This window comes from Sylvia atricapilla, chromosome 1 (genome assembly GCF_009819655.1).
Source record: "Sylvia atricapilla isolate bSylAtr1 chromosome 1, bSylAtr1.pri, whole genome shotgun sequence".
Taxonomy (NCBI): domain Eukaryota; kingdom Metazoa; phylum Chordata; class Aves; order Passeriformes; family Sylviidae; genus Sylvia; species Sylvia atricapilla.
The window spans coordinates 148,238,215-148,382,393 of record NC_089140.1 but is presented as its reverse complement, the minus strand read 5'-3'; the positions used below and the strand labels follow the sequence as shown (position 1 = coordinate 148,382,393).

The 144,179-nt window shown below is 43.7% G+C and overlaps 1 protein-coding gene across 1 annotated transcript; it reads left to right on the top strand.

Annotated features, from left to right (window-relative positions):
* The first annotated feature begins 28,580 nt into the window (after positions 1-28,580).
* KCNK9 (potassium two pore domain channel subfamily K member 9) lies at positions 28,581-120,166 on the top strand. The gene is made up of 2 exons (XM_066336583.1): positions 28,581-29,163; positions 117,737-120,166. Exons 1-2 carry the CDS (start codon positions 28,581-28,583, stop codon positions 118,576-118,578), a joined length of 1,425 nt encoding a protein of 474 aa, XP_066192680.1. The 3' UTR covers positions 118,579-120,166.
* Positions 120,167-144,179: the final 24,013 nt, after the last annotated feature.

The window sequence follows — 144,179 nt, the reverse complement described above, 5'->3', positions numbered from 1 at the left end:
GGGAAATCTCCTTAATGATTGGAATATTACTGCTCCTGAATGGGTGGAACTCAGTGGAATAAGAAAAGGGTGGAGAATTTAATTTTTCATAGACATAGAACTCTCTTAGGTTATCTTGTCCATCCTCTTGCATCAGCTCAGAGACAATTCTTTCTGTAAAGAACCCTATTATGTTGAATTATGAGGACTGTCAAGGTGATTTATAGGATAGATTTAGTTAGTGTGAACATTTTTGCTAGCCAACACAAAAACCGGAATGTTTTGGATGAGATTCTGACCTCCCTGACACAGATGTAAATAAAACCACCTGTAAAATCTTCAGCAGAATCTCTCATGCTCTATAGAACTAAATACACACTTACTCTTGAGATGCCTGGAGAGGCTACCTGGAACAGGGGCTAGACAGTGTTAAAGAATAAAGTAGGTATTTATTAAAAGGCCTTCAAAGGATGGACCTTGGGCAGTGCAAGAGCCTGGCTGAGGCTGCACCCAAGAGGGACAATGGGTCACGAGTTTTCACACTTGTATAAGTTTTGGTCCATTTACATTTTGGGATTAATTGTCCCGTTACAGCTTCAGGTTATGAAGTCCCATCCCCCCAGACTGCTCTCCTCAACTCTCTGTTGTTGATACTTTTTGGGCCTGAAGCTGCAATGGTGTCCTTGGTTCTGGGGCTGGAAAAGGATTGTTTTGTCTAACCACACTGTGAGGAGAACTTGCTACCACTTCATATGAAGTTCAGAGTTATATACTAATGCAGTGCAGAATCTGGAAAATATGAAAGCTAGAACTTAAGGCATCACTTCCAACTGGAATTTTACCGCAGGCTTTGCAATACTGGGATTTTAGCTACAGCTGAGACAATGGAGAGCCCAGTGGAGATTCTCTTTCCTCCAAGGAAATTCACCAGACCTGTGAAACCCAAGCTGTTGATTGGAATCCTACTTTTCCTCTTTCATGGCTGCTGCCTGGTGATTTAGTTCAGAGGTCGATCTGAATAAAAGGTTATCTGCTCTCCCAGCAGACTCACTGACTTCAGAAGGTACTATTGGAAAGTGAAAAGAGTAGCAGTTGACTCTTGCAGTAAGTATATAAACATGGAAGGCAAGATTCCAAGCCCAAAGTTATGAGCTTAAAATCCCATGTTCAACTCACACCAGAAACACACCTGTCTATCAATGGTTATTTTACAGCAATGTTTTCCAGGTTCTGCTCTGCTGCTGGAATCTGCACCAAAGTCCATCTGGGATCCAGATCTGTTTGTGATCTTCCTCCAAGGGCTTATCACATACTTTACATTGAATAGGCACAGACGCAGTGAAAGGAACCCAGACCTCCCCTTTCCTCATGAAATTAGAGCAGAGCAGTCCTTTTGTGCCTTTACACAGTGGGCCAATGAAGACTGTGCCCACTCTTCTTTTGACAGTAGCTGTGAAGACTTCTCCTGAAACTTGTAAACAGACATAACAGAAAGGGCAAGATACATCTTGCTTTGAGGAAAACGCTGATCCCAAAGCCTCTGTTAAAGAGTATGACATCTGTGAGAACCGCAGTATGCTCTAAGATGGAACCCCCACCCCGCCAGTCCAAGGCTTTTGGGTGATGGACTATGTTGCTTCTTCAGGGAGGGTTGAGGGGCTTCAAAACTTTCAGTTCTGAGAAGATAAAAGAACCCTCCAGCACCCTGTGCTGGGTGAAGAACCTATGAAAACAGGGAATCAGTGCTGGCTGCTGGATCTGGGTTTCTGCAAACCAGGCAGGTATTTTTTTCCTAAATCTTTCCACAAAACCCCTGAGATTCACAAGTGACCTTAGTCCAAAACTAACAGGGCAATCTACTCAGAGCACTGTTATTTTGTTAATTCAGCCTTGGAGAATCTTATCTCTAGGTAAGAAATAGCTGTAATATCCTTTTTTCATGTCAATGAGGTGCATATTCATCTGCACCATTTGCCTCTGCCAGTTGTTATTTCCAAACCTTGCTGAGGCACCAGAAATTGCTTATGCTGTTAAACACCAGCAATTTAAGATGCTAGCACTCCACTGGAATTTGAGATGTTAATTAAAAGGGTTTTTTTTGTAACCTCTAGGAGTTTTTTGATCTTTTTGCATCAATCTGGGCTTTACTTCTTAGAGTGTAAAGCTGAGGCTGGGTAAGGCAGAAATAGGCAGTGCAGTGTGGGATGGAAGCAGGATGGCTGTGCTACACACATCGCACTGTGGTGGGCGCAAATCAGCTCTCTTGTACCAACAGGTCCATTTTGACAGTGATTTTCAAAGAGGTGGACATGGAAAGTGGAAAAGAGAAGATGTGAAAATGTGGCAAACCTTTGATCCTCTTCTAGATTTTCCATTACAAAGGTACTTCTATTTTTATATCAGTCTATGAAACACATCCACACACAAATAGCATGTACACAGAGCCCTTCCCCATCTCCCCAAGGCAGAATACTGATAAATGCATTAAACTTTCTATTTCTGAGAGCTTGGCCTTGAGAGCTGTTGTGACCCACCCCTGAAGGCAAGGGCAAGCCAGGTTCTTGTTAATAGGTCCCTTGAGGTGGATTAGCGTGAAACAACACTGAATGATTGGTGCTTGTAAGTATATATATATATGTAGGGCTTATGTTAGAACAATTTGGTTGCAATGAAAATCAGTTATGTAGCCATTTTGGTTATTATTATCTCCAGTAGTATAGCAATATAAAAGCATAAAAATATCTCTTAAGAAAATGTATAAAGAAAAGAAAGAGAGTAGAAGGGTCTCACTACCCATGGACCTCACAACGAGATTTGGTTGTTGCAGTTTCAGCGCCTGTTGGTCAAAGTGATGGTCACAGTCTCAGTCTGCCAGGGATGGAGTAAACCTCCACTGAAACTCCAAGGGAACACTGAAATTCCATGGGAAATAAACATTCAGGTTCAGGCAGGAAAGCCCAGGTACCTCCCCTCAGGCGGGGAGTTTCAACTGGATGATGCAATGCTGTGGATCAGGGAACAATTTGTGGGTCTTTGATGGTCCATGACACCTCCCAAGGTGCACAGCTGCCTCTCAAGTGAGCAGAGCTTGAGTCAGTGGTGGCCTAAATTTGGTCAATGGTGGCACCATTTGAGCCAGTGGTGGCCCATCAGAAGGGAGGAAAATCTTCAGGCTACATGTGACTGTCCCAGGAAGTTTTCACAGCTGAGCCATTTGTGTAAGGACTTTGGCATGATAAAAACATCACCCTGCCTTGAAGGATCTGCCTCTTACCAACCTCTTCCCGTACCTTGTTCAACACCCAGCTGCAGCCTGAGGTGGGGCTGTGTCCTCCCCTCTGCACCTGGGTGGTTACTTTGCACATTATTAGCTACCCCCTAATTGTTTGAGCCATCAGCCTTCCAGTCTTTCTCCGGAGCCTCCAAAGCATTTAGGAGAGATTTTTGAGATTTAAATACTTTTTTTAAAGACTGCTCTTTCAGTAAAATGTGTTGTTCAGGGGGAGACAGTAAACTCAGCTGAAACCACAAGCAACTCTGATGTTTTTGGAAAAATAATTCTCTTTCTGATGAGTTACTGACTTTCTGGGACAGTGCCAACAAAAATGTATTTTATTTATTATTCTCATTTTCTTTCCGAGCTGGGGTTACTGTCAGTGTCTACTAGAGCTGCTAATAAGCCTCTGCAACATTTTTTTTCCTTCTGAGGCCTTGTTTGCAAGGCCTTTGAAAAGTGTGACATCACACTGGCTTTTCAACATATAAATGAAATGTTTTTTGCTGCCCTTTGATCTGCTATAGCTTCCAAATGTCTTTATTTTTTTATCAAATGGATGCCAGTGTTCAGCTACATGATTATCAGGTATTCATTTAACCTTTTTGACACACCAAAATGTCAGATGCTTCACAATGCCTTTTTGAATACAAAAGAAGTTTCTTCTGAATTCTGATGTGCTTTAACAACTCTGAGTTTCTGTTGTTTTAAGTACTATACATAGCTTTAAAATGAAGTCCTTCCCTGCTTAGTACCAGTCATAGAATCACATAATCATTGAATTTTTGGGGTTGGTAGAGACCTTAGTGATCACCCACTTCCTTCCCCCTTGCCATAGGGCACCTTCCACTATCCCGGGTTGCTCAGAGACCCATCCAACCTGGCCTTGAACACTTCCAGGGATGGGGCACCCACAACTTTTCTGGGCAACTTGTGCCAGTGCCTCACCATCCACTAGGTAAGGAATTTCTTCCTGAAATCTAATCTAAACCTACTGTCTTTCAGTTTAAAGCCATTTCCCCTTGTCCTGTTACTTCATGCCTTGGTAAAAAAGTTCCTCTCCATCTTTTCTGTTGGCTCTTTCCGTGTACTGGAAGCCTGAAATTTGGTCACCCTGAAGCCTTCTCTATTCCAGGCTGAACAATCCCAATTCTCTGAGTCTTTCCTCGTAGCAGAGCTGCTCCAACCCTCTGACCATCCTGGTGGCCTTCTCTGGGCAGCCTCCAACAGATCCATGTACTGACATGGGGCATGAACAGATCATGAACCTTGGGTTTCCATGGGGATAGGAAATAACCTGATCTGATGAACTAAATGCAGCAATTGTCCACGAGGTTGTTGTAATTTATCACCTTGTCCATCACTAAACCCTTTCTAAAAGTCTGCTCTTTCAGAGGCAAGGCCCCAACAGAAATAGAATCTCCAGTGCATGGTGATATTCTCACAGTCACATCAAGATCACATCCCACCAGCTCAGACCCTGGGTTAATGTCTGTTGAGAAAGAAATTCCACATCTGAAATACACAATAAGATTCTTCCTAAAAAAAAAAAGAAGAAGAACAAGTCTGATGTCTCTGTGCTCTGATGTACTGTGCTGAGGGAGCAGGACCAAAAGGGAATTGAATACACAGGGATACACAAAATAGCAGTTTCTGTAAGAAATGTGTCATGTGGCACATTTTACTGCAAACAAAAAATGAATCTCCAGCAAATAACTACTGAGACAATTCTGTAGAGGAAAAATGGTGTCCTTTCATTTTAATTTTTTCAGTCAAGAGTGGCAATCTTTCCAAAAAAGTACTTCTTATTTCAAAGAGGAGGGAGAAATTCCATGTGGCATTTGCTGGCTGGAAATTATGATAGTTGGTTACAGTAGTCCCCTCTCAACTTGAAACTCCTGGGCAAGATCCTGGTTTCAGTAGAACATATGGGGATGGGATTTTACACCAAGTGATGCCTTGTACATCTAGATATATAGAAAATATATGCACACTTATCTAACTGTATTTTAGATCAAACCAAAATTTGAAACACAGTTAATTTGGTTTTTATGACTCAGTGCAGGGAGAAGTCCAGAATCAGCTGCAAGAGGCAAGAACAACCAGTATTTGATGGAAAGTTGTCTGCTATCATCCCAGAAGGATAAAGATAGAAGTTGCTGAAATGCTGAAGTTGAGTCAGAAAGGCCAGAGGATACCATCCACAGGACTTGCTTCTGAACCTTGATAACAGGCTCACAGCAGGACTCCAAGAAGAGCTGTTGTAGAGGAGGACCAATGTGGGCTGGCTTTTGGAAAAAAAATGGGCTGAGATCAGCTGCACCTCTGCTTTTAGTGTCAAAGCAAACCTCAGTCTGGGACTGTGGCAGGACATATTATCATGCATCAGCATATTTCAAGTCATGGAAATAGCTGTAGGCTTGAAGGAGGGTGAAAAAATGTACTATAAATGTAGTCTGTGTCTATGTGTGTATATATATATACACATCAAATTTGGTTTGTATTGACTATATAGTGTTTCAAACACCTGAACATGAAATGAATGTATGAAGGATTTGGACTTCTCCCACCTGTCTTATAGGAGAGTACATGGTGCTCCAGTGAAAAGAGAATTAGATAGGGGGTAAATTCAGCAAAGGATTCTGAATTCTCTGACAAGCTTTGTTGAGACAAGCTGACCTGTGGAAACACCTTGGACAAGGTGAGTGCAAGTCTGTGCCCATCCTCTTTGCAATCAATAAAAAATGGACAGAGCAGCATGCTCAGTGAATGTAGTGAACTCCACTGTGACCAAAACCTTGAGGTCAGAGCTAGGAGGCTCAGAAGGGATTTATGGTGCATGGCCTTAAGGATGAGCAAAGGACACACTACTCACTCCAAAAGAGGATTAGAACCTTCTTGTGGATTTTACTTCTCCAGCAGGACATTGCCATTGGTGAAGCCTCTGACTAAGAAGCAGTACTTGAGAGATAGCAAATTTTCAGTGATTACCATGGGAACCACAAATGATTTCATAAGGGTGGAGAAATTATAAAAAGTTCTAATTGAGAGAGAGGATGAGGCTTAAAACTGTTTCTATGGAAACCAGAGGTGGCATCCAAAAAAAATGTGTGTACTAATCTGATAGTCTGATTGGCAGGTAATTGGTGCAGTGCTGGAGTGGGGAAGCCTTGGGATGTGAGACGAAGTGTCCATCACACAAGCAGATAAAACACACAGCCTTCTGAAGAAGGGCTGGAGCTTCAAACTCCTTCCCTCCCAGTAGAATACACTCATCACTCAATGGTGATTCATTTTCATTCTTGTGTCTGTCCTGACTGTATTATTATTTTTTAATTACAGTACGAAAAACTTCAAGAGAGCTGATGGATGGAGCTGCTCCCTCAGCTCACCCAAAGAGCAGAAGTCATGAAGGTGCATTTATGGACAGCAGACATGACCTCCAGTCTGCTTCTCTTCTCAGGCAGAAGACAGAAGTGAACACAGACTTCCAGCATTCAGTAAGCTCCCTGAATACCCTGGATGAGATACTTGCCTGTGTTTTCCAGGACTTCAGTTTTTTCTCTCTGGCTAATATCCAGCTAAGCTCATTTCACAGAGTTCAGAATTTCTGAAATACTTTTACTTGTCAGATCCCAATGGAAATTCCAAGGACACCAAGTCTGATATCACCTGTGAAGGAACTTACAGGCATATATTAAACCAGATAACAAATATTAATATCTACCAGAACTATTTGCTTTTACGGGAGTGGAAAGCTCTTGTCAAGAGTTTTGTGGAAGACATAGGATGAGCAAATCCAATCTTTGCTCTTTTCCACAGGGCTACAGCCCAAGTACATTATGGTATCTTTCAGCCTGATGCCTGAAGAAGGAAAATATTACTGTTGTCAATAAATTAGATAAATAACAGGCCTTTGGCCAGCTCCAAGTTGCTGAAGTCCTCAGCAAATTCTTTGCCAGCTCGGTGGTTTGGCAGACATAGATTTTTTCTACAGTATTCTCTGAGCTCACCAAATTCATTTCTCTATTCATCATATGCAGACAGAAAACTCCACATTTAGAAATATTTTGTGGATTTGAGGTGTTTTGAAGGAAGAAAAGACTTTCTGTTGAATGATCTAGAAGGCCAATCTGCAATCTCTGTTAACTGGCAGTGCAGTTCATGGCTCCCCAGTGTTATCCATAATCATGATTCAAATGAAGTATTGAAATATTACTAGAAGAAAAATGCTGGAGCCATCTGCAGAATGGCCACACTTCCCATGGTCAGTGACAAACTTGTATCCATAAGGGCTGCCATGTCATAACCTCTGTACACTCCAGCATAAACTGGATTTGAAGAACAGTACACAAAAATAATCAAGGAGATCAGGGATAATTCTAGTTCCACTTTTGATCTGCCAGTTTAGATGAATTCTGGGTCAAGCAATATTCTGTTTTGTATATGGGACTAAGGTTAGGTGAGTCTTATACATAACACACTTCTGCAAAACTTTGAAATGTCTAGCTGGATAATAAGCTTAAGATGTAACCTTTCAAGGATTTTGTCTTTATAGTGTGATAAAAAAAATGTTTACCATAGACTGAAGTACTCAGAATGCTATGAAGAGATGGCTGACATGCATTTAAAGAAGGCCCAAAATTAACCACAGTAATAATGGTCATGTAACTGAAGGTGGTCACCTTGCTTTCTGGTTCAGTGAATCCATCACTGCTGATACTATACTTTCTTTTTAACAATATTTCAAAAAAACAGGGCAGTGAACTAAACAGTCCAGCTGAAGAAAATAACAGAAAATGTAGCTCAGTTCAAGAGTATCCAGAGCTCCATTCTGCTAACTCAGCCTGGGTAGCCTTACTGTTGGTTTTTGTCTTCTCAGAACTTCTACATTTTCAAATTTTCACATATGTTTTCATTCCCACTGCTGCCATTGGGCAGGAAACAGAGAAACAAACTTGACCCTGTTATACTTCTAGTTGGTTACTTGCACATCTGCTTTTCCTCTGTTTCTTTCATGGATAGTGTTGGTCTGTGCTCTCTGTGTTATGTACCATGCAAAATTCTGGCAACTGAATCATTAATCCATATTTCATTGATTTAATTTAGTTTCATGTCAGGTCTTGCAAGTGTACTTCTCAGAAATGCATGTGCATGGTGTGCAATAGCCTGATTTATACATATGTTCAGTAGAAAGAAATAATGAACATTTCTCTGTGTGTTTTGCAGATGACACTTCATCCTTTCCATTATAACATGCTGGTAAATTTTAAGGCCCTCTGGAAACTCTTTCCTATGCAAAGAAAATATTCCACTAACTACAAATATATCAGAGTTCTGTAGATGCAAAAAGGCAGTAATCCTTCAGCATTGTGGACAGAAGACAGAATTTACCACTTTCAGTAGCTAAAGAGGACTTGCAGGAAAGCTGGAGAGGAATTTTTGGCAAGGGCTTGCAGTGATAGGACCAGGGGAAATAGCTTTATACTAAAGGAGGGGAGGTTTAGATTAGGAAGAAATTTTTCCCTGTGAGGGTGGGGAGGCCCTGGCACAAGTTGCCCAGAGGAGCTGTGGCTGCCCCATCCCTGGAAGTGTCCAAGGCCAGGTTGAGTGGGATTCTGAGAAACCTGGGATAGTGGAAGGTGTCTCTGCCCATGGCAAGGGCATTGGAAGGGTCTTTAACATCCTTTCTAACCCAAACCATTCAATGATTCTATGATTATGGGGGATCAACATGCAGGAAAAACAACTGGGTCAGGATTACAGTAACTAAGTGCAGGAAAGTTTGCAGGGCTTAGACAAAAAGAGATACAGAAATGTTTGAGCATGTGCAGAGCACTTGGTTATCTCACTCAGAATCAATGTTTTGAGAGTGAAGAATACTTTGCAGAAAAACTTAACTGTGCTGCTCCATAGGGATCAAAAATAAAAATCAGGTGTTGGAAAAAGGAGTTGACATCATAAAAGAGAATTTCGTTTTACCTGTGTGACCCCACATTACTCACATCCTGATGACCCTATTGGAGCTGTGTTCCATCTACCTCAAAAAGGTGCAATAGGACTGAATTTCATGGAAAGGGTGACACAGCAAGGGATAACTGTGTGAGGGATGATTAAAAGTCTAAGAACCTTCTCCCTCAAAAGTGAATAGCAGAGGAGGAATTTTAAAGAGGCCTTTTAAAACCTGAGTGGTATGGAGAAAATTATAGTTTACTTCATGTTCTTTTTCAATACCAGAACTAGAGGATAATAATAAAACTACCAGGCTACAGGTTCAGAGCCAACAAGAGGATACTGTCCCTTGTGTAATGTATAATTAGGCTGTGAAATTTCTTCCCATGGGATGCTGTTATAAATTTATGTGGGTTCAAGGAGTGATTAGGCAGATTCATAGAAGAAAACGTGCTAAAGACTATTAAATGCATACACACAATCCCTGTCTGAGGAATTCCTGGATGAAAAGTCACAGAAGATGGGTAAATGTCAGCACATGCTGACTCAGTTCTTTCTTTTTCTTCAGAATCTTCCTCTGGCCAATGTCTGGGATGGCATAATGTGCAGAAGAAAATTTGAGTCTCATCTGAAAAAGCTGCTGCCTCCTGAAAAAACCAGTCTTGTGCAGGGATCTAGCAGAGAGAGACAGGCTGAACATGGAATGTGGAGCAGAAGGTGCTAACAGGGGATAACAATGGTCCACTGATGAGAAATGCAGTTCTGGAGTACCAGATCAGCTCTCAGAGCACTGTTCACTTCTGCTTGAGATGGAAATCATAAAAACTGCAGTGCAAGCCCTTCAGAATTCTTGGCAGAATTGTGAACACACAGTCCAATAGATTAATGCTTTGCTACGAATGTTGGAGCTCAGCTAAAGGCATATTCAAAGACACTGATGTTCAGATTGTGAGTAGTCTCATCCCTGTTCAATAATATCATGAAGCTCAGGAATAACCAGGATCCTGTAAGGAAATTCTGTTGAAAGGAGTTCACATCCAGATATTTGTCTGATTCATACATCCAATGAAGAAATTTCATTAAGTGTCTTCTTTTTTAACTGTGTTTTCAGGTCTCCTGTAAATCACAGTGCACCATTTGCTTCCCAGAGTAAAACTTCATGGGTTTTGCCAGCGTTAGAATCATAGAACCAAATTCTGGGGGAGGGCAGAGTGAGGCAAAGTCCTCATGTAAACATGGCTCAGATAGAACAGGTGCTTTTAAAATGCAAATCCAAACTTGTTTATAGTTTTGGTCTGAACTTAATTGTTATTTAGGCCTTAATGACCTAATGATGCCTTTATAACTATTTGTGCAGACTTAAGCTAAAAGCAAAGAATTTAGCTTTCTACTGAAAAAAAAAAAAAAAAGGCAAACATAAGTGTCCACCATCAAAGCAAGAATAAGTCAAACTTTAAATTAAACCATGACAATTCTATTTGCCAACATCATGATGACATGCCAACAGTTACTTGAGAATGAAGTCAAAGTGCATGTTCTTGAAGATTGCTTACAGTGATCTGCTTGCAGAGTTTGCAAATGCAATGATTTCTTCGTTTATTGAGTGACAGCTAACATAGTAGCCTGGCTAGTATACATCAGCCTTCCTTCCTCCAAGCTCTGAGGTAGGGCAACATTAATGGAGGATACAGTACAGGCAATTTTGGGAGACTAAATTGTCATCAATAATTTCTCTGATAAATGCTACTTTTCTCTCTTTTTTTTTTTTTTTTTTTTTTTTTTCCTTTCTACACAATTCATCCATTAATAGGTTATGGCTGCAATTATGTGCTGAAGCTGAACAATTTCTGCCACTGTGTCTATCATGAACTCTTTTCTATGAATGTGTGATTGACTAAGGTCATGCAGCTTTGCCTACACACATATGTTATGTGCATTGTTTCTTTTCCACCATTGGTTGGCAGGAAATCTAAGAGTAAAGTCTTCTGGAAAAACAGCTCTGAAACCAAATTCCGAGTCTGTCTGCTGATTGATTCAATTATATTTTGTTGTCTAAGCATTTTGAAGTGCTTTACATGCTGCCTTCCAAAAGACATAATTCACAAGGAACCTGGTAACTCTTCATCTCAAAGGCTGAAGAAAATCATGAACTCAAGTATAGAAGCCTTCAGATCCATCTTCCATGGCATTTCAAATTAACAGTATTGCTCTTTGCCTAAACACTCTGGACAATACATTTTTCTTATAAATATATATTTAGAATCAGGGATTACTGGAGATTAGGGAGTACCTCTGGAGGCGTCTAGTTCAACCTCCAGTTCTACGCAAGGCTCATTTCATATCTGGGTCAGTTTGCTTGAGGGTTCCCTCCAACAGAGTTTAAGATATCTAAGAATGAAGAAATCACAGCTTGCCTGGACAACCTGTCCCAGTGCTTAGCTGGAACATGGTGAAAAATGCTTCCTTGCAAATAGCAGAATTTTTCTTTACTGCAACCTGTGTCTGATGGTTCTTATCTTTTCACTCTGCACCCCTGAAAAGAATTTGTCTCTATCATTTCTATAAGCACACACCAGGAGTTAAAGAAGTCTTTGGCCTCAATAAGGGCAAATATGAAACATTGCAAGCAGTACCTGTCTGGATAAAATTATGTCAGAATGAGAGCTACTTATAAAATTAATCACTGGGATATTATCCTAGCTTCCAATGGCAGAATTCATCAGCACAGATGTCATTGTGATAGGACACATGAAAACATAAAAGTGAAGAGAGTAAACAGACATACTTAATGCATCGTATAGTTTCCACGTCTCTAAAGCCTCTTGTTGCAGCAAAATTCCTCTCTCCAAAATACCCTCACCCCAATGCCACTACTCTGTGTGCATGCAATCCTCACTGAATCTGTCTCAAATATCCTTGACTTTCTGCAATTTCCAACACTTCCATGGCATTAAAAGATTCCCATTCAGACCATCACAGACAAAGAAGCAAAACCCCACCCCTGTCCCACTGAAACTGCAGTGCCTTTGTTCTGTGGGAAGCAAACCTTCTCCACAGGCCATAGCACAGGCCATGTGATAGCAGGATAATTTCAGAATGGTTTACAGTAGTCCCTGCAATGCTTGTAATTGCCAAGGAGGATTTTTTCAGATGAGATTAGCATAGACTTTGGGGATATACAGTTGCAGAGTTATGAGCTTTAATAGTGCCAGTGGTGCAGAGCACTCTGCCTGCTGGCTGATGCTGGAGCCCTGAGGGACGGGGTTTGCTAATGCTGCTATAGGGCACTGGGGTGGTAGTTTTCCACCTTCCTGGAGGCAGCTGAACACCAAGTCCAAGGGCCTTCTCAGCCCTCTGTCCCAACTCCCCTTTCCCACACTGGGAACAGCAAGACCTCAGTATGGTCCTTAATATTCAGACTTGCCGGTGTAAAATTAGTTTTAGCCTTTATGGGGCAGGCTCAGAAAAGGATGCTGAGTGCCTCAGAAAGCACACTCAGTTCAGTTATTGCTATCAGGACTGAGATGCTGATTTCTGAAAAAACAAGAATACACCAGTATCAAGTGATTCATTTCTGCACAGGCACAGATTCAAAAACCCTGTTAAATACCAAAGCCCTTGTTCTTCTGTGTGTGCTACCCAGCCCTTCAAGGAAATTTTTGGCATGTGTGTCACTAATCAGACCCTTTCTCATTAGAGTACAGCTGTTTTAGCATCTTTCTGTAACCCTCATGGATCTCTCCAAGGCACTGAGTCAATAAGTAGTTTTAAATCAACTGCTCTATCCAGATCATGCATTAGGGGTCTGTATGGGTCTCACAGGCAAAAGGAGGTCACAGGCAGAGCAGTCCTGGCTGCTGGGACTCATGGACAGTGGGATTTCCTTTACTGACCTTATATCTCTTTAAACCAACACTGTGAGGAGACAAAGGGCCACCACATGGACCAGGAAGGCATGAAGGTGGGTTCAAGCAAAGTTGGTTCCTACCAGCTGCTGTGACGAATTCAGGCATCTAGAACAGGAGCTGAGACAAACTGTGTGATGTTGCTGAATGGAGGCACTGAAATACCTGACCCCAGACACTAAACTGCAGCAACCAGTGTAAAGCACTCTTTGCTGGTTTAGTGGTGACAAATTATTTCGGTTAGGTTCAGAGTTAACTGGTATCTATTCCAGCTGGCATATGTTAAGTGCTAGGCTCCTTCATTGCACTGTATGCTGATGTTAAATTATACTAAAAGAGGGGCTCTGTTAGCAGCCTGGCCATTGACTTTAATGAAATAGCTAATTTCGTCATTTTAATTATGAGTTGAGGCGAAGCAAGAGCATAAATGTTAAAATATCATTTCATGCCAGTAGAGAGAAAAGTTGACATTTACCTTAACTAAGGACTAGATTGCTGAGAATGAAGGAGAGAGATAATGAGCACATGCAAAGGAAAATAGGAATGAAAAGGTGAGACAATCTGAAAGCTGACAAGACACTAGAAGGACATGACCTGGAGCTAGAGAGGGCTGGAAAAACCTTCAGGCTGGGAGAACATGAGAAATTTGGTGAAAAGGCTCCATCTGCTTCTTTAGTCAGGAAGAATCTCAGTGCTGAAAAATGGAGCCTCTGTTTCCTGCAGTTCTGAAACAAAGCAGTGGATATCATACAGACAACAATCTCTTCTGAATGGAATTATTTCTGCATTTGTAAAACGAAATTTGATCAAATTCCTACAGGAAAAGAAGCAGGCACACAGATTGTCTTTTTTTTTTCTTTTTGTTTTTGGTTTTTGGTTTTTGTTTGTTTGTTTAAATAAATAAAGCCATACTCTCACTGTGACAGGCTAACAGCTACAACAGCTTCCAACAATGTTAGCACAAGACAGGTTTCTAAGAGAGAAAGGAAAATGTGATTACACAACCCCTTCAATACCAGAAGCAGGGCAGAATTACCAAAGCACTGCAATTGCAAACCACCGTGGCACCAAAGCACCTCCTCCTCCACAGGCTGGGTTCTTTGTCTGATTTAGCCCTTTATGAAGTGTGTGGACTTTACACGAATCATCTAAATTCCCTAAGTGAACTTGTGACATGGAAATTTTAACACTGGTCTCACTGAGGGCCAAAATTTTGGTGCCCACACTTGGCAGGGGTGTCACTCACTCCCTGTTTGGTGCTCATTTGAACTTGGATGGACATGGGGCTGTGAGGAGCCTGGCTATGTTTGAAGGCAGATGAACTTCTGCTTTATATATCTTATGGTAGAGCCAGATTTTTTCCAATTTTTTTTTCTTTTAAGCCATTTCTTCGTCTTTATCAAGAAGTAAATTGGCTGTAGTGAGCTGTGTCACCTCTAACCAAAAGCTGAGAGGTGAAAGTCACCAAAAGAGCTGGGGCCTGGTGCTGCCATTCCCTATCCAGACCTAACATGGGTCTGGGAAAGTTTCTGTTAACCAGCCCTCTCACCAGAGGATCCTAGATGGCAACTGGTGGAAATTCAGATGGGAGGAAGGTTTCTTCATCAGAAATTTCTCATGAGAATATGTTTCCTTACTAAAGAAATTCCCTGTTTCTAATAAATTTATTAGCGCTATTGCAAAAAGAGAATACTTGCCTCGCATTAAAAATTTTTGTTCTTCCCAATCCAGCAGAGAGAAATTCCCCAAGATCTTACAGTCTAGAGGACTGCTTTGATCTTCCATTAAAGGTATATAATATCTGACAATTTCAGTGGTTTATCGTCTGCGTAATTGGATGCAGTGAATGGATTGGGTCAAATTCCCAGCAGGTGTAAATGACATTGTTGGTAGCTTTGAAGCTGCATTTTCTCCAGTTTCTGTCAGCTAAAGACTCTGGTTTGGCTTTGAGTTTATCATGTAGTGGTTTGAAATCTTGTTTGTGTGGGCCTGACTGGGGAACAGTCTCAGGGAAATCTGGTCCCCATAAGTGCTGGACAGGTACTTGAGGGAGCAGATTTGGCCTTTGTGTCTGCTTTGCTTTTGATTGAGGTTTCTGATCTGCACAGGTTTCCTGTGGGCACCCAGTCAATGCTGTAATTTCTCTAAAATGCAGTTTCCTGTCTGTAAGATAAGGGTAGTAATTCAGCACTGAATTTCTCCTCACTCAAGTGATGCAAGGAGAAATCCATTAATGCAAGACATTTGGGCAATAGGGTGATGGTGACTATGAGCATCATAAATACCTGGATTTAGTCCTGCAAAGATGCACTCATATTTATATGGAGATAAAAGCCATGCTTTTCTATCTGTTACTGAACCATTTGACATTCTGTGTTGAAAAAGCACAAGACAGGGAAATAAATATTTTAATTGCAGCTCCACAGAAAAATCATGTGGAAATAAAGAATGGAAAATTGAAAAGTGCTGTTTTAACTTCTGTTGTCATTTGTTCTGCCAAGCTATGTGAAGGTTTTGAAAAATAAAAGTGATATTTTGTGGCTCCTGCTCTCCCTCTGTAATCATCCCCTCTCTCTTCTCTAAAGCATCCTGACAGTGTGTCAGTTAATCGTGATCTTACATAGAATAAAATTCTCCCTCTCTCCTCAGATCCCCTAGATTCAGCTCCAGGTCAGGCCTGGAGCTCCGACCCTGTTCCTTAACTGCAGAAGTTGTGCTAGGAAGGATTTAATGACATATACATAATGGATGCTTTGGGCTAGATCCTAAATGTCTTTTTGTTCATTCTCAGTCTCTGCTCATGCAAACTTCCAGTGAAACCAGTCATTTTCACCAAACCCAGGCTTTGGTTTTCTGGACTTCAAGACACACAGAGGATCAAGCCCTGAGTAAGGCTGTAAGGTTCTTCCCATAAGTGAAGAAGCTGTAGCCCAGAGGAGTGCAAAGAGCTGTCCCATGCTACACCACCACCTTGCACAGGAGCACGGACCTCTGCTGGCTCCCCACAGAGGTCATCCTGAGCTGCTGTCTTGTGTCATGACAGAAGGGATTTTTCCTGAGCATTTGTGAGAGCCGGTGGCATCAGGGGCCAGCAGGCAAACTGAACCCAGGGAAGTGAGAGGCATGGAAAGAGGCGCAGAGTCAGGCAAGGAAGAGCAAGACAGAGTACGAGGGCCAGGAAGAGCAAGATAAACAGAGTACAGAGTAACTGCGAGGTGGGAGTAGAAGTTGAATGATGGCGGAGGATGTGATAACAGATGAGGCTGCTATAAGAAGCCTCAACTATTAGTAGTGTATCAGTCTTCTGATTTACTTAGCAGCGTGCTGGAAAGTGCAATGCATTCAATCTCGTGTAGCTTGGTGAGGGACAGAGCTGTGTACATTTGAAACGCAGAAGGTGCCACGATCTGGAGGGTACCTCAGCCCCTGTTTTATCTTGCACACCTGACACTTGCTGCAGCAGGAAGTGGAGCGCAGTTTATTTCACAATATATGAAAAACATTCAATCATGTGCCCTGCTGTTCATAGAGTTGCTAAGAGGATGAGATTGATAGTAAGTGGTCTCATGAAGCTATCAAGCAGCTTCATATTCAGAGCTCAGATTTCTGCCTTTTCAGTTTGCTCAAAAAAGGCCTTTGCAAGACTTTCCAATCTGCCCAATGGGTCTTTTCAATCTGCCAAAAATTATTTAACCTTGCCAAGGCATGATCTTCAGAGAAAACCAAAAAGTCCCGAGCCCCTCCTTCCCCATCTCCTTTTTCTGACTCAGCAGGCCAGAAATATCATTTGCCATCGTCTCATGGACTTTTGACCTGCAACTCTTGTGGGTTATTTAATGTGACTTTAGAGCAGGTTGAGCGAGGAAGAGCCCAGCAGTGCCCTGAGCACACACAGGAGAACCAGGGCCAGCACCAGTCACGCTGCTTGGCCACCACTAACCACAAGCTTTTCACTGGCCAAGTAACATTGCCCCGGGGTGTGGGGAGGTGTGAACAGTCACTGTCTAGCTAAACTGGCACCAAGTCCTGAAAGCAGTGTGGTAATCCAGCAGAAGCTGCGTGCTGCAGTCAGACAGCTTGCTTTGCTGGTGGGGAAAAGCTACTAAGCTTATGCAAAGCTCTGCTTTGCAGGCAGGCGTCTGCAGACACTTGCAAAGATGCTTTTCCACTATAGTTTAGCAGTACAGAAATGAATCCACTGCAGACATAAAATTAATTTCAGGGAACGTCTATTTAAACAGCAAAATTCCCTCTTAAACTGTATTTTAAGGAGACTATCTGGGAGGTGTTTTAGGGTTAATGCCCCTCAGATATTGGTGCATACAAGGGTTCATCAGCTGCACTAAGGAAGACTGGGAACAGAAAACTGAAGAGCTGGTTGAGACCTGGCTCATTCTTTTTTTTCTTCTCACATATCTTCTATTGACATGCAAGCACAGGCAAAAGTCTCTGCAGAGTGATGTCCATGCAAGAAAAAAGCCTTAGCAAGAGATGTGCTCAGAAATCTTCAAGGCACACAGTTCAGATCAGAGTTCAGGTCTGAGGGTCCCCTTTATTATGCCAGTATCATGGCAGTGACAACTTCACTGGACATAATGTGCTTTTCCCAAAAATCCCCTGGGTTTGGAACATTGCATGACAGACTGCCTGTCCCCCTGAGGAAAATAAAATGCGGGTGCTATCTGTTCCCTCCTCTACTTTGTTGCCTTCAAGAAAAAATGCCAAGAGGATTCATCCAGAGTCTCCAGACAGCTGGAAAAGCTGCAGACACAGCTGAAGTGGACATTGATAAACATTTTCTGAGTTCTGACCACAATTTTTTTTCTGCCCAGTGTCAAATGACTGATTGCACCATCTCCCTCCTAGCCCCACAGCTTCAGCATCCAATTTCTCTGTTCACTTCCTTCCTCGGTCTTCTACATCTTCTTTCCAGTCTGCTTTTTCCCCCATCTAGGTTAGATCCCCTACATGATGACCTTTGCTGTCATCCTCTTCACTCTCTTTGTGCATTCTCCCCTTATCAGTGATCTTTTTTGTCTTGCACATCTACAGTGTGAGCCAAAAGTGGCAGCCTTCCATTTTCTTGGCTGGTCCTTCAGGATGGACTTACAGAGCCTGCTTGGCAGCTGAACATCTCTAAACCTTCTAGTAAGCACAGTTTTTAAAATTCTACTTCAGTGACTTAAATGCCTTACACAGACTCACAGAGTCACAGAATGGGTCAGACTGGAAGGAACCACAGTGGGGTCACCACTCCCAACCTCCCTGCTGAGACAAGGCCACCCCAGAGCACAGGCACAGGATTGTGTCCAGACAGTGCTGGAATATCCTCTGAGAGAGAGACACCACACCCTCTCTGATCTCTGTTCAGTGCTTGGTCACTGCACAGGGAAGAAATTATTCCTTGTGTCCAGGTGGACCTTCCTGGGCATCAGTTCCTGCCTGTTCCTCTTGTCCCATTGCTGGGCCCCTGGAGCAGAGCGTGGTCCCTGCTCTGAGCCCTCCCTGCAGACACTGACAGGGATGAGGTCCCCTCTCAGTTGTATCTTCTCAAGGCTGAACAGCCCCAGCTCCCTCAGCCTTTCCTCATAGGAGAGATGCTCCAGTCCTTTAATCACATTTTGTTGTCCTCCAGCAGCTCCAGGTCTCTCTTGGCCTGAGTAGCCCAAACTGGACACTCTGAATGGGTCTCACCAGGGCTGAGCGGAGGGTCAGGATCACCTCCCTTGACCTGCTGGCAAATGCTGTTCCTGAGGCACCCCAGGACACCAAGGGCCCTCCTGGGCACAAGGGCCCTGCTGGCTCAGGGGCAGCCTGTTGTCCACCAGGGCCCCCAGGCCCTTCTCTGCAGAGTGCCTTTCCATCAGATCAGCCCTGAGCCTGTGCTGGGGCCTGGATTATTCCTCCCCAGCTGCAAGATCCATTTACCTCTGCTGAATTTCAGACAGCTCTTCCCTGCCCATGTCTCCCACCTGATGAAGTCCTTCTGCAGGGCTGCACAGCTCTCTGGGGCATTGGCCACTGCCCCCCAGCTTTCTGTCACCAGCAAACTTGCTGAGGAGGCATCTGCCCCTTGTCCAAGTAATTTAGGATTAAGTTAAAAAAATACCAAGCCCAGTATTGAACCCTGGGGGTACTGTGGATTGTCAAGAAAAAAAACATGGGTCTCAGGATGATGAGATGTGACACCATGAAGATATAAAGGCAGCAGTACCATGATAAGTTGTCAACTTCGGTAGCCAAGAGACATAAAACCACAGAAATTCTTGCTGTGTTGTGAGCAGCCACAAGGAAGAAATGCTGTCCCAAAGCACTGCTCTGTAATAATCAGGATATAGCAATCTGCATTTGGTTCATGCTCTGCCACTAATTCATTTGTTGGGCTTGTAACCATATAACAATGCTGTGCTTCAGAACAACCATCTGCAAACTGAGTGGAGTGCTTACTGAATCACAGGCATGTTGTGAGGCTTCATCAATCAATTGTGGTTTTAAAAGGAATCTCAACTCCTGGCCCAAAAGTGTAAATCATCATAATTTATATCCTTGTTAGAATTTTTTTATACAGGACTTCTTTTTTTTCCCATTCTTTTCTCATAACAAATGTACACCAGGTCAATTCTCAGTGGGTTATTCCTGACTTAAATGTGTGTAAGAGAGCTGAGAAGCAAATCTCTCATCTTCAGACAGAGGAAGGCTCTCAATGCAGCCACTTACACACCCTCGAAAATGGAAGCTGTTTAAGAGCTTTGTTTGACTTCAACAGCAGGAAAATGTGCACCTTACTTTGCTCAGCATCAATCCTTTTTAAAGCATATTGTGTGTTTACAAGCTATCTTGAGCACTGACATTGATTTTAGATCTGGGCAGTTATTAAAGGTTCACTTTCCTTCCCTCCTCCAGTTTCAAACTAAGTGATAATGTGAGGTGGTGGGAAATCGTCTCCATGAGCTGGTACTTCCTTTGCCCTGACTCTCAGTTTCTCAGGAAAGGTTTCCACTGCAGTAGATATCCTGCCTGATCTCTACCAGGAACACTATAATCTTCCTTTCAAAGAAACAGTTCGGCTGTGTGTGTATATACAGGTTGGAATTTATTTTGGAAAATATCTGTAAGAGACCCTGGCACAGCTAAATGTAATCAAATTAGCTGAGGTTTAAGCTGCTGCTATGGTCTTCCATTTCAACACAGTGAGATACAGTAACAACAATGTTTAGCACCAACTTTTTAATTGCTAGTCAGTCCCACCACTGTTTGGATTTGTAGAGATAAAGCTGACACTCCCAGCATGTCTGTGGAGGTGAGGGAAGAAGCTTTTCTTCCACTTGCTCTACAACAGATTGGCTTGGTTAGCCTTAAGGTATTCTAGGTAGAGTTCAAAGTAGCACCCACAGCTGGAGTATTCAGGGATTATGTTGGAATATTCAGGCCATGGACCACTGAGGCAGCTTGGCAAGAGCTGCAAGGGGAGGCAGTGGGGACACCCCACCAGGTGCCATTGAGGTTTGTGTCACATCCAGGCTGAGGCTGCAGCTGGGTACCCCACCTTCCACAGGCTTTCTCTGCAGCTTTGGTGAAACTCTCAGCTCCCTACTGGAAAAATGGTCTATGAAGGGGAAAATGTTTGTTGGGAAAAGTGTTTCCATTATTGGGAGGCCAGAAAAAATATCTTAGAACAAAATTCACTGTGAAAACCATGGAGTATGTGGAGTTTGAGTGTGTATTCATGTGTCCTAAAATAGAAAAAAAAAAAATAGGAGGTGTGGAAGACCTCACTCAATTTCTTCCAAATAAAAAGGATGAGTATACATTGACCATTTATTCCAAGGAGATAAAAGCTGGATCCTACTGCTCAAGCAATGAAAAGAGAGAAATAAGATGAACCAGAACATTTCATTCACATTTCATTCAGCATTATTCTAAATATTCTAAGAAATTTTTTTTCTGGACAGAATAGGACAATTCCACAGGAAATATTCATGACAGCTCCTATTTTGCCTTTACTGTGGCATTGCATTAGTAACAGTTGCAGCTTATTGCACTAGCCAGCAAGCCCCCTCAGCAACTGCTTTCCTTCTTCAGTGGTGATTTTAATGAAATGCACATTTTCCACCAATTCATTCAGAAACTGTTGCACCAAAATACAGTACCCATTGCTGCAGGAAGATGTCTCTCCCAGAGCTCTGCATCTTTGCAGCTCAGTTACCTGGGGTGATGATGGTGAGGGCTGTACCTGTTCAGGGATCTTCCTTTCCACATTGCCAGAGTTTTCCTCAAAGACTTATTCTTAATCAGGGGCAGGTTTGGTATGGGAATTATTCCTTTAAAACATGCATTAAATACCACATTGAGGCATCAGCTGCAGTAAATGCAAAAGCGACAGTCACACTGTGAGCATTTGGTAATCTACAAATAGACCTGGAAGTCACAGTGGCTCAGGAAGCAGACGGAGTCGATTCAGAAACAAATGCATCCTTATCCAACACCTTTGCTGCATTAATGTCTCCAAGCAGCTCACTCCTCTATAGTGTGCCTGCAAGACATGCATACATTACCATCAGTGACTGATGCTGTCCCCGTGGCTGCTCATGTTTAATGAAAGCTTTGTGCCTATATATAAATTCTGTGCTTGAGTGAAATATCTTCCAAATCCCTCACAGCAGTTCTGGAAGAGACCTTTGGCTTGTACGCTGAGAAGTGAACTCACCCTTTCTGCCACGCACAGGCTCTGCAGAATAAAAATGATACATGAGGATAAAAATAGAACAGAAGAGACTATTTAGGTTGGACCAGATGCTCACATTCCTGCCACCTAGGTGGATTTAATATTAGTGAATTCCCTGTGAAAAGAAACGAGTGTGGGAAAAATACAAAGCGTAGGTCTGTCCTGTTCTTTTTTTTTTCCTCTCACGTGTGAAGTTGCTTCACACAAGCACCCTTTCCCTAAGTCAATGAGACTCTTTGTGCATGTTTTCTGTCACTGCTGATTACTTTCAAGAGGACTGTCATGTTGCAGGCACAGGGGGGATGGAGGCAAGAATTAAAGCACCAGTTCCCCTGTTCTACCTGTTTCTGCACAAACACTTCCTGACAGAAGGAAAGCTGTTGGATCGTGTGAGTCCTGCCCGAGTGTATCCAACAGAGGTTGCACTCCTTTGAACATCAATGGGGAGAAGGTACAAAGGATAAAATGAGAGCTGCACAGGGAAGGTTCCCTCCTCCATCATTTTCCCGAGCTACTGCTCTAAGGACACAGGTGCATTCACCCAGTAACCCGAGCTCAGCTTCCTCTTGCACTCAGTCGACTGAGCCCATGGCCCACAAACACTTGAGTGACTGTGCAAATGCGCACAGCTGGCAGAAGCAAAGGACATGAAGAGAGCCTGTGAAACTAACAGGAAGTCTGACTCCTTACAATCCAGTCACTAATACCCGTCACCATAATCTCTGTATTTCTGATAACAGCCTGATCCAAAGGCCACCAGAACTGATAGATATGGCTCTGACAGGCTTTGAATCAGGCATTGCATTTTTAACTGAGCCACTTCCCAGTTCTTAAAATTGCAATGTTTACTTCACTGCTGCATTGCAAAGGACAGACTTCATTCATGGTCAGATCATTTAATGAATGAATTTTGTAGATTGCATGGAGGAATTTTTATGGAGGACCCTCTGGTGATTCCTAATGACTAAAATTGCAGTGTCTTTCTTATGCATTGCCAGTCTCACTAGGTTTTGGAATTGCTACAGATTTGCAGCCCTCCTCTCATGGGAACAGCATGGCAACAACTACTCCTTGTGTGTGACCACCTTCCATGAACTGTCACTTAAAAGAACATCCACACCAAAATTCAACACAGTGACTCTTTTATAGTAGTAGTTCAAGGAAATCCCCCAAAGGGCCAGAGACATTTCATAGGGCAAAGTGAGCCAAGGCTACACCTCTGCCTTGCTCACCTGTACACATGGGCTCTCTTCCTCTTACCTTACCCTCTACCCTCTTCCTTAGTAGAGATGGGAGAACCACATGGAGATGTTATTTTATGGCCCTGCACTGGGAAGAGTGGCTAAAAAAAGGGCTACCTTCTTGAACTTCAAAGTCTTTACCATGCCCTGATGACATGGAGAAATTGCAGTGAGTTCTCTGCTCCAGCCCAGGGCCTGGGGATCACTGAAGGAAGCTTGGTTAAAACAGAGGAAGGTGTGTGCTTTTCCTGCTCTGAATAACAGATCCATTGATCCATTCATCTTCATGACGGATGAGAATTTTTCACAGAATCATAGAATCATGGAATCACAGAATCATAGAATGGTTTGGGTAGGAAAGTGACCTTGAAGGTCATCTCATTCCAATGCTTTTGACATAGGCAGGGACATCTTCAATGAGACCAGGTTGCTCAGAGCTCCATCCAATCTGCCCTTAGCTTGAGTTTTTGCTGAGGAGGCAAAAAATTTCAGCTGGGTTCAGGAAGAGGGAGGACAAGTGTTTGGGAGAAAGATCTGTCATGAGTCACTGGATGGAGCAACTAATGGTGAGCTCAGAAATCCACTGATTTAAGATAAACTGAGATTGGGAGGGTATTTAAGAGGAAGAAAAAGATCAGCACATACTTGTTCCATTTGCCTTTCTCCCTTGTGCCTGTACAGCCTCTGTGGATGAGGGGCTTCTGAGCTCAATGAACCTTGGCCTGAAACAGAACTACTGTTCTGGTCATCTTTATGCCACCATTTTCAGAGAAAGAAAATGGTTTCTTAATAATCCTGTGTTGAAAAATAAACCGGTTAGGTCTTTCTAGTACTGATCATATTTTCAGTTATTTTTCCTGTTTTGGGGGCTTTTTTCCTTTTCTGGTTTGTTGTGACTCCTGTGGTTCACCTAGGAGATGGCTCATGGATTGGCAGCTCTCAGCCCCTTCTTGCATAGAGAGACATTAGATTTCTCTCAAGGAGAACATCTCTCAGATGCAGAGGATGGACTAGAGAACAACTCACAATCCAGGTGCCTTGCTGCTGGCTCTTGCCTTTGTTGCAGAATGAACTCAGGGTAAAAGAGGAGAGCTGCTGTGACACTACAGCACCCACATGCTCTTACCTAAAACGTGGGAAATTGGCTATTTGTGGACACAGTGCAACTTTGGGTTAGCAGAGCTCTCAGTTACCAGGGCACCCACTGCACACCTCAGAACACATTCCAGCCTGTGTTCTCTCACACAAGTTAGACTTAACCCAAGAGGAGCTAAGTTATGTGTTGTCCCTTTGAGTTAACTTTCCTTCTGGTGACTAAACGTGGTTTGGTCCCTTGGTAGCTCCACCTGTAGCAGAATAAAATACTTTCTTTTTTAAAATCTTACAGAGGAAATTATTGTCCAGGAATTTTTAGTCACTTCTGTCTATATTAAGGAAAAGCTCTTCACTCACCACTTACCCCTCCAATCCTTTCCTGACAGAGATATTTTCTTGATTCTTCATCTTTAGTTTTCTTTCCTTTTAGTCATGCTGTACACCCCAGGTCCAAATCCTGCACTCAGTTTGCAAATAAACATTCTATTCCTGGGTGTGTCTCTGCCTCTCACTTGTCTGAAGCCTGCCACTTCAGCAGAGCCTGTAAGCTGAGCCTTAGACCATCCTGCCCAACATCAGTCCTTCTGCCTTGGAGTTTGCCTGACAGCTCTGTTGTAGATGGAAGGATTGAAGGACACTCTCCTTTGCAAGTTATTTTCTCTGTGGCTCAAATATTTATGTGGTGTTGAGTCTGGATGAGCAAAGACTGGTCCTCAGAGTGGTGGGTACTTGCTTGGTAAGAGTGTCAGCAAAAAAGAAGAAAACCACAAATTCTTATGGAAGTAAATAGATGTTTAAAAAAAATGACTGTTACTTTTCTCTAAGCAGTGCTGAAACGTTTGTGAATACACACAACAGCATGTATTTTCTGTTCCAAAACCCCAGTGAAATGTTAATATTCAGATATTTTTTCAGAAAGCACCACACCAATCAGCATCTCATCACTGTCGCCTGACCAAAGGAAGGCTCTAAGCTCATGGCTGTACCTGTAACCCCTACAATGTCACACTGTCCTGTGTCCTAAGTCCCACAGAGCCCCCACCCCTTCCCAGCTGCCCACAGGCCCCACTTTGGCCTCATGTTAACCATCACTTTCAGCTAAAGGTTAACTACTCCAGGGGACATTTCCATCCAAGCTGTTGCCTGCAGGTTGCAGTCCCTGCCTGATTTCTATTTTTAGACCATCTCCCTCCTTGCTATTGATCCCAGTCACCCTCTGTTAATTAGATACACACAACACACACAGCATTTGCAACTCATTTATCAATTCTGTTCAGCACCTCCCTCCCCTGAGATGTAATTTGGAGCCTTCCTTGAATCATGCTATTGATCTTTCCCAGCAACTTTGCTATAGGATTCTCTGCGTTGCAAACTATTTATAGATTCCTCTTCTCCTGCTCTCCCTTGAGGAATCAGAAATGGGCAAAGGTAATCAGACTTCTATATTTAAGGAGTTGATCGAAACCAGATATTTCCTCTTTCCTTCACCTTTCCCCTCCTTCCCTCTGTTGCTGATCTGTACACACTTTTAGCAGGTGAGACCTTGCTCCATGTGGTGCTGTAACAATTCTGGTAATTCTCAGGTGATATGATTCAGAATTTGCCCTGGGTGAACACTTGTTTGCTGAATTGATGAAACAAATTCTTCCTCCTCCCTGCATCCAGGGGTTTCCCAAAGGGCCTTGTGACCAGTTTCATCCACTCAGCTTGGGGTGCACCTTTCAGAGGTTTTCAGTCTTGGAGATTGACTTCTGATCTGATCCACCTACAAGGCACTGGGTTCCCTTTGTCCCCTCATGTCTCAGGAAGGGTATCCAAAGGCCTTAGACAATGTATAGCTAGGAGTGAGACAGACAGAGTTGCTTTTATGGATGGAGAATTACAGTAAGGAGCACTGCAGTCCTAGGATCTGAGAAACACCTAAACAAAGGGAATGTAACCTGAGGCTCGCAGGGAACAGGACCAGCTCAGCCTTCACTAAGGCTGAACATCCCAGCTCTAACGCAGGAGGATGCCTACAATTATGGTCAAGGCAACACCAGGAGGGACAGCCTTGTCTCTGGAGTACATAAAAGCAGCCTCAGGCTCCTGTGGTAACACCTGCTGCTGGAAACCTGATGGTGAATGAGAGGCGAGGTGTAGCTAGAAGACCTAGGGATTACACCTCCATAGAGTGTAGGGTCAGGAGCGGAGCCGTGGGGATGGGGATGAACCCTGTGGAGCTGGGCTGGCTCCTCTGAACCATTGGGAACATTTACTGTGTGTATGTAGGTTGTATGTAATGAGCATAGAATCACATAATGGTTTCAGTTGGAAGAAACATTATGGATCATCCAATTCCACCCCCGTGACAGAGGTCTGAGTGCTTGCCCCTGCTTAGGGGATATGCTGAGGCTGGGGAAGGGGCTGAGCTGTGTGGGGGGCCGTGGTGTGGGCACGTTTTGGAGCGTGTGATGCTGTGGCTCATTTCGCTGGGGACCTGAGGGAATTTGGATGTGTGGGGCTGTGGTGTGTGGGGCTGTGGTGTGTCGAGGTCAGTGTGTGTGGGGGACTGCAACGTGTGTGTGGATCTCTGCGTGCAGGGAGTGTCAGCCCAAGATGTGCAGGTGTGGTGGGTGGTTGCAGCGTGTGAGACTGTGGACTGAGATGCTCGGGGTGTGTAGGGCTGTGCAGGTGTGTGCACGGGGGCCATGGCGTGTGACGCTCGGGGTGTGTAGGGCTGTGTGTGCACCTGTTCGGTGGTGTGCGACGCGGGGTGTGCAGGGCGACGGTGCGTGAAGCTCGGGGTGTGCAGGGCTCTACCTCTGTGTGTCGGCCGTACGTGGCGGTCTGTGGAGGGGCGGCGGTGCGCGGAGCTGCGGTAGAGCCCAGAGCGGGGCCGCGGAGCCGCGGAGCGGCTGTCCCCCCGGGGCGGCGGAGGTGACAAACCTGTCCCGGCCGCTACGCGCGGCTCGCCGGAGGGTGGGAAGGGCTCCGGGCTGTCCCTGCGGGGACGGCACAAACCCGCCCCGCCGCCGCCCGGCCCCGCTCGGCGGCCGGGGCGTGGCCGAGCCCGGGGAGAGGGGCGGGAGCCGCAGCCGCGCCGGGGGAGCTCCGCGGCCGCTCCCTGCCGGGGCGGCGCCGAGGGGGTTAAGGCGCTCCCCGCGGCGGGCCGGGGCGGGCTCCGCATCCCGCCTCCCGCATCCCGCCTCCCGCATCCCGCCTCCCGCGCCGGAGCGGGCACGGGCACACGCACACACACACACACACACGCACACACACACACGCCCGCACACACACCCTCTCTCACACACACGCGCAGGCGATGGCTGCGGGGCGCGGGCTCGCTTCTCCCCGAGATGATGTCAAGAGCCCGGGAGAAGGAGGAGGAGGACGGTTGCTCTTTTTCTTAACGGCTTTGTTCTAAAACCATCCTAAATAAAGCAGCCCCCGCCCCGACCGCCGGGGCAGCAGCCGTGAAAGTACCCTTTCATTTTCCCCTCCTTTTTGCCTCTTTATTTTTTTTTTCCTTTTTTTTTTTTTTTTTTTTTTTGGTCTTATTTTTCTTCTCGCCTCCGTCTTTGTGTCCGCCTGGGGCCGAGCTGCCCTCACGCACTCCCCGGGGAAGCCGCCGGCGATCCTCCGCTCCTCCCGGCAGCCCGCGGCCGGAGCCAGCGCCCGCCGCCGTCCCGCCCCGCCGCTGCCCCGGGCAGGTGCTCGGTCCGCGGCGCGCCGCCGCCTCCCCGCCCGCCGGCCGGGGCGGCTCCGCGCCGCTCCTCCCGCTCGCGGGGCGCCGGCTCCCCGCCGCCGGGGCCGCGCCGCCCGCCCGGCGCCCCCGCCTCCCGCCGGAGCGGCGGCGCGGCCCGGCGCGCCCGGGGATGCTGCCCCCGGCCCCGCGCCCGCCGCCTGACACCGCCGCCGCCGCCCTCGCCGCGCCGGACGCCGCTCCGCTGCCCACGCCGCGGCCACCTGCAGCAGCAGCAGCAGCAGCAGAGGCAGCAGAGGCGGCAGCTGCCCGGCTCCCCGCCGCCCTCCGCGCACCGCGGCGGAAGGAATAGAGCGCCCAGCCCGTCCCGACCCTCCCGGCCGGCGCTCCCGCAGGCAGCTGGGGCCGGGGCGGGTCGGGTCCCCGACGGCCGGAGCCCGGGAGCCCTCCGCCCCTCTCCCCGCTCCTCCTCCGCGGATGGGCGCGCTGCCGCCGCCCGGCTGCCCCCGGCCCCGCCGCTCCGCCTGAAGAAACTTGGGACGGCGGCGGCCTCCGCCTCCCCGCCGCGCCCCGCCCGGGCTGCGGGCGACCCTTCCCCGCGCCGCCGCGCCAACTTCGCGGGGGGACCCGCCCGCCGCAGGACTCCGTGCCGGGGCCGCCGGCCCCTCGGCGGGGAACCCCTGCCCCTGGCCTCGGTGCTGGGGAGGAGCGGGGGGTGCCCTGGATGGCCCTGCGCACTGGGACGGCTTGGTTTGGGCAGGTCCTGCGCAGAGTTTCCCGGCTTCAAGGCACCTGGTCCAGGCGCTCCAGCAGCCTCCTGTGCCTCTCTTCTTCCCAGGAGCCCGAGCAGGCGGGCGGGGAGCGACCGCCGCCGCAGCACAAGCTGCCCCGGAGCGGCGGCAGCGGCGGCGGGCGCCGCCGGCCCCCCCGGCAGCTGCTCCCCTGCTGTAGCTGCTGCGGCCTGTCGGAACCCCGGGCGGCCAGGGGGGGACATGGTCCCCTCACTCGCCCCTTGCTGGCGGCCATGAAGAGGCAGAACGTGCGGACCCTGTCCCTCATCATCTGCACGTTCACCTACCTGCTGGTCGGGGCCGCCGTCTTTGATGCCCTGGAGTCCGACAACGAGATGCGGGAGGAGGAGAAACTCAAAGCCGAGGAGATCCGGCTCAAAGGAAAGTACAACATCACCAGCGAGGACTACCGGCAGCTGGAGTTGGTGATCATGCAGTCCGAGCCGCACCGCGCCGGAGTCCAGTGGAAATTCGCCGGCTCCTTCTACTTTGCCATCACGGTCATCACGACCATCGGTGAGTGACTCCCTTCGGGGAGGCCCTGTGGGGCCAGGGCTGGGGCTGGGGCAAAAACTTCCCGGGCTGGAAAAACAGGGAGAGAGGCATGGAGGCTGTGGCATGCAAAGGTGTCTGTGCTGGATGAGTCTTTTTGCTTCCCTCCCATGTTACGTAATTTAATGCTCTTCTTGGGCACTTGTTGGACTTGACAGTGTCCCGCACCTCTTCTCCTGGAGATGGATCCCCTGTCTCTTGTGTGGGACTGGAGAAGAGTGAGGCTGCTCTGGCTAGCGTCATTGGCACTGGCCAGGTGGCTATCATGGTCCTGTGGCTTGGATGCAGAGGAAGAGGGGGGAAGAAGGAAGAGGCAGAGTGGTACTCCTGGGATTCCCCTCAGGAAGAAGGCCCTGTTGTCACACTCTTTCTTCCACCTGAAGAGACATGGGGAAAACTTAGACTAAAAGCAGCTGGAGGAGAATGAAAATGATGAGGGCATGGTAACTGGATCAGCTGGGAAAGCCCTTAATGTAGCCAGGCATAGATAGACCTGCTTTTGCAAACTTTGTTTTGGTATTGGCAAGGGTTGTGGTGGTGGTTCCCACAGCTATGGTCAAACCCTGGGCACTGACAATGTGTTCCTGGAGTTTTTATTGCAACTGGAGCGTCTGATGTGACAACAGGTCAGAGTCTGCATTTTCCCTTTGCGGGCACATGGTCTGATAGGCAAAATGATGCCTGCTGTCACATCCGTGCTGCCCAGCTTGCCAGATGTGCCAGTTCCCAGGCCAGTCAAGGGACAGGCAGTGGACACAGGCACAGTCTGTCATTTTGTACTTCCCTGATTCCCACCGCTAAAGCCGAGCATTTGTCACAAAGTTTGCTTCTCTGCCATAAAAATAAATACCATGGTGATTAGAGGTTGTGGAGTGCACACGGAACTGTGCTACAACTCTGGCTTTGGCTGGATGAACAGGTTTGCTCATGCCAATTTAGTGTTCTTTGAGGTGGGTTTACTAAGGCAGTTGCTAACATTTTTCTTCCAGAACTTCTAATATCTGTGAAGGTCTGAAAAGACCCCTCTAACTCAGTGGCTATTTGATAGTGCATTGTATGTAACAGGACATGGCTCTCTTATTAATACAGAAAGACTTGGTCTTTCTGCCATGCCATGTAGGGATTGTTACAAGAAACTGCCACCTGAAGATACTGAATTTTCAGCTGAATATGCTGTCCACTGCCCTTTGAAAAGTGTCTGCTTATGTTTGTATTTGACTATATTCTACCTAGGGCAGTAAAAAATTTCCTTTGAAAGACCATCTGAGAATATAAAGCCTATTTTCCCTTACAAAGATAAGATTTTTAAGGGTTAATTTTATCTACCTTTCTGTTATTAGATATATTAATGAAGATGCATATATTAACAGGTTATAGAACATAAAGTAGAATGCAACTTTGGCTGATGGTTTGTATTTCCCGCTGTTCGTTACAATGTCAGAACTCTCTTTCCTCCTTTGACCACTGAGTCTCTCTTCTTCAGCTTGTCTCTTGCCACTTATTTGTGCTAAGTGAATACCACTGTGTCGTGCTCCTCTGTGTTACAACAAGCCTTCCACACACGCGCCTGTGTACTCATGGTGCCCTGTAGTTCTGCCTGGGAGCTGCCTGCAATACTTGCTGCATTCTTAAGCAGCGTTGGTGACAGGTAGAAGGGGCTGTTTGTACAGTAGTTTGCTGTTTTGATGGTATTTTACCCATGAACAAGTACAACTCACATAGAAAGTTGTAGCATTTTCTCCTTCAGAGGGCTGGGATTTGTTTGGGAAGCTGAGTACCTCAGCACACAGCGGATAGAATGCATTTCTGTAGGCAGAGGTGCTTTGGGATGTATGAATTGTTTAAATTTAAAAATGTGTATAGCAACAGGGAACCACTGGGAGGAAGAGTGATAATAAAAATGATGCAGAAAGTTACAGACATTCTATAACATTGTTCATTTGGGAAGCTGTGCTCTGGGAGGATATCTGATCTGTCTTTCAAAAGTTTATAAATAGTTGCTCTCTGCATCTTGCCAAATGCACTTCTATTTTTTGTACCATCTCCTCAGTACTAAAGTGGTTTCATGATGCTATCTGATCTAGTGCTAGTCTGTAAAAGTTAAGCATGGAAGATTTTTCTTTAATTTCTTATTTATCATAAACTAATTTGTCTAGCAGATAGGAAAACCCCTCTCTACTTTCTTTAAGTTCTTCAAAAAATAGGAGTTCTTATCTATGTTTCTTGTGCAGAGAAGTGATCTAAAATGTTCATATTAATCCTTTGTGCTGGCTAATTATTTTCAAATCCGTGTGTATGCTCTCATATACATCTTTCTCCCTCTAAAACCTTCTGGACAGACTTCCAGAAGCACATACAGTGGAGTGTGCATTGGTGAACTTGCTGTACTCAGTAGGTACTCCTGCAAAAGTGTGTCTTAAATATCACCAGAGGCTGACCTTTAAAAGAGAATGAACAAAGACCTTGACTAATCTGGAAGGGTACCTCTATCTCCACAAAACTTCCCTTCAGACAAAACAGTGATAGGAATTGGCGGACCTCAAAGCTGAGCAATATGCATATAGTTGCAGACTAATTTATGTCTAACTTAATTGTACTCTGTGATGTTGCCGTGCTAGCAACATGTCTGGAGCGATTACCTCTTTGCTGTGCTGATTTCAACTACTGTGGCTTTAATTTAATCGAAGGCATTTATGGTTGGCCATGGCCCATCAGTAGCTGGGAAGAGGCTGGTGCTTCTCTTCCATTGCCAGGGGGCAGGTCAAAAAGTGTCCCCAGACCATGGAACAGGTGCCCCATTGCCCCTGAGACATAGGGCTGAAGGGACAGTCCTGGCAGCTCTGGTGCTGAAGGGACAACAACTCTGGCTATGCCCCCAGTCCACCGTGTTGAAGGGACATCTCTGGCAGTGTCCCCAGTCTGTGGTGCTGAAAGGACCCCCACGGCAGTGTCCATGGTACTCAAGGTCTAAGTCCGGCAGTGTCCCCTCTCCGTGGTGCTGGAGGGACAGCTCCGGCGGTGTCCCCAGTCCATGGTGCTGCAGGGACAGCTCCGGCGGTGTCCCCAGTCCATGGTGCTGCAGGGACAGCTCCGGCGGTGTCCCCACTCCATGGTGCTGCAGGGACAGCTCCGGCGGTGTCCCCAGTCCATAGTACTGCAGGGACAGCTCCGGCGGTGTCCCCACTCCATGGTGCTGCAGGGACAGCTCCGGCGGTGTCCCCGGTCCGAGGTGCTGGAGGGACAGCTCCGGCGGTGTCCCCACTCCATAGTACTGCAGGGACAGCTCCGGCTGTGTCCCCAGTCCGTGGTGCTGGAGGGACAGCTCCGGCGGTGTCCCCAGCCCGAGGTGCTGGAGGGACAGCTCCGGCGGTGTCCCCACTCTGAGGTGCTGGAGGGACAGCTCCGGCGGTGTCCCCGGTCCGTGGTACTGCGGGGACAGCCCCGGCGGTGTCCCCGGTCCGAGATGCTGGAGGGACAGCTCCGGCGGTGTCCCCGGTCCGTGGTGCTGCAGTGACAGCCCCGGCGGTGTCCCCGGTCCGTGGTGCTGGAGGGACAGCTCCGGCGGTGTCCCCGGTCCGAGATGCTGGAGGGACAGCCCCGCAGAATCCTCGGGCTGGGTTCGGCTCCCGTCCGCCGCCGCAGCTCCGGACTCCCCTCCTCGGGCAAGCTCTGCAGCTTGTTTCTTCCTGTGGAAATGCCTAATTAGTAAAGACCTGTTTGGAAGGGACCATGAAAACCTGAAACTCTCCTGTATGAGGCGAAGTGCTGAGATTTGGTCAAGTCTCTCATTTCTTCTAATCTGTGGTATTTGGCTTTTACTGTTGGGTGGTTGGGGCGGTGTTGCTCACTTGTCAAGCTGAGTACTAAACAAAGAAAGTGAGGGCTAATAAAGTATATGGAAACAGTTTTGTTTTTTTTAACCTGGGGCAAAACATATTTTTCTACTCCCCAGATGCAATGTTCTTGTTCTTCTTGTTCTTTCTTTCCTTTTTTTTTTTTTTTTTTTTTTTTTTTTTTTTTTTTATTTAACTGGTACAACAGTGGAAAGGTTGACAACAGCAGGTGCTACAACACTCGATGAGTCTGCTCTTAAAAATCAATTAACAGAAAATCCTCTCTCCCTCTCCTTCTTCCCCCCAGCTTCTACAAAGTTTTGGTTATGTTTGAATGGTGTAAAAGTTTTTAAGTGATCAAATAGAGCTAATAAGCTTTTCTTTGCTCTCACCAGGTGCTGCGTTCATTTCAGGATTGTTCTTGTTTCAGAGTAAGCTAGTATGAATTCCTCTCCATTTCCACTTACACAGTCAAAATGATGAAAAAGTGATTTTATGAAGTTCTTCATCCAGTTATTTGTCTTTTACAAGATACACTGTAGAATATGCCACACAGTTCATCTAAAGGCGTGATACTATGAATGAAAACACCACCTTCCAAAACCAAAGAGTTATTTCTAGGATTCCTAGCAAGTTTAAATGCCCTTTTCTACAGGTCTATAAGAGTCATTAAACTGCTTCTGTGTAAGCAGGTGTCAACACTGTCAAAATGTGTTACTGGTATGGATATCGCTTTATCGTTTAGGCCTTAAAGGGTGATAGTCATACTTGATTTAACACCACCAAACTCTAGTAAACACTGAATATTTCTGGAGGCTTGTGCAGAATGTAAAGAACTGAAAGCTATTTGTGTCACTCTAAAATGAACTGAAACACAAACAGATTGAAAATTGTTATTTATTTATTTTTTCCTGAGAAGTGACTGTAAGGGGAGCAAAATTAAGGCAGTTTGTGCTGTGAATGATGAATTTCTTTTTCTAGCTTTTAGGCCTTTTTTCCCAGTTTTGAACCTACTATAAGCAGTGAGTGAACTATTCAGACAAAATACTTTTTTAAAGAATGTCATGCAATACCTGTAATGGTGAATGGAACATCCACCTATTGACAGCTGGTTGGCTGCTGAGTAGCCAAACACTCAGGAACTGTCTGCATCCAGATGAGGACATTTCATACTTCTGGCAGATGGTGTCCTGACAGGGAGTTTGAACCTGCATTAATGAACTAAGCAAACACATGCTTAAATCCATTTTGGGATATTGGTTGAGTCTCCATGTTCTTTCTCTGCATCATTTTGCCCTTCTGTAAAATGTGTGTAAAAACACCAACTTGGTAGTACAGTGATGTCTCTAATTTGGGTTGGAAAAAGATCTAAGTGTTCTCATAAGTGAATTATTTTGTCTGTTGCTCCTCCTTTAAGATTAGCCTCTGGTGTTTTGAATCTGCTCTTGGTTTTTGATGGATGGTAATATTTAGAGCCAGCCCATTGAAAAGGTTTGAGTAGGGAATCATGGCAGATGGACAACTGCAATGGAAAGAAAGAAAGGAAAGGAAGAAAACAAGATGCATAAGGGAAGAGATTCAGAATAAAGACACAAATGTTTTGGTCAATTAACTACTGCATTCATGACTTGCCAGGACCATGAAGGTCATATATTGTTAAAAAACCCAAACAAGCACTTTGTAGATTAAGCCAATCAAATATTAATAAACTCAGGTAAAAGCAGAGAGCAAGATTTTCTGGTGAGACAAATGCTTGCAGATACACTGAAGTAACAAATCTCTTCATTCATGCCACCTGAAGCTTTAGTGGAAAATACTGGATGATAAGGATCTGAATATCTACAGGTGGTATCTCCCAAGCAAGAAGGGGGTCTCCTACAGTGAGCCTCGTGAAGATGGACTGTGTGTAGGATTTTTCTGCCATGCAAAACTAGAATAGTCTGCAAGATTGTTTCACACTATATTCTTTGATGAAAATTGGAAAAAAAATATTCCAGAATAGTGTTCTGCCAACAGAGGAGACTTTGAGGCTACTTTGCTCACATTTGTGGAAAAATTTCCTGAATTCTTGAAAACTGTTTTTGCAATGATAGATTCCTGCTAGAGGCACTTAAGCAGAAGCTTTTTAAAAATCACTGATAAACAAGTAAAAATTTCAGCTCAGAACGATGGTGAGCTGCAACTTCCTACAGTATGTCTTATTGGCAGGGAAAATGTAATAGTAGGAGTTGGAAAACAGTTTTGGGGAAATACTGAGAGACCTCTGGCCACTGAGCTAGGTGGAGGTGTCTGCGGATTTCCTTACTGTGACAACACTGGAGAAATTAGTGTCTTGTAGTTTTTTAGGATTTGATGCTCTTTCACTTGCTCGTAACTCTACATAACTTCTTTCTTTAACTGAAGCAAGTGAAATTTAGATTAACCATGAAGAAAACTCTTCCCTGCCATCAGGTTGGTTGTGTGAAGGTAGAGACTGCCTAAGGAGACTGCTTTTAAAAGAGATTAGACAAAAATCTCCCAGGAATGAGTAAGTTGCAGCTGCTTTTGCCTTTGGGAAGGAAGATGGACTGGCTGACCTCTTGAAGTCTTTATCAGCTGTATTTTCTATGATTTTCTGAATCTTCTTTTTTCAACTCCCTTTTTTCTTGAGACCTAGTAGTTCTTGGGTTAACTTGTTTTGCTTGAGAAAAAAACCGTCAAAATATTTGAAATTCTATTTTCTCCACTTTATGGTCTTTGCTTATCGATAATTCTTCTATCTTGTAAACATATTTATGTACCTTTGAAAGTGCCAGAATAGAAATATCTGCGTTTACCGACAGTCAGGGTTAGAAGCTGTAGGTGGTGGTGAGTGTTTTGGGAAAGAAGTTACCTGAAGGAGAAAATGATCCTGCTGATATGAGGATGGCAATCAGAAACTCACAGGCCAGAACTGGGAGTGAAAAAAGATGTTTTTGACTAAGAATAAGGAAAGAAATTTAGCTGTTGGCAAGCGGCTTATGCCTGCTTCAAATAAAAAATAGTAAAAAACCTTTTGCTTTTTCTTGGGACAACTTCAAAACTGTGAGGCTTGACCAAAGGAAAACTGATTCGTGAAGAGCTTCCCTGTTGGACACCATGAGTTTTGGGACAGATGCTGCTGGTCTGGCATGAAGGACAGCTGGGAATGCTGTTGTGTTTCCTAGAATGCCATCTGAACTGAGGTGCTCAGTTTCTTCAGTGTTGGAGCATATTCCCCCATCAATGCTGAAATCCATTCTCATGGCTTTGAGCTGGAGTTGCACAGCACTTTATATTCAGAATCCTGTACTGACATTAGGTGATTCATCTTCACAACACCTCTGTGTAAAAATTATCCTCAATTTATAGACAAGAAGAGAAAATGACTTTCTGAAGATTCAGGTCGGGAGCTATTTCTAATTGCCAAACTGCTCACTTATTTCTCTTTCTGACGACATGAGTTTACAGCCAGATTGAACAGTGGGGATGAACCAAAGGCAGAGATCCATAAGAAGTTCAAGGTGATACTGGGAAACTCCTGCAGCCTAGGGGTCTTCTGACATGCAGTAATAGCACAACCTGGAGCTTTATTTCATGACGGTTCATATGCTATTCTGGCTAATTATCTCTGTTATCACTGTGTCTTCTGTCAGAGGCCCTTTGGGTTGTCAGGTATCCACTTGCTATGGATTTTACTGAAGATCCTTAGCTGGATATAGTTAGAGGCCACATGAAATATCCCCTTCCCCCCTAACAGATGCCAGCAAGGACACTTATTGGTCATGCAGAACTAATGAGTCCTTGATGCCTGTAAATTGAACTATGAGGTTACTGTGGACTTGCAACAGATGTTTTCTGTGTGTAGCAAGTCTATTCTCCTCTTTTTGCATAATTTTGGTCTACTTCAGAAATTTCACATGCAATTTGCTGCAATGCAAAATAGTTATAATTCATTATTTTCTCAGGATTATAGTCTGTGGAATCTACTGATTTTAGGTAGATTAGCACATTACCTATACCCCCCAGGTGTCTGTGACTTGATTAGCTACAACCAAAATTGATATTGCTGGTGTTGTAGGTAGAGAACTTCCTTTGATTAAAGTGAATGTGTCAATGGACACTTGCTCTATAAAGGAATGTCTTGCAAAAAAAAAAAAACCAGACCCCCCCTCCAAAAAATAAACCCTCCAAACCTATAAATAAAGGCCTGATTCAAAGTTTGTGAAAAGTAACAAATAATATTTTGAGTCACAGTAGTTTAGTATCAGGTCATTATTTGACAAAAATTCTACAAATCAAGGAGCTATATTCTATAGCAAACCAACTAGTGGGAAATACCTTTAAAAGCAGTTTCAGATTTATTTATTTTTAATAAAGAAGCTGAGTTTGACATCTGCAGTGATTTGTATCTTTTTAATTGAAAGTGAAAAGCTAAACTACATGCCTACTGCATACCTCAAACTTGAGCAAAGAGAAATCTTGAGGACGAATGTTGATATTTTTATTCTATCTTTTATGGTGGTGTGTGGTTCTTTTATTGCTGTTTGTTGGTATTCTTTACTTTCATGAATTCCAGACAGTTAATAACTTCTTCTGATCTTTCATCTTCTGATCCACTGAGATTCTTCTTTTTCCCTTAAGTGTAATGTGCACTTACTTATTTTCTGTTTCAGGGGAAGAATCCTTGAAGTTTCTCAGCACTTTTTTTCTTTTTAAGGAGTTCAGTGACTTTTTTTTAATAATACCTGGCCAATTTCCACATGAGGCTTAGGCAGTTATCAGTTGGTTGAAGGGTTCAATAACCTCTTAAACTGCTTTCGTTATGGGAGTGATTAGGGCATGCCAGTGAAGGGAATCTCTCTATTAAGGGCTCATGTATTTGTTACTTATTAGGATGATTAGGAGGGAGCAGAGTGCTTTGTCCTTTCAATTCCCCGCACCAGCAGGAAAAAAGAGCTTCATGAAAAGCAGGCAAGTAGTGGGGTTAAAAAGTGTCTGATGGGAAGCTGATTGTCTCCTTGCTCTGCCAACAGAGAAGAGGACCTTCCTTCTCAGGCAGAAAAATTTCACAGAGAGCTTGAGGGCACAGATTGATGAATGAAACCTGCTGCAGCTCTCTCTAATTGTGTAGTGCAGGAGATTAGCTCTAAGGAAATGCTCATAGACTCCTAATTCAGGGATATTCTTGACATACTGAAGGGAAGGTAGAAATAAGAGATCCACTCCCAAGACAATTGGCAATGTCAGCAATTTTAGATGTGTGCTACCATTAGCTCATTACAAGAGTGTTTTGGGTGGAAATAGAATGTTTTATTTTTTCCCCTCTTTCCCTTTGATGTCCTCTGGAGAAGATGTCCTCCTCCTGTGTTTAAACCAACACAGGCTATGGGAACCGTGTCAGAAATTACATGTTGTAACAAACCTAAACCATTCAAGTTTTGATTTGTCACTCTGCTGCATTTCACACCCATATGGAACTTCTCAGGAGAAGACACAGTAGGAAAAGGTGTCAAATATTCCTGTTTTGAAGATACATATCTCCATTACTTGAACTAATGAACAGTTGCTGTTATTGTTGGCAGTTTGAACTGTTATTCTGAAACAAGGCTGACTTCACTCAGTGCAAATAGTGTTTGCAGCAGTAATAATTTCTAAAAATCTGCAGTTTGGTGCTTAATTTAACTTTGCTCTGGATACATATAAAATATTGTACTGCAATAAAATGGACTCCAGTACCAGGAAGGATTCCAGTACCCTGACCATAAGGCTCTGCATGCAGGCTGTGTCATGTAAGATACTGCATCGAGAATATTTTAAAACAGTTCATGAAATAAAGATGATTGAACTCTCCATTATAATCTTGGATCAGAAAAACTCCTCATACTTGCAGAGGTGACTTGAAGTCTCAGTGTTTACTCACATTTTTTCTGGCCTTTGGGGACTTCTTGGGCTCCCAGAGTAAACCATGAATTTTAGAAAAGTTCCTTACAGGATAAAGAATATTGCATTTTTTTGCTGAGAACTAGAAACAGTAGAAGGATGCTCTTTCAGCATTATTCAGGATCATCACATATACTAGACTTTCAGAAAAACTGGATTACTCCAGACTGCTAAAGAGGAAAAAAACCCCTGTATTTTAGGATGTAGTAGTCTGGAGACCAACATTTGGGAAGTGAGTCTCTTTCAACATTTAAGCTATCTACCCACCATAACTTTGACATGTCCTTGATAAAAGTTCCTGATCTACTGTTTGTTTGCTTCTGGACACCAAATATGTATTTTGTTTGTTTGTTATGTGGGGTTCTCCTCTCCTCTCCTCTCCTCTCCTCTCCTCTCCTCTCCTCTCCTCTCCTCTCCTCTCCTCTCCTCTCCTCTCCTCTCCTCTCCTCTCCTCTCCTCTCCTCTCCTCTCCTCTCCTCTCCTCTCCTCTCCTCTCCTCTCCTCTCCTCTCCTCTCTCCTCCCTCTCCTCTCCTCTCCTCTCCTCTCCTCTCCTCTCCTCTCCTCTCCTCTCCTCTCCTCTCCTCTCCTCTCCTCTCCTCTCCTCTCCTCTCCTCTCCTCTCCTCTCCTCTCCTCTCCTCTCCTCTCCTCTCCTCTCCTCTCCTCTCCTCTCCTCTCCTCTCCTCTCCTCTCCTCTCCTCTCCTCTCCTCTCCTCTCCTCTCCTCTCCTCTCCTCTCCTCTCCTCTCCTCTCCTCCTTTTTCTGGTTTAGTATCTTTTTTTCACTATTGCTTAGGTGTGTTAGAAATGACATGAGGCTGGTTCTAGGCAGATGATAGTTAAAACAGCAACACAAGTGCCATTGATTCCAGTGATTTAACCTGAACTCTTCAGTTGTCCTTTCAACCGATATCCTGAGAATTCAGTGATCTTCCCAACCTCTCTACTTGGGAGTTTCTGCCCTCTTTTGCTGTTCCATGTGGGAATGAAGATCCCAAGAAGAGGAAGGAGATGGTTGCTATTCAGTCTGTATTGACATCCTATTAGCTTTTTAGTTAATTTCTGGTATTTTCTCTCTGACAAACGAATAAATGATCATCAAGTCTTTTGGCAACAAAGGCTTAAGCTCTTAAAACACATCCTACCTAGTAGTAAAAGGTCTGTTATTTAAAGGGCACTTTTTGAAACAATTAGTACTTTAGTAGCAACGTGTTTGCCCTAATGAGTGCACTCTGGCAGTCAGGGGAAGAAGCATAAGCTGATACCTAGAGATGTAGGCTAACATAGGCAAATTAGCAATGCTACAATCCAGTTACTGAATGTACTGCACGTCCAAGAGGTTAGTTTTAATGAGTGAAAAGCACTAGGTATGATTCAGAATAGCTTAATTTTTGTTTTCTCCTCACATACCCACACCCTTTTATATATTCTTTCAGAAGGCCTCATACTACTCCTGTACCTGTGACACTTTATCTGTGTGTGTTGCATTCAGGCCTGGTTTGACTTGCTGAACTGGCATCAGAGACAATTTTTCAGAAAGTCACAGACTTGCTTCATTGCTATTGCTGTCTGATGTTTGAAATCAGTGTCCTTGTGATGTAGGTGTGCTGCGGGTATTTTGGTATAACATAGATCTCTTCTTAAAGGTTTCTGGAGGTTTTTCTTTTCCCAAGATGAATCACAGTAAAGGCTGGTGTTATTGAAGGGGAGGAGGCACGGGATGCAAGCTTGGCTCTGAGTCTCCAGCAATAGCTTTCCTGGTGAAAGCTGCTGGCTCTTGGGCATGTGTGGTCCTGATTTGGCTAACTAGAGGGAACCTGACTCCAGACTGGGTAATGAGGAGTTAAAAACTATTTCCATGGTCTCTTTGACAAGAATCCAGCCTGTGGAGCATTTCAAATCTGGTCAAAACTCCAGGTCTATTCCTGAAGACCTTGAGTGTGGCACAGTGAATAAGGAGAAATGTTAAACAGCAGCGAGGAAGCATTAGAGTGGCCGCAGAGAAAAAAGACCTTTCTAGCAGTTTCTTGTGAAACACAGAAGTGTGTTGGTGGGGAGTGCTGGGGGCTCTTTGCTCGGTCTTGCAGAACAGGATGGACAAGCATCTGTCAGGAATGACCCCTGCATTCTGTCCTGCCTTGAGGCCAGGTATGGGCTGGCCTTGTCCTGTATTTTTAATGGTTCCCTACACACACAGGCTGTTTGAAGTTTGCCTTGGATCTTGCTTGGGATCTATGTAAGTTTATCTTGTCCTTTTTTTCTGAAGGTTCGTGCTTCCCTGAGGGATTATCAGTGCATCCTACAATTCTGTCTCCAGCTGAATATTGGGATAAGAATCAAACCTCTTCTCTAAGCAGCAACAGTTCTGTGTTAGCAGTGTCACCAGCTTTTTATGGCTGCTGTTTGAACAGCCCTACCAGTGGCTGTTGCAGGGAAAAACAAACATGCTGCCTATCTTTACAAAAGGGACAGGAGAGAACACGGGCAGTTAATGCTCAGTCAACCTAAATTTGATCTTCAGAAAGATATTTGACCAAGCTGTTAATCAGTGTGAAGGTACCTAGGGGATAACAAGGGACAAGCTGGAACAACCCCAAATTTTTTTTTGAGTAACCGATGCTGGACTTCTCCAGGTTGTTTTTATTTCAGCAGATAGATGACGGAGGAGGAATCAGTTGGTTGTGACATTAATTCAATATGTGGCATGATAATAGCATAATTGTATTCCATAATAATATAATTCTCATAATTGCAGTGGAAAATCCTAGACTGGGTTGAACTGCAAGGTGGGTACAAAGTCTGGATGGACACACACTGTGGACCCGAGGCTGGACAGTGACTGGGCTTATCACATGTGTGAAAAACACATCCTCTGTGCAGGTGTAAATGGGACTGAAAATCCAAACCCACAGATCTGCTAAATCTACCACCAGATAGTTTCACAATAGCATAAAGAAATGCAGCAATATTTATCCCTGGTTTCCTGTCAGACTGAATGGACATAACACATGCAGTCATACAGGGGTCTGTCCTGTGGCTGGTACTATTCAAGTTTCCCATTAATGGCTTGTCTGGTAGAACAGAGAGTACACACATTAATTGTGAGGGGTGGCTAGCACTGCGAGGGCAGGAGCAGAATACAAAATGACTTTGTTAGAGTGGAGAAACGGTCTGGAATCAATATGATGCAATTCAATAAAGTCAAGTGCAGAGAATTACACTGGAGAAGACAATATCAAAGACACATATAAAAAATGATATAAACTGACTAGATGCAAGTATTACAACATCGTGCTGATAAAGTGGTCAGGCTTCAGCCTGGAAACTGAGTGCAGGTTTGGGCACACAGTGTTTTGAGGAAGGATGAGAAAAATCAAAATGCTGAAAGAAAAATTGACCTGTATTCAGTGTGAAGTGGACAGAGGTTGTTTGGTCTATGTGAAATACTAAAAGAAGGGGGAATAATAACAGCTTTGAACATGGGAAAGGTAGTTGTAAAGAGGACATTGATGAGTGTTTTCTGCATACATACCCAGATGTAGGTTGATCACCAGCTGCGAAAACAGCTGTAACATGATCTGTAAGGAACATCCAGAGTGCTAGTAGTGGGATATTTGTCTGAAGAGGTTAAACAATTGTCCAAAACACATAGGTTTGGGACACTTCAGCCTGCCTCAGTTCTGAATGGGCTCAGTTACCTTTTGATGCCCCTCCAGCCATGTATTCCAAGGAATGGGTGGCTGAGAGCTGCTCTACAGGAGCTGCCTGCTGAGTGGAATAACCCCTAAGTGATGGACTGAAGAATTGAGCATCTTGCAACAGGTCAAATGGTTTATTGAGGTTTTTCCCAACCCTCAGCTTCTGGGATTATGCACTCAGTGGATGTTTCTAAATGCTCTGCTGAATGTACAGCAACATTTGCTGTCTGACAGTGGACTTTGTGATGGTCAAGGCTGAATTTGGCTTTAAGAGAGCTGTTCTGCTAGGACAGGCATCAATATTCATCTTGCAGCCCCTGCTCACTTGGCATTTTTGGTTGCATATTCTGTCATGCTGAAACAAAGAGGTTCCTCCTCTTTCCCTAAATCCCATGCATACAAACCAGCAATTTCCATAGCACAGACAATCATCCAATCTGTTATCTTGGCAGACACCAATGCCTTTCTACATTGGAGGAAGGAAATCTATCCCATAATACACCTGTGCAATATATGGCAATGGCGATTTTGTTGCTAACCCCTGCAGCAATCAGTTTATGCCCTCAAGCATGAGATTTGATTATCCTTGTCATTATCTAAGCTACAAATGTTATTAGCAGCCATAAAATTGTCCATTAAAGTGAGAGGAATTACTTGCCTGCACCAGGGGGAGAACAGATAATTCACCACACAGATTTAAGCCCAAATGCACTATTTTTTCCAGAAGAACCCTCTAAGACTTTGTACAGTCTCCATTTTTGCATTTCAAAATCTGTTCCAACTCCATGGCCTTCAAATCTGGGTCTTTTACCATAAGAGTGGCATAGATACCCGCTGTTGAAATAACGTCAGAGATCATGACCACGTATTTTTTCCATGTTCCATAGGTTGAAATAAATGCACTTCCCTAATGCTGGAAGTGCACATGCCCAAACCTTTGTCGGGTTTCATATTTTCTAGATTTCAGGGTTGGTCTGAACTTCATTTACACAGAAGCAATTCTGCATGCCTTGGGCTGACTTGGCACTCATGTACTGACTGTGCAGCACTGGCTGGGTGTAGGATCAGTTGATTTGCTTCTAGCAAGGCCATTTCCATAGGTTTGCTTGATCCTGCAATACTACGTTTTTATGAGAGGAAGAAGTGATGTATCACGGGGGCCAAGAAAAGATGCTGTGTCTGAGTGGGTGAGATCCAGGGTAGTGTCTGAAAATTTTCTTTGTCTTTCCTGGGACTGGCTGATTCATCCCCTTCCCACCACCCTGCTAATTCCTGTTCATATATCAGTTCACCGTAAAGCTGCTTTTTTATTCCCATGTGGTATTGTGTTCCCACCCCCTTCAAACAACAGAGAGTGGGAAAGAACACCCACAGCTTTCCCAACAGACAAAAATGGTGGATCCTGACAGACTGGAACAGATTCTGATCACAGTAAATCCTGCAAAACTTGGTTGTTTTGGTGTATTTGTTGACTTTAAACTAAGATAAATGTGTGCAGACTGTGGTCTGGAGAGCCTGTATTTTGAAGGAAGCATCTCCTCCTACTCACCCAACAAATTAACACACACATGGTGTAGCATCGATATTAGCTCCTGTAGCAAATGGAAAATATGTCAGTAGCCCGAAAAGAATAAAAAATGTTCTCAAACAGGGCTTAAAAAGTAAACAAACATCATATAACCAAGAAAATCAATACAGTTCCATATTAGCCATTACAGATATCTCTGTCTTTGTCTACATCATACTGTGCAACATTTCAGTGCTGTGGAAAATGTAGAACCCAGGGGACCTAATTTCAGAACTTGGAGATGGTGTATTGAATGCAAGGCCTAGGATAGAAGGCCTGGAAGAGATTTATATTAAATAGCAGAAGAGATTTTCCCCTTGAACCCCCCAGAAGAGCATTAACTGAGTCAAAGAAATGTAAATATATTTACAAAACTAATATATATTAATTGGTGTTACAACATTAATAGAAAAAACTCCTTGAAAACTTTTTTTTTTTTTTTTTTTGTCATCTCCACTAACTAAAAGAAATCAATTTGTGAGAATTAATGTTAGATTCAGGATGTCCAAGAAGAGGGGACAGCCTTTCAGCTTTCTGCATTCTAGAAGCTTTTTCTTCCTTAGCTGCTCTTCTGCTTGGAGGGAATCTGAGAGAGAGAAATACCCTAATGCTTTCCAGCCTTTGCCTCATGGCCTTCCTTTACTCTTCATGTCTTCCAACACAATCAGTAGTATTCAAGCTAATCTTGTGGGCTTCCATATTGAATTCCTTCAAGCCAGGCTGCTCTTGGCTGCTGTAAGCATTTTCTCTTCTCCTGTTGCCTTGAGAATTTGGTACTCTTATTTATCCAGGAAGCAAGATCGAGTGTGCAGACTAAGCAGGTGGTTGATGCTCTTCCTAACCAGAGGAGCACATCCCAGTAGAAGCTGTGTGAGATTTAGCAGGAGGGAATGCTCCTGTGACCCAGTTTCATTCTTTGGTTACCTGTCTAATACACTTAATATTGAGGGAACATCCTATGTCTTTTGGATGGTGACTTTTGCTTCCATTCACAGTGCAGAGCTCTTTGCCAAGGAGAGAGTGGCAAGATTTCCTGCACAGGACATTGGTACAGGCTTTGAAGAAGAGGAAGAAGCTGGAAGCAACTATTAGGACAAAATGGACCATTGCTTGGAATCCTGCATTCAGGTGATTTCCTGAGGGAGAAATGTTTGGTTTTGGTGGTCTTTGGTCTTCTGGAGTTTTAGTGCCATGTATCAGCAAAGCTGTGCACTGAGTATCAGCAAAGCTGTGCATGCTCACTGAGTGTGCTGGAGAGTCACAGAAGCTGTGTCTCCCTGTGTTTGCTTTTCCATTAGAAAGATAATATTACTTGAAACATAGATTGATTGATTGACTGATTGATTGATGGGTAGATAATTTTTCTTTTAATGTGAAGTGCTCCAACCCTTTAACAAGTGTCCATTTGCCCTCTGGGAGGTCCACAGCCTTTCATACTGCAGGGGACACAGAAGGCTCTTGTCTCTCCTCTGCCTTCTATTCCACCTCCGTGCAGTGCTTGATGTTGATCTCACTGCTCAGAGTGCCTGCAGCATGCACGAGACCCAGGGGCCTGGGTTTCTTGTCTCTTTAATGGCATTCTGTGAGCTTGTGTTCAGAGAGGGAGGCAGAAAGATCAAAGGCTGTGCAAGTGCACTGTGCTTGATTTTGCTTACACCAATACAAATCGATTGACTTCACCGAGTTATGAGGGATTTACAGCTAGGGGAGAACAGATTCTGACCTAATGGCTCCAAAAGAGGCTTTTCTTGGATGAGCAATGTAATTAGAGCACTGGAACAGACAGATTTCGTGACTCATCTGTGGGTCTGCAGTCTTTTCTTTGCTTCTAGTAGGGTGTTCACGAATGTCACCACACTTTCATTTCACCCGTGGGCTGCTCTAATGAAGGACCAACCTTTGCTTGAACAGAGATCTCTGTTCAGCTGCAAAGCATCCTCCAATCTTCATGTCACTCTGATGACTTCAAGCTCAGGACCAGACACTGGGGTAGTGGAAAATTTCCACTCTCTTCCTTTGTTGTACTGAAGCAGAGGATTAAAATAACTAGAAAAAAAAAACCAAAAACAAAAAAAAAAACAAAAACAAAAAACAAAAACAAAACAAAAAGAAAAAAAAAAAAAAAAAAAAAAAAAAAAAAACAGGGGCCAAGGAGAATGGACTGATGACTGAGTCCACTTACCAATCTGAAATATGTGTCCTAGCAAGGGGCAAATCATGTGCCAAGATCAGCCTACTCTATACATCCAGCTGGACAACAGTACATGCATTTTGAAATCAGTAAATCTGCTTTTCACAGCTGAATGGAGGTCTGGGGGTGAAGTATTTTTGTTAGAAGATGCCTCTTCACTGAGACTGCAAGATATTCATTTGGGAAAATTTGTTGAGAATGTTTGGGGATAAGGAGATAGTCATGGCTGGTGTACAAGGGACTTGGCATGTATTTGGGAAGACTGGAGCTGAGCACAGTCACAAGGCTCAGGCCTCCAGGTGTCTGGGGGCTATGTTGGGCACAAGGGCTTGGCAGAGAGCTGACAGCACTCAGGATATGGAAGGGGTGTAGTTTTGGCTGCTGGTTCTCCTTTGGTCCCAGTGCAACAGGAATAGGAGTCAGGGGCCAGCTGTTTCAGTTTGGCTGGTGGCCGTGACCATGACAGCAATAATGGCAGGGTGTGTCAGGGCAGAAGCTGTCACCCTGCTGTGTGTGTGGTGCCACCTCTTTTTCACCCACCACCCATTTCAGCTGAGCTCAAGCTGTGACATCCCTTCAACACAGTAGTTTCAGGACAGGGTAGGGAAGCAGGGATGCAATGGCCTGGAGTTTAGCATGGGATAGGGGAGGTGAGACAGTGACACCAAATCTGGTGTCACTGATGGTTCCTTCAAAAAGGTTGGGGGCCACTGACATGGGGAACTCAGTGAAGATGCCCACCTTACGTGAAACCTTGTCCTTTGTGTCTGTCTGCTCTTTTCTGAAGCCTTCCAGGTGCCAGAGTGCACCTGCACTCCAAAATCACAGCCTACTGCAGCCATTCCTCTGCTAGATTTAGCCCTGTGAAGTGGGTTGCTGCTGGTGTGGTTCACATTCAGCACAGACTGTAAGACCCACCTGGGAAGAAGGTGAACTTCTGTGTGCTGAATCATGTACCTCACCACTTGGCAGTGACAATAGCACAGCTATATGTGCAATTGGATTTGATGTCAGTTTTCTTCTGATTTGCCACTCTTTGAAACTGAGAGCCAGTCATGATGATTGGTCCTGTCCTTGGATTCAAGCCCTGCTGCACTGGGCTCCGTACCAGCATGAAATTCAGAGTAATTTCAAAAAAGTGTCTAGAAGACCACAGAACTAAAGCTCCATTTTCAAAAGTAGCTTTTGCACTTAGGAGGCTGCTTTCCAAGCCAGGGAACCTCATACCTGCCAAATATGCGTTTAGAAAACAGGTTGGTTGGAATGTGAAGTCATTGAAGAACATGAGAAAAATATGTCTTTCAGGACAGTTTATACAAAAAGGAGTATAGGTGCCTGGTAACTCCAAATCCTTTGGTAATCCACTTCTTCAGCTATCTGTCACACAAACATTCCTTGGAAGATTTTTCTCTCCTGTTACACCTGAGGAAGTTAGTCACTATGTGGACTATAAATGAAAGCTACCATCTCTTGTACATGGACATTAAAGCTGCTCTTTCTTCCTGCTGACTCATGAGGTACTGACCCACATTGATTCTCACTTGATGAATGCCTGTAAAACACAGGAGTAAGTCTATGCTTCAGAGAAATTTCCTTTGCTTTGAGACAGGTCACAAATGAGTGTAACAAGTGGTAGGATGAAGGGAGAGGAAAATAATAACAGTCATATTCTGCTGTTTGCTCCTAGTTGCCACCATCCCTGATCAAATGAAGAATTTATCCCAAGAAAGATACTGGGCTTGTGGGTTAGTTCAGGGACATGTTTTGCATTCAACATGCTGTGAGGAAAAATGCCTGGAGATGTGTTTTGAAGAAGTGAAAGAATTGTAGTCACAGCTGGCACAAATGACATTGCAGATGGAGAAGTGGGTGATGAGAAAAGAGAACTGGGAAAGATGGGACAGGGTTATGTGGTCATGAAAAGCTTGAAGATGTGGGAAATGGAGAAGTTAGTAGAGAGGAAAGGGAAAAGTTCTTGAGGTTTTGTGCTGCTCAGAATAGAAGTCTTGGCCTTGGTTTGCTTTAAAGTTTTTTCTTTAAAAAGATATTCCCCCCCGAACAGAGTAGCCTGCAGCTATAAAACATGCCAGCTTATGCAGGTGCAGTATAAACACAACTTGATTAACCTTCCCTGGGATGCTGGTAGTAATTGGACTTGGCTGAGGGTTTTCTTTATGCTTGTATGATTGTAAGGATCTGGATGCAGGATGCACTGTCCTTTCTGAAAGAGTCTGAAGCTATGTATTTTATTCTTTAAGCCTCCAGAGATACACACGACCATGTGTCCCCATTTGCACTGCACAACTATCTGTATCATGGTCTCATACAACATAAGAGGTTCACACAGCTCACAGACTTCCAATACAGGCAGGATTGAAGAATCCCAGCACTGTTTTGCCTGAACCTACTGGCTTTATGTGCTCTTTGCACTGATTTTAGCATGAGCCTCATTAGTAGCACAGCTCTTTTTTAATGATTACTAACACTTTAGCGAACTTTGGGGTTAAAACTCTGATGGGAGAGTCATAAAACTCTTTGTGCTGTTCTGACCTGTAGAGGTATTTGGCTGTGGGAACAGTTATACCTCAGCAGGATTAGATAATGTAGAAATGCTAGAGCTGTGTCATTAAAGCTATCGATCAATAATCTGCAATCCTAATTTTCCAAGCTCAGAGGTTTCTTAATGACTTCACCTGAATTTGTGGACACCTTCCAGCTCTGGGTGTTTCGAAACAGATCTCTAAGGAGGGAAGCTGCTGCTGCAATATGTGGCAGACACGCTGATGCTTCTGTCTTCAGCCTGGGGCAGGGCCACGCAAACCATTCTGGAGCTGTTCTCTAGGTTAAACCACGCTTGGGGAGCACTAAAATGTTGTCACTGTTTCTTGTGTGACCGGAGAGAGCTGAATTACCTTGGGGAAGAAGGAACCGGCCAAATCCGCTCTCGTGGCTGCACCGCCCCGGAGAAGAATTTTGATTGTGAGCAGCACAACTCCAAAGTGCCTGTGATGTTCAGCTGCTGTCAGTGCAATGCTGAGGCAGACGTGCTGCTTCCTCCCAGGATTGTGTATTTTGAGCACGTTTCAGTAGTGCTCTAAGTTGACATTTTTTTTCTCTTCCTCTACAGTGCCAGTCATTGCCTTTTCTTCATTTTAGTGATTAATTGCTCTAAATACTCCTGCTCCTGGACTGCAGGAGTACAATTTCTGTGCTGTATTTCATCTGAACTTGCTATGCAAGTACAGGGGAACTTGGGGGAGTGCACACACCCACGTCTTGCTAGGTAGAGATGGTTGCCAAAAGGACACCAAGTAAAAGAACAGTTAGTTCTTAAACAAGGGTATAATCTAATAAGAGAAAAAAAAGAAAATTACATACTGGAATCTTTAGTGTCTTCCCCCTCCCCCCAGTTTCAAAATTTACAGCTAGTACAACCCCTGACTAGAGCAGTGATTTAAATATATATAGGCATCTGTGCTTCTAAGAAAAGGAAGTGTGTCTGTTTGGGGAGCTGTGTGGAATGAGTTGGTGGATCTCAGTCCAACTTCTGGCAGACAGGTTTTCACATCGCTCAAAGTCACCCTCTCACCCAGCCCCCCTCCAAGGCTCGTGCCAAGGGCTCTTTATCTATTCCTCCCGTGATCCCACCTTAGCATCTTCTGCAGAGATGGAGAGTCCCTCATGTTCCATTGTGTGTCTTCTGTCAGCCCTGCACATGGAGGGTAGGGTTGGCCATGTTCTTGATTCTCCCCAGTGTAGCTGCTCCTTTGCATCCCACTCCATGTGATCCCCATGTGTTAGACACTTTTAGCTATCCACATGACTGGTTTTGCCTGGCATTGGCATCATCTTTTCATCGTGCTGAAAAGAGGCCAGCTAGAAGGCACAGCAGTGTCTCCTGACAGGACCATGGCATGGCTGCACCTCTCCCGGGGCCTCTCTGCCAAATGTATCAGGACCTGGAGTTCATCTGGGGTGTTGCAGCACAGTGCTTCTCCACCTTTCTTATACCTGGCTCTGTTTTGTTACAGGCAAAAAGCTTCAGGGCTTGCAACAAATTTAGCAGCTCAAAAATAGATTGTTAATTTGTACTGCCTGGACTTTACAATTTCCTTTTCAGCTCCTGGGTGGAAAATCCATGGCTTGTTGCTGGCCCCTTTCACTTTTTTCTAGGATGTCCATTGCCAGGATCCTCAATCTGGTCCTGTTAATGTGCTGCCTTCCAAACCTCGCCGTGTGAGTTACTTACAAAGCCTTTGCTATGCCTGCATGTATTCAGCTACTTTAAGGATCCTCTTTGCCCCTTGAGAACACAACAGCCCTTTCTGATGGCAGCCACACTCTTCAGGCTGAGTGCTTTTACCTTGACTCAAAAACTTCAAGAGGAAATGTTAATTGCTTTAGTGATGTTATTGTTGACAAAGGTACACCAGGCTGACTAGCTTGGAAAGATGAGTCCTGTTGCTGATAAGGGAGAGAACAATCTCTCTGAGTCCCTGAGGAGTCTGCAGTGCCCAGGGCTAACTCAAAAGGGGAATGGAAATATCTCAGTGCTTGTCTTCCTTGTTGCTTTTGTCTGGAGATGGCAGAGCTGACTGGCATCTCAGGGCTGTGTTGCTTCTGCAGTGATTTGTCACAGGCTCTGGGCTGCCTCGGTGTGCTGCTGCCTGTGCTGCTTTTCCATGTTGTGGCACATGGCCAGCTGCAATGGAAATGTGAAGGAAAAGGGAAAAGAGACTCTTTAGGGAACACATTAGTTATGGGACTCATCGAGGAAACACACAAGGTGTGTGCTTGCTCTTCTCCTGGACTTGGAGATGCTGTGGGTGGAACAGTACAATTAAATTCAATATTCATTCAGCCCTGAGGGTTGAGTAGGTTTGGAACAACTCTCTGAGAGCTTGGGTCCAGAACTGGAGCATAATACCCCTGGAAAATGAGGGTGTCCCAACAAGTTCCCTTTCCCAGCTCCCATCTGCCATAAAGACAAATCAACATGTCCTTGCACTTGCTTGTTTGAGTTATAGGTGATGTGTCTCCTGTTTGGGGCTGGCTCTCTTTGGTGCTCAAGTTTACCTACACTCTTTGGGTGCCTTTGCTGTTTCATTTCTTTTTCCTTGAATTTTTGTGAATTTTTCAGCTCTTCCAGTCACAACAGCTGCAGTTTGGAATGTGTGCAGAGCCAAGCCAACACTCTTTTATCAACTCAACACCTAACACACATTAGGCCTGCCCAGGATCATAAATAGAAGTTACTTGGAGCAGGAGAAGGTGGGGAATGGGCACTTTCTCTGTTTGCTGTTAAAAGTGAGCCATTCTATCAGCAAGGATCCAAAAAGAGAGAGGAGAAGGGAGGGAGCAGGGATGCTATAGAATGGTGATCAGATGAGGAGGAAGTCTTTGATGTTTTTTGTTCCCTGAACTGATTCTCAGGTTCTCTTTAATTTGAATAAAATAATGTGACAGTCATGGCAACTATATCTTCCAAGCCCCTGAGGAAAGGTTTTGAGTTTTACTCTGACAAAAAGTATGTACCTTGCTATACTTGGTGCCCCAAGACCAGTCTGCTTCTACTCTTGATTTGACCATGTCTCAGTTTCCTACAAGTGATACAGTTATTAGTGCCTCCATCTTCCCCTGCATGTGCAGTCTGCCCTCAAAATGAATCCTTTCCTTGTCTTTTGCTGCATTTTTGGAGCACATAATATATAGATGCTTGGCTGGGGATTTAAAAGCCCAGCTCAAATCCAGTGAACTAATGTGTTATTTCAATTTCTCTATGCACCTGTTATTGTTCTCCAAATTCCTGGTTTTTTTCCTTTTTTTTTTTTTTTTTTTTTTTTTTTTTTTTTTTTTTTTGTACAGATTCATGCTCATTCTCCCCAAAGAGGTTTTAATGGGAAAGAGAGAATTAAGGCAGACAGCCTGTAAAAATCCAGGCACTTAAGAAAGAGCAGCAACCTAAATTATCATCTCAAGTTATTGCTCTACTGTGTTAGTGCTTACACTACAAAGTGCTTTGAGCTGTGAGGAAGCAGCTGGTCTGGAATAGCAGCTGATTGGTATCAGGTAGAACCAGAAATGCCCCATTATGTGCTAGGCAGTAATGGTGGTCTTCTGCATGAGAGCCTGGTGGAATCTTTCTTGCATCAGAGAAATGCCTGGTGTCTCATGTGGCCACAAACAGGCTGCAAGTGGCATTTGTTTTATAGTAGCTCTAGCTCATACAACTGAATAATCAAAAGGATAGCTTATTGTCAGTTATTCTTTATGCTGGCTTGTGGGTCAGGAATGAAACAGCATAAAAATCAGCCTACTTAACAAGGCACAAAGGAAAGAATCTGTAGTTTGTAGAGCAGGAGTTGTAGAGTGGTCTGAGCCAAAAAAAAAGTAGCCTTGTGGTCTGCAGGCTGTTTTTTCTTGCTGTAGCACTCACTAATTAGACTCATTCCCCATGCATATATATTTTTTTTTGTTTGTTTGTTTATAAACTATATCTCAAGCTAACTGCTCCCTTTCTAACCCTCCCAGCCCTCCACTGCCCCAGTCTGCCTTTTTGATCCTTAGCCTGTGTTGCATGAATTTCATAAAATTTTCACCTGGGCTCTGATGCTGAAGGGTTAATGCAGCACACAGTAGGTAAACAGTGGAGGCTATAAATAAATGCCAGTTAATGCTTGCCTGAACTATTCAGTAGCCTCTAAAATTGGCCACTAGCCTGAGACATTCATAATATTCCCAGAAAAACTTGGGCTTCAGGATTCACAGAAAACTGAGGGTATTTAATCCTAGCATAAGAGAATGCTTCTCCTACCGTGTGAAATGATTCCTGAGTAACGAAGACCATGGCAGAGCTTTAATAGGACTGTGGCAGGATGTGGCTCCTTGGGTTTAACAGCACAGTCGTGATGGTGTTTGCATGAGTGTCTCTTGGTTTTCATATCAGTCTCTTTTTCTGGCATGGCCCTTCTTTGTACCTGTCATTGCTCCAAGGAGAACAGGAGTGGAGGGACTAGTCTGGTAGTGAAGACAGACTTGGGTGAAATTCATGTTATCACTCTGCTAATGGCTCACTAAGATGCAAAGCGAGGACCAAGTTCAAAGGACAGGGAAGGAAATAGTGGTTTTGGAAGCTTGATGGTAGCTTGATGGTGGGATCAAGCCCTTTGTGAATGGAATTCAATCTAATGATGGTGCTTTTCAGCCTGACATTTCGTCCTGGTCCAAAGGAATGCTCTATGACAAAAGTGATGTGCTCTTAAGCAGGGGAGCAAGGACTGAACTCAGAGTTTAACTAAAATATACTGTGAAATGGCTGTATATTCAATATCTGTCCTTGTTGTTGCAAGGCAATCCAGCTGTGTGTCCTGTGTGTTTCCCTGCAGAAGCAGCAACTCATTCTAGAGCTGAAGTTAAGTACAATCCCAGTGCAGTCAATTTTGTTCCTAAAATTAGTGAAGGCTCCTTAATATGTGCCAGAAAATGCAGTGGGAATTCAGAAGTGCACCCTGAGTTCTGCATTCTTTGGTAAAATCTAAGCAGGTGAAGAGAAGGAGAAAAGAGTGAATGCCTTGTATAGCTCAAGTGATGGAAACAGGTCTGTCCTCACAAATTTGTTTTAGAAGTGTATAAGCAGGACAATGACTGCTCTTGGAAGACTTGTTACTGCTGGACAGCCCCAGAAAGTAATCTGAATATCTGTATCATTATTACATCTGCTCGAGGAAGTTACCTTTTATGACCACTTGTAATCCAGGGCAACTCTGAAAGGAGCCTAAGAAATTGTTTTAAAAGCTGTGGATCCAATGGCAGGAATCCTGAACACGGAGGGAGGCAGCTGGCAGGTGGGACCTGATGAGCAGATTAGGGCTCCCCCAGAACATCCCCACGGCTATTGAAGTAGGAACTTCATTACAAAAAACTCCAGGGAGCCAAGTACTCTGTTTCAGCCAGTGCGAAGTAATTTAATACATTTTCCAATATTCTGTGAGCAGGAATAATGTAACTGTAGTGCTTTTTCTTTTATCCCTGATATTCATCACAAAGATGAAAGCAATGATGTTGTGACTCAGCCAACTCGAACGAGCCTGACAGTTCATTTCTCTGATGGGTTGGGACCAGGTTATGATATGGAGTCATTTACTCTTAGTTGGCTTTCAAGCCATAAGGACTCTAGAAATGTCCCTGGTGAGGTAGGGATGAAGGCACTCAGCAAAAGCTGGTTCTTCTCTAACTGAACCACCCCCCCCAAAAAAAAAAAAAAATACATGAGAAGCTATGTCAGCTGGTGGATGGGGTCCGCCGCTTGGGACCCAGAGAGCCACAGCCACCCCAAAGGAAGTCTCGCTAGAAACAGCTCCTTGGGGGGTCAGGGCACTCCTCAGCTGGGTAGAGGGGCTTCTCAGCATCGGGCAGAGCAGTGATTTTTCAGCTCAGTGATTTCAGCTCTCAGTGATTTCAGCCCAGTGCTCTTAGCTCATGCCCTTGTGAGTTAGCCCCTCTTTTAGCCGGCCGTGGTGAGAGAGAGAGAGGTCTCGTATGGAATTTCCGCAGGTGGTACTTTATTGAGAGGGTACCAGCGAAAGGGATCCAGGGACGAGGAACCTCTGCCGACCAGAGGACACTCAGGGGTTTTTATGGGACACCAGGGTGGGAGGAAAAGGGTACAGAACCAATCAATTGTAACAGATCTACATAAAATCCCGAGGGGGCTTGTGGGTCTCCAGCCAGGTCACCGTGGCTAGGAGGTTTGTCTTTGTCTTAGGTGCTCTGGCTGAAGTTGCGAAATTCTTCCTTGACTCCTCAGCTTGGCTCCCTCCAGGGCAGAGCAGCCGGGGCTCCACCCACCTCCACAAGAAGCTCCTTATTCCTGGTAGAAACATAACATTGACACAAAGAAGGTGGAGTGGGAAAAGTGCCTCATTCCAAAGTGTGTTTATCCATGATAAAGTGCTTCTATAAAAGGCATCTTGGGACTATAAGTTTATTCCCCCTCAATGACTTCTAGGCTGGGTTTGCTCTGTTTTCAAGGCAACAGTGGTGATGCTATTTTCCCCTACTGCCAACCACATAAACTTAGCTGGGTTCTGGAAATAAAGCAGTGTTTTCTCCCCCACAACTGTTGCCTCCAGTAATATCCTGCAATCAGCACATGGGAAGCATCTTTTTTGGTGATACGTGAGCCAGCTTAGATGCTGGTTCATTCCCCCCCACAGTGACCTTACTCTGCTCAGGACAGTAAAAACTTGTCTCTCTGAACAAAATCAGAAGAATTAATTTGGGCACATGCCACTTTGACAAAGGGATTGTTTTGCACTTTGATAGAATGCTAACTGTTGACTTACCTGCTTTTTCCTGGCTCCTGCACTCATATTTAAAGATCACTGTGTTAGGAAGCTGATGCATCTGTGCCTATTTTGTGGTGAAGAAGAAGGAAAGCTCCTGTATGTATGTCTGTAGGTATTATTCTTCTTTTTTGAGGGTTGTGTGGAATTCCCACTTGTACAATGCAGAATTCTTAGCCTGGGAAGTGCTCTGTCCTGAAGGCAGCAGCTCAAAGAGTGATTTCAAAGGTGAGCATGCAAAGGTGGCATTAGATTTCTATTTGTGCCTCTGAGATTTTGGGTGGATATTGGGGTCTTTAACTCTCTTATGGGGAGGGGAAAGAGACTGATTTCTTAGGGGCTGTTTCTGATGTAGTTCTAAATCAATTTTGTGCTTCTGAGTACACTTGGTCCTGATTTTGCTGTGTTTTGGTTTGAGTAAGTTCCTTATGTACAACCACAGAATGACTTAAGATGGAAGGTCTCTCTGTTGGACATCAGTCCAAGCCTCTCCTCCAATTAGCCCAAGTCTTGAGTTAGGTTGGATCCTTATCCAGGGGTGTTTTGATCATCTCCAAGGCAGATTTTTACCCAGCTGAGACGGCACAGCTTCTCTGCCCGTCAAGTGTTTGTTGTAAAGATTTGATCCTTAAACTTGAGTTTCTCTGTCTGAAATTTGTCACCTTTGCCTCCCATTTTGCAGTGCACCTCTGGGTACACAGCTCTCCCTTCTCTTGACCGTCCCCTTATGCTCTCACTAATGCAATTGGTGTAGTCAACTCTGGCTGCTGCATGGGCTGGCTCCTCTTCAACTTGCTGTCCACCAGGACCCCAGATTCTTTTCTGAAAAGCTGCATCCTTACCAGCCACAAGAGTTTTCAGACCCCTAATGACTGTCTGCAACCCTTTCCCTTCCAGAGGATCATAAGGGCAAGAGAAAGGGACTGTGAATCCATCTCGATGAATGTTATTTAAAAAAAAGAATGAAAAGCCTTCAGCGAGGGATCTGTCACTGATGCTTCCTTTTGTAGCTGGAACGATGTTTTTTTCTTTTTTTCCTCCCTTAGCGTAGAGCTGCTGAAAAATTGCACAGTATCAGTTGTAACAGCAGCATTACAATTTGCAAACATGCTATGTTAAGCAGTTAGTGTGAAGCTGCACGCCGGAGTCTGAAGGTTCCTCCGCTGATTCCGGCTGAATCCTCGCAGATGTCAGACTGTTCTTGGAGTCTACGTTTTCATTAAATTAAATCTTTGCTTTTTCTGGGAAAGATCGCTTTCCTCGACAGACTGTTCTGCTTATGCATAAACCCAGAGTTGGGAGACAGCTCCTAATTTTTAGCTGGCCTTTGGTATCTCATAAATTCCATCAGTTCTTGGTAGTTTTACTGTCTCTAGTAAAGTGTTTGCATCTTTCCGATATTTAGAGGCTGCTATGAAGTCCTCAGCATAGGTTATATTTAGTCCAAGAATATTTGTAATTGGCTGATTTAATCTCCTCTTGTTAGCTAGTTCTTTCCAACACTGAAATAATTTCTCGTGCCTTTCTTTGGAGTTCCTTATCTCATTCAATTTGTTATCCTCCCTTTCTGGGCCAGGGAGTACTCTGGAAAAACAATCACAAGTGAGCATTTTGCCTCTAATTTTTTCACCAGGACATTCATGCTGATTATATTTCATCAGTGATTTAAGTTTTTAATTTTGCCTTTCCTGATGAAAGTGAGAGTGTAAGAGTGGCGCAATTACATCAGAAAATGCCACAATGAATGGGGGACTTCTGGAACCAAAAGCCACATCTGTAGCTGGAGCTGAAGTGGAGGAGGAACATTCTACCTGTTTTTTTCTCTGCTTTTGGGAAGCATGGCTTTTCCCAAACTCAGCTTAACTGACATCGAGGACCATCAGAGTTAAATCCCACAGACTGGCAAGGACTTTGGGGATAGAAGGGTCACAGATTTGCCTCTCCCTTTCTGTGAGGGGATGCTTAATGCATATTCGCTGTAGACTTTTCTGAGCAAGAGGTGTTCAAGGAACTTTGTGTCACCGAGGCAAATGAACACGCTCCTCTAGTCCTCAGTGACAGTACTGATGGAATTAGATGGGATGGGTGCTGAGTGATGAGGAAAGAAGATTTTGAGATTGATTAATTCAGAAGCTGTTCAAAATTCCCGAGGCTCTGAGAGATAACACCGGAGCTGGCGGATAATGTGCCACCAACTTCAGTGCCACTGCTGGTACTCATGAAAGTACTTGGGATGCCTTGGGGTGCCTTGGGGAGCCTTAGTCCTCGTGTGCATGATCTCAATCAAAGGCACAACTGGTGCGACCCAAAAGAGACCCTGTTGTTGAGAGCAACATTGTAGGGGCAGAATGGGGTTTGCTCAGCCCTCCTTTTTCTATTTATTTCAAACAAGCTGACAAAACGCTGTCAGGCAGATACCTGAATTTGCGAAGTGAATTTTCAGGGGAAGAAGACTTTTTTTTTTTTTTTTTTTTTTTTTTTTTTTTTTTTTTTTTTTTTTAATCGAGCAATAGACAAAGGGGGAGAAGGCTGCGTTCCCCTCCTTTCCTAATTTCACGGCAGAGACGGCGAGGTGGAGATGGCCCCGTGGGGGGGGGAACCGCGGTTCCCGAGCTCCCCCCAGAGGTACGCCGGCATCCCGCTCCCTGCCCGCATCCCGCTCCGTGCCCGCATCCCGCTCCCTGTTAGCATCCCGCTCCCTGTTAGCATCCCGCTCCCTGTTAGCATCCCGCTCCGTGCCCTCATCCCACTCCGTGCACTCATCCCGCTCCCTGTTAGCATCCCGCTCCGTGCCCGCATCCCGCTCCGTGCCCTCATCCCGCTCCGTGCCCGCATCCCGCTCCCTGTTAGCATCCCGCTCCGTGCCCGCATCCCGCTCCGTGCCCTCATCCCGCTCCGTGCCCGCATCCCGCTCCGTGTCCTCATCCCGCTCCCTGCCCGCATCCCGCTCCGTGCCCTCATCCCGCTCCGTGCCCGCATCCCGCTCCCTGTTAGCATCCCGCTCCGTGCCCTCATCCCGCTCCGTGCCCGCATCCCGCTCCGTGCCCGCATCCCGCTCCCTGTTAGCATCCCGCTCCGTGCCCTCATCCCACTCCGTGCCCCCATCCCGCTCCGTGCCCGCATCCCGCTCCGTGCCAGCATCCCGCTCCGTGCCCTCATCCCGCTCCGTGCCCCTCATCCCGCTTCCTGCCCTCATCCCACTCCGTGCCCCCATCCCGCTCCCTGTTAGCATCCCGCTCCCTGCATGCATCCCGCTCCGTGCCCCTCATCCCGCTCCGTGCCCCTCATCCCACTTCCTGCCCCCATCCCACTCCGTGCCCCCATCCCGCTCCGTGTCCCCATCCTGCTCCCTGTCCCCATCCTTCTCTGTGCCCCCATCCCGTTCCGTGCCCCTACTGGCAGCCTCTCAAAACCTCTTTTCTTATTTTTACTCCTCTTTCCCCTCTCCTTCTCTCCCCAGTAAAGCCATAGGTAAGCAAAGATTTTCTTATCTTCAGCACAAATATGCCCCCTCTTCCATTTCCCCTCTCTATAGGCGCTTTGTAGAATTTTTTTGTGGATTAATTTGAGTTTTATTTGCAGAATAAGGTGTCCATTACCACCTCCAATGCAAAAAAAAAAAAACCTGCAGCCCCAGGTTCTCTCTGGTCAACCAGTTGTTAAATCTGCTGTGGACTCTGGGATAACATAAAAAAAATCCCCAACCAAACAAAAACTCAAACACAAAACAGGAAAGGAAATAAAACCTCTCAAACTGTATCTTAAACAATTTCGTCTGCTCTATTTTTGGTGTTGGCTTTTGTAGGAGAACCTTCAGGTTAAAAGAGATTTGCCTGTGGCTGAGAGTGTAGACACTTGTCAATTAGGCTGCCTGGTTGAGTGCAAGCCATCACTGGAGGGAGGGTGTAGAAGGCAGGAGGGACATTTGTGCTTAATCCTTTTGTGCATCCTCCTGTTGGATGTTCCTATTAACTCTGGATTCCTGGCCAAACCAAACTCCCACTTCTTGGGAGTGCATTCTCATGTTTCTAGGTAACGCTTATTTCTGGCTGGGTTGTTAGGATTTCTGCAGGTTTGAGGGATGTGATTGATTAGGCCTGTGTTTTTCTTCTGGTTTTGCTGGGGAATTTTGGATCAATTCCTCCTACCATCCCACTCCTCTTCCCTTCTTCCCCAAAAGGGTGGGTTATTTTGGTAAAGAAAAGCAAGCTGCAGAGAATAGCAATATAATTTACACTGCAGTGTGGGGACTGTAGGGTCAGCCTTGAGGGTTTTTTTAGGGCAACCCAGTGGGTGCTGTGGAGGAGAGGGATGATACAGCCACTTAAAGTGGTGTTTTGTAGGGGGTCTTCAAATTACACAGATTTCTTGTGAAGGATTATAGGAGGAGGTGCTAATCCATGGTCAGACTTCATCTCCCAAGCCTGTGTTACTGTGTTTGGTTAACATTAGAGTGACATTTAGATGGAGTCATTGGCCTTGCTGAGATGAAGGAGAAGAGAGAAATCTTTATGTTGTCAGCAGGGCCTTGGTCAAGTCCTGGTATGTCAGTGAACAGAAAGCAATCTGCAGCTGGGGAGCTGTGGGGGTGTCAATTTATTTGTAAAGAGCTCCCATTTCAAAATGGTGATATTTTCCTTTCTCAGCTTCTATTTGCTTTGCTGTAGACAGCCTTCCCTCCTTTTTAATGTGTTATGTATTCAGCTGGGACATGCACAGACTGATGGATTCTCTATTGGATTTGTTTTTGGCACCTGGGCTAGATTTTTACAATGGACTGTGTACTTACCAAGGTTTATTTTCCGGTATTTCCCTCTCCATTTTATGCAGTCTGACTGTACCTTGCTTGAGCACAGGCTTGAAATCCCTAACCCAATGTGATTTAAGTCATTTAAATGCTTTTAATGGGCAGGGAGTAGCATTTGGGGGGGTTTCTTCTTGTCCAGTGAGGAGTTTCTTCATTTGATAGTAAATTTATTTAATCTAAGTTTGAGGCAGAGTGGGAACCAGTGTGAGACCATCTGGGGAGCCTGAGCTCAAGCTGTGATGAGTAACCCTGTCAATGAAAATGTTCTCAGGACACTTGCCTGTTCCATGTGGCAAGCAGATATTTTCTGGTGGAGCTCTGTGCTGTATGTGCCACCCAAGCCAAATCTCCAAGATGCTCTCAGGAGGTTCTCTATCAGCATGAGAGGAAAGAGTAGACACATGATGTTTTTTCCAATCAGTGGGAGTTATGGAGGAATTTTGAGTGCTGGAGCATGTTCTTCAGACACATACTTTTGATGTCAGTTCAGCCCCCTGAAGGCTGCGCCCTGGGGTCACTGCAGCTACTGGACAGCAGAATAATACTAATGGACATCAGAGAGGCTTGGACATCTGTTGCAGGAAAACATCTACTGGAGCAGAACTGATCTGAATTTGGCTGGTCTGGCATTTCTTACCCACCTCCTTCTCTGTAACCATGGAGCTCAGTGGGGATGGATTTGGAATGCCTTGCTTTTTCTTCTTTATATATTTTCTAAAATTTTTGGTAAATGATAAAAAATTAACAGACTTTCAGGCAGTGATGTGTAAACAAGAAATAAATAGATTATGGTGAAGTCATCCAAATATCATAATCAGCAATGCTGTGTAAGATTAAAAGGACAATGATACCAAGTAAAATCTTTTCAGTATGCATGGATCTCATTCACGATAATATATTACCTTCAAAAAGTGCTATTCATTAGCCAGTATCTAGTTAAACTTGGCCTGTGTAATGACTGTGAAAAAAACTCCCAACTCCTGTACCTCATTGAATGTGTAGGTACAAATCATGTTTATTCTGGTTAAAAGGTGTTTAATGAAACAGGATAAGAAAATGATGCTTTAATACTTTCATCTCAAAGACTGTAAAAAACATAAAACACTGTGAAAAATACGTGTTTTAGATAGACACACTCTTCTAACTCAAGGAGGTTTTAGTACAAGAATCATGAGAAAATATATGTTGAAATACTTCTTTTAAGTATGTTGTAAAAAACGTGTTCAGAATTACCAAAGAATTCCACAGGAATGATGCAGAATTAAGTCCTGATTGATATTTTGTTAGGGTAATGATTTTTTTTTCTTTACAGACAATAAGTTTTCAATAAAAGAAAGCAAAATTGAAGAACAACAGTGACATTCACATTCTGATGGAATTGACTTAAATAATCAATTCCCTTGTCTGAATCATTCAATTTTTCATCAACAGATTCATTTCTCATCTTTTTCTCCTTTGATTTGACTATTCAGAAGTGCCACTACTTTATCATAATCATAAGAGACAATTTTTAGTATCTTCAGCAAAACGATGTTTGGTGGGAAGAGGAAATTAAATAGTGAATCCTAGCAAAGACAAACAAAGAGGCTTGATATTTTTCTTTTTCTTTTTTTTTTTTTCCCTTCTAGTAAGGGTGCTACTACAATGTTAGGTGAAAATTATGGTGTTTGAAATTGAAACCAATCTTGCAGTTTGCTCTTTGAATTAGGAGTATCAGTGAGTCATGTTCTAACTTCCACCACAAGTTCTCAGTAGGAACCAGTCCCACACGTGGGATCAATAGTTCTAGAAGTAACTGCACTGGCACAGAATCTTAGGATAAACTCAAGACTATCTCAGTTATGAAAGGACTCATAAAGGCCATTGATTCCAACTCCTTGCTCCTCTCAGGACTATCAAAACCTGAACCATATGAGAAAGATCATTGTCCAGACACTCCTTGAACTCCTTGACCTAGGTTGGTGCCATGACCACTTCCCTGGGAAACCTGTTCCATGATTGACCACCCTGTCCATGAAGGACCTTTTGGCTGCCAGGACACACTGCTGCCTCACATTCAATTTGCCACCAGCCCAAGTCTCTTTCTGCAGAGCTGCTCCCTCTTATCCCCCAGTTTATATTTACAATAATAATGGCTTTTTACACAAATGGGTGACTAATGCATTGTTACTTTGTCATCTTTGTTTTGGCACTACCTGCCAAGCCCAGGAAGCCTTGCAGGCCTTACAACTGCATCCCATGGAGTCCTCTCTCTGGACTGCAGGACTGGGAAAGGAGACTGTGGGCAGCCAGAGCTGCTCTGTACTCCAGTAAATCTGTCCCTCCCTATAAAAAGATCCTCCTGCACCTGCAGCAAAATTAAAACTTGTTGTCAAAATCTGAACGGAGAAGGTTTCTCCTGGAAGCCATGTGAGATGTCAGAACTGCCAGAGTAGCCACACTGGTATTGTCCTGCCTTTCTTTATCTTTCCCTTTATAAACATTTAGAGGGACAGGCAAACCTTGCTGAAAGGTCAAACTCTGACCTGACAGTCTGGTTCAGTGGGTAGATTTGGGATGGAAATCCTTCTCGTTTAGCTCCTTTCCTTTGTTTTATTGGGTCATTGCAGACAACTGGCTTAAAACAGCTGCCTGCTTTCCTTCTCCAACTGTGCCAGTACCCACTGCCTGCCTCCCTGAATCCTTGCTGAGGATTGTTAATGGTGGGAGTGAAGAAATACCTCCAGAAGTGCTAATTGTTAACTCAAGTGATGAAATGCTGTTGTGTGTACAATAATTGTGCACAATAATTTTGCATTTGGATGAATTGGCCAGTGGCAAAATCAGCTGATGTTCAGAACATTTCACTCCATGGCCCTGCATAGCTGGGTTTATCAGCCATTGAATGATGAGCCTGGGGTATTGTTACGTGTTGCACAGTGAAGGCATTAAATCTGCACCAGCAAAGCCTCTGTTAGCAAGGCAGGCTGGGTGTGATGCTGTGAGCTGCAGCCAAGCCCAATTACCACACGAGAACGCCTCTCCTGTTTGGAGCCTGCCAGCCATTTCCTTTGCATATTAATGATATTTATTCTATTTAAGTGGCTTTTCCATCGTGTCTCCAGCTCCCATTCCTCTGGCTGCATGGCTGCAAGCATGGGCAGAGGTTGTTCCAGCTTGAAGGTGGGATTTATTGTCCTTTGAAGACAGGGCAGAGGTTTGGGAACTGGGGTTTTGACTGTATTCAGGGGTTTGGCTGTACTCAGCAGCATTAACCACCTCTGTTATTTGCCTGGGGCAAGAGTAGCAAGGTTGGTCTGTGGCCCTTTCCCCCAAAATCCTCCTCCTTACTCCCATCTTGCCCCTGCTTTCTGCACAGTGCTCTCTGGAAGAGCTCCAGCTTGGCTCCTGACCAGAGGAACCTGCACAGTGGGTTTTCTCTGTTACCAGCCCTTTCAAGCCACTGTGAGGTGACCCCTGTGATGGGGCTCCAGTAGTCTCAGCCCTCTGGCTGCTGGTACAAAAAAGGGATTAGGCCCACAGCTCATCCCCCCTGGTAATCTGAGGCCAGACATGGTCTGTTCTTTCAAGAACAGTTGCTGTAAAGATTTTAAGGATGTTGTCACAGCTACACTTTTGGGCAAATGGAGCAGTTCATCTGCTTCAGGCTGCGAAGATTTAATTGAGCTCCAAGGGAAGGCTTGAAGCTGAATTAAATCTTTTGCTGTTGGAGAGCAAGGTCTGCCATAAAGAAATTCTCCTGATCCAAGTCTTCCCTAAGTGCTGCCTTACCAACCCAGGACCAGCTCTGACACACTCCAGAGCAGAGTTGGTGCTGAGAAAAGGGGCTGTTTACCCTCACAGAATTACTTCCTACAGCCAAATAATTTTTTTTGTTCTGTGTTCAGTATGTGTAAAAGATATTCAGAGCAACTGAATGCCATTTTTTAATTGCTGACACTCTGTAACTAGAGATTGTGAGATCTGCAGGCTCTCAGTCGAAATGTCATAATAAGATTATTCCCTGTTATCGTGTAAGAAGAAATAGCATATGTGAGAGAGACAGACCAGGAGAGAATAGTTTATCTGTTTTCCTTAATAAGGTAAGTATGACACATGTATTAATTTTGGAGCCTGCTGTTGAGATCTGTACTAGGACCCTATGTTTTTACTCCTGGATTTTACTCTTGGATAAATAAATACTCAAGTTCTAGCATGTTATGCATCTCTGGCCATTTTTTTCTGCCTCCTTACTGCCAGAGGTGCCTGGTTAGTCCATCTCTGTAAGGATTACACTTGGAGATCCTAAGGCACAAATCTTGTGCCTGTTACTTGGAGTCAATTCCCCTGGATTTCTGCTCAGTAAACACCTCTTAAAATGCCTTTAAAAAACACCTTCAAAAATGCCTTCAGCCCTGTGTTTCTGTTGGTAGGTTTGACAAAAGACATCCTCAGCAGCCAGGAGTCTACTGTGGGATCCTCTGGAGATAGACAAATTTAGTCCTGAGCCTCAGAGACCCCATGATATCTTTAAGAATATATCAAAAAATGCTTCCATGGAAGGAAACATTTCTGCAGACTGTCATCTGCTGCCTTGGGTTTGCCTTTGCTTTTTGGACAGGAGAATTTGGGTTGTTCTGTGAAACAGTGTTTTTCTTTAGAATCTGTAATATTTTTCACATGAAAAAAGAAATACTGAAAATCCTTATAAACCCCAAGAGGGTCAGATGTCTAGGTAAGGGGTAGAACTACAGGATATTGGTGAGCCTCAAACTTCTGGGAATATGTAAAGTGTCTCATTTTGTTACTTACAGCAGAGAGGTGCTTGCTTGCTGAGAAGATAGTTCTGCAATAACACAATTGTTTTCATGGATTTCACAAGAATTCAGTGGGGTCTCCTGCTATCAGACCAGTTCATTAACATACCCCCAAATGTCATTGTTCTAGACTTCATGTATTTTTCACAAATTCTCCCTTTTTGTAATGTGCCTGAACACATTTTTATTCAGACATAACCAACCTGGGACCAACACTAAGGTGTCAGATGTGTTTAAACCAGAGAAGAGTTATTATAGAATTCAATCTTGAACTACCTGGGGTTACAGGAAAGCACAGAACAAGCCATGAATTATGGGGAAATAGATGCCAGGTGAGTGACAGGTAATACTCTTGGATGCTTTAGGATTCCAGGAAAAAGGGAAATGTGAAATGCATGGTGAGACCCTTCAGAGACACTAATAAATCTGATGGGTGTTGATTAGTGCAATGTTTGTGAGCAGCTTCCCATCTTTTGTGCAATCAAGGGAGAATTCTTTCTGAATCAGTTCATGGCAACCTGGTTCTCACCTTGTACCATGATTTTCACAGGCACAAAAGGTGGTATAAGTCAGAGAGCTGGTTTGTTTTAATAGCATTTTACCAGTGTTCTGGACAGGAAAAATTGAAAGCAGCCATCATGGCAGCTATACTGGTTTTTGTCCTGTGACTAGCATTTCATTGCACAGTCCTAAGTGTTAATTATTTTGCTTTTCTCTGGCATGACAAAGTGAGAGAAGTCTAAATCAGACATAGCTTCATCCCTACCAAGACTTGAACCCAATCCAGTGCAAAAATGAACAGACTGGTGCCTGTGACTGAAGCTTGTGGCTGCCTCATCCCTTCTTATGCTGAAATGGCTCTGGGAAGGGTTTGCCTCACCCGTAGGACACCCAGTGTCCTGTTGTGCTGTAATTTCTCCTGGTGCTTTAGGTATCACATCAAATAACTGCATGGAGGTGACTGCTGGAGCTCAGGTTTTCTGTGACCTTGGTGAGGTTGATCCTCATGTGTGCTAACGTGAAAACAGCATCCAGTCCATATGTTCAGCCTTGCCTGTGGCTCCAGGAAGTGCCTGGGGTGGGTTCAGTATTAAAGTCATACCTCTGCCTCCTCGGGTAGAGGAAAGTTTGCCAGCACTGGAGTGGGAAATGTTAGCTGATGCTCCTGAAAATGAGGATAGGCATGATTTTTCCTCCTCCCACCTAGGTTAGAAACTTGGAGAACCTTGGCACTTTTCTGTTTATCTTTGTTTAACGAGCGAAGAGAAAGATTGATTTTGATTTAAATGTCAGGTGACGGAATTATAGACTTGCCAACGTCTTGGGTGCCCTTTTATTTAAAAGAAGCATCTGTGCAAGAATTGGTACCCACAACAAAGCCAAGGTCTCAGCCAGCAAAATTAAAGTGACTGACTCTAAGAAACTGGTAAATGCAAAGCACAAAGATGCCTGAATCTGCTTCAGAAACTTCAGCTTCTCTTGGAGGTACAGGATGGGGGCAAGAGAATTTTCTAATCCTCTGACTCACATACCAAAATATTCTGCAAAGCCTGTGAGCCACAGGATGTAGCATTGTCTCTAAGAGATGAAGGGATAGAAAGATTTAGGAGTAGTTTACAGTGGGAAATCATGGTGATCACTTAGGGTTCAGTTGCTCATTTGCTGGGTAATCAAATGGGCTGATCTGGAGTCCTGGGTAGTTTCAGGGGTCCTGTGTCTATTTTTGGTCTCCCCAGTACAAGACAGGCACAGATATATTGGAGAAAGTCCAGAGAAGGACCACAATTTTCATTAAGGGACTGGAGCTTCTCTCCTATGAGGAGGCTGAGAAAGCTGGGAGCTCTGGGAGAATCTCACCAAGGTGTATAAATACCAGAAGGGAGGATATAGAGAGGACAGAGCCAAGCTCTTTTCAGTGGTGCCCAGTGACAGGACCATAGGAGGGTCTATCTGCACATCACAAAATACTTTTATTACTGTGATGCTGACAAAGTCCTGCCTGTGTGGTTGTGGAGTCTCCATCCTTGGAGATGTTCAAAAGCCAGTGGTCTAGGCAGCTGGCTCAGGGTGCTCCTGTGAAGGGAGGAGGCAGTATGACCTGCAGAAATCCCTTCCCACCTCCACCATTCTATGATTCTTTGTAAAACTAAGGCTTCAGTTTAGCAAAAGGAATTACATCTATCTAACTGCAGGCGTGTATGGCCACACCAATATTTTTCTCTACAGGAAGTCTCTGGTAGAGGATATCTCAGGTTCGAGAGCTGAACCATTTCCAGAGCTTTTTCAGTTCCATGGAAACATGAAGCTAGTCCAGACTACAAGATGAGGATGTGCAGGGTGGAGATGAGCTACAGGCTCTCTGAAGTGATGTTTCACTGTGCTTTCTCCTGTAAATGGGCTTTGACAGAGGAGTTCTCTGCAGTGAGGGAACCTGGCAGCACCTCAGGTTGGGTAGTGGCAATGTCCTTATCCGAGGGACAGACTCAACCTCCATCCCATGTGGACTTGCTTGGAGCTTTGCAGTGTACCCAAAATAGCAGCACAACATGTCTGACTCATTTTCTGCACCACTGAAACACTGTGCAGCGTTGCAGTTGACCCAGCAGTGGCTTAATAATATCTGCAATTCCAGTGATGTCTCCTGGAGAGATCTGAACTACTGACACCATGTAGTGCAGTGGAATAATGGGAAATGAGTTTTGAAGGGAAGGAACATAACAGTAAAGACAAAAGTCCATTTTAGGTGAAGAGGTTACTGCAGGCCAGGCCAGTGAAGTGTTGATGGTGGAGGTGCTGATAGGCCATGGAAAATTCACAAGCTGACGTCCTGAGCCACTGTCAGACTGCAAAACATTGGCCTCAGTCCTCTAGGCCTCTCATGCCATGGCCAGGCAGGGGACACTGGGTCTCTGCAGAAGATGAGGTTGTGTGCTGATGGCCAGTCAGCTTTCCCTGCAGTGTTCTTTTAGGATCTGCTGATCTCTGCATCACACTCGGTGCCATCCTGAGCACGGCTGGGTGTCGGATCTGTTTGCCCTGAAAATGCAGAGCTGAAGCCTCACTGGAGGGTTGGCAGGAGTTTGGGGACTGGCTGTTTCTCTACTGAGCTGTGGGCTTCACTGGAAACATGAAGAATGAATCTAATCTGAAAAGGTCCTTAATCTGTCCAGTTTCACATCAGGTAGGGGTCTCTTTGGCATAGCAGTGGCCTTGTAACTGTTCAGCATTTCATTCTCTTCACTGATGCTTTTCCTTCTTCATAAAATTGCTGACTTTGCTTCTTTTTGTCTGAAGGAGGAGAATATTTTAGCTCTTCTCTATTGGGTGAATACTAACCTAAAAAGTTAAAAAATTCCTGTGAGGATACAGGTTTTATACCCATGTATAAAGCCCTGGGTGATGTCCCCAATGGAAAACTGGGAGTCTCCCAACATGTCAGTCCCAAAGAGGAAAAACTGGTTGTAGCACCAGGCTAAAAATTATCTCAGCTGTGTCCTCCTCTCACTTCTGATCCTGACTTGCCCTGATGGTTGTAGAGGTGCTTTTTTTCCCCCTCCAAAGCAGCTCACTGCCTCCCTGGTGTCAGAAGGTCTGGTTGCCTGGTGTTTATAGAAATTGGAAGTCCTCCAGTGAAAGGCTCGGTGCTATTTCACTCCTTCAACAACCCACCATCCCGTGCGAGCTGTAACCCTCATCACAACCAAATGCCAGTCTTATTTTAAACCTAATCTGATAGAAAATTGGTTATACAAAAGCACAGAGAGAGAGAGAGACATGAGGAGAGCTGACCCCCCCACCCCCACACCTATCTAGATTTCCAGTTTGAAGACATTGTAAGTAAGTAAGGAGTAAAACCTGAGCAGGTTCTTCAGAGCTTGGCCCCTGGGCATCCCTTTTCTCCATGATAGAATGAAAGTAGCAATAATGGGAGTTTCTTGTCTCACACCTCTGGGCCCACCTTTCCCTGTGCTCTTGGACACACAGGTTGTTTCCACCTCTCCACCATGCACTGTCTTTTCTGCGCGTTGCCAAGCTGGGACACAAAAAGCCAAACCCAGACAGTGCTTTGGGGCCAAAGCTGGCAACTTAAACTTGTCAGCGCTGAGAATTTGGTGTCCTTCAACAGTGTGCAAGGCACTGGCACTGGAGATTTGGGTCATGCTTCCTGACAGAAGGGTAAATGGGTGAAAATGATAGAGCCCAAGCCAACTGGGATCTGATTAGTGGCCTCCAACCCTCATAATGGTCAGGCAGGTGTTTGTCTTGTGAAAGATGGAGTGTCTGCTTGCAGGGTAAATCAGACAGCTAGTTGTGAGATATCCAGCTGAAAATTCTCCTCTAACACATGCTGATTGAGTATTGGCTAATAAAAGCATGGATTGTCTAGCTCCTGTTGAACTGTGCAGCCAGGAACCTTAAAGATTTTACTGCTGGAAGTCAGGGGAAAACTTGGGCACATAAAATATCAATAAATCAGAGCCTGAAAGGATTTTAGATTTAATGGGGCAGTGAACAGCATGGAAACAGGACCAAGTATCTCCCCTTCTTCCATATTTCTTTCTCTCCCCCTCTCCCTTCAGCTTTTGTGCTTTGCCATAAGGGAGTACTGAGGGAGGATGCACAACATCACTTTTCCTAAGATGAAGTCCCAGACTGTTGTGTTTTGTTCCATTCTGCAGCCTCAAAATTTACGATAACAATAAATCGAAGGTGGTAATATGCTCCCCAATTTATCGGGGAATTCATGTATAAAAATGAATGTGAAATGCAATCTTCCTGCTGCTGACTTGGAGTGTTGTTGCGAGGCAGCCAGAAACTACAGGTCCCTTTTTCATTGCAGTGGGGGCCCCTCCTACTGGCTTCATTCATGCAGAGGTGATCAGGCTTCTCATAAAGCTTTGCAGGCTTCCAAGAGATGCATCATTTTCAAATTCCTTTCTTGCTTGGGTTAATAAACACTCGATTCATCTCCTTCTTCCCAGTTCCAGACTGGTTGTGGTGACTCTAAATACTAGATTGTCAAGGTGAGAGGGAGGCGACCATGGGCAGTACACAGGCTGCAGAGGAGTTCAATCACTTGTTTGCATCAGTCTTCACTCCAAAGCTGTGTTCATACTGAGAAGGGTTTGGGTGACAGGGTGAGAAGAGATGTGTGGGAGGGAATCCCTTTCCTCTTCTGAGTTTTAATTTCTGAGTGTCATTGAACTATTCCCACAAGTAGAGCTCTGTGAGGCAGAGTGTTTCTGACACAGTGTCTCTCCTCTGAGTGCATGACATCAGAGCAAATAAAAGACTTTCGTGACACTGGGGCTGCAGGTAATCCAGGATCCCATTTTGGAGAATTTTTCCTTCTTTGCTCACGCTTTGCCAATAGGATAATTAGAGGGGGAGGGCAACAGAGGGACTGAGAAAGGGAGCCAAAATCAATATGGCACTGGAACAAATTGGGATTTTAAGGCTGCTGCTCAAGAGGGAACACATCATAGGAACTTCTCTTTTGTACCCCAGTGAAGTTGGCTGTGTGGAGCTTTGGTTCCTAAAGACTAGGTCCCAGAAAAGAGGCACACGTCAGGGCAGTGGGGAAAATCAATGTGTTTTGAAAGAGCTGAACAGTTCAGTATCACATAGAAAATGCACAACTGTGCATCAAAAGCAGCTGGAAAAACAGAGTAATGCTGCAGTTAAAATACTGGGATTGGGTTTTTGTGACTGAGCTCTTGATTTCACTGTGCTTTGCTTAATGTTGGTTGCAAGTATGCTGAGACCCCCAAAGGATTTAGGAAAGATATCTTCCAGATATCTTCAGTTTATCAATTTAAATGATTTCAAATCAATGTATCATTGATCAATGATTTTTCCACTGTAGTTTGTTGCTTCTCTAATAAAACTGTAACAAAAGATTGTGAGCACTGGGAATCAACTAGGAAGAAACTATTAAAAGTAAAGAGTAAAAAGAAATTATTTGCAAGTATCTTTAAGTCTATTTGCCAAGTGCTTATAAAAAAATCAATGCATTTAAAGAAAATCAGGATGGTTCCCAAACATTCTGCTAACCAAAATGGAGCTTTATTCATAATAAATAATATTTATGATGAATAATTTGACTAGGGAGAACTGGAGAGAGGCCAATGTATCCATCTATTTAATATGAACTATGGGTGATCCAAAAAATCATAGACCTCTTAGTCTTATTTCAGTTGCTGAAAGAACAACTGAGAAATTAATTAAAGAACAGGCAATAAAACACCAGGGCAAATATAAGTTGAAAGTAGCAAAACTCCATTGATTTTAAGGGTAACATCATGCATGCTTCCATTCACATTTTCTGGTCAAGGTAGGGATTACTCCTTTCACTGGCATTTCTGCATCTGCTAAGATCATGCACAGAGATGTGGGTTTTCACTTGGTGTAAGCAGAGCTTAGCACATTGCCACCTAATCTTTGGTGATGTCTTTGAAGGCTGCAGCACCTGAATGCAAATAATGTTGTGTGTCTGATGTTAATAACCCCTCAATTTCTTTGGGAAGATTAAGAGCAGAGCAGATAATGGATGACTGGCAAATACAGTTAATTTAGATTTTTCAAGATGCTTTAAAAAAAAAACCAACACATTACAGGAAGCTATTAATGGGATTTGGTGAGTATAGAGGGAGAAGGAAGGCAGAGGCATAGCTCCAGCACTGGTGAGGAGGGACAGAAAGACAAGGGCAGAGTTCAATTCTCAGCATGGGAAGAGGTTAATAACAAGTTCCACCCAGAATCAGGTTCATGAAGATTTGTGAGGAATAAAAACAACTCTATAAAAGCCTAATAAACCATAAAAATTGCCAACATGAATTTCAGTAAAACCGAGCAGAAGGCAAAAAGGACTGCTCAAAAGGACTGATTCAAAGGTTTGATACACACTGATGATTTCTGCATTCAATTTAACCCTCTAGACACTGGGACATAGTTGCTAGCAACTGAAGGAAGGGATTCAGGCAGTACACAGCAGAGCTTGCAACAGTGCAAAGCCTGCTCACCTGAGTTAAGGAATGGGTGGAGGAAGCTGTGTCCAATAATAATGATGAGTCTAATGACATCCAATGAACTAATGCTTCATCTGTGCCACCTGATGTATTGAGTCTGATCAACCTTTTGTTGAGAAAAAAAAATAAATGGTAGAATCAAAGAATCATGAAATTTAAAGTTGGAAAATACCTTTGAGAGCACTGAGCCCAACTATTGACCCAGAACTGCCAAGGCCCAACACCAAACCATGTCCCCAAGTGCCACATCTACATGTCTTTTAAATGCCTCCTAAATACCTCCAGAGGGGTGTTGACTCAGTCATTGCCCTGGACAGTCTCTTCCAATTCCTGACCACACTTTCACTGAAGAAATGTTTCCTAATACCCAACCTAAACTTTCCCTGGCACAGTTTGAGGCTATGTCCTCTTGTTCTGACACTTTTTAGTTGGAAGAAGAGACCAACCTACAGCTACAACCTCCTGTCGGGTAGTTGTAGGGAGTCAGAAGGTCCTTCCTGAGCCTGTTTTACTCCAGGTGGAACAACCCCATCTCCCTCAGCAGCTCCTCATCAGTCTTGTGCTCCAGACCCTTCACAGCTCTGTTCCCTTCTCTGGACAAGCTCCAGCACCTCAATGTCTTTCTTGTCCTGATGGGCCCAAAACTGAACCGAGAATTTGAGGTGTGACCTCCCCAGTGCCCAGCACAGAGGGACAGTCACAGCCTTGGTCCTCCTGGCCACACCATTGCTGACACAAAAGGCCAGGCTGCCACCAGCCTGCTTGCCCACCTGGGCACACACCGGCTCACGTTCAGCCACTCTCAGCCAGCGCCCCTGAGGCTTTTCTGCTGGGCATCTTTCCAGCCACTCTGCCCCCAGCCTGGGACACTGCAGGGGTCTCTTGGCACGCAAAGGCAGCACCCAGACTTGCTCTTCTTGAACCTCACCCCAGTGGTCTCACACCATCAATCCAGCCTGGCCACATACCCCCACAGAGTCTTCCTGCCCTCCAGCACACTCCTGTCCAGCTGGGTGCCCTCTGTGAACTGACTGAAGGTGCCCTTGATCCCCTCGTCCAGATCACCAGTAAAGATTTTAAAGAAGACTGGCCCAAACCCTGAGCCCTGGGGACCAGGAACCAAGAGTGAGTGGCTGTCAAATGGGTGTAGCACCATTCACCACCATTCTCTGGGCTTGAGCACCCAGACAGTTTTCACCCAGTGTAGACAATGTCCATCCAAGCCATGGGAATCCAGTTTCTGCAGGATGATGCTGTGGGAAATGGTGTCAGAGGCTTTACTAAGGTCTAGGTAGACACAGCCCTTCCCTCAGCTACCAGGCAGTCACTTGATCATAGAAGCAGATCAGGTTGGTCATGCAGGACCTGTCTTTCATAATCCCATGCTGCCTGGCCTGATCACCTGCTCATCCTGTACATGTCACATGATGGCACTCCAGATGGACATCTCCATAATCTTCCCTGGCACTGAAGTCAGGCTGACATTCCCTGGATCCTGCTTCTGCAAATAGGAAAAAAATGACAGCGATCAGGAGCATGTAGTTTTTCTTTACAGGCTTGAGGGAAAATTTTGCAATTTAATCCATAGGGAAAGAAGATAAGTCAGAACTGACATATTTTACAGGGTTAATACTCAAAAGGAAGAGCTTGTCTGCCACTTTCTGGGTTTGCTTTTTGTATTTTAATCCTTTTTATGAAGTAATGAGTACAGAGAGCTACAGAGAGTAAAAGGCAGTTTGTTTCAGAAAGGAGAACTGTTCAGAAGCTGCATGACAGAAGCTGCATTTCAAGTTTGTGGACCTCAGTGGGGGAAGTATTTCTTGGTGGCAGCTGTATGCTTTTGTAATGTATGAGCACATATATATATCTATGTCTGTGTATATATATATATATTTAATTAAGGATGTAGTACTTTCAGGATCTAGAATTTTAGTACTCTAAAGGAAAGGAAATGTCTTGGGCTGTGAACATTCAAGGTACATACTGATCTCAAACTGGGAGTGGAAAGGGATGTCATGCCATGGAAATACCACCCTGCTCACAAGTTCAGCTCTGCACAAAATCACTTTCACTCTGCAGTGATTGTAACATTGGTTGTCTCTTTCCAAACTGTACAGGGTTCAGATTTGTTGGCAGCTTGGGGCTCTAGGTTAGGCTGTCTTGAAGTTGGCCCATGTGGTGTCCCAGACACTTGCTTGGGCAGGGGTGTGAGGCTTTGCCTGTCAAAGGCTGCAGTTTTCATTCAGTCTGAAGCATTTGAAACTGGGAATGAAACATGGGCAGGTCTGTTCATTCCAGCTCTTGGGTGGCAGAATTCCACATCTATTTTTTTTTTAAGGAATTGTGAAGTGAAATCAAATCCCTGCAAAGCTGAAGAATGCCATGAAAAATTGCCTGTGACCTGGCACTCCTGGGTGTGATGCCACAGGCTGGGATGTCGCTGTGCACACACATGGGCTGATCTGGGAGAGACAGCAACCTCCAGGCAGCTGTGAGGTGCTTGCTGATGGGTAGGGCTGCTGCTGTGAGGGAGATGTCAGAGCCCTGTGCCATCAACGGGGATCAGTTGTTGGAGAACTGAACATGTACTCTCTAGTCTTCTCTTTTTTTCTGAGATCACTTGATGTGCATGTTAAGATGTGGCCACCTGGGGCACCTGATCTCCCTGTTTTCCCATAATGGTGCTTGCTGGCCTATCCCTACACTAATTGGAGTCCTCCAGCTGGTGCTGAGAAGTCACCTGCTGTCTATTTGCCTTACTTCCTTTTTCTGCAGCCCTCTTAATGGCAGAGGTAGCTAGCAGGACAAGAAAGAGCTATCTGGATGCTAAATAAGCACTTAATACCATGATCAAATGTGACACAGGGATCAGATCTCCCCTTTGCTTGAGAAGGCAGGGAAGTGTTCCAGCCTTTAATTATCACTGGGGAGCTGAGGCACAGAAAATTTCCTGGTCACACCATGAAGAAATTCAGTGGCAGCAACTGATTCCAGCTTTCCTGGAGTCCAGCCTTGGCTGTAGAGCAGAATCCTTCAAAGAGGCTGTTTTTCCCCCTCCTGCCTGTTTGTCATTGTGTCTCACTGTGTTGTGCTTAGCATTAACATCCACATGTGCTGTGGACAGGTCAGGTGTTTCTGGGGTGCTCTGTGGGGAATAAGCCTTACTTCAGGGCTTTGATGCAAATTCATATCAGCAATGATCCAAAAATAGTAATCCTTAATCATGGGTAATTTCTAAAATGAATCAAGCACATTCTTTTCCAATGTATGATTCTCTTAGTAATGATAAGGACTTTCTAATGTCCCTACAATATGTTTTTAAAAGGCATCAGTCTCTCCTTTTAATATATCCCCTTTGGAAATATTGTGTGTAATTTGAAAATCTTAGGAAAAAAAGAGAGTCTTGGTGAAGGCAGTCACTGGTCTTCAGCCTTAATCACATCAAGATGGTTTTTGTCTGCAGATTTCACTCGTGTGTGGATGTGTGGCTCAGAGCTTCCCTTAGGCATGCACTGACTTGATAAGCTGTAATGACCATGTCAGTGACCCACAGATGATGAGTCCCTGGGAGATGGGACATTTTGAAACTGCACCTCTCCTTCCATTCTACTGCACCTCTGGGGGGTTTCTGGAGCAGCCACAGGAGCCAGCCAGGAAGCAGTGGTTTTGGACCCACAAGAGAGCACCCTGGAAACACCTTGGGCAGGGACTTTCAGCATACCCCTGGCCTTTGAACTACTCTGAAAGACAACTCTGAGCTGCAGGAAATGGTGCAAAACCAGAAAGCCAGGGGAAGTAATACTGGGCCACGCTGCCTTGCAGAAGTATTTCTTTGCTAATTGGGCATAAAGCTGTTGTGAGCCTGCTGAATAAGACTAGAAGAAAAACGAGCAGCATAGTCTGTCCTAGAGGCACTGTGTAGAGTCAGTGGAGGGATCCTGGAAATATCTGGCTGGAGATGCTTGCCTCGAAGTGCTTGGACCCTGAGAGGGGACAAAACTCTGAGCCAGACCAGAGAGACATGAACAGTCACACATGTGCCACATGTGCCTGTGCCCTCACTGTCAGGAATGTAAAACTTTCATCTAATATTGGTCTTTCCTTACCTAGTCCTAGTCCTTCTCCTAGTCCTTCATTCTGCCAACCTAGAGATAAAAAAAAGCATAGATTTTTTTCCTTAGAATGCTGACATTGAGAAAGTTCAGTTCTATTTCAGGGAGGCACAGTTACACTCAGGAGTTCCTGGCACTTTGATTCATACTTCTCCCATAGGATGCCCTGACCACCTGTGCAGTACTTATTTTACCAACATATGTTTGGTAAGTCAGAAGAAGGAAGGTGTGGAATTACCAACAGAAAACCTTTATTCCTTTCTGGAATGTGTTTCACCAGGAATTGAGAGCTTGTCTCAATGTGCAGTGCCCGAGACCCTTCCTGCTCCTGCAGCATGATTACACTAAATATCCATCATGAGCAGCTGATTTTGGCTTTTCCCATGGACAGATGCAAGATCCCTACATGGCAATGCAGCATTAGGGTTGAACTCTTGCTCTGTGATAATGTAAGTTCTCTCTGGCGTTTACAAGAATGTCAACAGGGGAGACATGGCCTCGTATTGCAGACCCATAACTGTGAGTTAGAGCTTCCCTTTGGGCTCCTGCTGAAGGGCGAGTGAGTTTCATGGTGATGTGAGGAGAAAGCTCCTTGTCTGAAACGCTGATGATCTGGATACACACTACTCAAAAGCAAGAGGCCAGTGAACATCCAGACCAAGAGCTGAATGTGGAAATTTACTGCTCTTCTAGCTGTCCAGTGTTGGTTGGATGTGGTCTCAGTGCTTGGATCACTGGAATGGTAGTTTTTAATAAATAAGATATAGGAAAGCTTACATAGCTTTAGCTTTTAATATATAGCTTTTTTATAGCTTTAGCTTTTAGCTAAAGTTAGCTTAAAAATGCATATGCCTATGTTTAAAGGTGAGGGAAAGGTAAGTAGGTTATGGTTAAGTCATGTGGTGTGATTGACTTGTTTTTATAAACATGTTTGTTTACTTATCCTCCTGAAAGCGTGGGTGCTAGAACAGAGGAACTGTGTGTATCTTGTAGCAGCAAAAGGGACGGAGGCAGACAGGCAGAAATATGGGATGGAGGCATGGAAATCTTTTAAACTGGATTTACCTCTGGAGATGTGACATGAAACTGCTTCCTTCAACATCAGTGTACCATGATGGTCATCCTCCTTCCCCTTATCCCTTGGGACAGCCCAACTGATGCTGCAGTGCTTTGCTGCTGCTGAACAGCAGCTGCTCCTTGGCTTTCCATGTGCTGCTTTGTGCTGCACAGAGCCTGTAGATCATTCCTGAGCAGTGCCACATTCTTGTCTCCATCCTTTTGTGGCTCAGTTCCCCGTGCCTGGTGCTGCTGTCCCTGGGGTTCATGTGGGTTCTCTGCCTGGGTCTTCTCTCCACCTGTTGTCTCCCTGTCTTTGACAAAGAGAACCTTTAACTAGCAAAGTTAATTTGGGGTAATTTGACTGAAAATTATCCTTTGATAATCCTGATTTGGATATTATGCAAGATCCAAGGTGGTCCTATAGAATGCAAGAGACAGTGATGCTGTTTGGGGGAGCCATGGGTTAAGCATTGCATGGGCCTAAGAGCTGCAGAAGGTAAATGTCTGTTGAGGAATTCTTCCTGTCCCATTATCTAAATTTCATTCTGAACGTGCTTTCTTACAGAGAAGTTGTTCTGCAAACATTATAGAGAGCTGTAAGTTATTAAAATTGGATTTAGGCTAGCATCCTCCCACCTGGAAATCCAGGTGCTTTACTTATCATGACTTGAGCTGTCCTGAGCTTGGAGACAACCATAAAGCTTCTGTGAACATCCTTAAATAGCTGTTCTGCATGTATAAATGCTGCTCCTAATTTCCAGAACAAGTGATATGTACTGCTGTTCTTAGCTCTCTCTTTCCCTGGGTATTAATTACCCTATTCTTCTTCTGAGGAGCATGGCAGCAGGAGTGGCAGGGTTTGTGTTACGTGCTTCTGCCTGGTCAGATTCTCCTTCTCCATTTAGTAGAAGGTGCAGATGAGCAAGAGAGAAGAAATGCTGTGTGGGAGACAGAAAAAATGGAAATAAACAGTGTATGGAAAATTCAAAAAACAATAATCTGTGATAATCATGGGAGGTGTCCAGATAAGGTGGTGAAGGGGTAACATCACAATGAATCTGTGTTTTTCTAATCCTCAGTGTTATCCTAGCAACTCGCATCACAGAGAAATAATTTTGCCAGTGTGAAGTAGAGCAATTATTTTTAAGGCCACACTAAAATCTAAGCGGTCTTCAGCTGGTGTGGGGTGGCAGAACTGTGTGACCTCAGCTGAGCTCAGAGGATTCACTGCAGCCAAAGCCCTGGTTTGTGGTCCTATTGCCATAAAATGCCCCACAGGGTGGTTCTAGGTGGTGAATACAGGGTGCTGCATCCAAGAGACATTTTAAGGGAAGCATGGATAACACGAAACTCCCTCACCCTGCTAGGGTGCTGGGATTTAGCCAACAGATGCTTATAAACAGAGTGGCTGGCCCTAGTTTTAGCTTTCCCCTTAATCCACAGAGCACAGCTCCTCCCAAGAACCTCCTGAGCCTTGGGGTCAATGCTGCTTCTGAGGAAGAAAAGCTGCCAATTAAAGGGCTGGCTGCCTGATGTCCTTTTCTGGCAGGCTAATTGCAAAGTTGTCATCTTGGGGGAGAAAAAGGAAGAAAAGACAAATAGGGAAAGGCTGATTGGATTTTGCTCTCAGCCTGAGGAGGTGCTTTGGAGTTGGACTGTGGAGTTTGTTGGGAAATGGAGGCCTAACCCAGTGGCCTTGGAAATCAATAGGAAGCCTCCAACTGGCTTCAGTGTCTCTTTGTTCTAAGCAAACAGAAGGTTGTAGAAGTAGGAAAACAAAATGATGACAAAGCTGCAGAACGCACATTTATCCTGGGCTCTGTGGAGCTGCAATTACCCGTCCAGGCTTGTGGAGAGACAAAAGAGTGATGTTTCTCTTAAGGGAAATGACTTAAACAAACAGACAAACAAACCAACCCAAATAATGAATTCAGGGGAGTTGCACAGAGGAGTCTGCAAAGGCAGAAGATTAAAGTCTTGGCTCTGCCTGTTGCAGTCCTATCCAAACCTGAGTTTAAAATCAATGTAAAATAGTCCAAGGAGCAGAGGAGGCATCCCCAGTTCTACAAGGAGATGGTAGATTCATTAGTCAGAAGGTAAAGGAGAATAAATTTTAAAAAAAGCAACTAAAAACTTCCTAGTGTAGAGTCAAAGAATTGAGATCTGTTCAAGCTGTACAGGAGGGAGCAGAGCCAAGTTGGCAATAAATTAAAAGCAAACAGGTTGTCTTGGGAGTCTTGAATCTACCTGGTTCTCTGTGAATGTATCTTATACCTGGTGCATTCTATAACTACAGCAGAAAATCAGAGTGGTCCATGATGTATAGTGAGGGGGCTGCTTTGCACATATATTCCTGAACAATGCCTGGTTACTATGGTGATAGGCACTATAGAAAGTGTTCATATGGAATCCTTGACAATTTGTAATCCAGTGAGGAGACTGATGGTCTGAGAGGGTGTCTCTGCCAGATGGAGAGCCTCCAGAGAACACCCCTACAGGGACTAGTGGGTCCTCACTGGGAACCTTTGATTCTTATGCTGAGTTAATATATTTTGAGAGAAATAAAAATGAACTTTACACATCCAACCTCTGCAGCTTTTCTGGCTAGACTTTAACTCAGAAACTTATGGACTCCTGAGTAAATACACTGGAATATTGCATTTAGTGAGGCCTACCAGGTATTTGAACTCGTATCTGCTTTTAAGCAGCTAATTCCATATGTAGGTGATATCAAGAATCTTGAACAGGGATGAGATCGGTGGAGTCAGAGTCATGGAGGTTTGAAGGGACCTTGGGAGATCACCTAGTCCCCAGCTCAAGCAGGGCCAACCAGACAGTGATTCCTGACTGCCGCATTCAGACATAAGTTAAATATCTCCAAGGAAGGGACTCTCTCCAAGAGTCTTTGAGCAACTTGTTCTAGGGGTGACCATTCTCATAGTAGAGAAGTTAAAATGGCATTTCCCATTTGCCACCCTATTGCCCTCTGAGTGGGCACCACTGAGAAGAGTCTGCCTTTGTCTTCTTTGCATTCTCCTGTCAAATATTGATACACAGAGATAAGATTCTGCCTGACCCTTCTCTTCTTGAAAGCTGAACAATCTCAGCTTTCCCAGCCTCTTCTTCTGTGCCAGATACTCCTATCCTTTATGGTGCTTTAATGGACTCACTCCAGTATTTCCATGTCTCTCTCATATTGTGGAGCCTAGCCTTGGAGAGCTTGGCCACAGGCACTGTCCTTTGGACTCCATCCACATTGTCCCTCAGGAAATGATCAAAGGAGGCAGGATCCAGACCTGTGTGTCCCAGCTCTCTGCTCTGACAGTCAGACCATGCTTTCTAGCCAGGCTTGGAGATGGTTCCCTCCTCTGGCTTCTCCTCCTTGCTGCAGTGAAAGCTTGGTTGGAATGATTATCAGAAGTGGAGAAGTTGATGAGTCACTGTCTTGTAGAGCAGTGCAATTTTGTGTGGAGCACTGTGCTGATCTGCCCACCGATCTCGGGTGAAGATTTATTTATGGTGCTCTCCGAAGTGATACTGTAATATCCTTTCCTAGCCCACATTCCCACTGCTGCCTGCTCACTACGAGATTTCTTTCTTTTTTTTCCTCCACCCAATGTGTTAAATAAGATTATAGTGTATTGAGGTTGAAGGGAGCAGGATATTATTAGGATTTGTATCATCAAATTACTACTTTAAGCAATTTGGAAGTCTCTTATCAGTCATGTAGAGCACAATGTACTGGACCTGGCCCTGACATCCAATCTCAGTACCAAGGCAAGATTCAGTGATCACCCAGAGGTTACCAAGGGTAGAGGTGGAAAACATTTTGGTGTGAACAGCTGTTCCTGATGTTGGCTGCTTTACTCTCAGGGAAGGTTCAGGGACATTGCATTTATCTCAGCGAAGCATTTCCCCTGCTTGGTAAGTTGTGCTTCACTAATGTAGTCATCTGCCAGGAGGCTTTTTTCAGTTTGTGCCCAGAAAGGAGAGCACATCTCCCCACTCCTCCTCACCTCCTTGCTCTGGCCAGGGAGGGCTCCAGGGGCTGGAGGAAGCATCTGATGCCTGCAGGGAAATGTGGGTGCTTTGCCATCTTTGCTTTGCTGCAGTGTGAGATAAGTGATCTGCTGAAGGGGTCTGTGGAAGGTAGAGCTGCTCATCCACCACTTTCTCCTCATCTGTTGCAGGCTTGAAACAGAAACTTGACTCAAGTTTCTGTTCAAATATAGTCAAGTCATATTTAATTTTGGTATGAAATTAGATTGTGTTTAGAGGCAAATTCAGTGGGTTGCCTGGCAGGGAACCTGGATTACTCTCAGCACTGATTAGGTTGCTAAGTGCAAGTGATAAAAAAGTATCTTCCCTGTTTCAGAAGAAGTTAAATATCTCTATTTCTGATCATATGGCAATTTCATTCTATACTTCTATACTTCTATTCTAATAAAACAATAATATTCAATAAATTAAAGGTGATAGAAATGCAGCAGTGGGTTTTGGATTCCAAAATGCTGATATATGTGTGTCCTGAAAGCTGCTCAAAGGTGCCAAAAAAGTGCCCAAAAACCCCCAACAAACAAACAAAAAGACTGTTTCTTTTTCCTGGTAAAAAACAAGCACAGCCTTCCTTGTGCACTACCTAGAGCAGTACTTAGAGCATCTGCTTCTGGTTTTCACTTTGGTGACATCCTTGGAAGTATTGAAAGCCAGGCTGAATAGGGCTCTGAGGAAGGTGTCCTTGCCTTTGGCAGGTGTGTCGGAATGAAATCATCTTTAAGGACCCTTCCAACCCCAAACCATTCTGTAGGTCTACAATGAACTGGTGAATGCATGGTGAATGCATGATACTCCTTTCCTCTGTTGAAATAACCAAATTTTGACTTTTTATTTTGACTCATGCAACCCTTCAGCTAGCTTCGAGAGTCCGTTCAATCTAACACTCAGAAATTAACTCTGAGGGCAGCAGTGAAGAGGTTAACAAGAAGGGCAGGGGAGCACAGTGATGGAGATGAAAGGGAGATGAGGCAGGATTATCCAGGACAAGTTTGTGTTTGCCTCAGGGGGATGAGTCAGTGGTGACGGTGGCTAATGTAGATTTCGAGATGTGAGGGATTTTTTTTTCCAAGTGAGATTTTCAATGGAAAACATGGTTTAAATGTAGACTAATGTGAAATGATACAACAGGGACAGTAAAGTCCATATGTTAAACTGGGCATCTCTGCAGCAGGCACCCAGCAAAAGGATTGATGGGTTATTTATTGCAGATTATGTGACAGGGAAAGAAATCTGGCTCATCAGAGGTCAGGGAAATTAAATGTTGTCCTCTTGTCATGGTAGGTGCTGAAATCGATCTGTTAGTTCTTGTTACATCTTTTGATGAGCATGCAGAACAGCCTGTTGCTCAGTGGATGAGGTCAGGTTTTAGAGTTATAACTGACTAATTTCTAGGCCAGCAAAAACATTTCTGGTTATGAATCTATCATAAAATCATAGAATGATTTGTGTTAGAGAAGACTTTCAAGATCATCTAGTTCCAACCCCCTGCCATAGGCAGGGACACCTTCCATTATCCCAGGTTTCTCAGAGCCCTGTCCAACCTGGCCCTTGAACACTTCAAGGCATGGGGCATCCACAACTCAATTTTGGAACATAAAATGTTTTCTCCATAAATAAAGAAAAACAACTTACCAGATAGAATATTGATTACCCATTATGGAAGTGTTTTTACATAAAGACAGCTTCTCAGTACTATCAGATAATGGTGCTACTAGAAGCATGTTAATGAAGCATATCTGCCTTTTTTTTTTTCCTGTTTTGTGCAAAATTTTGACTTCCATAGGTTTGAGGAGGGGTCACCCAGTTTACAGCCTAGTGGGGCTTGATCCTGTTTACAAATCATTTAGTTCTGTGCCAGTATGTGAATACTGTGTCTCTACTTCCCTGTGAACATGTGACAACACTTATCAAAGTCCAAAAACGTGATGGGAATGTGTCAGCCCAGGCAAGTGAAGTCCTGTGCTTAACATTCAGTCAGCAATAATGCTCCCCAAACCCTTCTTATATCTCTAATGATGGAGCTGTTCAAGGCCAGGCTAATAAGGAGTGGACCACCTTGGTCTAGTGGAAGGTGTCCCTGCCTGCGGCATGGGAGCTGGAACAAGATGAGCTGTAAGGCCCCTTCCAACCCAAATCATTCTGTGAATCTGTGATTCTGTGATTCAAGTTCACACACAGCCAGCACTGCTGGTGACTGATTTAGCTGACCCAAGTTTTCTAAAAGCAGGAAAATATATCTCCTCCTCTGAAAACAGTATTCATTTCTTTACTTATCTGCCAACATGTGTCAGTGTGTGCCAGTCACAGTTTATGTGTTTTAATCCACAGTATGCCACACTCTAGCACTCACAGCCCCAGGCCTAAAGGGCCTTGGCTTATTATGCCTGTGGCTTTTGGAGAACCATTGCTAAACAAATGACTAAAAGTGTCAGCATGTATGCCATGGGCCTCCATGGCTGTTAATTCCAATATTTGGCAGATTTTGGCAAGAATGCTGAGCATTGAGGGTTTTGTCTTATGGCCACCCTTGATGTAGTAAGTGGCACAGACAGTGCTAACAGGTACCTAAGCAGGTAGACTGGAGAGAGGTGACTAGAGCTTTTCCTGTGTAGAGGCACAGTAGAAATCCAAATCTGCCTTATGGTAACATACAGCTAAGTTCTAGGGGGACTTTATGTGCAAACTGATTGCTTTTCACTGGAGAGACATTTCTTCTGTTGTAAAGAACCTGGGGGCTGGTACCTGACTACAGGGTTCATTGCATTTGGCTTAGAAAAATATTGCTTGTGTTTCAGCAATGATTAAGGGCCTGAATCTGTTCCCACCAAGACAGCAGTAAGGTTACCAAACAAGGGGCACTCAGTATTACGAAATTATTTGGTAAATCTGAGTGAGATCAGCAGTCACTGAGAGCAGCCTGAAGAGCAGCACAGATGAGGCAAGCTGAGGGCAAGCTGGATAGATGCTGTTGCTTTGTGCAAGAGACAGTCACCTGCAGTCAGGACATGGGCAAAAAGCAAGGCTTAGTAGACGATTAGTCTGTGGCTGAGTGAAAGGAAATTCTTGTGTGATTTAAATGCTAGCAAAATTGTCAGATTGGGGTTCTGCTCCTGACTCTGCCACAAGCTCTCAGACTCCTTCATTCACTGTCAATGCTTCCCCCTGCACAGCCTTGTTCCTGCTTCAGAGCTGCTGAGATACAGGGTGGCTGTATGGGCAGCAAAAGGTTTTACTATAGACTTGGGGCTCATTGCAAAACCAGTCATGTCTTTGCTGAGAGGAGGATGCTGGTGGCAAGGCTGGTTCCTACAATATCTATAGCTATTTATGTATATATGTGTATATATATACATTTTTAGATATATATGTATATATATATATGTATATATATATATATATGTATGTATATATAAATACATATTTATACAGCTAAGAACGTAGGTATGTGTAGCTGTAAGGTTGTCATCTCTGTCTCTGGTTACCACAGACTTGGAAATGCTTTTTTGGAGGTGTTAGAGGAGGCAGGAATAGGAATGTAGCTGTAGCCTCATCTTCTTCACCCTGATCTCTCCTGGTGTCTTTGGCTGGCCATGCAGAGAACTTGGGGGAAGCTGCACCAGGGTCTCCACCAGCCTAAAAGAAAAGCTGGGAGTGCCTGCTTTATAAAAACAAATTGTTGTAAAGAAGGAGTTGGTGATCTTTTGGGTAGAGAAATCAGCCCATTGTGGTCATCCAGCAGAATGGTGGTCCTTTTGAAATTCCCTGGGATGTGACACAGCCCTATTGGGGAAATAGATCAATCATCTACTCAAAGGGCAGTATTTGCCTCAAGGTTTTATGCCGAAGTATCTCAGTCAGTGTTCTGCATGTGAGGAGATTCAGGGTTTTCCCAAGCAAGCCCAGGGGCCAGTACAGCTCAGGGGCACAGGGGCTACCACTGGTCTTTGGAAGTGGCCAGTTTTCCTGCAGCATCTTGGAGGGGCTGAAACCTTTTGGACAGTAACCTCAGGAAGCTCAAAGTCACTTGTGCTTGTCTTGTGTGCATGGAAAGCTCTCTAGGAGCACGCAGCTTGCTGTGAAAAGGGGAAGGGAAAGGGAGGGACAGATGGAAAACAAAGAGACAGGAGGGAGAAAATGGATAGGGCAAACGCAGGCCAGACTTGGAATCAGTGGTGGCCAAACCTGCTAGCCAGAACATGCCAGGAGGAAACAGAGATCATGCTCAGTCATCAAAACATCCTTGCTATCCCTTGGCAGACATTTCTCCCCGGAAAGACAAATAAAATAGGAAGCTGATTGATTTAATGTCATCCCAGGAGCCTTCAGCACAGCGTCATCAGCATGGCATGACATGGGCTGACCTTCCCTGCCCAGAGTCAGACTTTGTCCTCACTTGGTTTTGAGCCCCTCTGTAGATAGACAGAGAAGATCAGACTGCCAGGAGGCAGAGAGTGAAGGGCTCGACAGGCTGTGACAGCCGTGTCCTGCATGGCCGGGAGCAACAAGGAATGTGACATGGTCCTCCAGCTGGAACACAAGGAAATGCAAGAACACTGGCCCTAATTTGTCAGCTGGGAAGAGCTCTGGTGACATGAGGAATGGGAGGTGACACCCTGTGGCACAGCCACTGTTAGGGGCTCAGCCCTGAGCTGCATCAGTGGGTGCTTATTTCCTATTGATCCTCTTGCCCACAGACATACCAGAAAGGATCTGCTAAATATGCTGAATTATCTGTTTGCCTATAACAGCCACTGAAATAGTAATTTTGGCAAAGGACAGGTTCTCAGGAAATCAATTACCTAAAATTCAACCTCCAGCTGGGTAAAGTCCCGCAGATTCCAGTATAGTGCTTATGGTGCCTAATGTATTTCTTGTGTTGCGAATTGCTCTCTCCTCATTTCAATTATGACCACTTTCAATGCAGCAAGGAATACCTTTTAAAACCCAGTCAGTCAGCTGTTCCCCATGCACCTTTCGAAAATGGGCCATGAGGCCACTGATCTCTACCTTGTTACATCCAGAGATCATGAAATGAGACTTGTGCTTAAGTGGATTATGTAGTTTTGCTCAGTGGCTTCATGTGGAGAGCAGAGACTGTGAGCCAGGATTTCTGGTTCCCTGCACTGCCTGTTGGCAATGGCTGGGCTCTTCCACAGTGTGTGGCATGGCCACCTGTTTCCTTTTTTAGTAGGAAACTGGGGCTTCCTTTGAATGCACCTTCCTAGGAGACTGTCCTGGATCCCTCCCACAGAGCTGGATTATTTCCTGTTTATTCCTTTCCTGTATTCATTATACACTTTCATCTTTAATTCTGCAGAAAGCAACTGGAAAGATACACAGATGAACTTAGAGGTTCCAGCTTGTGTCTGAGTCCCCCTGGACTCTTGGTATGACCTCCCACTATGCTGTAGGTGCTGAGAAAGAAGTAGATGGCTTCAGAGCAGGATATAAAATGTGCTACACTCTCTGCAGGCACAGGCAGAGGGGGGAGAAGAAATGACCAGTATAGGTATTGGGAAGAAAAAAAGATGAGACTGAAGGTGTTGTACCACATTAAGAAAGGGAGTTCCTCACTTAGTTCTAGTAAGGGCAGATATTTGGACCTCCTTTTGTCATTACCATGAAAAAAACCCCCCTGAATTACCAGGAAATGAACAAAAAACCAACTGGGAAGGCACTGTAAAATACTGGTTAGGGGTTAAATCTGGAGAGCATGTCCCAGGGATGAGTTAAAAGGTTTGTGCTACCTAACTGCAATTAATGAGTATAAAAACCAAAGAAAGAGGGGAATGATTTGGCTAAATGGGAGAGGAAATTGTGGAAGGTTTCAAACAAAAACAGACTTAGTATAAGAGAAATCTGTAGTCAGATGTGTTACTGTGGAGAATAAGCTCACGTGGAGATGTGTGGCACTTGGTTGGCAGTTTGTGACTAAGTATGTGCACAGAAGGGACAAGGGCAAATGGACATCTGGAGAAAGAAATCTGTGAGTAAGTCTGGTGGGATATGAGGGCATGTGAAGGTGTGTTGTGAGAACACCTTCTGGGTATTTTGTACCTACTGGGTAATTTGTACCATAAATAGTATGGATAGAAGAGCTGGGAGAATCCAGTGGGGTGGTTTTCCAAGCAGCTATTGCAAGGAGGATTCTTATGAGAAAAATCACAAATCAGCAGGGTTTATCTGAGCATTTTTATGTGCAATGCTTGCTGTTCAGAGATCCCACAACTATTTTTGCTTACTGATGGACAGACACCACTCTTCTTAATTTATGGAGACAATAAAGAGAAGACTTAGACAGGCAAGACTCTCTGTAGTCAATTAGTTGGTTAGTGACTGACTTGAAAAAAATTATTCTTATCATTTAGGCTTTTGTCTGAAGTGTAGCATCTCTGAAGTTCATATATACATATACAATTTATATCCTTTTCCTTTGTATCTTTTCCAATGACTACTGGAACCTGCTGTGCCCAAAGTGTTGCTGGGAAGCTTTCTCATGGTTGGAGATCTCCATCTGAATCATGAGAGATACTGTACCTGTCAAATTTACTTCACAGCTCTGGAAATATTTTAAAACACTTTTTCAAAAATATTTGTTGTTGTAATGGTTCTGGAGACTCAAATGAAGAAATGTCTGAGGTCCCTTCAGCAGTCACTTTGGCAGCTTCAACCAAACAGCAGCTTTCTTGGCTTTTTGTGGTGCCTGTTGTTATAATCAGCATGAAGGAGCTGCTGTATTCTAAATTTACAGGAAGCCACAAGTTCATGTGTTCATTCATTTATTTTTCATTCATGCACTGAGCAGGAGTCAGCCAACAGCTGTTGCACCACAATTCAGGGAGAGAGAGAATGGCAGCAAATCAGGGATTACAAATAAGTCCCTTGTGAACAAGAAGCAAAATTTCCAGGTGAACAAGTCAGAGACAGAAATATCTGTAACTGTTAAAAAAAGTAGCCCCTAACTAGAAAGTTGGTTTCATGAAGAGTCAGCCTGGAGCTCCAGAGAAATTTCCCAGGAAATAAAACCATTTTAAATCTGCAAATCTTAGAGTAGCTGTGAATTTGTCCTGAGATGGATAGGTCCAGTGGTGACAAGAGACATTACATTTTCTTTTCTTTCCTCGCTCATTTGATGTGCCTGTTTATTCTTAGCCACAGTCATTTTCCCAATCTCTCTAACACCCCAGGATCCATTTCTGCTCATTCTTCATTCTGTATTTATTTAATATGTGCAAGAAGAAGTTGGTTGATGAAACATACTACTGAACTGAATGAGGCCATCAGAGGAGAAAATGGGTTTATTTTTCTCCTTAATGACAACTCAGATAAGTAGGCAATGACTCGGAGGATTTTGTATTGAGATCATGGAGTTACAGGCATTTCTCCTTCTATAGCTGCACTCAAAGTCTCATCCTTGGTCCTAAAGATACAATTGCAGAGTGATTGATGTTGAAAGGAGCCCCAGTGGTATCATCTGGTCCAACCTCCCTGCTCAGGTGGGGTCATCTTGGAGCACTTTGCACATTGAGGGACACTCGTGTGTGACATTCATGGGCCTCCCAGTACTGATGGTGTTGTGCACTGAGATGCACTTTGGACTTGGAACAAAGCACAGACTTGATGTTCAGAGATCCCATGTTGATTCCCAGATCCACAAATGTCAGTAGAAAAGAACTTCCCAAGCACCACGCCTAAACCTGAACCAAACCACAGAGCAAGCCCTTCCTCTCCATCCGGGTGGAGCTGATTCATCAAAGGAGGCAGTATCTCTCTTCCCTAAGGCCCATGTTTGAGCACAGTGGTCTCCAGATTAGCAGCTGCAGAGACAGGGCCCCAAGCCCATGAGGATACAAAGGTGGTAGTGTGTTGCTGGTGTGAAGACAGACAGATGTTCATTTGCAGCCTCCATGAGCAGGGGAGGGTTGGTGGTTGGTGTTGTGGCCACCCGAGCAGGGCTTCACAAGCTGCACAAGGTGAAGTTGAAGGAAAGCTACATAGTGTTAAGACTCTCAGACCTGGCTGTTGAAGAGGCTCTGTAACACACATCTCCATGTCCCCAGATCTGTACGTGGCTGAATCTGACATCCTTTAATACTCATCTTAACCTACAGACTTTGCAGGAGCAAATATCAAGGAGCAAGATCTCCTTCCTGTCTGAGATGGGATTTTTCCTGATTTGGTTAATGCCAATTGCCCGTGCTTCCTGATAAGCTGAATAACTGCAGTTGGGATCATCTTCATGGATATTTCCACCTGCCCCTTGCAGAGAAGCCAATAACCAGCTGTCAAACAATGAACCGCAGCCCAAACATCCAACCAGGATGGCTGTGAAATGGATGTGGAGGGAATGATGACTCCACATCCACATCTGACTTCTGCCTCTGTGTGGTGACAGGGTACAGGGCTCCATGAGTGGTGGGACTGCTGTGGAGTGACTGCCCCACCTGTGCCAGAAGATTCCAAGTGGAAAAATGGGAGCTGCTGCTGTCAGATTGCCCATTAATTCAGCCTGATTGTGGATAGAGAGGATGTCTGCTTCCTTTGGTCCTCATCACTTTCAGTGCAGAGGTGGAATGAAATGTAATCAGTTCTGGGATATTTTAACTCCTTTTAGCAATCTCTAAAGGTGGTCTTTCATCCTTCAGCCCCTACAGAGTCTCCAGGCATGACTGCAGGGTGAGCTTTGCTTTTGTTATCAGGTTCTCAGCAGTAGAAATACGTTTAGAGCTTTGTTCTTTCATTCCTTGAAACATGGGATTGTGTCTCCTCTTTCCTTTCTGATGCTCAGGGAGTAGTAGAGGTGGTGGACTTGGAGTATTTAGAGCAGAAGTTTACAATTATCTGATCTGTAGCTTGAAAGTAATGTATGTCATTCAGGAGTGTAGAGAGTTGTTTTGTATTATTTTAATAAAAGTGTATTTTTTGGTAAAGGGGATCCTTAGCCAATTATCAAGTAAGAAGCAGCACATCATTAGAAAAACAATAAAGGATCAGACTAATGACTCTTAGGGCCTCATTTGCTCTCCAGTTAATTAAACAGACAACACAGATGCTACTGCTGTTAATAATATCATTCAATTACTGTGCTGCTAAGTATTATGATCCCTAGGAAACCATTACCCAGTGCTGATTGAGAAGAGGAACTGTGAAGGGCTACTTAGGGGACAATAAACCATGTCTCTGTTGAAAAGGGGGCTGGAAGCAGTTTTCTGGAGACACAAGGTGCTCCAGTACAAGTAGGTGCAAGGTTGTTTGAGGTGATGGAGGAGAGGAAGAGGAATCTGAAAAGTTACATTTCTACCCCAGGTGTGCTGATGAAACTTGGAGCAGCCAGCTGGGGGTCACTGAAAGGCATTTTGTGAAGAAATGGCTGGGGAGGAAAGCTTTTTTTTTCAGAAAGAAGAGAGAGTGTGCTTATAGCATCCAGGAGATGGATGGGAAATAAAAGAGAATTGGAAATGGAAATGAATGTATCTCAACACTCCAGAGTGTACTAAGCATCTCTCCAAGGGGAACAGGGAATATCATAAAAGCCTCATTGAGCAGAGCAGGTAAGAGATTCACTTCTCTGATATTTCCACTTATCTACTTTGAGGGTGAGTGAAAAATCCAAGGCTGGCAGGAGAAGACCTCATCTCAGCCACTGGGACTTTATCAAACTCAGCTTTCCCATCCAGGCACTGCAGTGACAGGGACTATTAAGCTGAAGGAGCACAGCCCAGCATAGTCCCAGGTGGCTCCCATTCATGGCACACACCTGCTTCCCTCAGCATCCCAGGAGGGTGATGCACAAAGCTGTGAGAGAGCAGAGGAATGGGTGTTGAAAAAAATCCTGGGCCTTCCCCAGAGTCCTGATGTCTCTTTGCACCATTTTTCCAATGCCAATCCAGTGTATATCCCTCATTTTCCCCACAAGGACTAGAGGCTGTTTATTTTTTTCCCATTTTTTTCCCTCTGTTTTTTTTTTTCTTCTGTGTTTGCTCATGCAAAAGGAGCTTTTGCAGTATTTATATATACTGTGGTAGCAGCCAGAGACCCTGACCAAGGATGTAGGGAATCTTGTATGCTGTGATGCTCAAACTGACCATTATCAATCTGGGCTTAATGGTCTGTGTGCTCAGCACATTCAGCTGTTCTCTGAGCCCCAGGAAATGCCTTGGGTCATGGCCATCACAGTTTAAATAATATGAAGATATGCGTTGGAAAATGCTTGGCAGTAGCTCTGTGTATGAAAAGCTCTCCTGCATAACTGCACTGATATTTTGAGCACAAGGAGGAGTTTAGGTGTGTGCTCTCAGGATAAGAGTGTGGATATGGGTGTTTGGGGTGCTCCGTCTGTAAGGAGGTGTTTCAGTGGCAGGGCTGCACTGCCACGCGGTGACACCAAGCTGCAGTTATTACACCTGGGTTTGCAGAGGGATCCTTTAGTGAACTCTGCAGAAGCACTGTGCCAAAATTAGGGCTTTGGTTTGCAAATTGAATGCTAAAAAAATAAGTATATTTGTGTGTGGATTCCCCCATGATAAAAAATGATTCAACCCCAAAGCAGTAAGAAGGGAGTCCTACTCGATTCTGAAAGATGCTCGGGGGAATGTGGTTCATTTTCTTTAAAGCCCAATTTAAAAAAAAATGCTTGCGTAATTTTTAACCAAACATGCATTTATTCATTCAGGTTCTTACTTATCACTAGATTAATAGAATCATAGGGTCATTTAAGTTGGAAAAGACCTGTACCATCATTGGATCCAACCATTAATCCGACACTGACAAGTCCCAACACTAAACCATTTCCCCAAGTGCCACATCTACACCTCCAGGCATGGTTACCCAACCAGTGCCCTGGGCAGTCTCTTCCAATGCCTGACCACCCTTTCACTGAAGAAATGCCCCCTAATGCCCAACCTAAACCCACCATGATGCAGCTTGAGGCCACTTCCTTTCCTCCTGTCACTTGTTAGTTGGAAGAAGAGACTGACCCTCACTTGGCTACAACCCCCGTCAAAGATTTGTAGAGAGTCAGAAGGTTTTTCCTGAGCCTGTTTTACTCCAGGTGGAACAACCCCATCTCCCTCAGCAGCTCCTCATCAGTCTTGTGCTCCAGACCCTTCACAGCTCTGTTCCCTTCTCTGGACAAGCTCCAGCACCTCAATGTCTTTCTTGTCCTGATGGGCCCAAAACTGAACCGAAAATTTGGGGTGTGACCTCCCCAGTGCCCAGCACAGAGGGACAGTCACAGCCTTGGTCCTCCTGGCCACACCATTGCTGACACAAAAGGCCAGGCTGCCACCAGCCTGCTTGCCCACCTGGGCACACACCGGCTCACGTTCAGCCACTCTCAGCCAGCGCCCCTGAGGCTTTTCTGCTGGGCATCTTTCCAGCCACTCTGCCCCCAGCCTGGGACACTGCAGGGGTCTCTTGTAACTGAAGGGCCTGGCACTTGGCCTCGTTAAGCCTTGTCATTTTTCAACCCCATTTGGCAACTAAATACCACAGCTTACTGCTCATTACCCCCAGCTCCTGCCACCCCAGTGGGGAGGAGAATCAAGGAAAAAAGGTAAACCTCATGGGTTGAGATAAGAACACTTTACTAACTGAAACAAAATAAAACATAATAATAGCACTAATTATAAGAAGAACTACAATAATAATAAAAATTGTAATGAAGTTGCAATTATTATAATTGTTAATTGTAATGAAATGGAGAGGAAGAGAGAAATAGCACTCAATATAAATAAGTGATGTGTAACAACATTGCTCACCACCCACTGAGTGATGCCCAGCCAGTGCCTGAGCAGCAACCAGTGCTCACAGCCAGTCTCTCCCAATTAATAAACTGGGTGTGATGTTCTATATTGTGGAATATTCCTCTGGCCAGTTCAGGTCACTGGTTCTGGTTATGCTCCCTTCCAGCTTCTTGTGCACTGCTCCTGGCAGAGCAGGAAGCACTGAAAGGTCCTTGACTTGGGACAAGCACTGTTTGACAGCACTGAAACATAAGCGTGTTAGCAACATTATTCTCATACTAAATCCAAAACACAGCAATCCCCCAGCTATTAGAAAGAAAATGAGATGTATCTTAGCTGAAACAAGGACAGAGCCTCATTCTGTGGGCCTTGACCCATCAATCCAGCCTGTCCAGATCCCTGTGCAGATCCCTCCTGCCTTCCTTCACATCAACATTCCTGCCCAATGGGGTTTTATCTGCAAACCTACTGAGGGTACACTCAATCTCCTTGTCCAGATCATTGATAAAGATATTAAACAGGACTGGCCCCCGTTCTGAGCCTTGAGGAATTGTGCTAGTGACCAGATGCCAACTGGGTGTGACTCCATTCAGCACCACTCTCTGGGCCTGGCCATCTGGTCAATATTTTACCCAGAAAAGAGCACATCTGTCCAAGTGATGATATACTATACCCAAATCTATATAGTATATTATCTATTATATATAATTGATGTGATATGCTATATATTATATGTGTATTATATATCTGATATTCTGTAATGTAATATTTCCCCAAAATTTCAAATGGCTTTAGCCCCACAGACATCTGCACTCCTCCCTCAAATTCAGAATGCAGAGACTGTTCTGTTTCCAGGAAGTTTCGTGATGACAAGGCAGTTTGCATCTCTGCACTTCTGCCATGAGGAAGGTATGAAATTGGGAATACACCAGGATCTGAGACCTGAACATGCACCAGCCCTTGGGGTCTAACAGGGCCACAAAGACTGAGCTAACCCAAGTCTGGTGGTGTTGCCAGGGTGTATGTTCTTTGGCCCAAGGCAGTGACCAAGGTCAGTGTAGTGTGAGATTGAATCTCTCAGGATGGGTCCTAGCACTGATCAGACTCAGGCAGAGATAAGTTTAGACAGGAAGAGACAGTGAAGCAGTTTCAAAGGACATTTGAACTCAGTTCTGTGCTTAAAAAGGGGTAAAATGGGACTAATGGCAATCAGGGGAATTAAATGCAAGAGCAGCCCAGGCCCTTGCAATTGCCGCTGCTGAGAAAGGAGTTTTACTGTGAATGAAATCCTTCTCTGGGATGCTTTGATGTAAGCAAAGCACCTCCTTGTTCCCGCACAATTTGTCTCTTTGTGGCAGCAGAATGGGAACCCCCTGGAAAGGGGCTGGCAGCCCCCAAACACACCTTCTGTATGCTCAGGGGTGCTTGGTGACCAGGCAAACTTCCCCAGTGCTCCAGCTTCGCTTTTGGTGATATCAGACACAGACCCCTCCTTTACTGCACATGTATTGATGGCTTGCTATCTGGCTCGTCTTATCCCTGCCATCCTGCTTCTGTCCCAGTAATGGAAATATTAATTAAAATCAGCCCCACTGTGAGTAACTCCACATGTGTTTGCAGAGATGGCACCTCTTTCCTGCAAGGCTTTGGCACTTCTGCCAGTTGCCCAACTACTGTCCCTTGTCTGCAGCCTGCTGAGATCTGAGATTCCTCATTTTCTTGAGGGATTCCCTGTGGAGCATATTAATTAATCTCACTGAAGTACAATAAGAAACACACCTGCAATTCTCTCTCTCTTTCTTTCTTTCTTTCTTTCTTTCTTTCTTTCTTTCTTTCTTTCTCTCTCTCTCTTTCTCTCTTTCTCTCTCTCTTTCTTTCTTTCTTTCTTTCTTTCTTTCTTTCTTTCTTTCTTTCTTTCTTTCTTTCTTTTTCTTTCTTTCTTTCTCTCTCTCTCTCCCTCCCTTCTCTCTCTTTTTCTCTTTCTCTCTCTTTTTCTCTTTCTCTCTTTCTCCCTTTCTTTCTTTCTTTCTTTCTTTCTTTCTTTCTTTCTTTCTTTCTTTCTTTCTTTCTTTCTTTCTTTCTTTCTTTCTTTCTTTCTTCTTTTTCTCTTTCTCTCTCTCTCTTTCTCTCTTTCTTTCTTTCTTTCTTTCTTTCTTTCTTTCTTTCTTTCTTTCTTTCTTTCTTTCTTTTTCTTTTTCTCTTTCTCTCTCTCTCTCTTTCTTTCTCTTTTTCTCTTTCTCTCTCTCTCTCTTTCTCTCTCTCTCTTTCTTTCTCTCTCTCTCTTTCTTTCTGTCTTGTCTTTTATAGAGATACTTGGTTTATACATTTGAGAACATGGGGAGTTTTTCAGGACTTGTTACCAGCAATAATTAAATTTCTTTCTGCTGGAAACAAAAGCATGACTTTATTCTAATGTATAGCTCATACTCATCCTACCCTCGTAACCCAGCTGCTTTATTTCCTTACATATCTAAAGAATCCTGTTGTTTTAATATTTCTTGGGCCATTGCCATATTATTCCTGCATATAAAAACTTGGATATGGATTTGTTGATTTATCCTTTTCCCACTCCTCTTCGATGTCCCTGACAATTCTTGCCTTGCAATAAGTATTACTGTAATCTTGCAATAAGTTGCAAGATGTGTTGTAATAAGCATTATTATACTCTAATCTTGGTATTCTTTGTGAATTTGTTATGGAGAAATCTCACATTCCTTTGTTACCATCTCAGCATTCTTAATATCAAGTGACTCAGTTACTAATCCCTTTAATTCTTCACCCTCGTGCTAAGAATTTGAGGACTTTGATACCTGTTTTTGCTTATCCTTCTTTTAATTTCAACAATAGTAGTGAACATCTGATCAAACACTTTTCCATAGTGTCCTCACTGTTGATCTAAACCAAGTCTAAAATGAAATCGCTTTTTGCAGGTTCTAATGCTGTTTTAGGGGAAAAAATATCTATTGTCTACCACATCCATGAAGGGCTGAGCTAAAGTCTCACTCATAACAGTAATTCTTCACCTTCCATCTAGAAAAATGCAAAATGAACATTTCCCAGAATTTATATTCCAAACAGTTTCCAAGAGATCTCATGTCAAGTCTGGATCCAGTGGCAGAGATCTGCAATGACTTCCTGGAAAATAAATTATGTTCAGATGGATCCTGTTGTGTGCATGGTCTCATCTTTTAAACTTGTATGAGATACTGTGCTATTCACCTGCTCTGCAGCTTTGTGGTTACTGTCTTTATTTCCTTCTCAGATTATTTCCCTCAGCCCTGCATACTGACCATATCATCTTCCTGTTGTCACAAAAATACTCTTTCACAGCTGGTATCCAGAATTCTTGTCCTTCCAAGCATTCATATTGTGTATCTGCCATTTTCAGTGGGCAAGATTCCCTCATCTTTTTATTTCCTTCATATTTTCCCTTTTTTCCCTCTTTCTTAATATCCTCTTTTTTCTTTCTCCCCTCTTTGCTCTGCCCATTTAACGTCTTTTTTATATCCTTTCCCATCTCATCTCATTTTGCTCTTTCCCCACCCTCCTTTTCCTTTTTCTTCTCCAACTGCGAAAAAACTTCCATGTTTTTATAGCTCCATTTGTGCTTCTCTCACTACTTTACTCCTGCAAAGGAGTAGCAGAGAATCATGCTTTAAAGCCATTTAACCTTTTCTTATTCTATAAATGTGGAGCACTCTTGAACACAGTGATTCTGTCTCTGCTCATGTCCTGTCCTGAGGTGCCTCAGCAGGAGATGATGTGCACAGCCTGTGAAATGGAGGGCAGTGTCTAAGAGCTGATGAGGAATGGGGCTTGAGAAGAGGCTGGAAGATATTGATGGTGGAAAAGGATAAGGAGCAAAGAAAGTTAAGAAATTTTTGAAAGAACCATTATGGTTGGGTTGGGGCAAGAAGAGCCATTTGGGCACCCAGATGGTGCTGGGGATGGTGCCATGGCAAAGACAGTGCTGTGCTCTATTGCATTCCAGGTGGGAGCTGGGCTCTTCTCCCACACAACCAGTGATAGGATGAGGGGAAGTGGCTTTAAGTTGCACCAGGGGGACATTCAAATTGAATATTTTTACAAATTTCTTCACTGAAAGAATGGTCGAGCACTGGAACAGGCTGCCCAGGGAAGTGGTGGAGTCACCATTCCTGGAAGTGTTCAGAAAATGAGTAGAATTGTCACTTTGTGGTTGGGTTTACTGGGCATCGTGGTATTTAGTTGAAGGTTGGACTTAATCTTTTCCAAGATCGATAATTCTGTGATTCTGCATGCAAGGCAAGGGAAGGAAAGTGGACAGAAAGTGAAGAGGAGCCAGTGTATGAAGATAAAGGAATGGGAAAGGACCAAGAGTTATAATATGCACAGAATGGGCATGAGGTGAAGGAGGAGCCCCCCTGGCTGCCCAAATGTCTCTCTCATCATGGGAAGCTGTGGTTTGCAAAATAGGTGTATATGTATTGATTGTTTCAGTGATAATTTTAGTGATAATGCCTTGTGTACTTCACTGTGCACGGTGAACACTGAACAAGGCCATCAAAGAAGACTTTTCCATTCAAGAGAGAGAGGGAAATGTGGGAAATGGATTTGTAGAGAATTCTCAAAGCCTGACAGAAGGCTCATATAATGTGCATCTGTATGCAAACCTTGAGACAAGAAATGCTGACTTAGAAATGCCATGGAATAGGATGGACATTGTTGAGAGAGAAATGGAACTGGAAACAAGTTTCAAACCATGGCCTTGCAAATAAGACTAGATATTTTGGAGAAGTAGAACCATGAAAGTTGCATTGTAGTGGGACCCATGAGGGGTAGTTTTAGATGATTGGCTTTAAGGCATTAACAGCATTGTGTGGCAAAAGCTGATAGGCCAAGAAATGCTTATAATGTACTGTAATTAGGAAATAGTTGGCTTTTGATGGCGTGAATTGTAACATCTGTATTGTCTTACCCTTCACGTGAGACTGAAAATGAAATAAAAGTTTTTAAAACGCCTCTCAGTTGCCCCATCTCTGGGTCAGCAAAGGGTCAATCCTACAGAAGCCACTGTCCTGCCCCCAGGTTCCACTCTGGGGATGCTGGCACTGTTCCCTGCCCGCTGCACCCTCGGAGACTCAGCATCGCTCCCTCCAACAGCAGCAAAGTGCCAGAGTCAGCTGCTGGCAAACTGCTTTGCTTAAATAACAAAACAACAACAACAACGAATTTATATACATAAGAAAAGGAAAATGAAGCAATGATGGGTCGGGCAATTAAACTAAAAGCATTTTAGAGTGTAATCCAGCTCTCTCTATCAATATTTCAGGAGGCCAAGATCAGTCTAACTGATTGAACACCTTCCACAGTAGTCAGCCACTAATAAGACAAATGAAATGTCTTTTTTATTGTCAAATCTCCATCTCACATTTGCTCAGGCAAAATCCTGCAGGGCATTTCATTTGAGGAGCTTGGGTATTTTTTTCTCTTGATGGAGATAAATTGAAGGCCAGCATCTGTTTTTAAAGAGCAGTAAATTAAGCCTGTCTGCTCCTTTGGCTGTGGGTGGGTGGAGAAACAGAGCTTTGCTGAGCAGGATTCACACATAAACCTTGTGTGGGTTGTCAAAAGTTGAACCTGGTTCCCAGAGGATGTGTTTTCACTGTGTAATGATTTGAGTGCCTAGGACACTTGGCCTTGACAGACTCCAAAGGACTGCAGATCCTACCCTAAAGCTGATGTCTCTCGCTTCCTTTCCTTTAACAAAGAACCTCATTAGGATCCCTGTTTCCCTGATGGGGATATTAATGCTTAACTTTTGACACTGTGCAGGTGTTTAGAAGGTGCTGAGCAATTGTTTAACTTTTCTAATTTACATGAGCAAACCCTGTCACAACTTCTGAGGGGAAATATACGTGAGTAGAAACTGGTTTATGTTTTATAGCTTTCCTCCAAAATCACGCGAAATGCAATGATTAGGGGGACATCTGTGAAGACAAGGTAGGGCATGCCCAGCAAATTTGTTTGGTTCTGTTTCCTTTGGACTGTATCACTGCATGAGGGGATGATTGCACCAGCAGGATGGAGCTTGTGGACACCAGCTTCAGAGCACTGCCCTTCTCTAATCAAAAGCTGATTTGGAGAAGGGGTAAAACTTGAAATACCACGGATGCACATACAAGTGCCTGTCTTCAGGATGTAAATCTGTATGTGAGAAGGCTTCTTTAAGGCCAGATACTCACCAGTTATTCTTAAACATCCTCCTATACACAGAGGCTCTGGGTCTGGATTTTTAGCCAATATAAATCAAAGTAGCTCCTTCAGGGCATTCTGCTGACTTATATGAGCCAAAGATCCTGCCCTGGGGTGAAGAAAGAGCTCTGATTATGGTGTATGTGTGTGTATTTAATTAGGAAGGATTTCAAGCTGTGTTTGTGCTCTGGAGTCCCCACTGAGTTAACCCAGCATGGCACAAGTAACCTTGTGAACAAACCCAAAATCTGGAGGTCTGGTAATGACTTTCCTCATTTACTATTATGATATGTGCTTCCTCACAGCCCAGATAAGGAGGGAGGGAAGGAAGCAAAGTGCCTGAGAGGTCTTGTTTTGCCTGTATTGCCTTTGAAATATTATATAATGTGTTTGAATGCTTGATCTAACCAAGGAGTAGTTGTTTTACCTCCTAATCTAATAACTTCCTGATGTCTGTCTGCTTTCAGCTTTGCTGTAGCTTGGCTGCACAAATACCATTTAATTGTGTTCTTGTGGAAACGAAAGGCCAGCAGCTTTGCCAAGAAGGGCTAATTTTATAATGCCCCATGCCAGAATGAATCTTGATGGCCAAGATAAGGCTGATGGTTTATAGTTGGCAATTATCATCACAGGAGAACTGTTGCATAGGGTGGTTACGGGTTATGGAGTTCTCTTAAGTATTGTGCGTTGCCTTTGGAGGCAGGTGTTTGCTGTAGGCAGTCAGAGGAGAATGAAAAAGAGGCAGATTGGAATGAAAGAAAGTGGGTGAGAGAGAGGGGGAAACTGGAGCCAAAAAAGGTGATAACAGCAAATGAAAACAAGTAGAGTGAAGGCTCGAGAGCAGCAATGGAGTGATCTATTGGTGGAGCAGGCAAGGAAGAGGAATGGGTATGACCAACAAAATGGGAGAAATGTGGAAGAGAAATTGAAAGGAGCTGATGGGAAGATCAGGCCAGTGAGTACAGAAGCCTGAGATTCAGTGTAGTCAAAGACTTTTTTGTTATTGTTTTGAAGGAAATTTTCAGCTTCTGTCTTTAGACCATGTCCTTCTCTGCCTGGTGAGAAAAGCAGCTTGATTACCCAGTAGCTGTGCTGGTGCTTCCTGGAGTCTTCTCCCTGGGACAGGTTCTTTGAAGCTGAGAGCTGGTCCTCTGCAGAGATAAATGAAACCTTGCCAGGTTTATAATGCTGCTGCTGCTGCTACACAGCTGGGGAGTGAGAGGTCTTCAGGACTCAGGAACAGCTTCAGACTCAGTGTGAGCACTTGAAGCTGCTGACAACAGCTCTATCAAACTGTTCATTGTCTGCAAGGCAAATTGAGACCTGTGAATGAATGAGGTAGCAAGTCTAAAAGTGAATCTGTTACTTCCAAGAGCTGCAAGAAACCAAGCAAGCAAATAGGAAATAGCTATTGATCTATGTTTGGTTTATGTAGAAAAGTTTTGGCTGCAGGGGTGGCTTCTGTGAGAGACCACGGGAAGCTGTCCTCGTGTTGGACAGAGTCAGCTCCAGCCAGCTCCAACATGGAACCCACCACGGCCAAAGCTGAGCCCATCAGCAATGCTGGTGACCTCTCCTTGGTATAAGAAAGGGTTAAAAATTCCAGACAGCATCTTTGAGAGAGGAGTGAGAATATGAGAGAGGAGCAGCTCTGCAGACACCAAAGTCAGTGCAGAAGGATGGAAAGGAAGTGCTCCAGGTGCCGGAGCTGAGATTCCCCTGATGCAAGCCATGGATGTCCATGGGGGAGCAGGGAACAGCCCCTGGAGAACCACCCCAGAGCCAATAACCCACCCTGAAGACTTCAGAGCACCCTGTTCTGGAGCAGAAGGATTTGCCCTGAAGGAAGCTGTAGCCCTTGGCAGGCACACCCAGGTGCAGGAATTCCTGGCAGGAATGGCAGCTCATGGAAAGGAGCCCATGCTGGAGCAGGTTTGCTGGCAGGACCTGTCGCCCATGGGAGCCCACTTTGGAGCAGTCTGTTCCTGAAGGACTGTGCCCTGTGGAAAGCATGCACATTGTAGCAGTTCTTGAAGAACTGCAGCCCAGAGAAAGGATCCATGCTGGGGCAGTTTGGTAAGGACTGAATCCCATGGGAGGGACGTTGTGCTGGGGCAAGGGCAAGAAGTTGTGGCAGGGACAAAGTGCTATGGACTGACCACAACCCCCAATTCTCATCCCTCATGTCAAACTGGGAGAGGAGGAGGAGAAGTGTTGAGAATGAAGAACTGAAGTTGAGAACGGGAAGAAGGGAAAAGTAGGGATAAGGGGGTTTTGGTTTTGCCTTTTTTTCTTACTGACCTCCTCAGAGAGTAAATGGCAACCAATGAATTACTGTTCCCCAAGTTGAGTGTGTTTTGCCCATGGATGGTAACTGTTGATCAATCAGCTTGTCCCCACAAATTTTTCAATCCTAATTTTTCTCTTTATTCTGTTGAAGAGAAGTTAGAAAGCAACTTTGTGGCCAGCCAAGGTCAACCCACCACGTGATAATATATATTGATTCCCCGTCCTGGGTTGTAGTATAGGATGTATTCTATCACCATCTTCATGAACTGATGAAGCCAATTGTTGGAGCAGTGCTCTTCCCAGGCCCCCTCCCTCTGGGGTGCCTTCTGTTAATGGCCCATCAATGCCTTGCCATGACTCACAGATAACTCCCTCCGGGGCTATCTCTCTTTAATGGGCCATCAAGGACCCCCTGTATGACTCATCATCCCATTGTGAGATGCTCCACCCAGGGGGAGGAGCCAAGCATTCCCACCTGAATATAAGCTGGGTTTTGGGGACAGTACAGGCAGCCCTCACCCACTGGATTCCCAGAGGACCAGACCTACCAGATCTTTCTATGGGATCACTGCTTCAGGAAGACCACCTCATCTGGACTGCTTCCATCACTCTGCTCAGGTTATACTCTGACTCTGTCAGTGGTCTGTTTGTATTATTGCATTTATTTTATTTTGCCTTTTTTTCCCTTTTCTTCTCATTAAATTGTATTTCTGACTTGGAGCCTCTCACTCGTTTTACTTTCAAACCACTACATTCCCAGAAATATGTAGTTGAGGAAACTTGACTTCCACAAAACTCTTCTAATAAAATTTACTGAGAGTCCAAAACTGAGCATGTGTTTGCAGCTCAAATCCCAGACTGACGAGCCTGAGATGATAAATAAATCCTGCTGTAAACACAGGCCCCTTGTAGATGCATGGGACAAGTGAAGGAACGTTATTTCTTTTAGGTCTCCAGTAGATCTTCAGCAGTGCTGCTCCTTTTGTATATAAGCTTCAAAGCCTGCAAGTGAAGCTGAAATAGAGACTTAAATCACAACAGGAATAGTGCTGGAGGATGTTTTATTTGAAGAAGTTTTAAATAGGATGAGAGAGAATGGCTTTAAACTGAAAGAGAATAGATTAAATTAGATATCAGTAAGAAAGATTTCACTGTGAGTGGTAAGGAACTGGAAGAGGTTGTCCAGAGAAGCTGTGGATCCTCCATTCCTGGAAGTGTTGAAGGCCAGGTTTGATGGGGTCCTGAGCAACCTGATCTAGTGGAAGGTGTCCCTGACCATGGCAGGGGATTGGAATGAAATGATCTTTAAGGTCCCTTCCCACCCAAACCATTCCGTGATTTTATGAAATAATCCCTCTAAGTGGTTTTTATCTTGTGTTGAATAGACTGATAGCTTCTCTCATTGCAAAGCCTTTTCTGGGGGGGATATTAAACTCTTAGTCTGAATATGATTCTTCATGACTAGGCCTTATGCCTCTCTGGTATCCATGCTTGGAAAGTGCAGATGGTAATTCTATGTGTCAGAGCAGAATTTTGAATACTTAGGGACGATCTCATGTGTCATTTATATAGCCCCTGCCACTGCAGGGTCTTGGACCACAATGGAGGTTCTCAGGTATAAAAACTGTGCAAATGATGTTTATGACTGCTCAGAAATCTTCCATGAAGTACTTTGTCAGTCTGATTTATTGAGCCACCTTGTATGGAGGAGTTCAGCTATGAAATAAAATGAAAAACACTGGTTATGATATTAAAATAATATAGTAGGTCATTGTTTTCCACCCAGCAGAAGATAAATGGTGACGGGATTGAAGAAGTTTTTCTAAGTGAGTTCCCATTTCTTCCCACTCAGTTTGACTATTCCTGTTGGCTGGGAATAGAAAACTGAAATGATGGATGGCTCTGATTATGCCTAGTCAGGTGCATTAAATGGTGTCTCACTCTACTGCCTCCTGCAATCTCGATGCTTGCTGTGCTTATCAGGGCTGGTGGGGAAAAGGTAGATGTCTGTAAACAATAAGAAAATAAAAGGGGAGGTGAAAGAGCTCAGATTTGTCTCAGCAAAAGGATTTTCTGGGCACTGGAAATATGTTAAGGAGTTTGAACAGATCCACTTTTAGAATAACTAATTGGGATATGTCTGTCAGCTTCAAGGCTCGGTAGCGCACATGAGCCCCGTCCTGCTTTTCATGGGTCATTTCATGGGAGAGATGCTTGCAGTATATGGAAAGTTTCTTTTTAGCATCCATCTGTTTAATGCTACATGGAACTTAGCTCACATGCTCGTCTCTGGTTAAATCATGAACTCATATGTACTTGAGTTACAGTGCTGTGAATTCACAGACACCAAGAAAAATTACTCTATTTTCATCAGTGTGAGACAAAATAAGATCTTATGGATTTTTAGCTACGAATCAAGGACAGGTAGGTTTGAGATGCAGTACTTCATTTTGGGGTTTGTGTCAGTGCTGTATACAGGAGCTGTCTAAAGTTGGATGAAATACAATTCAAAGTCTGTACAAATGCAGCATTGAATTTCTGTGGCTCTGTATCTAAATTTGGGTTGTTGATGTACAAGAAAATTGAATTCAAGCTGGAAAGGTGCAAAATGCTATCAAAGTGACCCTGTCTAATGCAACAGACTAGCTGTGACTGGTTTATTCCTCCTTGGGAAAAACAAACAAGCAAACAAACCAGGCTGGTGAGATATGGCTGATCTTTATTCGTCTGTAGGAAAGGCAAACTGGGTGGGTTGCTGTTTGAGCTAGGAACTCTCATGGGAAGAATCAGACCTTGATCAAGTTCGGATTGAAAACAGGAAAACTTTTAGCTGTAATAGCAGTGAGTTTAGGGACAGCCTTACAGCTTGATTAGTGGAGATGGAAGCCCAAACTGAGATGTACCTCGATCTTTTTATGGAGGTGATTTTCAATGCACAATGAGTTCAAGTTCTGGATTTAATATCTCTTAGGCTCAATTTCCTGATTTCCTTGGGCAGTTTCTGATGGCTGGAACAGCATCCCATGAGAAATGCTTCTGGCTTTGTCTTGTTGGGGAAAGGTACCAAGGTCTCCAAGCTTCTGGGGTGTCCTTGCTTCTAAGAGATCAAAGTTGCTATCAGAAAATTGTATGAGGTTGCTTCATTTGAAAGTGCCAGCCCAGTGAGTTAGGCTGGTGTAATTACCCTGATACAGCAATTCCAGCAAATCTTCCCATAGCCAAAGCTGAACAACGTTGCAAAACTTTGACCTTCATGTTTTAGCTCAGCTCTTCTGTCTTCAAAGTACGAGGACAGATGTGCCTCAAAGTTAGTACTGGCTCAGTGGAAAGCTGGACAGGACAGTACCATTGGGCTGTAGATTTCCATTAACTTTCTTGGCTTCAGCTTCAAAAAAAGCTTTCTCCATCACAATTGAACTTCTCCCTTCACAGAAGTTTTGATTGAATTATTTCAGTTTTTCAAAGATAATTGACAGAACATACTTTAAATTTGTAGAGGATAATTGAGGCTTGTATTTGCAAGCATAAGGATTTTTGGGGGGGAACAATAGCAAGAGAAATAAAAGACCATGCACATTTTAAAAAGAAACTGAACTTATTTGAGCATTATTTTTTCTTTATTTTTAATGAAATCCATGTACTGCGTTCAATGTCCAATCTATCTATAAATCCAATTAAATCACTGCTCAGCATATATGTGATATGGTGGGCCAGATTATGACAGATTCCACTGACTTTTGCTGTTAAATCATTGAAGCCAGGTTTCAATTAATAAAACTGCTGCAAAATTAGAGTGTCTGCAGGGAAAATAACCTTGGCCAAAACTGCAGTCAGCCAGATTCAGAAGATATGTTTGGAGATGATTTTCTTCAGAGAAGGATACAATAAATGCTGTAACTGATGTAAAGAAGTCTATGATTGCAAAGTTCTAGAAGCAGGAAAACTTGTGTTGTTCTGGCTAATTTCTTATTGTTGTCATTAGGGGACAGAGAAGCACAAGCAAAGGAGGGGGAAAAGGAATTTTTGGTTCTTCCACACTTGGCTGTTCACCTGCCCACACAGAGACTTCCTTGGAAGAAGCAATTTTGTATCTGTATGACTTTGTCTAGATCAGAGCTTTCTCTGTTTTAGTCAAATTTATGTCTCTAAATTGATTTGCTGGCATGCTTTTCCAGCAGGGACTGAATCTGAGCACAATGGGAATAACTAACCCTCCCTTTAGCTGCCCTTTAGGCTGGGGAAACTCCTGGTTTCTCAACAGCAGAAAGGAGAATCTGCCTAAAATACCATAGACCTGCTAATAGTTTTAAAAGTTGGAAAAAATACTTTTTTTTATCTTCTACATGGGAAAAATCTGCTGTAGAAACAGCACAAAATTGAAACAGATTCATGAGCAAACTCATGGCAAGTTGTCTGTGCTCTTGTGTGCCTCTAAGCTGCACAAAGGGTAAAGTTGTAAGAGGAAAAATGTGATTACTTCAGTGCAAACACATCTGAACCACTTTCTTGAGTGTCACCCCATGTCTCTTGCTGGGTGTGCTGTGTTTTACCAGCCCAGCCCTGACAGCATTTGATGTCACACGGATTTATGAACATTGCTCTGAACTGCACTGGACACTGACATCAGAGCTCCAGAGGACGTGGGTGCTACGTCATTAATGATCTCAGTCACTCTGCTCTGTGCTGCCCTAAACAGTCTAATACTTGTTTAATAGGGCTTTTGTTCAGATACAGCTTCTCAAGCCCTGGCAGGGTCAGGTGAGAGCTGAGAGCAGGACCCTGTTAACCCTGCGAAGACTCAGACCTGGGAGTTTGAAAAGAACTAACTCATTGAATAAAGTGGAATCAGAAGTTTCTCATGCTTCTTTTTTATCATCACAGCATAGAAAAAAAAAACCATTAATTTTTGGTCTTTTGTTAAGACATGATTCTCTATGCTTCTTCCTGATATATTTCCTCCTGATCCCAGATGAGTGCTGTTTGGATCATCCTGCCAGCTCTGCAGGTGCTGAGTCCTTCATCTTCCTCCCTCATGGAGAAGACTAAGGTCATTGCCAATAAACTGTGGGCAACAAAAATCAATTACAGATAACTGTTAAAATTGCCCAAAAAGTCAATTTATAATAAGGAAAAATTGCTTATTGCAATCACATCCATGGAGTACAAAAGCTTTTGTGATGTAAAGAAATGACAGCATCAGGAAAGGTTTCCTATGCAGTGAGGACATAATATTATAGTGATGATCAGTCACATCTACATATGCAAAAAAGGATAATATTTTGCAGTCCAGGCAAGTGATAACCCTGATACCACAGTTCTGCAGCTAGAAGGGCTGTGCACAGCTCTAACAAAGGTCCTGAAAGTTTTTGAAGAGTGAGAGTGATCTCAGACAGTTACAATAAAAGTGATCGTATAAGGAGCTCCTTCTAAAGAGAAAGAATCTGAATCGTATATGTACACATGTATATGCTGTAGAACGCCTCTTGTCTTTCTTGCTGCAGGACTCTGCCTCCAAGAGCTCTGTTTATAACTAATATTAACTAAGGAATGAAGCTGTGACTATCTCCAAGAAGGTTAAAGGAGTGAGCAATGATGGAGAGAAATGGGGGTGTTGGATTGAGGGCTACAATAGAACAGTGTGATAAAAGGCAGCAAAGAACAAAAAAAAGTACAGACTGTGTATCAAAAAAGAACTTCCTAATAGCTGGATCTACTGGACAGGGCAACAATTTCCTAAGGGTAAGAGCAGAAACCCTGTTATTTCAATCATTTAAACGAAACTGGACAAAGCCCTGGAGAATGTATTATGAGGAAGAATCATATGCCATCCCCTGGGAATGGATAACATGACCTGATAAAGTCTTTTCCCAGTGGTTGTGATGATTCTCTTCAGATTGAGAACTTGTACTGGGCATGATTTGTCTTGGGACTAGATATGATGTGAGCCTCAGGTCAGTCCTCTGATTGATTTGGAGAACCAAGCAGAGAGGAGGAAGGGGAGGAAAAGAGTTCAGGGACAGTCAAAAATAGAGCTCATGGGAAAATATTGACTCAGAAGTCAACTGTCAACTGCTGCCCAGCTGGAAATCCAGCACAGAGCTGCTGTTGGTTTTGGGAGGAGTCAGGAATGGTACACCAGACACAAATCTGGCATACCAGAATCACTGCTGTTTAAATGGTTGTCTCCTCACAGAGCTGGAGAGGAACCTCTCCTCTCTTTCCAGTCTCTTTTCTGAAGCAGAGGAAATTTTAGGGATGAGCTGAGATACTGCTCTATCAGTACAAAATGAACTGGTAAGTGTTGGCATCCTTGATTTCTTGGGAGGTGGTAAACCAGGTGGAAATTACCTCAGCTGCTCTGCTACCTTATTCAAAAGAACTGCCAGGCCCTGCAGACATCTCCTATCTAAGCAGTAAAAAGAGAGGCTAAGTTCAACAAGAGTAGGTTTGAGATAATCAGATCTTCTGTGTCAGATAGATGAGCAGGAAGATTGGGATTTCATGGGGCCATTTGAAGTTTTCCACTTTCTCTCATTTACTTTTTTAGTAAACCCCTTTATTGTGTAAATCTTAAAGAGGAAAAAAATGGGAAATATTCACATTCAAAGAAAAAACAATAACAAACACAAGCAAATACAGAAGTCTCAACTATTTGTGTTTTTTTTAAAGCAACATCTTCCAAATTTTGTCTTTTGTTAAAACAAGATGCTCCTTGATGAGCAGCAGTGGTCAAGCCTGGTTTACTGTGAACTCAAAAACATCTCCAGTTCTCTTGAACCCTGATTTGCATCTTCATCCTTGCAGGCAGATAGATATTCCACTACAGGCTGTTTTAAGGTGATGGAGACCTCTGCATTTCTCTCCCATACCTCTACATCTCACCCTCCTTGCAGGACCTCTAGCTCCTGTTTCTTTCCAGTAAGTGGCCAGAGAAGGAGCTGATCCCAGCTGCAGCTGAGCTCACACTATGTGTGTGTTGATTTTTAGGCCCTTTTATGTGTATTCACAGATTGGCCAGATGGCAGGCCCAGCAGAACAGATCACTATCAAGTTCACATTACAGTTTCTTCTAAGTGGTGGAAATTGGTGAGCAGCATCAAAGTTATCGTGGAGGAAAAACAGATGGGCAGAGATACGGATATAGATGGCTCATCCTTACCAAGAAATGAGAAAAACACAGAACTAATTAGAAAAAGGAAAGGTTTTTTTATGCCTTGGTTTAAACTCATAAACCTATTCCTTACTTGCCATAACCCAGTGGGTATTTGAAAAGGCCAAATGTGACCAAGTCTATGTTTTTGCATTATGCAGAAACAATAGCTCTCAAAAGAGGAGCTGTGTCCTGCTGGGGTCCCAGTCCAGGACAAATACAAGATCTTTTCTAGGGGGAGCAAAGAAGTCCACAGGTCTTTCCACCTGGGGGAGTGATGAAACTACCTGGGCACAAGCCTCTGACAGGAGGAGAGCTGAATAAGCAGCACCTCCAACTGTTCTGCCCCAAGGAACTGAATAGATTTGTGTCCTCACCTCTCCAGGGAGGCATCCAGCAGGGGGGAGGAGAGGCCATCCCTTGTACATGCTGGTGGTGGAGTCTGGGCAGGGAACGAGGAGGAAAGTGCAGTCTAAGCAGTCTGAGAGCCTCTAAAACACAATTCTCCAATGTGTCTCATGAACATGACCTTACTGAGAGCTTTGCAGGGACTGGGACACATAATTTGCCTTGGTCCTCTGAGAATCCAAAGGAAGTCTCTGCAAGAGGGTTGATTTCTTACAGAGAACACCCAGATGAGGCTGTATTGCATGTGATCTCCAGCTGAAACCAGCCAAACCAGAAGTCCTGAGTCCTACCTGAATCACAAATGGCTGTGTTTCACTAAATTTCTGCCTTTGGATCCCTATAATTTCAGTCTGTGTGAGCAACTTAACTGTCTTCCCAAGTGCCACCCACAAGAGGACTACCCAGGATGCTGTTACAGTTGATAGCTTCAGTTCCTGCTCCATGAGGCTGTAAGGATTCAGGGCTGTGTTCTTAAGCAGTTGCCCAAGCACTCCTGGTACTTTTCCTATAGTTGAATCTTCCGATGGAACACGGTTTAGCCACATCTGGTAATGGTCAGGGCTGGGAATTGATGCCAACAGGCATTTTGGGTGATGCAGAGCATTCACCATGCCAGTACTTACTGCAACTTGGTGTGGCTGGAAGAGAAGCTATGGGAAAAATTGTTATCACTGATGCTCCAGAGTGGGAGGTTCAGGTTCCATAAGGAAGGAGATAATGTGGGATGGCTGCAGACCAGAACAGTAGAGGGAGTGAGGAAATGTGGCAGAGGAATGAGTGGCAGCAGTAGTTATCAGTCTCATCAGTTTTGGATGAGTCCTTCACGTCTGCTGCTGGGAGTGTTGACAGGCAGTAGATTCAGCATCCCTGGTGAGTTACAGGAACCACTGCAGAGGCAGTTCCTGAGGCCAGACACTTGTTTGTCCTCACCACAAAGTGCATGAGTGGCTTTCCCCCTGCAAGTCTGGCTTTGGGTGTGTCTTCACCTGCTGCTCAGCAGATCCCAGAGATCACAGAGAGAAGCCATTTCTTCCTTTTCCTCCTCATTTCCTTGCTGCACGTTGCCTGTGCCTGCCTCTCCCCTCAGAGCTGCGTTTGAAGCTGCTTTTGCTGAACATCTTGGAAGATCAAGAAGAAAAGAAATGTGTCCTTGTGGTGGGGAGAAAAAAAAAACAGTAGAAACCTGTTGCATCCCTGCCACCCAGAATAGGAGGTCTTCTGCAAGTTTGATATAAAACAAAGCAGTGAGTGCAATCTGCAAGGTGGCATGACCTTACTTCTGCAGCCAGGACCTGGAAGCAGTTGTTACAGACCAAGGATGAGCCAGGATGAGAGACCATGCCAAGCTTCTTGAGGGATTTAGGATTTGAGGTTGCAAAATTTGGGCATGTCAGATTATTTTTCCTCTCCTGTGATGCCCCTGTCTCCACAACAGGAGATGATATTATCATGTATTGCTATGTGGTCCTGTAGGGAGACATGTGCCATGCTTTATCCTGACATTAAAGACTGTCTTTTGGGCATGGAAGGGGAGGATATCTTTGAGGGTGGAAAGGGATGTGCAAAACTAAGAGAGATTGTTCAGCTGAAGTCTATAGTGAGATCAAGGAGATAAAAGGAAAAAGAGGTCCTGGAGATATTTGATGAGAAAGGCAGCAGGATGCAGGGAGAGACCAGACAGGGGAGAGAGAAGAGGGAGCAGTCAGCAGTGCCCATGAGCCAGGAGGGTGCTGTAGTTACACATCAGCTCTCATCCAGGTAACAGCAGTTCTTACAGGAGATAGTCTTTGTCCTGGTGGATGAGTTACTACCAGTTAGTTAGATGAAGTATCTCCCTGACCTCTCCTGAAAATCTCTTTCATCTGCACCACAAAGGCCACGTTGTTTCTTCTCCCTGGTGAAAGCTGAAAGCACAAGCAGCAAGTCCACCAAAGACACAGCCTGATCCTTGTGGTGGTTTCTCTGACGTAGATGAACCTCTGAAATGAAGTGTGTGACATCAGGAAGATGTGTTAATCTGAATTACACGTGTCCATCTGAAGAACAGGTGCCATTATCCTCTCTTCATTATCTCCTGGCCTGGGCTGCTGCCAGCATGAGTAAGAAGGGTTTGAGTCACAGGGATGGAGAAGTTAATTCCTTTCCGGGGAGTGTTGTCAGAGACAGCCTGGCCCAAATGCCCATCGCAGGGATGAGTGATGTGTAGATGAATGAGGGGAGAAAAGTCCTCTTAAGAGAAATAAAGCATCCCTCATGAATAATGTAGAGTATTGCTTTGAGATTCAAGATATCTAGGACTTGTTGCACATTGAATGGGAATGTGAATGAGGCTCAGCTGCTCTGCAGCTACACTCTGGCCTGAGCACGACCTATAACAAACTCACCTGCACTACAGTTCTTACTTTTTAACACTGGCCATGTACTTGGCCTGGTACCAATGCACATCTAGAGACAATCCTTTCTCAATCTCTGACAGAGCCCAACACAGAAAAATACTCAGAAAGCCCATGCAGGCTCTATCTGTGTTAGTAAGTGAAGCAGGACCTGTGTTTTGTAGGACACAGAGATGACACACTGAGTACCAGAAATAGATAAACACCTGTACTGCACCAGGAGGGTGCTTAGTTCCAGTGGACCCTGGCCAGTGTTAATCTCCATGTGTGGACCAGGCATGGGCTTTGCCTAGGACAGTGCTGATTATTCCAGGGGGAAGCCATAATGGGCTGGGCTGATGATAGAGTGTGCACATCATGGGCTGGTGGTGGAATTCATCCTCAGAATCACAGATCTGTTAAGGCTGTAAAAGACATTTAATATCAAGTCCAATGGTTAACCCAGCATCAATACCATGTTCACCATTAAACCATGTCCTCAAGTGTCATATTCCCATGTTTTCTGAACACTCGACTGCTTCCCTGGGCAATCTCTTCCAATGCTTTACATTCCTTTTCATAATTTTTTTTCTGTGATATCTAACCTAAAGCTCCCCTAGCAGAACTTGAACTTAGTTTAGTTTGCTAGAGTAGATACTGCCTTGTAGTTTTGGAGATAGCTACTATGTAGATGCAACACGCTGAATATATTCAGGATTTTTTCCCATAATGTTTTTTGTTTGTTTTTTTTTTTTTTTTGGTTGTGGATTTACTTATTCCAAGTGATCTGTACCATTACAATAGCATGAATTTGTTTAAGACTCTTTTTGCCCTAGAAGCAAAGTGTTATTTCAGAGAATTTGTGTTGGAGGACAGGACAGATGTTCCAGACCTGTCTGTGCCCTGCAGCTGATTGTGGTGCAGAAATCACTGATGTAGATCTAAGCAAGCTGCTCTGTCCACATGAGGCTGCAAAGTGTCAGAGATACTTGCTTGGGGCCTGAATGCAACATGGCATTTTTGTGGATAAAAGGTTTATAAAATCATGAGTGACACAAAGAAGGGGAATGGGGACTGACTGTTCCTGGTCTCTTCCAAAGTGGGGCAGATACCATTGCCATCAAATTATAGTAATGAAAGGGAAGTAAAGGAGCAATGGCAATTATTTTAAAGAACATATGGTTGTTCTATGAACCTTCTGGCCACAGGATGTTAAAGACATTGAAGGGATCATGCCCAAGTTCATGTAAGAGAAATCCATTTTATGTTACTAAACACAGCAAAAACTGGCTTAGGAAATCCCTGAGTACCAAATAACGAAGCTGTACACGAATTCTTGGGGGAAAACTCACACATAATTATAGCATTCCTGTGCCCTTCCTCAGTCATCTGCTTGTGGTTGCTGTTGGATTCAGGGTAGCTGTGCACAGAGTTCCTCTGCACGTTCTGGTTGTGGACTGGTAAACCAGGACAATATCTCTTTACAACCCAGAGGAAAATACTGGGGCTGTCCCCAGCTGGACCTCATAGAGATTTTAAGGAGTAGTTTCTGTCTGTGTCTCATCTGAAAGGCACCATTGAAAAATAAGTGTTGAAGAAGGCTCTAAGTCTTCTTTTTTTCTCAGACCTTTATAGGTACACTCTGGCAAACAAGAAAATAGAATTCCTTTTTTCTTCTAGAATTACATGTAGGTGCATATGTTCTTTGAGAGTTTTTCATCAGAGAATGGAAAAGGCCTGGAAAAACCAAAGGCAGGGAAGACCTCAACAAAGTAGTTGTTTTAGTGCCAGCCCTTACAGTGTGATTCTTTTCTTCCCTTGGCTACATCTTCCTGCAGTTCTGCTTAGTGTCTGTATCCCAACTGTCCCACAACTGGGAGGAGATGGATTTTGTGGAGTATTGGTGCTTCGCAGTCCAGAACTGGAGTAGCACTGAAACATAACATTTCTTCGTGCCAAGCTATTTTTCTTGGTGCCAGCCCAGATGAGCTCTGTCTTGAAAGCCTAAGCAGCTGGGAGGGGTTTGAAAGTGAGGGAGAGTGCTAATAATATTGCTTCCAATTGGGGTGAGAGTTATTTAGACATTCCTTGATCATTCAAATAGTGTCTCATTAAAAACAGACAAAGCTGCCTGCTGTGGTCACATTGCTGTATTGTGGTACCTCGGCAAACCAGCTACTATACTAGAATAGGATGGGCAGTGTTTGCTTAGGTGTGGTCCATGTAAAGCTCCATCTATACCTTCCTCACTCTTATCTCACCTCTGTGGCTCATTAAGGGATGCATTTCCTGTACCCAGCACTAAGATCTTCTGTTCCATCTTTCTCCTTCACCACGGAAGAGAGAGAAGCCCTGATGCCATCATTAACGTTTCCATTTTTCTTTAAGCCTTGTGTTTCTTCATGATGACACAAAGTCGCCTCTTTATGCTCTGCTAAAGGGCAGTGACATTCGTGTAGAGGAAATCAGGAAGAATTTTGGTAGCTGGAATATGCTACCAAGGCAGTTGCTTCTGCCTTTACTTGATGCAAGTAAAACCCAACAATCTGGAGACCTACACTGTGACCTGTGTCCTTTCCCAGCATTATTGCTCCGTTGTGGCCCTCTTCCTCTGGCAATTATTCACCTTCCCCTTTTCCCCAGAGGTAGTCTCTGATGTTAAGAAGACAGTGGTTTGATTTAGATTTGAAAAATACTGAATTTCAGAGAACATGCACTGCTGCAGTTTGCTTTCCATGTATTAGTCTGTAAGGTCTGAGTAGATTTTGCAATGCTTAAGTAATGGAAAGTTAGGTCTGTCTTTGGTGTATTTTCACACTCCTTGTTTCAGAGTGTTTGAGGCAATGGCTAGGGTGTCTATTCCCTAAAGCCACTTTGTATAGGACAAATATGTGACTCTAATCCTCTATACCATAATTTATTTGTAAAGTCTTATTCCAACTTCATGAATAAAGAACTTTCTTTACCCCAAATTAATGGTGAAAATACAGTAAGAGACACTTATCTGGTATTGTGGAACGTGAGTATGATTTGGGGTTGAATAGTCAGAAGTCAGAATTTCTGGATTTTCTATCTACCTGTGTGAATTGGAGGGAAACTAAAGCCTGTGCTTCTCTATCTGTGAAACAGGGATATGGATATATTTGTATCTTATGGGATATATAATTACAAAGTCTGTGACAAATCTTAGGAATTCAACTGTGATATAGCATGTAAGCACATAGTATTAATGTTTTATGATGTCCCTAAAGTGTTTCTTGGGGATATCTTTAATGAGAAGGACAAAGTGAGATCAAAAGAAACCTTTTGTCACCCCAAATATTTTTTTTAGAACCTGAAGCAAAAGCTTTTTCTACCAAAATGCCATCTCTGCAACCATCTGGAAAATCGCATTTTCTGAAGCTTTCCTTCTCTTTATCATCTGTAACTAAAGCTATAAAATAGGAAGACGTCCCTGGTTTAATTCACACCCCTGTAGTTCTAAAGCTGATCTTAGTAATGAGAGGCAATTATAGCCTTTATTGAGGGACAGTCAGGTGGAACTAACCCAGCATCAATCTGGTGAAGACACTTCCCTTTCCACTGCTTTTTATGATGAACAGATTACTTGGCTCAGTAAAACAGATGAATCTCTATCCTTTATAACCTGGAAAAGAACCACCTATTTTGAGGTTTGTGCTTCTTTGGTAAAGTGGTTTTTATGACCCATCCATCAACAAATACCAACTGACCTAAGAATAAACCTGGTGCTTTTTAAAGGGGATTCTTGCTGGTTTTCTTGATTTTTATTTTCCTTGTCTACTCTTGCTTTACATGTTAAAGGTTGCCTGGTGTTTATATTTTAGTTCTAATAAAAGTGTGGGATCTGAGATGCAGCCCCATCCTGAGAGGAAGGCAGAATTCTGGGTTCTGCACCTCAGCACTGGTTTGGCAGAGCTACAGAAGGTCCAGAGAACATGGAAATGATCAAGGAAATGTGACTTCTGCTGTATGAGTTAAAAAGGCTGTGACTTCAGTTTAGACAGGAAAAAGCTGAGAGCAGCGATAAAGCTGAGTTTAGCTGAAAACAGGAAGGTGGTAGATAAGGAAGATTTAGAACTTTAATTCTGTAACTAAGGTGTTCTAGCTGAAACAAGGAGATATCCTTGAAATCAAAAGATACCTTATTACATAGCAGATAGTGAACTTCTGGAATTTGTTGCCACAGGGGATTGAGGAGGTGTGCAGTGTCAACAGTTTCAAAAAAGAATTAGACAAATTCAGAGCAGCAGGTCCATGACCTGCCTCTGAAGGTGATGCGCAGGGCTCCTCAGTGGTGCTGCCTCAGTGGTATCTCACATCAAGTCTGTCCTCCAGCTTCAGATCTGTAAGAGTGTGGGTCTGCTGAATGCCCTGTGTTTTATCTGCCAGCCATCTATGGGTATCCTGATGTCTCAGGGGTCTGCTATAAACAAGATGATTCTTTCTGGAAAACTGATTTAAACCCTCAATATCTCCAATGCAGACACCTACACTGGAGACAGTCACTCAAGGTGACTATCATGACTATCTTCATTTGGCTGTTTACAGTCTGCCAGTGCTGTGGGTGTCTAAATACTTCTGCAGTCAACAGATGTCTAGTCAGCCTAATGGGGGCCTAATGAACATGATCAATGAACAGTCAGAACGGTCATTTAATCTTGCCAGACATGGGATGGTCAGTGAAATAACTCACTACTTCCCATTTTCATAAAGTTTTTGTTGACTGTAATGGGAATTTGGACACATAGAACACATGCAGATGTATAAATGTAGGTATATTAATCTTGAACAGAGTTCTGTCCCAAGATTTTTGTTATAATGATGGTAGAGAAATAGTTGTCTCCTGAGAATAACTCACTGACCTGCTTTAGACACCTCTGTGTACATGACAGAAACTGCCCCTGTGAAGTACATAGTTCTACTCACTGGCTGTAAAGGGACTCTAGACAGTGGTACCCACGTGGTGAATGGACACGATGGCCAAGTGGGTCCCTGCCATCTCATTTTTGAGACTTTGGTATACACTCTCTTAAAATCTCAGCTGTAAGAAATGTAGATTTTAAAAACAATGTTATCTCAATAGGTGTAATTATAATATCAAAACAGCCCCTTGTGTATGGTTTGATTTAGAATAAAGACTTAGCCATGATTTTACCATCTGAAAACCGTGCTGTGAAACGTGGTACATCCTCTAGCCTCGGATTAGTTTAACATCCTGATGAAATTGCCTTTGCCATACTAACTGTCAAAGCTGTAAAACTATAGCACAAGCTAGTAAATTGTTTATTCTTCCAGTAAGTAAAGATAGAATGGGCATTAACCCCCTGAATTCCTATGGCGTTCCAGAAATGAGTCACTTTCATTAGGAAAAAGGCTTATTCAGTATGGGAAAGTTTGAAAAGGAATTTCTTTGGCTGGTGGGCCTGTGGATGTTGTTAACTCCATGCTGTCAGCAGACATAAAATTTGAATGCCAACACTATACTCTGGTTTTGGGACAGATTAACACCAACTACTCTCAAAAATGCTCTGGGAAAGTCCATCTATTTCCAAAGTTTCCACTTTTGCCTGTGACACTGAACAGACATGAAGTTTCTTCAGTTAATTAATGCAATAAAACCTTGTTTAGGAGACTCAACATTGTTTGAGGTAGAATGGGTTGCCCATTCTTTCACCTTTCCTACTCCTGTGTGCGTGTTGTTGTTATGTGCCTTACATACTTCAGGCACAGGGTGTGGGTGGGGAGATATGGGAAGATGGTGTGATTGCAGTGTCTCTGCAGCTTTGGACCTGTCTGTGGCGTCAGAGTGGTTTGCATGGCTTGCGTGACGGGGGAACGGTGGCCATCACCTGCCCTGCTGACTGTCCTGTGTTCCCATGTCCCCTCCCAGGTTACGGACATGCTGCCCCAGGCACGGATGCAGGGAAGGCTTTCTGCATGTTCTACGCAGTCCTGGGGATCCCACTGACACTCGTCATGTTCCAGAGCCTGGGCGAGCGCATGAACACCTTCGTCAAGTACCTCTTGAAACGCATCAAAAAGTGCTGTGGCATGAGGAGCACCGAGGTCTCCATGGAAAACATGGTCACTGTGGGTTTCTTCTCCTGCATGGGGACACTCTGCATTGGAGCAGCAGCCTTTTCCCAGTACGAGGAATGGAGCTTTTTCCACGCTTACTATTACTGCTTTATAACATTGACTACGATAGGGTTTGGAGACTATGTGGCCCTGCAGACCAAAGGGGCCCTTCAAAAGAAGCCTCTCTACGTGGCTTTTAGCTTTATGTACATTCTAGTGGGGTTGACAGTCATCGGGGCATTTCTAAATCTGGTTGTTCTCAGGTTCTTGACCATGAACAGTGAGGATGAGAGGAGGGATGCCGAGGAACGGGCGTCCCTGGCAGGGAACCGCAACAGCATGATTATCCACATCCAAGAGGACTCCCAGCATGGTCGGCCACGGTACAAGGCCGAAGTAACAGACCTTCAGTCAGTTTGTTCCTGCATGTGTTACAGGTCCCACGAGTACACCAGCCGGGTGGTGTCCCACCAAAATTCGTTCAGCTCGAAGCTGAACCCCCAGTACTTTCACTCCATCTCTTACAAGATAGAGGAGATCTCGCCAAGCACATTAAAAAACAGCCTTTTCCCATCTCCTGTCAGCTCCATCTCACCTGGGTTGCACAGCTTTACAGATAACCACAGGCTGATGAAACGGCGAAAGTCCATTTAAAGGGATTTGTCTTATTTTGCTTTCCTTGTTTTTCCCAGTTCTTTGTTGTTTTGGGTTTTCTGTTCCTTGAGTGAGACAGAGCGAGGCCAAAGGGAGTAGAGCAAGCCAGTCCTCCTCTGAGACTCAGCTCTTCAGCATGAAGCATGGATTATTACTGTTCCAGCAAAGTATGCCTTACATTACCCCCTTGGTGGATGTCAGAGGATTCAAGGTGACGTGAAGTGGGTACCAAATCCAAAGTTGCACACACAGCTGGGAGCCTTCATGTGCCACAGGCACTCCTGACCTAACAAACTTTTTTCCTCACGAGCAGGTTGCAGTGTGTGTGCGTATGCCTGTGTGAGTGCCGGGTGCGTGTGCGTGTGTGTGCGCGTGCAATTCCACAACCAGTGCCATCTGACAAAAATTAAAGCATCAGGTATCATTTTTCTTTTGCCCTTGAAGCAGTTGTGTTCCAGCCTGCTTTTTTAGATTGCTTCCAAAAGGAACGGGGAGGGTGGGAGGGGAGCCAATTTGTTTTGGTTTTGTTTTTTTGCCAAGATAAGCATGCGCCATAAGCAGTCAATATACCAGGTGTATCATGGTAAATTTTTTAATGCTAGATTTTAGATTGTATTAACATTAAAAAAAAAAAAAGGCAGGAGAAGATGGATCATTTTAGCTTGCCAGTTCAAAATTAAAAAAAAATAAATAAAGCATGCACTTTGTAAAACTGGTATGCATAATAAAAACACAAGAAAAACTAGCAATGGAATCAATAATCAAAAGCAAATAATCATATTAATTTAATTATATTTAATTTTATAATTTTCAACTGTTCCAACAATTTGCAAACAAAATTTCTAGGATAAATTGGGAGAATTGTTGGAACAGGAAAGTGTATTTTATTGTTTTAATTTTATTTATAAATTATTATTATTATTATTATTATTATTATTATTATTATTATTATTATTATTATTTTATGCAGCAATTACCTGCATGGACTTATACTTTTTGGAATGCTTGGTTAAGATGGGTATAAATAGGAGGATGTATATTTTTTCTTATATAATAGTGACAGGGCATTCCTTGTTTTAAATAAAAAAATAAAGATGATTGTCTCTAAATGCTTTTGATTTGTAAATAATGGAAAGCCTTTGTTGGTCTCAGGAAGAATTCAAGGGACAGTATCTTGTGTTTGGCTCACTGGGAACTTGTGAGATTAGATGTGATACTGCTTTTTTTTTTGCTAGGCAAAGGCAAAATGCATTTAGCAGTAACAGGCAAAAATAGCTTTACTCCAGTGTTTGGAGAGTAACAGCGGGAGCAGTTGTGTTGGCAAGTTGTAGTGGAGGATGTTGAGACCATGTCATAGAGTTGTTCCTTGGACATTGTCCATCTCTCGGTAGTTCATCTGGACCAAACAGACTTTACAGAACATAATTAGAGGCCTAATCCAGCTCCCTTTTAAGAGAATAGGAATTTTCAGTGATTATATGGGATTTAGTGCTTTTGGAGATTTATCTTTGATTTTACAAGGGTAGGACTGGGAGTTTTATGAACCTGCACCTTTGTCTCTGATTTAATTCTATCTTTTAAATCACTTTCTGTGTTAATTTGCCGTACAAAACCCATTTCTCTTTGGCACTAATCACCTCCTGCTGATTCTACCATTTTGTGCTCTCAGTGTAAAAGCAATAATCCTTTTTTTACCTTTAAAACTGGATGGTGTGTGCCCAGCTCTGAGCTCTGTGTGCTGATGGATGTTGATACCCTCTCAAAGAGGCATCTATAAAGAGCATTAATAGGGAGAAATAAGGAATGTCATTCCTCCTCTGTTGTCTTCTCCTTGGCTTTAAATTATTAACTATCAAATGTGCTCATGTTCTCCAGATCTGTCTTTCAGTAAGTAAATGACAAGCAAGTTATCCATGACTTTTACTCTTTTAGGCAGCTTCCTCTCAGTGTAGCAATTGCTGTGGCATAAAATCCTCCATTAAGATTGGTGAAGAACTAACAGGATTCTTAATAAGGATGGATGAGGATGGACTTTTTCAGAGTAATGTGTGGGACGTACTGGGTGCATCAGTGCTGTGCTGCCAGTACCATGTCCTAGGGCAAATCCTGATGGCAGAAAGATCGAAGCAAGGATACCTAAAAAAGCAGTTTCAGGATGTGTTAAACCACCTCAGTGTTTGACACCATGAAGCTGTTTCCCAGACAGCCCACAGGGTTTACAGTGATCTCCAAATTCACTTTTTTCATCTTTGCTTGTTATCCCAGAAGTGCAAATTAAGTGTCTCTTTTCCTGCTATGGAAATAAGAAGTATGCCCAAAAGACACACCTCTATATCATGTGCAACAGCTGGGTGTATTTGACACTGGAGAAAAGCAAGAAAATTTTGGGGTTTTGCAGAATTTGAGTTGAATTCTGTGCCTGGCAAATGAGAATTTTGATAACAGGATTTTCAGTAAAACCTTTAAGAAGAAAAAACCAGTTGCATCTTATAAAACATTGCATAGATTTTTCCCCCTCTTTTCCTTTAAGAAAAGAAGAAACTATTATTTCTACTGCATATAAAAATCATCTTTAAATGTCCTATAAAACATGTTGAACTGGAGAGGTTGAAAACTTTAATACTCTAGCTGATTTGTTACTAAATCTTCCGTCTGGAACCATAAATGATGAGTAAATTTTAATACACAGGGTGTTTAATCAGGGGAGAAACTTACCTCAGCATGTCATGGGTTATCTGCCACTTAGAGTCCTTGCATTAAAATTCAATGGCTTTGTAATAGCTCTTCTTTAGCTTAGTTGAAGTTTGTAGATGTAGTTGAAGAAATCTGTGTATGTTGATATGAAGGAGCCAGAATAGATGTCTGTAGCCATACTTTTAAATTTAAAAGCTATAATGACTGTGTATGTGGGAAAGTGTTTTACTTGAGTGTATCTGCATTCCTTGGGATTTTCAAATATGCCTATTTATTTTATTTTCTGGCTGAAGAGCCCACAATTCTGTCCAGCCGGTATTTTTGCCACACATGGGATTTTGAAGTAGCAGGATGTTTCATTTGCAAGGGAACTCTTGCAGGACTTTGCTTTGTGAGCAGCCAGACACAAGAACTCTCACGTGTGCACATCAGAACAGGAGGCAAAATCTGCCTGTCTCTTTAGCTGTTCTCATGTCTCTTGGCTGATGTGTGAATAATGGCTTGGGCTGTCTTGAACTGGAACAGACTGAATCATGAAAGGGAAGCTTTTGTCCAAGATTAATCCCAGCTTTTCAGTTAAACATGAAAACTCAGTCAGTGAAAGGTGAGCTGACTTTTGTCAGTTCTGTCTCTGACTTCTTATTGCCCTACATGTTTTCTTCTCACAACACTGCTTTTCACAGGATATTTTCGCTAGTACATTATTTGGTTTATTCCACTTAAGGTATTATCCCTTTCAGAACAATTTCTCTTGCTCACTACTCACTCTTTTGAAATTCAGCTACGAACAGATAGTAGTGGTTCTGCTTATGATTAGACATCCTAATGTCTGCTATCACTTTGTGATGCACTCTCATTCCCCAGAGTCTCATTTCCCCTACCCTTCCCTATTATTAAGCATTAGAAATAATAATAATAAATCAGATTAGTCTATTTATGTCACACTAATGTGCTCTTCATCAAAACAACACAAATTTAGCTCCCTGCTGTCGACTTTGATTATATAACAACCCTATTATCCTATAATATTTCATATTATCATCAAAGGGAAAAATCAGTTTGATCAGTGAAGCACCAAAATAGCTTTGACTGAGCATGCTGTGATATGGAAACAAGAGGAAACTTAATAGAACAATGCAGGCACAAGTTTACACTTGGTCTTCATTACTGTGTGAGGAATATTTTAACTGATCTAACAGGCATTGCTTTGCCAGAACTTTGTACATGTACCTGCTTTACAGGGATGCCTGTAGTGGGGCAGCCCTAGAAGGGGTGCTTGGTTGTTCCTTCGAGAGTCCAAAATAGCTTCTTGGTTGTTAATGAAAGGAGATGTACAGTAACCTTCAGCAATAAGCTTCTGTTTGAACTCTCTGTAACAGCTCATTAGGATGAAATAGACAGTATTTAAAAAAAAAAAAAAAAGAAAAAGAAAAAGAAAAAGAAAAGATAAAAAAGAAAAAGAAAAAGAAAAAGAAAAGAAAAAGAAAAAGAAAAAGAAAAAGAAAAAGAAAAAGAAAAAGAAAAAAGAAAAAGAAAAAGAAAAAGAAAAAGAAAAAGAAAAAAGAAAAGAAAAAGAAAAAGAAAAAGAAAAAGAAAAAGAAAAAAAGAAAAAGAAAAAAATAAAAAGAAAAAGAAAAATAAGGAAGTGACCAAAATAATCTACTGTATTGTACATTTTCTCATTAGTTCCCTAGTGCTTTGATCAATGAAATGCCAGGGCAGTAATCAAGATTGTTGCGAATCCGACCTAAGCAAGGTAATTCCTTTTTTTCTCTGGCAGATTTGGAAGTTTTTGTTAAGAAAAAATAAAACTTGATTTGTTGCTAAAAGCTTAAAAAGGAGCAGTCAGTTGAACCAAGATAGAAATGAAAACGTTCCAAAACTATTTGGTGTGTGCAGACCAGAGGGCAGGGGTTTGGGTAGAAGTAGCTTTCAGCTGAAGTTTATGTCCTCATTTAGCTTTATGTAATATTCCCGTTAATATTAAGATCTAATTAAGACAGTCATTTAAAATCTTTATGAGGAAGCCGGATGAGAGAGATGTGTTGGAGTGTGTCCATTACACTAATGTTATGGACTTTTTCATGCATATTTCAACAGGACACTATTACTGACTGGAATATTGCACAAATTACAATGAGAATTGCACCAGTGCTACCTTCATCAACCAGAGATGTGTAACATCCAGAGAACTGAAAAAGAAAATAATACCTTTCTGACCAGCCTGCTGTCATCTAACTTTTATATAAAACTTTATTTTGGGAAGTCCAGCAAGATAAATTGTAGAAAAAGGATTGGCTATCATAACAATTCACCAAAATTGAAACAAATGGAATAATGACATTGGACACAGAGAAATTGATTACTGATGGAAGGTGCCCTGGGGATCTAATGCCAGTTAGTCTGAGCTCAGAGGCTGAATTAAAACCATGAAACACTGATGAAACCCTTTGCAGTTTTCATTTCTTTACGGTGCATATAATGAGTATGGCAAAGTCACTCTCACCCCAAAAAAAGTAGTAGGAAGGAAAAAAAAAAAGTTGGGAACAAAGAAATTGTTCCCAGAAGCAAGAGTACTGTTATTTCCAGTTGAAATGGCTGTGAGGTGATGCTGAAGGGCTGCTGAGCTTTCATCTGTGTAGAATCAGTCTGGGAGGCTGACTGTCCTCAGCTCAGTCAAGGCCTACCCCAGTGTTCCACTGATAACTGCTGACGGGGAGATTCATGGAGTTCCTGACTCTCCAGTCAGGCTTTTGCTGCTGTCTTCATTTAAACCAAGATTTTATTCAGCCAGCCCATCCTAAGCAGTGCTCCTCTCTGGGATGCTATTGTTAGCATATATGCATATAGCGATAACATATGTTAGTGATGCTATTCCTCAACCTGGTGCTCCCAAGTGCTCCCAAGTGCAAGAGGACATGAGCAAATTCCCTCCTTGTCTAAGGCCTGGGTAGGCAGGGCCTTCCTCTGAAGCCAACTGATTTGGGTGCCATACAGTGAGTCCTGATTTATACCATTTTACTGAGACTGGAATATGAACTTTTTTCCTCGTTACTGTACCAGTGCCTCCAACTACTCCAACTACTCCTCATCATGAACAGTCTCTCCTAAACCTAAGGGAAAGCAGTAAGACCTAAAACCAACAGTCAACCTGTATATTTTATGTAGCTATATTTTGCTTTATAGAATCCAGTCACTCAAATCTACCTGCCTAAAATTTTTACATTGGAAATACTATCCCTGGAGCCTTCAGCTTTCATTTGTCTCTCCTTCTGTGAATATTGTAATTAAGAAATATCCCAAAGCCCTCCTTCACCTTGCTTTCTGACATGCTAAGAAGTGCTGCCATGTATTAACACCCACAACAGATTGGGGAAAAAAAAAAAAAAGGAGGGGTAGAGGGGGAAAGATTAATGCTGCAATTTTATTGGTAATTAATATTCACAGTTCCAAGCTGCGTTGTCTTTTAGTTCACTTTGAGAAATGCAGAGCAAACAACAGGATGATAACATTTATCATAGCTGGCAAATTCACAAGTGGAGCTGGCAAATATAATAATTGAAACTATGCTCCATAATGCATCTTCCTCATGCATGAGTTCTGATACCACCATCCTGGCTTTGATTCATTGTTTATCTGGCCTGTGGAACAGCTTGCAGTAATTGCTGAATCCAGAGCACTACACTTGAGGCTAGAAGAGAGAATCCATTTCACAGACAGCCACCCTCTGGCTTTCTCTACACTCTCTCCCCCCTTTCCCACTCAGAGATTAACTCATTAGCTTGCCATTTCATGGATGTATGTTCAGGCCCAAGATGGCCACATTCTATACTCTGCCCCTTCATCCATTAATGAAAGGCATTATCCTACACAACTACACCCTGGGGAAGGAAATGTTCCTCTCTAATTACAACTGACAAAAGAAATCTACAGATTGATTAAAAGCAATATATAGGGAATTAAGTAGGAAATGTAATGTGCATAACCTTGAATGGGTGAGATCCATTTCTTCCCTGGCTGGGATGCAATGCATTAGCCTATGAGGAGAACTTTGGAGTGTGTTTGTCTGGGACAAGGTCATCAGGAGAATGGCCAGCACAAATTATATAAGCAGGTGAAGAGCCACAGTGGTTTGGCTCACTGTCTTTAGATTGTTGGTGAGGTCCATGGCATAGTTTCAGATTAAAAAAGAGTCATGGGCTTCTGGCTTTAGTTTATTTTCTAGTCATCTGCCAGCATCTTCCCACACAGGAGTGGCAGGAGGTGTGGAAAGGATGGACCAGAGCTGGTTGATAGTGGAGTGGTGAGACTACCTTACAAACACAGGTGTCAAAGTGAAAGTAGGGAAACTTGTGTCTCCTAGAGCAACTTCCTTCTCCTATTCCATGGAAGAAATCAGTTACACCAACCCTTCTACTGCTGCAGCAAATGCAGAAGACCTGAACTGTGGTATCCTTGTCCATCTTTGATAGCACCGCCCCATAGCCATAGGAATATGTGGGACATTTTAAGCTTCTCTAGATGAGTTCACGAGGTCACAATCTAGCAAAGAAACCTCTTCATACTGACTGTGTTTGGATAGTTTCTACATGTCAAAATGCCATCAAAACTGACCTTTAGAGAAGTAACATTTATTCATGATTGCTGGCTCTCCCTGCAGAATGGGTATGAAGCTCCTTAATCATAATTATTGTTCAGAGGATAATTAATCTGATAAAAGTATCTAATTAGACTATCTGAAGTAGACAGTATAAGTGATTTTGTCCTCCCAGAGTCTGAAACTGCAACTCTACAAAATGATTTCCAAAAAGGCCTATTTGATAATACCACTTCTGACATGGAGGTCATGCCTCAGCTGCCCTATTGACAAGCATCATCTTGGCATCTTGACTGGAGCTGGTGTTGGAAGAATCTGGGGAAGGGATTTTAGCTCAGCACCAATGCATTGAGGCTCTTAATTCCCATTGAATTCAGGGCTGATATCTGACTTGCACACTGGGCAAGAGCTCAGGGCTGGTTTCTGCTTAGAAACCAGGACATGGAACTTAGATGGCAGTGCCTTCAGATAGATCTACAGCTGTTTCTTTTACTGCTTCCTGTGAATTATCCACCACATTTATCTCACTTCTCTGATTTGAAGCTCTTCTAAGAACCCCTTCTGAATGGTGAAATGGGTGGCTTGAAGTTTCTTGTTCAGCATGCAGCAGTGGGCACATATCATTGTCTTCATTATGCCAGTCATCCAAATGGATTGGGGGACCAGGTCACAGGATTTCATTGTGGTTGTGACCCCCAAAACGTTGCCAAATTCTTCCGATTTCTCTGGCAGCTGCTGTCTTCCCAAAAGGTTGGCCAAGTGGGGAAAAAGACATGTATGTGAGATCCTTCTAGCAATGCAATTAGTTGTGTTTTTTATCTTCACTCTACATTCCTTTTAAGTTCTTCAGCACTGAAGCTCCAGCTGCTCTATGGCGACTGATATTTCCATGCAATTTCTCTTTTCTTGGAAGAATTCATTACTGCCATGTATGTTTTCCAGAAAAGATCCTTTTTAGCCTATCTTCTCAATGCCCAACATGGAGAGACAGTGCAGTCAGAGGCAGCAGTGGGAAATTACTCTTGATTTGTAATATTGTGCCCTTTGTGATTTGTAATTTGTTAATATTGTGCCCCTTTAATTCTCTTGGGAAGAGCAGAATTCTGTGTGGTCACCACTGACCAACACAACTGGTTTGCTCAACACAACTTAATGATCTTCTCGTGACAATTTCCCTCCTTTTCAACTGTTCAGCTAGATATACATTGGGACAGATACTTTCTGTATAAATTCTTAGTGCGGGAATATTATTTAGCTGATTGGAGGACAAGTGTAATACCTGCATAGCAAGAGAGGATTTGCAGTGTCCAGGTCACAGGAGGTTTAAGACAGTTAATCTAGCAGTTGGGTTTATTAAGCAATTTCTTGGGTACCACTCTGAGCACTGCTTTTTGGACTTTGACAAATTTGGTTAATGCACACGAAGTTAGTTTGGGTGTAAGTACTGTTGGGTTGACCTTCTCTGAAAAAAAAAAAAAAAGCTAATATATGCTTCAGAAAGAGTCCTCTGTACTACAAACCTTTGAAAATTAAGAAATAAGCAGAAAATATGAGGCAATGGCTCTCTCTTTAGAATGCAAACCTAATCTGTCTTTCAGAATGCACATTTTCTATAATACAACCAATAATCCATCTGTTCCTTTTTTGGTTGTTTTTTTGTTTTTTTGGTTTTTTTTTTTTTTTTTTTTTTTTTTTGCAAGGTCAGGAGTGAATTGTGGAATCAAAAAACAGCTTTTTTTTTTCCTATTCCCTTGACTTGTTAAGATTTGTGTGGTTGTTTGTTGCCATTGAGGAGTATCAAGTAAAACTTTTGATCCTAGTGACATGACAGCAAAGGAAATTAATTGGAGCTGGATAGGTCAATGGGGAAAGGGAGGGGGGCATAACAATTGTTTCCAGTAGGCCAAAAGAATGTGGATACTGTCTCTTCAAGGTGCAATTTCTTACTTCAACAAACTGTTCATCTATGAGAAACAGGGATAAAAGTGTTCAATTTGGGACCTTAGGAGTTTATATGGAAATTCTTGGATTTCTTCCAAACACACATACATGTTGAAATTAAATTGTGAATCCTACTTTGGAGACTGAGCCTTCCTGCTCAGAAAGAAGTGTGAGTGTATGTGTGTGTTTGTGAGTGTGTGTTGATGCTGTGTCTCTTTTGGATCTCTTGACACTTTTTGGTGCATTTTTGTACTTCTTTGAATGTGCATATGCGAACTTACCGACGGTGTATTGACGGCATTCTAAAGGCCCTCAACAGCCTGAGATAGAGCAAAAATCTAAATTTCTACCCTGGTTGATAACATTTTCTGTGCAGCACACAGAGCATTAGGGGCATGGTCATCTAGAAAGAGGAGCTGCTTGGCTGTGGAGACTGCACTTGGAATTTACCTCCTGGAAGCTGTTTTCTCTGCTCATTTCAGACCTCTAAACTTCAACATAGTTGTTGAGCTGGTCCTAGAAAACAAGAGTGATCAGGTCATAAGCATCAAGATGTGATTTGTTAAACCAGTGATAACTTGATTACAAAGAACCAAATTAAAGACTCTTTTGTGTTTTCATTTCTTTTCCTGGCCTTCTCCGTCATGGGAGAGGATGCCTTCACACATGGCCTTAGAATGCCGTACTGGAGTCAGAATGCAACAACAGTCAAATGAAAATAAGATGTATTGCAGCTTACTTAAAGAATGAAAACTGTATCACACAAATGTTTACAAGTCCAAGTAGACAGCGAACCCCTGTACAATATGTAATTTATGCAAGGGATTGCATCTTTTTTTTGTAATGAATGCACTACGCAACCCTGTATATATTTTACAATGTCTTTACAGAGAAAAAAAAAGAATCATTTACTGTAGTGTTGTAAAATAATGCACTTTTCTAATTTTTTCATTAAAAATCCTATGGCACGTTTTCAAATGTATATTGTTTCTTTTATATTGAATGTGGAAATGTTAACTTCCTGTAAAATTGCACTACAGAAGTAAAATCCACTGATGGAACTTATTTTGTTAAAGAAAAGTCCCTTGACAACCAACAGATGTTTATGATTATACAATATGTATGTGTGTGCATATATGTGTATATAGTGTATATGTAATGTATGCATATGTATATGCACACACACACATATATCCAGTGATATGTGTATATATAAAATGATATAGGTCCAGATTTATATATGATTGTATTGATATAATATCTATAGATTGATAGATATATAGATATGTATATATATTCATACATACACACAAGAATCACAATGTACAAACCCAGAAAGGATTACTCATTAAATTTGAGGGGGTTGGGGGGCAGAAAGATGTCATATACAGAAGATATTTTGCATTGCAATAAAAGCTTTTTTGACAAAAGTACGTGCAGAGTGAAGTATGAACCTTCATCAAATACCCAACGATGCTGTTCCCAAATGACTGCAGTTCAGAATAAGCAAAAGTAAACTGCTTAGAGGAGGAATAAGGGCACAGTCAGCTGTTGAGGTTTCCCCCATCCTAACTTTGTGGAGCTGAAGGGCAGGATCTTAGGGTATCAAACTGAAAAGCTTCTCCTGACTTGAGGAGATCAGAGTTCCATTCATGAAATGATTAATCCACTGCTGCCTAATAACAGAGGGGAAGTGGGTCTCAATGCTAATTTTAGCTGGCAGATACTGCCTTGAGGAAAAGGCATGATTCCTTGTTTGGGATGGAGCATTGAGCAGCTTGTGCTGTTGTTGCCATCCAGTGAAATCACAAGGGAAGCCAAGGACAGGCCCTCACTTCGTCCTAATGATGTGATTTTGTACAAATGAATGTTTTAAGATCACTTAAAGAATCACCATCAAAGTTATCAGTAAAGACAGGATTGATATCAAATGACAGCATGACAAAGTTCATTGGCAAGATTCAGCCTACCACTTCCTAGATGGTTAAAGCACACTGAAGGAAAGCAAACAAAAAATCCCAGAGTTGAACAATCTAAACCAAAATAAAGCCAAAACTATCCATGTGGAGGTGGGGTGGGGGGTGACACAAAGGGATAGAAAGGGTAGGGATAAAAAGGAATATGCCTGAAGGCCCAACAGCATTTAACACTATTTAAGCTTAACAGTATTAAATTAAACTTAACAGCACCTTAGCACCTTAACTCATAACTTATATTAAACAACTCAGCAAAGCATTCACATACAATTTACTGTGCCACAACAGTAACTTACTTACAGGCCTCACCTACAAATCCAAAGTGTCAAGAATCCAGGCGAGCAGCACTTCCACATTTGCTATGGCATATGCCCACTTGCAAGTGGACAGACATGAAGAGTCTGTACAAGGTACCTGTGAAAAATTCCCCTTAAAGGTAGCAAAATACTCACTTCAGATGCCTTTGTATGTTCTCAGCAGGTGAAGGGTTGAGGATCTGTTCAGTAATCCCCCCCCAGTACAGCAAACTCGAGAAGTCTCTGTTTCAGAGGTGTCTGCTCAGAGCAATGTGCTGGTCACAGCCCTCTGTGGTCCAGGAGAGCTCAAAGGGTCTCACTTTGGGCCACAAGAGAGTCTTGGGCTTTGGTCATAACAATGTTTCATCCTGACTGCAATTCAGGTCTCTAGCTCTTTTTGAAAGTTTGAGAACAAAAATATCAACCCATTTGCATTGTTATCCAGGCAAAGGAACATTTCCAAGGCTGTTCATGAAGAAAAAAACAGGAGCTCATTAGACAGCACCATTTCCTGGGAGCACGGTCTTTCTGATCAACTCGAGGGGTTCAGCCTGGGTGCTGTTCATCAATGCTCAGGCCTAATGAGCTTTTCTCAGATTATAATGTGGTCTAGGGGAAGAGGCACCACCACAACTGCTCCTACGCAGGTTTCACCACACCTTGCAAGTAATGGAAGGATTGTAAAAGTTGTAAAATACTTTACATTTAAAAATCATCTCACTAATGGAAAGAATCCCTTCTTTCTTCCTTCTTGTTGATGCTGTGGGCCAGAAGCTGGTCCCAGCTGCACAGTGACAGAGAGTGAGAGGCTCTATATTTCCTTCCATCAGCCTGAATGAAAGGAAACATCTGCATGAACAGTGGAATAAGTAACCATGAGAATAAAAAGCTGGTTGCAGCAAATTTACCATGACATGCAGTGATAAAACATAGACCAACTATGTGTTACAATATAATCATGGAATCATTTGGATTGGAAGGGATCTTAAAGATCATCTCATTCCAGTCCCCTTCCATGGGCAGGGACACCTTCCACTAGACCAGGCTGCTTCAAGACTCATCCAGCCTGGCCTTGAGCACTTCCAGGGATGTGGCATCCACATTCCCTGGGCACCCTGTGCCAGGATCTCACCACCAACTATAACAAGACATTACAGCAACACTGAGATGAGTTTGTTGTCATAGCCTTCAGCTGCTCTTGCTGTGTATGAGTCTCAGTTACAAATGAATGAAGAGCCAAGAAGTTCTGTGTATTGCTACACAGTCAGTGTTCTACACATCTTTATTTAGTGCCTGACCTGAATAAAAACAATTAAAAAAAAAGAAGCATGTGACATCTTCATTTTCTGGTGAAGACATGAGTACTTATGGCACAGAAAGGAGAAAAACAGCAGTAAGCACAGAGAGAAAGATACCCTAGCAATCTCACATGTTTTTTGGGCTGCATCAAATAAAATTCTTTACTGGGAGGGTAGTGAGTGGCACAAGTTGCCCAGAGAAGCTGTGGATGCCCCAGCCCTGGAAATGTTCAAGGCCAGACTGCATGGAGGTCTGAGCAACCTGGTCTAGGGAATGGCATTCCTGCCCATGGCAGGAGGTTGGAACTAGGTGTCTTTTAAGATCCTTTTCAAACCAAATGAGTCTATTATTTCTATGAACATCTCTATTACCAGTTAAGATCAACTATTTCTTTCTTTTTGGAGTGGTATTTGAAAGAATACTTTATCATGCACAGAAAAGCTTAAGTGTTGTTGAACTCCATTTGCTCCTTTTCCAAAAACCTTTCAGAGTAATTATTTAAGCAATCAATAATATAGACTAGAAGAGAACATTTTAAAGGGCTCCAGGTAGTGCAGGAGAATTTGAAGAAGATTTTGCATGCTGAGTTAGCTACCACAGGAATTTCAGGGGATGGGAGTAAAAATGAAGGAAAAAAACCTTCGATATTTCATCTATAGGCTATAGATATCGTCATAAATTTGAATCAAAATTATTTTTTATGGTTTGGCTGCTGCCATTTGCATGAGTCCTGTCTTAGAGGAGGAAAGGAATTAAGCACCCTGTAGCAAAATGCAAGAGTCTGCTCAGTACATAGTTTTGTTTAGTTGACATCAAACCACACATTTCAGTCACTGAAAACAGGTTTGTGTCTGTAATCATGCTGTGACCAAATCTCTGTATCTTTCTCACCTAAGGCAATATCTTTAGTTCAACTTGCCCATTGTAAAAACAGTGACTTTTGAGGGGGAACAAATGAGGGAATTGTGCTGGAAGTGTACAAAATAATGAGCAGTACAGAAGAGGTAAATGAGCTCTTCCCTGTTGTGCTCTCTCACTCTCCTGGGACAAAGCAATATCCAATTAAAAAGAAACTAAAACATTTAGAACTGAGAGAAGAAAATATTTTTATTTCTGTTGTTAAAAAAAAAAGTTTAGAAAAAAAAAAAGCATATTTCTAGGATCTTCAGAGCCAGGAAAAAACCTGTTATTTGATTAAAATGCAGAACACAAAAGCTCTGGAAGACCTGGAATCAGTGTGTCAGCCTGAATTCAGCCACTGAAAGAGGTATAAAAGACTATTTTGTGGCTAGGACATGATTCTGCCCCTCCACTCTGCTCTCATGGACCCCAGCTAGAGCTCTGTGCCCAGCTCCGCAGCCCCCAGCATAAGAAAGAGTGAGTCCTGAGGAGACACAAAGATGATCAAAGGGCTGGAACACCTCTGCTGTGAATTCAGTTTGAGGGACTTGGGGTGGTTCAGCCTGGGCAGAAAAGGCTCCCAGGAGATTTAGTGCCTCTTCCAGACCTAAAGGGGCTACCAGGAGAGCTGGAGAGGAACAGGTGACAGGACAAGGAGGAATGGCTTTAAACTGAAAGAGATTTAAACTGATATCAGGAGGAAATTTTTTACCATGAGGGTGATGAGGCCCTAGCACATGTTGTGTCAGAGACTGAATGTTATAATTTATGGCTTAAACATCTCCATGAAGGACTTTTGCCTATGATAGCAAAACTGTATTCCAAAAGCTGCAGAGAAGACCACCACACCCTGCACAGGCCTTCTGAATGAGGCCCTGACCTGCTGGCTGATGGAGATAAAGTAACTCAGGGCTGGGGGAGAAGAATGCATCCACAGAGCACAGTCTCAGCACCTTTGGGGTGGGGACCCCAGCCTCTGGGCAATCAGCTGCTGGCTGCCACAGACCCTTGGTCAAAGGGTGAGGGGAGGAGGTTTCAGGCTTTGAAAAAGCCTTTGGGGAGAGGTGCAGTGACCACTCACCCTCCCCTGAGCCCACCAGCCCAGCTGCAGGGGTCCCTTCACCCCAGGGAAAAGCTTATCCACAGCAGAGGGGCTGTCATGGGCCATCAATGGCCCCTCCAAAGGTGTCCCCAGACCCTGCACCAGAGCACTGCAGACAATGCAACAGACCCTCAGCACTGCAAGGGAGCAGTGTCACACCCAGCCCCCTTAAGGGAGGCACCTGGGTGTTCCTACCTGCCCCAAAGGCATAGTGATCCAGGGGATTCTATGTTTCACAGTGTGGTGCAGCAGCAGCGACAGGGGACCCTCACCACCAAGAAGACCCGGTGGAGAGGAGCATCGAGACATCTCTGGACCCTTGGATGGGTGATTTGCTTCCACCTAACCCCTGTCACTCCCTCTCTGTCCCCCCACTCCCCATGCACACTTCTTTCCCTCTTTTTTTTTTTCCTCTTTCTTTCTCTTTGCTTCTTTTACTATTAAATAAAATATATAATTTTTTTTGAACCAACATCTGACTTCATTTGGTTTCAATGATAGTTTTTGGGTATATTTCAAATCTTTCTGGGTCTGATCCTTTTTATTCACAGAGGCTTAGCTTTCTTTGCTCTTCTGAGTTTATACCAGTTCATAACAGGCTTCCCAGAAGAAGGTCTGGATGTCCCTTCCCTGGAAGTGTTCAAGGCCAGGGTGGATGGGGCTTGGAGCAACCTGGGGTAGTGGAAGGTGTCCCTGCCCATGTTGAGGGGGTATTAGATGGAGTTAGATGATCTTTAAGGTGCCTTCAAACCCAAACGAAATCATGATTTTATGATTATATTCAGACTATCCTGGCCTCCATCATTTTACTGCTGGGAAATGTTGACTTGAAGAAAAGGAAGAAAATGTTCTTGTAGATTAAGCCAATGTATTGTGCCATTTCATTGTGGCTGTTGATGAAAACTCATGGCTTTAACCCTTGTCATGGATGCAGATGACCTGTCCTGACTTAGGTCTGGGGTTGTATTTCCCAGGTCTGGCTAAGGTGGGAATGTGTCACTTGGTTTTTAAGAGACGAGTGTTAGAGATAGAAACTATTTACCCATACCACCCCAATCCATGCTGAGCTAATCTTTCCCTTCTACCTTCTAGTCAAGGTTGAGAGGCAGGAAAAAACTCTCTAATATCAATTTTGCTTCTACATACCTCCTACACTGATGGTCTTGTGTCACAATAGACCCCAGATTCACTCTGAAAGTTCAGGTCATATGAATGTACTTGGTATTTCCAAAGGAAGCAACCAACAGCTGTGATATTGAAATTTAGGTTTGAATAAAAGGAAAACATAAGGTATGTTGTGGTTCTTCTCTCCACAAAAGACAGCAGGTGATTTTTCAAGGAAGAAGAGTTTACTACATCCTCTGGTGTCCTGTGCTGCCCAGTGGATCAGAGGAAACAGCTTCTATTTGTTTCACTGTTGTAATGTCTGATGAGTGTTACCAGCTGCATTTTGAATTGTGGGATGCAGAGGCAAACTGCAAGATGCTGACATCTGTGGAGTTTTAGGACAGGTTTGCTGTGTTGTACACAGAAATGAGAGGGGAAAAGTCCGACTCATGACCCAAGTGACTTTGATCTCAAACTATGAGTTATGCCTCTTGGTGGTTCATATTTAGTGAGCTCAGCTATTGCTGTGCTTTTGTCATTTCTACTTCATAAAATATAAGAAATTCCATGTATAAAAAGGGAGCTGCTAAGACAGTTGAAATAACTTTGCCAAGAGACAAAAGGAGACAAGGAGCAGAGATGAAGCAGGAATTCTCAATTCTACATTCATGTTGCCATTGTGAAACGTTGCACAGTAGAAGTGATCTCAGTTTGTATTCGTGTGTTATTCTGTCTCTAAGCTGTGCATGGGCTCTGACTAACATAGTATGGACTCTGCATTTCACAATTATTCTGACAGCAACTCATTCAATTTATATTACTGTAAGCAAGAGGAATGTTTGGACTGATGGGTTAAAATAATCCATATTTTGGTGAAAAAGCCTGTGGGGTGCTATGGGATAAACTGCTGGGTGGTAGTGTAAAAGCCAAAACTACTGACATAGAACTCAGCTGAATGTGGTGAAAAAGAAAGAGGAGGGTAGGGCAGCAATTACCAGTCTGATTCTCTTCTCCTTGGCTCTGATTTCATGCTCATGACACGCTTCTCTTCATAATGCTAATACAATTTTCCCTATTATTTTCTCCTTCCAGAAATGTCTTCAGAAGAGTCTTTTCTACTCATGTTGTAAATTTACCTGTCCAGAAGTTGTGGTCATCAAGGAAGAACCCTCCTGCAACTATAAACATGTTGATAGTGGATGTGGATGCTAATAGCTTCTGGCTCATTAGTACAAGAGCAAGTATCTGTGGGAGGTAATTGCTGTAAGGGTAATAATGTAGGAAACAGCCAAAACATCGATCTCTGTGTGAAGGTTAATCCCCAGGTGCTAAATCATTTGAATTAATCACCCAGCACTGCAGGCAATGATTAGTGTCTGCTCCCCCAAGGGAGAGGGATGGAGAGAGGGAGGAATCTAGAACACAAATCACAGCAAATCACATGTGTTTGTTGTCCTTTGGACATTCTCCACCTCCTTGCAACAGCCTGTAGGCCAGAAGGGCTTTGCCAGCCTTGGTCTTGTCAGGATTCCTAATGCAAACAAGTCAATCAAATCTGGCAGATCTGGTAACAAGAAGACAAGAGGTGACCAGAGGATGTTTAAGTGAAAGAGAGAGCTCTGGGAGTCCCCTTGGGCAATGGAATCCCAAAAACAATTGATTGCACTTGAATAATTTCAAGAGGATTTTTGGTCCACCTCTGACCATTTAAATCCATCCTGTGTTGATAGTGAGAGCAAGGGTCTCAACATTAAGTGACCATGTAGTTTCTTTTAGCAGATGAATTTTCAAATTTGCCATTTTTTCCCTGTGCTTCATTAGATAATCTGACATGGTCCAAGGCTGAATGAGTTGTAGAGACAGAAGGATTCAGCCATCTTGAAATAAAAAAAAAAAAAAAAACAACATTATATTTTGTATATCTTGGTTTTTAGTGGAACAGCTGAAGGAAGTGATGATCTGGAGATGTTCCTGAGCTCCCTCCAGACATCCCACAGCTGGAGAGACAGTAGAAGAGTTCACATCCATCATGAGGTCAGGGTCTTACGGAGCTGTTGTGTAGCAGGTGAGCTGTAAAACCAAGACTCATGTCTCTTCTCAGCCCATGGCCATGCCGTGTGGAGTTTCCAGTCAGTTCTGATGGAGTGTGTGTTTCTGGTCAAATACTTAGAGGCATTTATTCTACCTCAGATTTTCTGGGGAGCTACAGAAAATCATCTGTAGGAAATTGGTGTTTAAAAATTATACTCTTTCAAAGACCTTTCTGCAGGGCAAATCCTTACACAAGTTCAAAACCCAAAGACAGTATAACCAACCCAGCAGGTTCCTAGCAGGGAATTGTGAGAGAAGGGTGACTAAAAGAGGCTGTGATGGACTGATCTCAGCCTCATCCCATTCCTCTCCTCTCCAGGAGGTGGGAATAAAGAGGTGAAGGCAGAACTAGGAAAGGTATGGGGGGGGGGGGGGGGGGTAAGTTCCTGTTTCAGTTTGTTTCTTGTAATCAAAATTTACTCTAATTTGCAATAAATTAGTCACCTTGGTTTGAGTCTACTTTGCCCATGACAGCAACAGATAAGTGATCTCCCTGTCATTATCTCAATCCACAAGATTTCTGGTCTTTGGATTTGGCTTTTTATTTTTTCCCCCATTGTGTTGTGTTGAAAAGTAGAAGAGCAGCTGAGTAGGAGTCTGTCTCCTAGCTAAGGTTAACCCACCACAGCATCCATGTGGAAACAGCTGTAAATAACTTGGTCTGACTTTAGTATTGTTCCAGTTTTAAACAGGAATCTAGGCTAGAGACATCCTGAAGTACCTCCCAGCCTGAACAGGACTGTGACTCTGTGTTTGAATCAGCGTAACACAAAGCAGACACCTGCAATCAAGACTTTCCCCGTAGATATAATAGCAGTGACTTAAATACAGTCTCTCAGTATCAAGATCACTTCTCCAGACACAATGGTTCTGTCTCTTCAGATGAACACAGTGGAAGATTTGATCTGGTGTCTGTGAATGAGGAGGAAGCTTAAATGAAGCATAATCTAAACACACTTAAAAGAAATCTTGTGTAAATTTTAGTCACTCATGGACATTTTCATAGCACCCTGGACTTACCTAGTAATGATCATCCATACCCGTCATCCAGTGGGCCCAAAACGTTGCACATGCAGCAGCTCCAGTGCCTCCCAGGGAAAGCTGTGCAGGCTCAGGTAGGGAGGCATTAATGATTGAGGATGGCCAAGTGACAGATGGCTCAGTGAACAGGGCACAGCAGGCTCTCCTTCCCAGACAAGCCTGTGATAAGCAGGAGCCGGGGCTGTAAGGACATGATTATTGGTGTAGCTGTCTGATTACCAGAGAAACAGCAACAGAAGACACAATCTGGTTGCAACTGCTTCCTGAGCACCTTTTCCCTGCAACAGCTCTGGGAGAGGCAAAGGCAGACAGGAGATGGATGGCTCTGCAAAGGCTGCAGCCCCGTGAGCTGCCTGTGAAGCAGATTTATGTGCAGAGTGCAAGACCTAGGAAGCTGTGCTGCTCCCTCTGCTTCTAGAGGAAGTGGTGACCCTGTTCCTAAAGAAAAGTTGTGAGTCAGCCTCTCCTGGCCAACCTGAGCCTGTGGAAATTCACAGAGATATAAGCTCTTTAACCACTGATTGTGGAAAGGGCTGTTGAGATCAGGGGCAAAGAAAGAGCTGCACTCACCAGCACTGCCACATGCAATGCCACATTTCCACATCTCCCCCCTGGAAACCTGTCAGAGATTCAGTGGTGTGTCTGGACTATCTCCCCTGGTGACAGCAAATTTCCTTCAGTAGCAAAACACTGATGCCAGTGCAGAGAGCAAAGCCCCACCTCAGAGAGACAGGTTGTTGGCAGGCAAGTGTCTGGGTCATAAAACTAATATTCAAAATTATGACAAAAGTTTCCCTCAGCAGATATCTCAATAAAATAAGAGAGTTCAAGAATGTGAAAAGAGATGATTTTCCTTTAAGCCACCTCCTGACATGGACTTAGGTCTCTGCTGTGGCACATAACACGAAGGGAATCTGAGATCCTGTACAGATCTCAGTAGGAAGAAATGGTGCCTTACACAGACCCATCATCTCCTCCAACTAGCTGAGTTAGATGATATAGCTCCTTATCTCCATTGACTTTATCAGGAACCATACTCTGGTGCCCCTTATTAGAAGGCAGTGTGAATAAATCACAGGCACATGTGCTGAGAGCCTCATCCTGCTGCAAACAGAGGACTCAGCCCTCCAGTGCAGTGGTGCTTGACTCAATTGATCCACAGAAGAAATGACCACAGAGGGAAAAATGATACTGGAGTGTTTGTGAAGACTTTCCTACATAGTCCTATCATATGTAAAAAATCACCTTTCCCCAAAAATAGCTGGGAAGTTGTGTGAATTATAGAGCCTAAATTCTGTTCCAGCAGCAGGTTTCACAGTTCTGCTTGTCTCCAGTACACGTTGCCTTCCATTTGGGTTCAGTCTGTTCTTTATCTGTGCCATCCCTCGCTGAAGGACAAGGAGGTTTCTTATCACCTTAACTTCTAGACAGGAAACTACACAAAAATGCATGCACCACCTCTAGGGATGCTTCTGAGGGGATACACCGTGGCAGTGATTTATTGCTCCAGAAGAAAGAAAAGAAATATTTGCATTCAATTTTCAATAAGCAGATGGCACACAGCTTTTTTTATACTGCAGTAAATTTTGAAGTCCCTACTGAAAAATAAGAAAAGCGAGTGTATTTGCTTTTATTTCAAACTTCCCCTGTTTCCATGGCAATATCCCAGTGAGGTACCAGGAGTAGATACTGGGATATGAGGTATTAAACAGTTCTTTCTCTCTGCATCATGAAAGGCAATGCTGAGATCCATGCATAAAGACAAGTGAGTTGGGAATGACATGGGGGCACTGTAGAATTAATACACAGAGGAGGAGGCAATTTCAAAATTTCCACAGAAGGAAAAGGTAGATTTGTCTCTTTGTTTTAGCCCAGGGCAATTCAACTGATTTTCTGTAGAGCTGTACCAGCACAAAAAAGATGTGGCCATTCCCATGTGGTATGGGTGGTCGGATGGAGCCAGATTCCAGCTGGAGTTGTGCAGCAAAAGGATGAACAGCAACAGACATGAACAGAAGAAAGTGAAATCCAAGGAAAAAGGCATCACAAGGAGAATGGTCAAATCCTGGAACAGGTTGCCCCAGTGCTAACCTTGAAATAATCAAAGTCTGACTGGAAAAGCTCTTCAGCAGCTTGATCTAATTTTGAAGTTGGCCCTGCTTTATTCAGAGGTTAGATGATTAAGTTCCATTTCCACTCTAAATTGTTCCATTATTTTATGTTTCCCTGTCATGGGCACTTCAAGAAGCTTCCTTTTCCCTTTCACACTCTGCATTTAGCCTAGTCTGTAGGAAAGGTAGATTAAATTATCCTACTTTTGTTGCACCTTTTTCCAGATCATTCTGTTTCATAGATTTTGTTTATAATGAGTAGGAAAGCCAAATTTCTCCACTGCTCCCTTCTCCTCAGATTTAACATTGCCCTTGGCTGACACATCAGAATGCACCTGACTGAGCTCTGTATTTACTGTTTACTTCAGTAATTGGAGGCCTTTGATACCACAAAAACCAGAGATGTGCCACCTCTTCAGATAGGATGTGTCACCCAAGCACCATTAGCCAGCTGAGCAATATAACAGGATCATATGATAATTCACTTTGGAAGGGACCTTAGGAGATCATCCAGTCCAGCCTTGTGCCTGGAACAGGACATGGTGAAAGTTGATTTATTCAGACTCACTGATTCAGGGAAGGGTGTGGAGTAGAATCAACAAATCAGAGGATCAGAGTTATAACAGGCATTGGATTGTTTTCTCTAATAACACTGAAAATATATGTAGTGATCTGGTGGTGGTGGTAGTGGTAGTAGTATGCATTGAAGTCCTGAGCCTTTAGACAGAAAAATATTCCTTGTTACAATCTAGGTGGGGAAGTAAACAAAATGGACACTAAAACAAGTATAGTGGAATACTGATTTTACAAAATCACAAATTACATGACATTTCTGAAGTATGCATCCTGATCACACAGCTGGGAAACATTCACACTGCCCTCAATCCCAGGCCAGTTCCTCACACCTAAGAACACCCTTCTCTCTAATGGTAGTTTTTGTTCTCTGAGGGGCAGGTTTGCCCCAGCAGCATTCACAAAACATTAGGATCCTACAGTGGGGAAGATTTAAGAAGAGGATTTTGCCTGTGACTTAGGAAAAGAAGTTGAGATCTCTTTTTAACTTGTTGCATGAAATAAACCTGAAGGTTATTGTTTAAATGGGTCAAACCCATGATTATGTATTTTTTCCCCAACTTTTGAGCTGGGCCAAGATTTCAAGTGGCCAAGACTTCAGTAACATTATCCCTGCTGTTAATGTGGTGGCGAATGAATGATTGAAAATCTCCACAGAACAATGTGAAGCAATCTGTAGCTCTCTCCTCACATTGAAGTCCTTGGATCAGCTCTTACTCAGCCCTTACAAGGTCACCTGTAGTGACAGGCCACCTTTTATAACAACTGAACTGGCTACCAAGAGGAAAAGTAGCCGATTTTCTGAATTTTCAAGTCAAAGTCTGTCCTGCTGTGGTTCCCAAGAAGTCTGGTGCATTCCCTTTGTTCTTGTTCTTACTGTACTTAATTTATTACATTTATGTTTTCATTGCTGTATTCCCATCAGCCCCTCATGGAACAGCCACTGCTTTGTGCTTTGAACAGTGACTCTGATCACTGAGCTTGTTTCCTTCTTTAGTTACTCCTGGAAGAGAGCTGTTTGGGATGTTCCCACCTTCCCTGTGCTTCTACCTAAGGGCTGACACAGGCTGGGAATGTTTCCTTTTGTGAGGGGATCTAAAACAAATGATGACATTGATTATGGTGAGTAGTTTAAGTTTAATCTGAGCTTCCTTTTCCAGAGAGGGAGGCACTAGCGGGGGTCTGAGGTCCTGCTAAGCCTTTTAACCCATCACAGGAAGCACTAAAGGATACCCATGGGTCTAAAGCTCAGGGAGGACAAAACAAATTCTTGGCCTTTAGAATGACCCCTGAGAAAAGAGAGACTGAAAGCCACTTGGCACAGCTCCATCTCATGATAAAGGAACTGTGTCTTCATCTGTAGTGCAAAAGGAAAACACAGCTTTTGAAGTAGGCAGGGATCCATGTCACTGGCAATATCTGAATTCTGCAGATGATTTGATTGAGACCACTTCAGTTGTTGAGAAGAAACTTAGAAAGAGCCCAAGTCTTGTTCACCTGAATTTGTAGATTCAGGTGACATTCACTGTGATCCATCCAGATCCAGAGGCTGTGTGTGTTTTAGCAAAAGGTCTGGAAGTATCTGGCTAGACAAGTCCTGTCTGAACACTGACCACCCTCCAGGAGCACCCCAAACACCAGACAGCACCAACTGTTCTGTAACTATTTAGGAAAATAAATGCTTGCAGCAAACACTTTCTTCTGTAGCAACAGATGGCTTGAAGCTGCCATGAGTAAGAATTCCTAATGAGGTCCTTCCAGAGGAGCTCCTGCAAAGGGCAGAGGGAGAGAAATGTGTCCTAGATTCACAAAAGTGCTCATCTGCCCTTGTGCTGTCCTCCAGCTGTAAAGGGGGAAGGAGAATCTCACTTCCTCCTTGCAGAGATTAATCCCATTCAGTGAGCCAAGCCAATTAGACAATTACAAACCCAAACAGTTTTAAAAAAAGGCATGAGCTCCAAGGTGGCTTGTTTTCAAAGTTCATTGTGGGTATATTTTTGTGGCATGTGAAGGACTGGGATGGAGCTTTCATATTTGCAGAAGCAATGACCTGTGAGTGGAGGGCTGTGCAGTGTGAGGCAGAGAGACACCTTTGCCATCTCTGCTGAAATCTCAGAATTTCAATATTAATAATATTAACACACACAGAGACTGAAATAAAATGTGTGCACCAGAGCTTTGATATTTAAATATGGTCTTTTCAGTGAGCAGTGGAGGATAATGAGATATGACAGGGAGAGCAGTTCTCAGAACCACAACTAATAAGGAATTTAGACTCCTGAAGTTACCTCGTGGGATATCTAATTTTCACTCTTCTGGCTCTAAGAGTAGAACTGAGAAGTCCTGCTTGAGATATACAGGTGTCCTACATTATGTACACAAAACTGTGAGTTATATTTGAGACAACAGAGGGTTCTGCTGCCTTTTAGAGTGACCTCAGCAGGCTGAAGAAATGGGCTGACAGAGCTTCATGAATTTCAACAAAGGGAATACCAATTCCTACCCCTTGGGGGGAATAATCCCAGGCACCAGGAGCAAGTGACTGGAAAGCAGCTTTGCAGAAAAAACCACAGAGGTCCTGGTGCACAATTTGCACAGGAGGTGGAAATGTGCCCTTGCAGCAAAAAGAAAAAAACAACAGCCTCCAGTGCTAAAGTGTGTTGCTGATGCCTCAAGTTTTAACTTTCATATTTTCCAGATTCTGCACTGCATTAGTATAGAACTCTGAACTTCATATGAAGTGGTAGCAAGTTCTTCTCACAGTGTGGTTAGACAAAACAATCCTTTTCCAGCCCCAGAACCAAGGACACCATTGCAGCTTCAGGCCCAAAAAGTAACAACAGAGAGTTGAGGAGAGCAGTCTGGGGGGATGGGACTTCATGACCTGAGGCTGTAACGGGACAATTAATCCCAATGTGTAAATGGACCAAAACTTATAAAAGTGTGAAAACTCGTGACCCATTGTCCATCTTGGGTGCAGCCTCAGCCAGGCTCTTGTACTGCCCAAGGTCCATCCTTTGAAGGCCTTTTAATAAATACCTACTTTATTCTTTAACACTGTCTGGCTCTGTTCTAGGCAGCCTCTCCAGGCATCAGGTTTTGGTGACTCCGCTGGGATGGCAAGGCATCTGGAAAACGCCTGGACCAGAGGAACACCCAGCTCCTGCCCCTCCACTCTCACCAGCATTCCCAAGGGGCCACAGCTGGGGTTCAGAGGGTATCAGAGCCCAAGAATCCTCAGATCTGACACAGAGGCATGTGAGTAACTGAATAAGGGTGGTATTTTGTTTGTTTTAGCACCTGAGTTAGGTGTTAAGAGACCTTTTATAGTTTTGTTTAGTGTGGAAGGATCCCAGTAGGTTCAGTTGGAGCTGCTTTCACATTTGTTGCTCTCCGTCTTGTCCACTGGCAGTGCCAGCAGATCAAGGGAGGTGGTTCTTCACCTCCATCCAGCTCTGATGGGAACCTCCAGGAGCTGTGTCAGTGCTGTGCTCCTCAGCAGAGCAGAGACATGGACATGCTGGAGAGAGTCCAGTAAAGGGCCACAATGATGGGCCAGGTGTTGGAGCACCTGACACATGAGCAGAAACTGAGAGACATATTCATCCTTGAGAAGAGAAGGGTCAGGGGAATCTTGCTGATGTGTATAAATATTTGATGAGGGGAAATAAAGAAGATGGAGCCATCTTGCAGTGTCCAAGATGTCCTTAGTGGTGTCTAGTGACAGGACAAATGGAAATGACAGGAACTGAAATAGAGGAATTTCCATTTAAGTGTAAGAGAAAACATTTCTCTTGGAGAGAGGGAAGTTGAGGGAGCACAGACTCTGTAACAGGTCACCCAGTGGGTCCGTGGAGTCTCTATCCTTGGAGG

Bases quoted from the DNA above. Each gene is read 5' to 3' on its own strand.
- KCNK9 (XM_066336583.1), top strand. From the start codon at position 28,581: ATGGCCCTGCGCACTGGGACGGCTTGGTTTGGGCAGGTCCTGCGCAGA. The intron at 29,164-117,736 runs GTGAGTGACTCC...GTCCCCTCCCAG, and splicing joins CACGGTCATCACGACCATCG to GTTACGGACATGCTGCCCCA.